The sequence below is a fragment of the Mesocricetus auratus genome, unplaced genomic scaffold, assembly GCF_017639785.1.
Source record: "Mesocricetus auratus isolate SY011 unplaced genomic scaffold, BCM_Maur_2.0 Super-Scaffold_100010, whole genome shotgun sequence".
Taxonomy (NCBI): Eukaryota; Metazoa; Chordata; class Mammalia; order Rodentia; family Cricetidae; genus Mesocricetus; species Mesocricetus auratus.
This window is the reverse complement of record NW_024429194.1, coordinates 80,864,488-81,005,655: the sequence shown is the minus strand read 5'-3', so window position 1 is coordinate 81,005,655 and position 141,168 is coordinate 80,864,488. Positions and strand designations below refer to the sequence as shown.

Sequence of the window (141,168 nt, the reverse complement as noted above, 5' to 3'; positions counted from 1 at the left end):
ACAGCTGTCTCTTCAGAATGCTTTCTTTCCTGCCAGAACCACAAGGTTTGTGCTCAGGCCCCCATGCAACACTCTAGGAACATCTAACTCAGTGTCAGGCCGGTGACAAGGAGTTTGCCCTTTTGTGCAGGGTGCATCCTGAGGAAGGCCCTGAGTCCACCAGATACCCCAGGACATCTGCTGGGCTGGGGACCCTTCACCTAGGCTGTGAAGGGAGGATGGAGATAAGGAGGAGGAGCTGTGGGCTGGGGGCAGAGGAGATCAGGGTGCTGAGCAGCATTGGTGTGCTGTGGGCAGGAACCCTGGGCAGCCTGGAATAAGGTGGGCAGTCCCAGTGACTTATGGGAAGTGGGTCCAAGAGGTCGTGGGGCACCTCCTGTGGAGGAAGCCCATGGTCCAGGGGAGGGCTTGTTGGTTGGTGGGGAAGCTATGGATATCCACCAGGGGTGTTCAGGCTTAGAGGATGGGGACGGTCACATCAGCACTGAAGGCAGGAGGAAGCTGTGGCCCTGGGCTGCACCCCTGCGGTAACCAAGTATGTGATGGTGGCTCAATGCCTGGCACCACCCTCCCTGTACCTGTTAGGTTTTGGGTGGGGTGGGGAGTTCAAAAGACGCCTGGGGAATAAGGAGTTTATTAGAAGTTATTAATGCTGTGGACGGACAGACGGATAGAGGGGCAACAGCATGGTGGGGGCTTCCAGGCAGTTCAGGCCCTAGCACCAGAGATAAACAGCATGGTGGTGTCTTTGAAGAGACTCTGAGCCCACTTGGCAGAGGGAACCACTTCTTAGGGGAGGCTCACAGCAAGAGTCTGCAGCCAGGCTCTTCGACTCCCAGGCAGGAGGCAGGGAAGGGGATGGGGGTGGGAAGTGACACCCCTTTGATGTTGTAGACTCACTTCTCAGGTGGAAGACTGTGCCCCAGCAAGCAAGGATTCAGTGTCCCAGGAGGTTCCTATGAGGATCTGTGAGGAGACCCAGCAAAGGCTGGGTTCTAACCACAGTCTTAGGGTACTGAGGACCCGGGAGCCTTGGGAAGGGCCTCCAACAGTGCTGCCTTCTTTCCATTCAGATTCCGAGCACCCGAGAGTGACGACCAAGCACCCAAGAATGGACATCACTCATCGCTACACAAACCCCAGTGTGGCTCTGCTGGCTTATAAATTGTTGGTCTCCCTGCTTCCTATGAATTTGGACATTCTCCATGTGAATGGTCCAGGAGGGACCAAAGCTGAGGCCACCCTGCCTTCCACCACAAGCCTGGCTTTACCTTCAGCTAAAGCAAGTGTCTGAATGGTGGGTGGGTGGGGTGCTATAGTCTGTTTTGCAGTGGGAAGGGCTCTGTTCCTTTTGGAGGCATCTAGGAAATTACTGTCCAGGAGCTGGGTCTCCTGTCTGTGCAGCTGCCCCTGGGTCCTGTGGGGACCTCATGCCTGTGGCCCCAGAATCACAGGATCTGGGCTAAATTGGTGGTTTATAGAAACCAAAGACAACTGTCTTTAGAAACTCTGTCTAGTCTGGGTGAAGTCTAGTGTTTGAGAGCTAACCCAGAGAGGAGGCTCCACTGTCTCTCAGACTGAATAGTTCCGGATGCCAAGGGCAACAGTATTTGGAAACAGGAATCTAAACTGGGTGATCTCATAAGGAAAAATGTTGGGGAAGTGTATGGAATGGCGTGTGGCTGTCCCTGAGAAGAGCCTGACAGTCGAGGAAGATAACTTACTACATTCAAGGACACCGTTGGTTCTTACTAAAATACTTTATAGTTTATAAAGAATTTTATATAAACAGACTAGGGAATGGGTAGTGAACTACATGTGTGATCAGTGAACTGTGGATAGAATTAACCTTACAATAAAATCTCTTGTATGTGGGGGCAAAACAACACAGGCAGAGAGCACAGTGGACCTCTGTGTCCTCACCCTCAGCTTGAACTTGGCTTGTTTTCTCCACTGTCTCCAAATCTTTGTATTGTCATGAGCCATCACTGCCTCTCTCCTTTCTGGTCTACTCCACCATCACCGCCTCTCTCTGTTCTCGGCTACTCCACTGGCCTTAATGGGGAGAAGCATCTACTTTTCTTAGGTGTATGTCTACAGCTGCGGGTGTGATGTGTGTTTCCCGAAATTCACATGTTAGATTAGAACACAAACAAAAAAAAAGCCCGAAACATGGACCTGCTCATACGTCTGGCGGTGAGGTCCATGTCTCCCGTGTCTGAGTCTCCTAGAGTCCTACTGAGTTCCAGGTTCACACGGCACTTCAGGAGGAATCATCACACCCTGGTGCACACAATCTCAGCGGGGTTGATTCTGATTGGATAGGAGCTCATTCTGGGGGAGAGAATATGGCTCCAGAGATAAAACTTCTAGGCTACACAGAAGAAAGACTGTCTCGTGAAAAGAAAACAAACCGGGAGGGAGGGTGGAATTCAATTGGTAGAGTACTTGTACAGCATGCATAGATCCTTGAGTTCAGTCTCAGCATCACGTAAACTGATGTGACTGGCAAACACAGTCCCAGCACTCAAGCTGTAGAGAAAGGGGATCAGAAGTTCAGGGTCATCCTTGGCTAAATGAGACCCTGCCTCAAAAAGACCAAAACAAACAAAAAAATGGTAGAAGCTGCTACTGCTGTTTCTTCTTCCTCCTCCTCCTCCTCCTCCTCCTCCTCCTCCTCCTCCTCCTCCTCCTCCTTCCTCTTCTCCTTTTTGTTTGTTTTGTGGTTTTTTTTTTTTTTCCTGTTTTTCAAGACAGGTTTCTCTATGTATCCCTGGCGTCCTGGAACTCACTCTGTAGACCAGACTGGCCTGAATTCACAGAGCTCCAGCTGCTTCTGCCTCCTGAGTGCTGGGATAAGGCGTGTGCCACCACTGCTGTCGGTAGAAGCTTCTTTTGCTCTGCTTTGAGCTTCCCTTTTCTGGAGATTTCTCATCAACAGAGAATATTCCTGCCACCCTATCAAATAAAATTCTTGCTGGTTTAGAGCCCTCCACTGTCAGGAATACCTGGAGTGGGAAAGTTGGCATCAGGGAGCAAGATCCTGACCTCCTAAGCAGGCAGCAAAGTTAGTTCACTTGTTTAAAAAAACAAGTGTGGGTGTATCTATACAAATGAGTATGTTCTCAGAAGGACTGAATGGATACACCAAAAATATCCACAACTGCTAAGGGAAAAGGGTGCATAATAAATGTGGAAAAATGAATAAATATGATTTTTAAAATGCACTTTCAGTCTCTTCGGCCTCTCTCCTCCTGCAGTCAAAGGGCCTGTGGGACAGCTTTCTCTATAGGTTTGTGTCCTCTCTAGGCCTGCATGCTAGATGTCCTCCACACTGCAGAATAAGTGACTGGGTTGTTGCTATATAGCCCAGGCTGGTCTGGAACTATGTAGCCCAGGCTCACCTGGAACCCTCCATTCTCCTACTGCAGCCTTCCCAGTGCCATCACAGTCCCACACCAGCCTAGAATGCGCATTTTTAGTGGCCACTGAAAGGAATACGGTGTGGTCTCCAGAACACACTGAGGGACATTGGGAAGCAAACAGTGGTGACACAGGGTTAGGTGGATTTGACTCTCTTAGGCCACAGGTAAAGCTAGTGTGGGCAGCCTTGAAAACTGTCTGAGCACTCCCAGGTGACACAGCCAGGGAGGGCATCCAACAGAGGGACAACCTGAACAAATCTCGGATCATGGGCAAAGTACTCAAGATTGAGTCACCTTCAATTTACCTCAATGTAATGATGATATCGCAGATTTATTCACCAGGGGAGACTGTCCTAAGCCCCAATAATAAGGGAGTAGGGGAGTGATAGTTTCCTGGTGAAGGACTACAGTTCCCAGCTTCCCTTGTGGACTAGGTAGTCATTTCCACTTCTACAAGGGCTGCATCCCATCTCCCCCTGTAGCCATTCTGGCCATCCAAAACATGGGGACAAAATACTCCCTCAGCCGGGCGTTGGTGGTGCACGCCTTTAATCCCAGCACTCGGGAGGCAGAGGCAGGTGGATCTCTGTGAGTTCGAGGCCAGCCTGGTCTACAGAGAGAATTCCAGGACAGCCTCCAAAATAATACAGAGAAACCCTGTCTGGAAAAACAAAACAAAACAAAACAAAAATATTCCCTCATCATGCATAAACATAGTCCCTCCTAAGTCCCTCTTTCTGCCTTCTATCTACAGCTGCTTTTTTGTTTTTGTATTTTTTGTTGTTTTGAGACAGGGTTTCTCTGTGCAGTCCTGGCTGTCCTGGAGCTCACTCTGTAGACCAGGCTGGTCTAGAACTCAGATTTACCTGCCTTTCCCTCCTGAGCACTGGGATTAAAAGATGTGTGCCATCACTGCCCAGTTTATAACTGTTTTTGTTGTTGTTTTGAGGCAGGGTTTCTCTGTGTAACAGTTCTGACTGTCCTAGAGCATGCTCTGTAGACCAGGTTGGCCTCAAACTCAGAGATCCACCTGCCTGCCTTATAGGGGCTTTTTAATAATATAACAGGGAGAGGACACATGAGGGTTAAAGTTATGTTTTAAGTTTAAATCACTGCGCTTATGAGATCTATGAAACAAAATTGCCTCTAACCTGTAAGCCCCATTTGCCAGAGGACAGATAACTTGCTGGAATTCTGTGGACTATTGTCCATATAAAATAACAAGCCACATGTTTTCACCTCTATACACAAGCTTAGCTGCTCCAACTGAACAGGACAGCTGTACGTAGGTGACAGCTATGTAGTCAAGATGTATGCTTCCCCCTTCCCCCACTGGACAAAGGCAGGAAGTACATACATAGTCTTGTGGGTTTTGTCTTTATAAGCCTCTGACTAATCCAACTGGTACCATAGTCTAGGAATACTGGGTATGGACCTGGCCAGTGTCTATAGTCCTGGCCAGTATTTAATTAAGCTTGCTTCAGATTTGGCTCAGAAGTTGTTGTAGCAGTCTTGTTCTCATGCAGTGGGGTTTACATACATTGTATATGAATGACAGGAGCAATGACCCTGCTAACGTATAATCTGGTTTGGGTTAGGACAGGAACTCAGCCAGTACTTGAGTTCCTGTGTGGTGCCTAGCTCAGGTTCACCAGGATCTGAGCACTGGGCTGACCCAGTACTTGGAAACCAGATGGATAGGTCAAGGTAGGCAGGGAATGGCAGGAACAGGGCTGCTGCTGGAAGTTTCTGCCTCTTTCCAGACAAGAAGGGTGTGGACTTTGGAGGCTTGGATGCCAGAGGAGTGCCACTTAAATGAAACAAGTACAAGAATCTCCTGAAGGGACAAGTCTGGAAAAGGAAGCTAGGTTTCCACAGTGAGGAGCAGTGGTGTTAGGCTGACTGCAGGTCAGGAGAGGAATTCCACCCTGCCTTCAGGGGACTGCAGCTCACAGCTATGGGTGGCTTCTATTACACTGCTCTTTTGAGGCAGAGTAGCTGTTTCTGTTACCAAAACACAAGCTCACAGCAGTCTGATGTGACTGCTCTCACCTAATGGGCTCCACTCATCTTTTTAAAAATATGAATCTGGGGGCTGGAGAGATGGCTCAGAGGTTAAGAGCACTGACTGTTCTTCCAGAGGTCCTGAGTTCAACTCCCAGCAACCACATAGAGGCTCACAACCAACTATAATGAGATTTGATCCCCTCTTCTGGTGTACAGGCAAGCATGCCAACAGAACATTGTATACAGAATAAGTAAATAGATTTAAGAAAAGAATTTGTTTTAAAAAGGATTGAATCTGGCCGGGAAGTGGGGGCACACGCCTTTAATCCCAGCACTCGGGAGGCAGGGGCAATCGGATCTCTGAGTTCAAGGCCAGCCTGGTCTACAGAGCAAGATCCAGGGCACAGGGCAGCCAGGGCTACACAGAGAAAACCTTTCTCAAAAGAAAAAAAAATCCTGGGAAGTGATGATGCAAATATATATTTAATTGAAAGATAAAATAAAAACAAACACGTTTCTGGGGAGTCTGCGAAGGTGATCCTTTATTGACTTTTTTTGTTTGTTTGTTTTTGTTTTTCGAGACAAGGTTTCTCTGTGGCTTTGGAGGCTGTCCTGTAACTCACTCTGTAGACCAGGCTGGTCTCGAACTCACAGATATCCTCCTGCCTCTGCTTCCCGAGTGCTGGGATTAAAGGCGCGTGCCACCACCACCCGGTTTATTGACTCTTAGTTTCATTTTATGTGTGGAGATCAGAGGACAACTTCCACCACGTGGCGTCTAAGGGACTGAGTTTAAGCTCTCAGGTTTGGCGGCAAGTGCCTTTACCGCTGGAGGGACGACCCCCAGCACCACACTCACCCTTTCTACTAGATCCGGGCGGACGTGTTAACGTTTTTGACCCAAGCTAGGTTCCACGTCCCGCTCCTGGAGCAGACAGTCGTCTCTAATCCCTGCGCCCTTCCGGTCACACCTTGGAAGTGACGATGGGGCTCCAAGACTACACCTACGCGAAACACCAGGGGCCGAGGGCCAGGCTTTGGTGCCCAGGAGGTGCTCAGTGCCACACGGCGCCCGTGGGTCAGCTCTGGCCAGGGAGGAGCGGCTATCCCGGCGTTACTGCAAGCGCTCAGAGGGCACTGGCCTTCCCGGCGTTCTTGGGAACAACATCCGGGTCACTGTCTCACACGGCCCAATGAGCGGAGGCCCTGGAGCCAGGGGGCGGGCCCTAGGCTCCGGACTTTGGCGAAGATCGGCGAGCTGCTTCCGTGACCTGTGGCCGCGCGTCTGCTCCCGTAGCTGAGCTGGGCTGGGCGCGGGCACCTCAGCGGGGGAGCGGCCGGAGAGGGAGCCATGGGGACAGTGCACGCCCGGGTGAGAGGCCCCGCGGCGGTCGGGGAGCGGGGTGGGGGGCACGCGCGCCTCCCGGGGCGAGGGCAGCGGGGGCAGAGTGCGGGGACCGCTTGGGCCTGCGACTGCGGCGGTCCTGAGGACGGTGGTGACTTAGCCAAGGTCACTCAGCGGAATTTTCCCGGGGGAACCTCACAGCCACCGGTCTCCATGGGACCGCGGCTGGGAAGAAGGGTTCGTCAGAAGCCAAGACATGAACAAGTTATTTAACAGACGTGTTTTAGGATTTCCAGTTATTTGTCTGCAAGAGCGTTCGCGTGCGTGCGTGCGTGTGTGTGTTTGTGTGTGTGTGTGTGCACTTTGTGTGTGCAGAGCCGGTGGAGACCAGAGGGGGGCGCGTTCGCTTGCGTGTGTGTGTGCACTTTGTGTGTGTGTGTGTGTGCATTTTGTGTGTGCAGAGCCGGTGGAGACCAGAGGGGGGCGCGTTCGCTTGCGTGTGTGTGCACTTTGTGTGCAGAACCGGTGGAGACCAGAGGGGGGCGATGGATCCCCTGAAGTTGTGGTTACATTACAGCGGGTTGTGAAACCCCATGCGGGTGCCAGGAACCCACTTTGGTTCTCTGCAAGACGCTGAGTCACCTCTCCAGCCCAATACTCTTGCTTTAGAAAACTTGCATTTACCTATTTGTTTGTTTTTTTTGTGTGTGCCCACGGGAAACTCCAAAGACAACTTGCCACAGTATTCTCCTCCCACCAAGTGGAGTCTGGGGAAACCCAACGCAGTCTTCAGGCCCCAGCGGCAAGCTCCTGTACCTGCTGAGCCCTCTTGAATTGGCTTTTATTTGCCGCCCGGAATTGGGCAGCATTTTCTTGTTCTATACAACAGAATGAGCTCTCCTTCCCCTGAGTGGGCAGAGCAAAGCGGAGAAGAGACAAGGTGGGAAGAGGCTTGTCCCGTCTCGTCATTTCTTCCTTCCCTGTCTGTTTCTGCCTTTGGCTTTGTAGCCCCAGGATGGCCGCACATTAGTGGTCCTGTCTCTCTCTGAGGACTGGGCATACAGACATGTGTTGGTATGCTTGGCTCAGCTGCTGTCTTTGAAGTGGCTTTTTTGAGTTTTTTTGCCTGTTCTCTTCCTCATGTCTCCTGAGGTCTGATGAACAAGTAAGTTTCTGCTTAGGGACATAGATCTCCTTCATGACCAGCTCAATTTATTTTTTTGTTGGTTTTGTGTGTGCGTGTGGTGTTCTTTTGGGCCCAGTGCAGTATCTTAAGTTCCAGCCTATGTTAGTGTTACTGAATAAGTAGTTGGCTGCTTACTGCCAGACTCCTTCATTTTGTAATTGTTCCCAAGGGTCAGAGAATGAGTCATCTGTCCAGAGTCACAGAGCCTCAAAATGTCCTAAAATGTCCTGGACCCCGCACCACACAGTGTCAACAGCATCGCTTGCCCTGTGACTCATTTTCTGGTAGTGTCCCTTTACTTCCAATAGCACTTAGCCTAAGGCCTCCAGACCTGGGCACACCACACGCACGCGGCTGTTTCAACCACCACTTGTGACGCACTTTGAACTGTGCCGCTGCCCTGGGCTCATTCCCTCTCCTGTGGGTCATGTCCACACCCTGCCTTACCTACCAAGATAGTCAGATGTTTTAGAACTTAGTTCATACTACTTTTCCAGTACTGTCTCGAATACTGCAGGAAGCTATTGGGCAAGACCCTCAGCACCGCAGGTCTCCTTCAGGCATCACTGAACTCTGTCTGTAGATCTCTTCAAATATTTTTTTAAATTCTGAGGCAGCCTTTCACTAGCTCAGGGCCTACCTTGAACTCACACTCTAGACCAGGCTGGCCTTGAACTTGGAATCCTTCACACTTTTGAGTATTACTGATCTGTTTCCCAGGCGTGGTGGTTCACACCCTTAACCTCCGCACTAAGGAAGCAGAGGCAGTTGGATCTGTTGGGAGTTCCAGCCCAGCCCTATCTTCTTAGTGAGTTTTTAGGACAGCCAGGGCTATAAAGTGAGACCCTGCCTAAAAACAAAACAAATAATACATAGTGAATAAGTCTCCATTAGAAAACAGGTCCTGAAGGACACTAAACTTTGGCAGAAGTGTGAATCACAGTGACACCCTGTTTTAGCATCTTCCCTCCAGATGATGAACTTTTCCCATGCTTTGACGTTTTAGGAACTATATTGGAGCTTTTTAGAATAATGGAATGCAAACTGCCCAAACAAGGCATATTTGCCAACTGTTGGATTAAGAATGGGTCCATGTGTACATTCCTGTTTTGCCTAATAGTGTTTCTATACTTATGAGGAGTTAATAGTGATTTAGTTTTAAAAACACTAACAACAAAAAGCCAGTGGATAACGACATGAAATGATGTATTCTTTGTCATCCTTGGTAAGTACCCCAGGCTGGCGTTGAACTTAGTCTTACATCTGCATGAGTGCTGGGGTTATAGGCACATACCTGCTTTTCCCTTTATCCCTTCACCATAGAGACTTACTGGTTTTGTTAAGTAAAATTACAAAAGAAAAATATATTTAATCAGGATCCTGTGGATAGGAATCGTACAAAAAAAAAAAAAAAGAAACCTGTCTGAAGTCACAATTTTTTATCATTTAAGCCAGCATGGTGGCTGTAATCCTAGGAACTTGGGAGTTAGAAGCAGGAGGATCAGGAGTTCAAGACTCTTCTTAACTGTGTAGTACATTTGAGGCCATCCCTGGGTATTCGAGACCTTGATCCTGACCCTGCACACAGGCCCACCACACATACACACACACACACACACACACACACACACACACACACACACACACTGGCTCAGAGGCAATATTTGGCCTGGCATGGTGGCTCAGCATTCAGGAGGCAGAGGCAGGAGAATTATAGTAAATTCAAGGCCTGAGTTCCTGTCTTGTACCATCCCCAAAGATAGAAGACATTTAGGTGGATCTGCAGATTATTCAGGGAGTCAACATGGCCTCACAATGAAGGTATTTATATTGGATGGGAGTCTGAAGACCAGTCTTTAGGGCAGGTATGGGAGGAGATGTGATTCTGGTGGGCTCCTTATCCTGATGCAGACTGTGAATAGGGTGCCTGTGGCAGAATCTGCAGAAGGGAATGGCAGGGTCTCGTGGCTTTTCATGCCAGCACTTGTGTGCGTTGTAGAGGGTCCTGACTGCAGACAAGCATAGAGTGAGGAAGCCTGCCTGTTCTTGACATCCCCTGAATTGCCACTCTGAGTTTATTTCAGGGGTACCTGGCTCTCTCTGCCATTAAGTGTCCCAGTGACTTAGGGTGTTCACCTACAGGAACAGATTGGTGACCAAAAAGCACCTGATTATATGTTCTATGCACACACAGATAAAATATTGTGTTATGTGTATGTTATGTATATGCAATTGTGTTTTCCAGTCTTCCCAGCCAGGCTCACCCAGCCCCTGTCCCCAAGAAAGCTTAAGAAGTTACTGTTGTGATTATTTGTTTAGTGATAGAATCCCTTCTGTCTTAGCCTGCTGGTGCTGGGATTATGAAGGTGAGGATGTAAAGATTTCACTAGACCCAAGATAAATGATAAATGGATGTTTTTTGGGGAACACTTACACAATTGATAATAATAAAGAACCGTGGGAGGGCTTCTCTACCCTTCCTATCCAATGGGCTGACCTAAGAGAAAGAGCCTGGGCAAGCTAGACCACACCTCACGCTTCCCTCTTTCTGCTTTCAGCTGCCTGAAGCCACACCCAAAAGGGGTGTGGCCAACCTTCCAGCCAGCAAGAGGCTACTACATGATTGATTATAGCCAAGGTGCCATCATGGCTTGCTTTGTGGTGTTTTGAGGTGGTGACAGTTCATATTGCCACTTGGAAGCAGGGACGGGTTCAGGAGGAATTTCAAGGGAAACCTTGGCTGCACAGTGTTTTGAGGAGAGACCCTGTCTCAGAAAGCTAAAGAAAAAAGCAAGTTTAGAAGGTTCAGGAATATAACTTGGTGGTGTAGAGCACTTGGACAGCATGTGCAAAGGTCTAGGTTCAGTCCCCAGTGCCACACAGCTCAGGTTGTGGAAAGTGCCTGCCTTCCTTCTGGCCCATTGATGAACAAGGTGTTTGTTTTTGTTTTTTGAAATCTTTGCTTTCCTTACTAGTAACCCAGTGAACATGGTTACTAAGCGCTGCCTGCCGCTGGGACCTGCACCTGCCCATCAGCTTACACTCCCTTTCCTTCTATTTCCTGTCCTGCCTTCTCTCTCCCACCCCCAGCCCCACTCCCAAGGGAGCAGCTGTGCTGGATTTTGTGGCACCATCTGATGGAAGCTTGGCTTGTTTTCATTTGTCAGTTCAATAGTCTTGGGTTTATCTGTCCTTTGCAGAGTCTGGAGCCTCTTCCGTCGAGTGGACCTGACTTTGGAGGTTTGGGAGAAGAAGCTGAGTTTGTTGAAGTTGAACCTGAGGCGAAACAGGAAATTCTGGAAAACAAAGATGCGAGTATTCTGTGGAACATTTTGATGTGGTTGTTTCTGGGATGTTCTTTCGGTAATCTCCTATGGAGAAGTAAAGGAACTCTCCTGTCACCCGTTGCAAGTAGAGAACCTTGTTTCTGAGGTTTTCATGGCATGACTGGTTTAGGCAAACACATTTATTTCTACTGAAAAAAAAAAAACAAAACTCATTTTTCATGGTTGGAAAGATGGCTTAGTGGGTAAGACCACTGGTTGCCCTTACAGATAGCCTGGGTTTGGTTCTCATTACCCATATGGTGACTCAAAACCATCTGTAACTCAGGCTCTAGATACTAGAGTCTAGAAGATCTGATGGTCTCTTCTGACCTTCACAGGCATTGAACACATGTAATACAAATACATGCATGAGGTAAACACTCAAACACAAAATAAAATAAATTTTTACGTTTTTCAAAGATAGACTCCAATTATGATTAAGTTTATATACATGCATATATTTTTGGTGGCACTGGGGATTGAATCCAGAACCTCTTGAACCTCTTGTATCCTTTTTAATTTGGGTTTTTTTGTTGTGTTTTATTTTTGTTGTTTGTTTTGGTTTTTGAGACAGGGTTTCTCTGTGTAGCCCTGGCTGTCCTGGAACTTGCTCTGTAGACCAGGCTGTCCTCTAACTCACAGAGATTTCCTGCCTCTGCCTCCTGAGTCCTGGGATTAAAGGCATGCGCCACCACACTGGCAACCTCTTGCATTCCAGACAGGTCCTCTACCACAGACAACCCCAGCCCTTGAGTTTATATTTCTGTTCCTTTATCCCAGGAGAGTCAATAATCTTCTTTTTTTTTTTTTTTCTTATTTATTTATTGGTTTTTCAAGATAGGGTTTCTCTGTGTAACATTGGAGCCTGCTCTGGAACTTGCTTTGTAGACAGGCTGGCCTCAAACTCTCATAGATCTGCCTGCCTCTGCCTCCCAAGTGTTGAAATTAAAGGGGTGCACTACCACCACCCAGCTCCAATTATTTACTTTTATTGTATGGGCACTGGCATTTTTCCTGCATGTATATTTGTGTGAAAATGTTAAGTCTTGTAGTTACAGGGAGTTGTGAGCTGCCAGGTGGGTCTTAGGAATTGAACCCAGGTCCTCTGAGAGAGTAGCCAATGCTCTTAACCGCTGAGCCAACTCTCCAGCCCTCGAGGATCATTCTTTACCTGCTTTGTGACATCACTGAAGGATCTCCATCCTAAAGCAGAGGCTGGGTGTGGCCATGTTAAGAGGGCTGGGCCTCTGCTTATAAGCCTGCATGACCCACATGATCTTGGGTTCTCTGGCTAGAGAGGCCAGAGCTCATTCATGAATGGTACAGACCTGGCAGAGACTAGATCTTAAATAAGAATACAGGGGCTCACAGCAAAATGAAACAAACAAACAAACAAAAAAAACCCCACAGGAACTAGAGAGATGACTTAGAGGTTAAGAGCATTGCTCTTCCAGAAGACTCGGGTTCAACTCCCAGCACCCACATGGCTGGTTATAACCGTCTGTAACTCCAGTTCCAGGCAATCTAATGTTGCCTTCTGTTCTCTGAGGGCACCAGGCACTCAGATGCTTCACGGACATACATGTAAGCAAACACCCATACACATAAAATCATAAAAAAGAGCTGGACGGTGGTGATGCATGCCTTTAATCCCAGCAGAAGCCGGTGGATCTCAGTGAGTTCGAGACCAACCTGGTCTACAGAGCGAGTTCTAGGACCCACTCCAAAGGTACACATAGAATCCCTGTCTCAAAAAAAAAAAAAAGATTAAGAAAAAAATGAAATCGGGAGTAAGAAATCCAGGTTATTACACTTGAAAAAACCTTGCCGTTTGTCTCAGACCCTACCTCTGGCTTCACTCCTGTGCTAGGGATGGTGACCTCTGTCCCCTTTTCACATTTAGGTAGTGGTTCAGCATGTTCATTTTGATGGACTTGGACGGACTAAAGATGACATCATCATTTGTGAAATTGGAGATGTTTTTAAGGCTAAAAACCTCATCGAGGTGAGTTTATTCTGTGTGGCACTCTGCATGAAACTTTTGAAGAGTCTGAGACTACCCCCAGCCTCTCACTGCAGAGGGACCCAAGCCTGCAGAGCACCTGTCACAGCTGTCACAAGTTTCCACTGTTGTGTGCATTGGCTACCCACTGCACTCCACCCAGGCCCTGGAGATCCTCCGGGGATACCCACTGCACTCCACCCAGGCCCTGGGGATCCTCCGGGGATACCGACTGCACACCACCCAGGCCCTGGGGATCCTCCGGGGATACCCACTGCACTCCACCCAGGCCCTGGGGATCCTCCGGGGATACCGACTGCACACCACCCAGGCCCTGGGGATCCTCCGGGGATACCGACTGCACACCACCCAGGCCCTGGGGATCTTCTGAGGATACCCACTGCACTCCACCCAGGCCCTTGCTCTGTTGCACAGACTCTTTCCAGTGCTGTAGTAGGAAGTTGCCTGTGGCTTCCTTCTGTCCTGCTCTCAGACAACACAGACTTGCCTAACAGAGGTCATCAGTGGTGTCCTTATGGCTAGGTTGACTGGCTCCTCTCTGCCTCTTGTTAACCGTGAACAGTGTTGGCAAAACAACAATCAAAAGTTGTGTTTTAAAAGCTTAAGGTGATGTTTCAAGACAGTTACTTAGCGAGTTGTAAACTGTCACAGGGGGAGAGCATGTTGGTGTGATTGTGCACACTACCTTGCCACTGCTTGACAACTCCCAGAGGCCAGCTCAGGTTCCACCATGTCCTGTGCCCTTCACTAGGATGAACCCAGGTGGCAGGAAGCACTAACATTCTTTGTTGTCATTGTGAGGGCGGTCCTTTCTATGTGTCTGGGAAACCTCACTGCAAACACTGTATCATTGTGTGCCTCTGTTAGTGGACATTATACTGAGTGCTTAGCTCTCACAGGGACTGTGTATTCAGCATCTTACTGTTGTATCATGGGGTGCACAGTACAAGTAGGGTTACTAGATCAAAGGGCACACGCTCTGTCACTTCAAAGGTCAGCATATTGGTCTTCAAGGAGAGTCACCACTCCATACCCCTGCAGGTTAGGGAAGGTTCACTCCCTAGACTCGGGGAGAGCCACACTCTAAGTCTTGCCATCCGGTAGACACAGTGCTGTTCATTATTTTGATTTGTATATATGTCCCTGGAATCAAGCTAGGGTTTTGTAGCAGATACTGTAACTCACTGAGCCATCACACCAGCCCTCAAATGCTTTTTTTTTTAATTGTTGCCATTCATATCTCTGTTTTGTTTTCCTTTTTTATTTGTTAGTTGACACAACATCTCACTATGTAACCTGAACTGGCCTCTATCTTTAGCTCTTAGCCTCTGAGTGCTGGGGTTACAGACACGTGCCTGGCTTCTCAGTGTGGAGCACCTGTTTTCCTATGGGTTCTCAGCCTTTGTTCATTCACAGGAGCTTTTGTGTCACTCTGTCACCAGTGTTGACTGTTTCTCCCTGTTATCCTTGGCCTTTTTTTGTGTTTGGTACTTGCTTTCCTGGCTACTTTCTGTGCCTGGTTACTCACTCTGATGCTGATTTCTGTCTGGTACTCACTCTGCTGGCTGATTTCTGTCTGGTTACTCACTCTGCTGACTGATTTCTGTCTGGTACTCGCTCTGATGCTGATTTCTGTCTGGTACTCACTCTGATGCTGATTTCTGTCTGGTTACTCACTCTGCTGACTGATTTCTGTCTGGTTACTCACTCTGCTGACTGATTTCTGTCTGGTACTCACTCTGCTGACTGATTTCTGTCTGGTACTCACTCTGATGCTGATTTCTGTCTGGTACTCACTCTGCTGGCTGATTTCTGTCTGGTTACTCACTCTGATGCTGATTTCTGTCTGGTACTCGCTCTGATGCTGATTTCTGTCTGGTACTCACTCTGATGCTGATTTCTGTCTGGTTACTCACTCTGCTGACTGATTTCTGTCTGGTACTCGCTCTGCTGACTGATTTCCATCTCAGTCATGTCCATCCTACGTGACTGAGTTGTCCGATTTTCACCATGCCCACCCCCAGGGTGTCGCTCTCTCTCACATGCTGTGGTTTCTGCTCAGTGCTCAGAGCACCCCAAGCGTGTTCCTCTCTGCTGAGCCCAGGTGTCCTCCTGCCACTGCACTGTTCCGCATGGGATTTCACAGACATTTCTTGCCACATGCACCTCTTAGTGCGTATGCTTACAGGTCACACGGCTCTCAATGCTCCTGTGTCTTTGGAGAGCTCATTCTCTGTTGTCTGTCTCCCAGGTAATGCGGAGATCACATGAAGCCCGTGAAAAACTGCTTCGCCTAGGAATTTTTAGGCAAGTGGATGTTTTGATCGACACATGTCATGGTAGGTACCATAGGAGAGTATCTTTCTGATGCCACCATGTAGCCTCCAGGGTCACAGAACAGCCAGAGGTTTCTCAGGCAGGTCCTGGAGTCAGTTAGACGCCTCTAAAAGTACACCTTTGGGTTTCGTCACAGCAGAGGAGTGGGTGGGACCCGTGATCTAATGTGTAGTAAAGCTCAGGACTCACTGATGAGTCAGATGGGAGATGGGAGCACCTGGGGACACTGGTGAGGGTCAGATACATTTCACTTATGAAATGGAGGTTTTGAGTCTTTTAGGTAACCTGTCTCTGGCCTAATAGTGAATGGTGGAGTTTGAGCATGAGGCCTCCCCCTCCTCCCCAGGGTCAGTTCAGTGCCCATTTGTTGGTGCGGGTCTTCAGCTCTCCCCAGTCCCTGTTGAACATGGCCTTGCACTGGTCAGCTCTCCTCTTGGCTGTGACTTCACCTCTTTACCCTGCTGCATGATAGAATTACCTGACAGCAAAGGCTGGCTTAGGGTGTTATAAACCTGTCATTATGTACATGGCACACTATATGTCACTGACCCTGCTGTGAATTGTGGGCTTGACAGTTGTGACAAGTGAACCTTACGAATGCAAGGTGTTAATAGTGGGGCATGCGTCAGCATGGCAAGGGTTGATGGGAAGGCTGCCTTTTGTTCTGTCTTACACCAAAACCCCTCTGAAAAGTGAAATCTTAGAGAGAGAGAGACAGAGAGAGACAGAGAGAGACAGAGAGAGACAGAGAGATTGAGGATGTGGTAGCATATACCTCAATCCCAGCACTCAGAAGGCAGAGACTGTTGGTTCTCTGTGAGTTTAAGACCAGGTTGGTCTACTTGGCAAGTGCTAGGACAGCTAGGACAGCATTGTAGACCCTGTTTCAAAGTAAATAAATAAATAAATATAAAAGCAAACCCAGAACAGTGCCAAAGCTCCACCCTGTCCCTCCTTCCCCAGCTGTGGAGACCTTGTGGACATCTCCATTCCTGATGGCTGTGCAGGTGTCTAGCAGAAACACCCAGCAGGTGCCCTGGGTGGAAAGCAAGAGCTGCCTCCTCCTCTGAGACCCCAGCCCTGCAGGGTTTGGCCTCACTCTGCAGTACTGCCCATGCCTTGTTGGGTTGTAAGGTGGAAACTTCCAGCCCAGACATTGCTCACACCCTGCTGGATGTACTACTATGTTGCTTGTTTCTCTTAGGTTACTAAAATCCTTACCATCATATGAATCCATGCTTTCTTGCTGGTTGGATGGGACTCAATTTTTTTTTTAATTTTTCCAAGACAGGGTTTCTCTGTGTAACTCTGATGGTCCTGGAATTCACTCTGTAGACCAGGCTGGCCTTGAACTCATGGAGCTCTACCTGCCTCTGCCTCCCAAATGCTGGGATTAAAGGTATGCGCCACCACAGCCAGGCTGGGACTCAGCACTTTCAAAGGCCTCCCTAGGGTGGGCACATTCCCAGCTGGGGCTGTATCTGAACAGAGAGCAGGGTCCAGTGTTAGGTATAGAGGTATGTTTTGGTTTGTATGTGTGTGTGTATGTGTGCACTTATGTGTATGTGTGTGAGTATATGTGGCAGTCAGAGGACAATTTGCAGGAATCTGTTCTTTTCCTTCATCATATGAGTCCTGGAATCAAACCCAGTTTGGCAGGGATGGTGGCAAGTGCCTTTACCCACCAAGCCATGCTGACCCTTTGAATATTTACTTCTTTAGGTGATGATGCACTGCCAAATGGATTAGATGTCACCTTTGAAGTGACAGAGCTAAGGAGGTTGACAGGCAGTTACAACACCATGGTTGGAAACAATGAAGGCAGTATGGTAGGACATGACTTCCATCGTTGTTTAGAGTTCTTTTATGTGTAAGCTTTTGAGATGTGCCTTTTGGGAAAAAAACAAACAAAACAGGGAGTTGCTGTGGAACCTGCTGGCTTATGAACTTAGGTGTTATCTACAATTTCCCTTTAACATTCCTAGAACCGATCAGCATGAAGTTGAGGTTGCTTGTAGCAATGCTAACCCTAGTACTAGGACAGATGAGCATAGTAATGTCTTGTTCCGATTCCTTTATGCTTTGGTGGAGAAGGTTTGGAGTTGAGGTAGGAGACTTCTGCCTTCCAGTTTCCCAGGCCGTCAGTGTGGTGGTCAGCCTGTGTGGGTTGCTAGCTATGTGCTTGGGAAGGGCCCTTTGTAAGAAACAAAGGTTGTGTTTACCAACCTTTGGGCCAGTTCGTTTACACTGGCCCATTGTCAACGTCATCATCTTCCCTCCCTTAGGTACTCGGCCTCAAACTTCCCAACCTCCTAGGACGTGCAGAAAAAGTGACTTTTCAGTTTTCTTATGGAACCAAAGAAACTTCCTACGGCCTGTCGTTCTTCAAACCACAGCCTGGAAACTTCGAGAGAAAGTAGGAAGCAAACAGGTCCTTGAGCTCAGTGACCTGCTTTAAAAGTTAAAGTAGATGGCTTGAGTGTCTTATGACTCCTGGCCACCAGCTGCCTCTGCTGCACTTGCTGCCCTGAGGATGAGCCCGATGGAGTCTAATTGGGCCTTTGTTATCTATGTGCAAGCCCTGTGCTCAGACCCACTGTTAAAGCTCTGTCCTATTGCCTTCTAGTTTCTCTGTAAACTTATATAAAGTTACTGGGCAGTTCCCGTGGAGCTCAGTCCGGGAGACCGACAGAGGAGTGTCTGCTGAGTATAGTGTGAGTATACCAGGCCCAGTGCCCAGGGTGGGGACAGTGAGTTCGCTGACTAGAGAGTGGGTGAGTGTGGACTTTTCACCCTTTGGTGGCCTTCTGGCTAGATGCCTCCCCCGTAACTAATACAGGGAACTGAGGGAAAGAGCAGGCTGGTGTCCACTCTGGTCACGTGGCATCTGTGCTCCTGACTGACTGTAGCACCCAGTGCTTTCTCCCGTCTTTCTCCTTGGTACCCCCTTTTGGTTTTTTCTCTAGCTTTTTAAAGAGCACACCCTGGAAGAGTCAGGGTTGCTTTTCACATGGAACAGTAGTTGCAGAGGGGGATGGAGTGTAGGCAGGGTCATGTAGGGTTGTCGGGGGTTGAAGGACAAGGCCGGCAGAGCTGTCTGTGTCTCAGACCACCCTAAGTGTAACTGGGTACTGTGGGTGTGCTGGTTACTGTGTATCTCCTCGAGTAAGTGGCTTGCTCGCTAAGACCAGTCCAGTGTTCTAGGACAGAAGAGTTGACTGGGGAGCTTCGTTGCTGGCAGGCATCTGGGGAAAAGAGAGTCTGAGACCCTCGTGTAGAGTGACCACTGAGCCTGGCTGCTACTACTCATGCTGCCAGGGTCTCAGTGGGCTCCTCAGGCCTGCACAATGCCCCGTGTGCTGAGGTGGGCAGTTTTGTCCATACTCTCACAAACCAAGTTTGTGTACTGGGCTTCAGTTGGTGCCTCCTTACCCTCAGTGGCCTTGTATTTTCCTCCAGGCCTGCAGGTACCTGGTGTCCTTGTGAGCGAACTCATGGCTACTTCCCAAGGCTCTCGACATCATGACATTTAGAGAGAATGGGGCTGTTCTGAGCTAGAGTCTGGGGCAGGATGTGGGGCAGACCTAATGAGAGGCAGGCTCCCTGGACCAGGCTTTGCTTGTTCCCTCTGGCTATGGGAAGAAAGCCCTTGGCCCCATGTGACTTAGTTTCCTTGTTCTTTTGGGACTGATGGCATCCTGGTGAGAGGTTACTGGGTCTGCCTTCAGCCAGTCAAGTGGGCTGAGTGGGTATGTCACATCATCTGTGTGTTTTACTGTGATGAGGCTGGCACCTGCTGTTGACAGCGTCACCCCTAGCTTTTGGGTGTGGCCCTGTTCCTTCACCTGCCCCTCAGAGTAGCTCTGCTCTGGTGCAGTTTACAGCCCTCCCCATCATCCTTGCTGTGTCCTCTTCTGTTCCTCCTCCTCCCTATTTCCTTTCATTTCTAACAGCTTATCTGGGGCTCAGGGAGGATCAAGTGCCAGCAAGGGGCTTATCCATCCCATCCCTGGTGCTGAGAAAAGAAATTGCCAAGTGTGCTAGTCAGTGATACCACATTTCAAAGGATGCTTCGCAGCAGCTTGGTCCAGTATGAACAGTGAGAACAAGGCTTCCTTCTGTGCCTTTACAGTTTCCCATATGGAAGACCAGTCACACCGTCAAGTGGGAGGGTGTGTGGCGGGAACTGGGCTGCCTCTCAAGGTCTGCATCGTTTGCTGTACGGAAGGAAAGTGGACACTCACTGAAGTCGTCTCTCTCGGTAGGACTTGTTCTTTGGGTGGAGAAATGTGTGACAGCGCTGTGGCCATTGGCTAGTCTCTGCTGATATGGGGCTGAGGTGTCACTGAGATTGGGTGGTTGGGACAGTGGCCTGCAGTTCCATTGCCTCTTATTATTTTTTGTAACATCAGTGGAAAAATAACGTGTTTAAGAGCTGGCTGTGGAATCTTACCTTCCAGAAACCAAAAAAAAATGCAGTGAGCTGACTTAGAGTGGGTGCTAGGCTCTCTGAGGGAACAAGACAGATAGGTGTCAGTGGAAAACTCTCTGGTGATTTTGGGTACGCCGTCTTAGAACTTCGTGCCATCCTGGGAAGGCAGGAACGGGAAGCTCTGTGAGCATGCTCAGCACAGCCCCAACCCTCAGTACACAGGAAGTTTTATTATCCTTGGAGCTGCTTGAAGTGAAAGTGGGCTCCATTCATTTCTTTCAGCATGCCATGGTCATCGACTCTCGGAATTCATCTATCTTGCCAAGAAGAGGGGCCTTGCTCAAAGTCAACCAGGTAGTGTTCCCACTTGGTTCTCCTCTGCTTGGGGAGCTACGGAAGGGTGCAAAGACTGTCATGCACAGTGCAAGGGCTGGTGCCCATGGGGATTAGTGGTGGGTGCTGTACAAGTAGTGTGGTTAGCTGCCCTAAGGTGCGGGGGGACTGGGTGACACACTGTGGGCTCCGGTGATCCAGCCCATCTCATCCTGCTGCTCATGGTGCAGGCAGGACCCTGGGGTGCCCACTCTTCATTTCCAGAGGAGCAATGAATGGTGAGGTTTGTATGTACAATGTCCCTGCCATAAAAGCGACTCACTCTTTCCAGGTGCTGAGTAAGCAGGACTTTCTGGGAGGCTCAAATGACAAAACTGTCAGTGCACAGGCGGTGAGGGCTTGGTAGCACCTGAGTCTCTGTGACGCATGGCTTCTTCCTCAGGAGCTGGCGGGCTACACTGGAGGGGATGTGAGTTTCATCAAGGAGGACTTTGAGCTTCAGCTGAATAAGCCACTCATGTTGGATTCGGTGAGTTTCCAGCCTGCGCCGTGTCTGTGGGGCCAACCTTCACCTTGGGGTCCTGAGTGCCCAGTGCTGTGATACTTTAACCCGCAGGACTTACAGTTATGTGTGTGACCTGCCAGGCTGCACTGGTCCTCACTCTCAGAGCCATCCCAGAACTCCATCATGCCTTTCCTCTCTGCCTGGCGCTCCACAGACTGCTGCCTGTGCCTGCGGTGTGGAGTGGGCTCTGAGTTCCCTGCACCCTTCCCCACCCATCCCCCAGCTGAGCTCCCCTAGCTGCACCCCTTGCCTCTGCTTTCTTGTGAGTTTATGCTCTAGAGTGGTGCCCGGAGCGCCTTGATTTCCATTGCTGCACTCCTGCCCATGCTGGCTTCACAGGACACTGTCTGAGGGATGAGGCTCTTCCGTCACAGGCACTTGTCCTTCGTCTGCCTTCTGTTGCTGTGACGTCCTTTTGTCACCTGTCCACATGGCCTCCTGCCGCAGGCTTTTAGGAGTGTGGCACAGTCACCTTCTCTTCGTTCCTGGGGTTGAGGCATGGAGGACTCCACTGTGCTTATTTTATAGAAGCACCCATCTGTTGATCCATTGCCCACCCATTGCCCACCTCCCCACTCATCTGTCCACACATCTGTCCACACATCTGTCCACTCATCTGTCCACTCATCTGTCCGCTCATCTGTCCGCTCATCTGTCCACTCATCTGTCCACACATCTGTCCACTCATCTGTCCGCTCATCTGTCCGCTCATCTGTCCACTCATCTGTCCACTCATCTGTCCACTCGTCTGTCCACTCGTCTGTCCACACATCTGTCCACTCATCTGTCCACACATCTGTCCACACGTCTGTCCACACGTCTGTCCACACGTCTGTCCACTCATCTGTCCACTCGTCTGTCCACTCGTCTGTCCACTCGTCTGTCCACTCGTGTGTCCACACGTCTGTCCACTCGTCTGTCCACTCGTCTGTCCACACGTCTGTCCACTCGTCTGTCCACTCGTCTGTCCACACGTCTGTCCCCCACCCCTCCACCTGCTGGTCCTTCCTGCACTCACCCATCTGTCTGTGTGTTCTCTTACCCGCCCATGTGTGTACCACCCACTGACCTGCCGTCCGTCAGTGCACACACCTTTCCTACCCGCCCGTCCACTCCCCCACCGCACTCCTGCATCCCGGCTGCCAGGCTCCTCAGGTGTGTGCATCAAGGGGAGGGAGCATGAGGGTGGAACCTAAAGAGAGCAGGAATTACTGGGGTTGAGATGGGCAGAATTGGGGGGGTAGAGGGCGGGATAGGACCAGTGGCTGCTAGTGAAAGGAATGGCTTAGCGCACTGACACCTGGAGTGGGGGGGCATCAGTGGAAGGCTAGTGTCTGTGAGGTCAGAGTTCAGCAGGCTGTGAGGAGCAGGGTAGAACCTCGGCTTTGTGGTGAGACTGGCTGAGGAGGAGCCCTGGGACCTGGGCTGTACCTCTAAACCTGAGGCCACCTCAAAATAAAATGCTCATTTTAGGAGACAGAGGAGAGAACAGGGACAGAAACAGCGCTCTTGTGAGGCGTCTACATGTGCAGTGTGGTGGGAGAGTGGACAGGGGGCTAGGATGAGTGGTGTGCAGGCGGGTGAGTGGGTGGATGGATAGGCGGGCACACAAATGGGTGGGAAGACAGTGTGTAGACGGGTAGGTGATGGTAGAAGGGAGAGTAGATGAACAGATGGGCTGACAGGAGGAGGGTACACAGCCCGGGATGCTGGGCTTTGGCAGGAAGGAGCTGGGACCTCGTCTGCTGGTGGGAATGTGAAGTGTGGGCATCTGAGTGGGAGCCGTGCAGGGCTAGCAAGGAGTAAAGAGGGCTCTGCTCTTCTCAGGAGCCCAGAGAGCTGCCTTCCAGGCCAGAGGTAGTGCTATGTTCATGTGGGCTGGGCGGGTCTGGGAGTCTGCTGAGGCCCTGGAGGTCTCCAGGCAGCAGAGGCAGGCCTCAGCCCAGAGAAGCACCCGGAATGGAGTATCTTCTCCATGAATAGGCCAGAGCCTGAGCTCCATGCAGCCAGCACTGTCATCACCGTGTGGCTCCCACTAGCTGGAATGTCAGAGTAGAGCATGGCTGCTTCTTGACTTGCTTCCTGATGGCCTCATTTCCCAGCAACCCTACTGTTACGTTCAAAATGTCTCCAGTGTGGTAACCTGCATAGCTAGCTCAGCTGGCCAGCCTTCATCAGACTAGAGCCCTTGCCTTCCAAAGTCTGCCACAAAGGTGATTTTAACCAGGTGTAGTGTAGCTTGTGGCTTCCAGAATGTCATATCAACAGAAGGACACGTGAGTGTGTCATCAGACAATGGTGAAGTTGGGAGATTTCCTCCTATCATGCCATGTGGGTCCTGTCCTGTGTGCTGTGTGGCTCTGCCCACCCGTCCACCCTATTTTCTAGTCCTTTCCCCTGAAGCATCTAGAAGAAGACCATCTGGGCAGTGTGGAGTTGGCAGGGACAGGCAAAGGACCCAAGATGAGCAGAGGCTCTGGGGCTGGGATGCCATGAGAGCCTGGGGCTGCTGAGTGAGAAGGCCTCCAGCTCAGCAGTGGTACTCAGTAGGCCTGGGATGACCTACGTGATTTAAAGAGTGTGTCACTGAGCCCCCTTACTGGATGGTGCTGCCCCTGAGGGAGAACTAGACACACGTCTTTACACTATGTGATTGCAGGAGCATCATAGCCTGTGTAGACCTTCAGCCTGAGGAGCTGCATGCCTCAGTCTCCTTACACTTTGGGGTCCGAACAGATGCAGGGTCTCATATCCAGGGTCCTGGCTACCTCCTCTATCATGTTGTTCCTGTGCAAGAGGATCCTATCCTGGCTGGATCACAAGCTAGGCCTGCTGCACTTCTGTGTGACTGTTGGAATTTAAATTTGCCTCTGACTGAGTTCTTCGACCTCACAGCCCCTGGTCCCCTGTGTCCCTCCTGTTGCTCTGCTCTGCTCTGCTCGCCAAGGGCATTCAGAGAAGAACCAGCTTCCTGCTAGTGCTCATGGGGACAGAAAGAAACTGTTTGCCTTCATACAGGTATTCTCCACGTCTCTCTGGGGTGGAATCATGGTGCCCATCGGTGACAAGCCATCCAGCATTGCTGACAGGTCAGTGCCAGCAGAGACTCCCCACCTTCCTCTGGACTTCGGATTGTCTTCTTTTACAGATGAGAGCAATATTCAAATTACTCTTGGTTTTCATGTGGGCACCGATTTTTTGAAGCACCCAGTGCTCACACTTAGTACCTGCTTGCTTTTTTGTTGAGATGCATTATTGCATTTAATTTTTTCTCAGCCAGGCGAGGTAGTGCCCTAACCCCAGCACTCAGGAAGCTGAGGCAGACAGATCTCTGTGAGTTTGAGGCTACCCTGGTCTACAGAGTGAGTACCAGGACAGCCAGGGCTACACAGAGAAACCCTGTCTCAAAAACCAAAAAAAAGAAAAGAAAAGAAAAAAGAAAGATAGCAGGGTGCACAGAGGAGAAACCAACCTAACCCTGGGCTCACTCCCTTTGGAGAGAGAGAGAGAGAGAGAGAGAGAGAGAGAGAGAGAGAGAGAGAGAGAGAGAGAGAGAGAGAGGAGAAACCAACCTAACCCTGGGCTCACTCCCTTTGGTCATTTAGAGAGAGAGAGAGAGAGAGAGAGAGAGAGAGAGAGAGAGAGAGAGAGAGAGAGAGAGAGAGAGAGAGAGAGAGAGGAGAAACCAACCTAACCCTGGGCTCACTCCCTTTGGTCATTTAGGAGAGAGAGAGAGAGAGAGAGAGAGAGAGAGAGAGAGAGAGAGAGAGAGAGAGAGAGAGGGAGGGAGGGAGGGAGGGAGGGAGGGAGGGAGGGAGGGAGGGAGAGAGGGAGGGAGAGAGGGAGGGAGAGAGAGAAAGAGAGAGGAGAAACCAACCTAACCCTGGGCTCACTCCCTTTGGTCATTTAGGAGAGAGAGAGAGAGAGGGAGGGAGGGAGGGAGAGAGAGAGACAGGGAGGGAGGGAGGGAGAGGGAGAGAGAGAGAGGGAGGGAGGGAGGGAGGGAGGGAGGGAGGGAGGGAGGGAGAGAGAGAGAGAGAGAGGAGAAACCAACCTAACCCTGGGCTCACTCCCTTTGGTCATTTAGGAGAGAGAGAGAGAGAGAGAGGGAGGGAGGGAGAGAGAGAGAGAGAGGGAGGGAGGGAGGGAGGGGAGGGAGGGAGGGAGGGAGGGAGGGAGAGAGAGAGAGAGAGAGAGAGAGAGAGAGAGAGAGAGAGAGAGAGAGAGAGAGAGAGAGAGAGAGAGTGTGTGTGTGTGTGCGCGCACGTGTTTTGTGTTGTGCGCTTTTCATCCCAGTACTTGGGAGAGCAGAAGCAAGTGCATCTCTTGAGTTTGAGGCCAGCCAGGGCTACATAGTGAGGCCTTCTCTAAAATATATCTATATGTGTATAGATAGATATAGGTGGATATGGATGGATCGATCGACAGAGATACAAATACTTTAGAAATTAGAACACCCTTCCCCAATTAAAAAGCATTGTAGGAACTCAAGGACATTGTGTTGATGAGGAACTTGACTAACCTTCGGGGAGGCCCTGGGTTCTATCCTTGGCGGTTAGAACATAGTACAATTCTTTGTAGAAAGCCAGAGTAATGCTCTATGTGGTATGTTTCCTTCTGGTGTCATCTGGCCCCTCTTGTGGTGTGCCACACTGTTGAGTGATGTGGACCCTGCCTTCTCAACCTATGTGGCTGTGGGTGTCTGCCACATAGGATGTCTGGTTGAGGAGGGAGTCTCCTGGTGGGTCTCTTAGACAGCTGCCCACCCTTTGTAAGGGATGGTCCTCCTCCTCCTCCTCCTCCTCGCTCACCTTCCCCATGTGTCTGTTGTGTCACATTGCTCATCTCTCCAGCATGAGCTGCTGTCAGGTGTCAGATAGATTCTGAGGTGTCACGTGCTCACATCTTTCCCACCCTTTCCTAATGTTCTGCTGTGTGGAGACAATGTCATTACTCAGAACCAACTGTGACCCTGATGCTGGCTCTCCTGCTGCGGGTCTTGTGGGTATTCACCTGATGAACTGACACCTGTCACTCTGCTGCAGGTTTTACCTGGGAGGTCCCACGAGTGTCCGAGGATTTAGCATGCACAGTATCGGACCCCAGAGTGAAGGTCAGTGAGATTAGACTTGGAGACATGCAGTTGTTTCCTTCTGTGTGCGCTGTCATTTGTGAGGGGACCCAGGCAATGGAAATCTCAGTTTGGAACAATGTGACTATCTAGACTTCCTGTGGCGAGGTGTTGGTGGCACACGCCTTTAATCCCAGCATTCAGGAGGCAGAGGCAGGTGGATCTCTGTGAGTTCGAGGCCAGCCTGGTCTACAGAGCGAGTTCCAAGACAGCCTCCAAAGCCACAGAGAAACCCTGTCTCAAAAAACAAAAACAAAAAAAGACTTCCTGTGGCTTCAGTGTGCGTTGGATGTAAGGATAAGAGCATTTCCAGCAGCCATGATAGTTCTGTTCTCTGGGGGCTGACCTTTGCTCAAAAACCAGCAATCCAAGTAGCCCTGTGTCCTAGGGCACAGCCCCTTTTCTGAAGACTTAGCAGGCATGTCTCCCATGCTTCTGCTCCCACGACTGCAGAGGCATGCGCTTTGCTGTCTCTTCTGGCTTTGAAGTTCGCCCAGGAGTTGTCTTACCAGGTAGAAGCAATGTAGACCTCTGAGTGTGAATAAGGTGATTTTCTTGAGACTTGTTTCTGTTTGTTTTAATCTGACCACAGCTCTATGCACTGATGCTGAAATTCCAAGTTCAGAAGCTATCCTGAAAACATTTGCTTTTACATGCATGTGCATTTGTTTCCAGCCAGTCCGTCAGTCAAACACACACACACAAATTACAAAGTGAAGGAGCCACAGATTTGGTACTCAGTTATTTCCGGGCATTGTAGAGAGGTAGGTTAAATTTGACCCTGTTTTAGATGTGAAATGACACACTAGGCTGGAGAGGCGGCTCAGCAGTTAAAGAGCACTGACTTCTCCCGAGCACCCGGGCTTCTAGTACGCACTGGTGGCTCACAGCCATCTGTAACTCCAGTTCTGAGGTCTGTTGCCCTCCTCTGGTGTCTGTTGTCACTGCACACCTGTGGTGCACAGGGACACGTGCTGACAAACATACCTTTTTTTTTTTTTTTTTTTTTTTTTTTGGTGTTTTGAAATAGGGTCTCACTGTGTAGCTCTAGCTGTTTTAGAACTCACTCTGTAGACGAGGCTGGCCTCAAACTCACAGAGTTTGCTTCCTGAGTACTGGGATTAAAGATGTGTACCACCACACCTGGCTCTCATACACATTTTTTTATTTTTGGTTGTGAGCCATCTCTCCAGCCCTCATACACATTTTCAAAAAGACGTATGACCACTACATGGATTTGGAATACACTGGAGGGCTGGCCGGCTGGCGTCCCCTGGGTTCTGCAAGGTCTCACAGACAGTGCTCCCCACAACTGAACATACTGCACTGGAGGTCGCCCAGACACCTGCTTCTCTGCTTTCATACATCCCCTCCCCGCTGGTCACCGGCATGGAGTTAAGAGAACTGAAGCTTTCCTGCCGCAGTAGTGAGAGCCCCAGAAGCAGGGGAACACAGGCGGCTCAAAAGTGGTGAGAGAAACGAGGGCAAGGGGAGAGCACGCGGATAGGGAGAACTTTCCAGGGCGCAGGCTGAGTACCCACAGGGTCCAAACTCTCCCCTGACTGATGGAAGCGGCTGGCGCAGGCTGAGGGAAGTCATCCCAGCACATTTCCTCCCCTGGTAACTTGAGTCAGTGACTGACTCCAGGCCTGGCCTTCCAACACTGAAACAGGGTATTGAGGGTAAAAGCCTGGGCTCTGGCATCCCCAACTGGCTGGGCTTGGACACTGTCCCAACATGGCAGATGAAGAGAATAGAGATGGTGAAGACAGGGAGGCTCAGTGTGGCTGCTCTAGGAGGAGGAACACTTAGGCACTGCAGACAGGGCCTATGGCAGCCTTGTCCTTCTGTATTTAGAACGCCGGCTCTTCAGCTGTGTGAGTGTGGAGGGCTGGCTACTGAGAAGGAGGGAGGCTGACTGACCTGGTTGCCCACAGCACCGAGTCAGCAGATCCTGTTCTCCCTCCTTAGGAGACTACCTGGGAGGGGAGGCATACTGGGCCGGGGGCCTGCACCTCTACACCCCACTGCCCTTCCGGCCAGGCCAGGGTGGCTTCGGAGAGCTTTTCAGAACCCACTTCTTCCTCAATGCGGGCAACTTGTGCAACCTCAACTACGGTGAGTCTACTCTGACTACAAGTCTGTCTGGTGTGGGGTGGTGCCTTCCCTGAGGGTGGCGTCGTGTAGGGGGAACCTGTTTCTTACTCTTCAAACAAGCTTCAAGTGCTCCAGGTACCATTAGGGCCCAGAGCCCAGCAGGGCTTTGTCAGAGGTGCTCACAGGGGACTGATCAGCTGAACAGTTTGGGAGCCCCAGGTCCTATCTGAGGTGTGGCATGGGGCCTCCCAGCTGCTCGCTGGGAGAGCTTTTGTAGGTAGAGGGGGCAGGATGGCCAGTCCTGGGGAGTTGAGACACTCAGCTGGCTCTGGGACAGAGGGAAGCAGATACCCAATCCTACACCTGTCTCCACTAGCCGGGCCCAGCGGTAAGGGGCCCTGCCAGGGAGGGAGCCACACATCTTCTAACACACCTTTGCTGTTTCAGGTGAGGGCCCCAAAGCCCACATCCGGAAGCTGGCTGAATGCATCCGCTGGTCCTATGGAGCAGGCGTGGTCCTCCGGCTTGGCAACATCGCTCGGTTGGAACTGAACTACTGCATTCCTATGGGTGTGCAGCAGGGTGACAGGTGTGTGGGGCCATTGCCAACTCTGTAGCTGTGGAGTTGCCATTTGCACTGGGCTGGTCCCTTCAGTGGCTTTAAGGTTCAGGACTTGGAGACTGGACTGTCAACTAAAGAATGAAAGTATGTGGGGCCTCTGCTGAGGTCTCCTTTAGTTGGAGGGGAAAGGGAGATGCCCACCCTTCCCTGAAACACTACTGCTACTGTCCCCAGGACAGTGCGAGCCCTCTGACTGAGGAGCTCACCAGGTGGGAAGTATTGACCCTGCTTGCTGGAAGTGTAGTGCAGCAGTGAGAGCTTCTGTGTGCCACACTGGCCGGGGCTGGCCGGCCACAGCCTATCGATGGGCTAGAGGACCCCACCCATGGATGGGGAGGGAGTAGTGGCTGTGTTACGCGGGTGAATTTGACCATGGGCTGTTCAGGGTTGTAGGAGTTACTCCATCTCTTATATTACCTTGTAGACATTGTGCAAGTGTCTGGAGACCCAGAGGGATTATTATATACAGGATGCTTAAATGACAAGGCTCTGGGAGTCGGAAGTCAAGATGGGTGCTGGCAGGAAGTTCCTGGCTAAGGCACTATGCCTGGCTGGCACACAGCTACCTTCTTGACAAACAGTCTCACAGGGAGACAATACAATCCAAGAGCTTGGGTGTTCTACATAGGCTCGACTCCCCTGACGGGCCTACCCACGTGACTATCCAAGCTAGATCACTTCCCCAGGGCCACATGCCAGGTGCCACCTTGACTTGTGACAGGCCTGGACTAGGTTACTTAGCTACTCTGAGTCTCGTTTCCTATCCAGAGAACGGAAGGCGACACTTCAAGGATAGGTGTTTGCTGCTCTGCTGTTGTGTGGTCTGGATGTGGTGTCTGTGACTGCTGAGACTGCTGGTGTTATAGTGGCCTGCTCTCCTCTGTCCCTGAGTGCTGTGCCCTGTCCGCACCATGCCTGCTGCCTGCAGTTGGACAGTGCAGTGTGGTGCATAGTAGGTGGCTTCTCAGCAGCTACCTCTTCAGCATGGGGATTCTCTCTGTGCAGCCTTCCATGCAGGTGCAGCTGGAGCTGTGGCCAGCTGGCTGCAAGGCCCATGCCCCCGGGAAGCCCTGCAGGAAGCATTGTGAGTGCAAGTTGGTGTCAAGTCAGGCTGTGCTCTGGGCCAGTTCACCCGCTTTGGGAGTGTGGTGCACTCCAGTGGGCACGGCTACTGCTTTTAGCACCTGGGCATTTGTGGCCCATGCTACTGTAATACTGACAGCAGCCACAGGGTGGCAGTGTGTGCCAAGCAGTTGCTTTGCTTTTGATGGTTTTGCTAATTGGTCATTTAGCATACGCTATTTACAGCTCAAGACCCCTCAGCTGTACCCTGTCTCTCAGTTAAACCCAAGAAGCATGTTTTTAAGATTGATCCAGAACATAACCTTCAGTCTGCTGCTGCTGCTGTTTGCCACTGTGACGTGGCAGCAGGTGTTTGCAGTGGGCAGTAAGTCCAGGGCCAGCCCGCAATGTGGAAATACCCTTCCCTGTGTGGCTTGGCTTGCAGCTTTATTAGCAAGAGTGGAATTTGATAACATTTGAGGGAAATGACCTCAATTTCATAGTATTTCTAAAATTAGGCAGTTGGCAGGTGGACAGTTGTCTGTAGTCCCACCCCCAGGGTTAAACCAGGTGCTCTGTAATTGGCAATTGAGGCCTTTAAAAAGGGAGGCAGTTTGAAGTGTTTTGACTTGCATCCTGAATGGTTTATGTCAGCGTCTTCTCTGGGACCTGAGTGTTCTGTCACAGCAGGGCTCCTCAGGCTAGGTCTCTGGAGACACAGATGAATCAACACTGCACCTGCTGCTCGTTGAGCTGTAGGAGGGGCACCGTCACTGCAGCTGGGGAGGGGTGTGGCATGGGTGGACAGAGTACGCAGGGTTACAGACTCCAGGGGAATGGCTGCTGACAAGTGAGCCTCTTTACTCTCCTTCCCCACCCCTCCCACCAGCTACATTGATATCTTCCTCTTGGTGTCTGTCAGGGCTGTTTGGGGCCTGTGACTGCTTTCCCACACGCTTAGCGCACTGCCCGGGAGGAAGAGCTCTGGGGGTTAAGAGTGGGCATCGATGGCCTTTCCTGATGACCGCTTCTGGGGCAGCTGTGAGGGGTGAGCATTGCTACCATGGGGCAGGAAGGCAGCCCGCACTTGGCCCAGAGGCAGAGGCTGAGAAGGGTATGCAGAGGACTGGTGGGCCCTGGTCTTGTGACTCTGGATGCCATCTTGAGTACCCATCACGGGCATTGCTCTGTGATGTGTGTCACAGCACAGACATCTTGGGTTTGTTTCCAGTTGTAGTAGCAGAGCGGTACAGAATGCCTTGTGCTCTCTAAAGAACCTGTATATTTGTCTCCTCTGGATGTTTCTCTAAAGCAGTGACGGCAGCCACGGTCCCTTTTATGGACCTCCGTCTGAAATGTGGAACTGGCAGCCTAGGCAGGAGAGGGGGGCAGGCACAGTGTGAAGCTCGGATCCAATCCGAGGGCTCCTCAGCAGTGGAGTGAGTGGCGACTGCACATTCCAGTGGGCAGCACTCAGGAACCTGCGTCTTGAGGACACGGAACTGGGTGCTGGGTACCTGCAGCCAGTCCTGGCCAGAATGAGAAGGGCCTCACAGGACCCCAGAGCTGAGCTCTCCGGAGAGCACTCCTGCCTTTTAGCTTCCTTCCTGGATCAGGGCTGGCTGGCTGGGTTTAGGGGTCATTGTGAGCCCCAGGACCCGCCTCCTGCTTCTGTGCCTTCCTGTCCTGACACTGGGTGGGCGGGCAGGGGAGAGGGGTGCTGCTGCTGCTTCAGTGGGATGGAGAAGCGGAGGGTCTTGGGCTCTAGCTCCCTCCTTTCTCCAAAGGCTGGTTCTTACTAGTCTAGGCAGAGCTGAGGAGGCTAGCGGAACCTCATGTTATTGTAAGGAGTGCTGTGTTTGACTTTTCCCTTTCTTTTTAGGATCTGTGATGGTGTCCAGTTTGGAGCTGGGATTCGGTTCCTGTAAGTTACAGCCCCAGGTCAGCTTGGATGAGCAGCAAGAATCTCCTAGGCCACAGGCCTGTTTGGAGGTGACACAGTTGAGTGCTTCTGGATCATAATCCTTATGGGAAATCAGGTCAATAAATTTGAAACACTCAGCTGTGTCCTGGATGTGGTCTGTGTTTCAGGCCATGTGTCTGTCTGGACACCTGCTTTTCCTGAGGACATGTGACAGTCCAACCTAGGCAGTCTTGGGCCTAAGGGCTTCCAGGTGACCTCCCCAAAGTGCCTTTTCCTCACAGACCCCTATAGTCTGCTGTTGGGCTCCAACCAACCGGGAGTAGGGCTGAACTCTGGGTGACATCAAAGGACACTGGCCCTGTCACCACAGGCCACTTCGTTGGCAATGTGGCCTTGCAGTGCCGGTGTGATGTTAGGATGCTGAGGTAGAGGGGAAGTGTGCTGTCTGCTAATAGCCATGGCTGCTCTGCATGTCACATGGTGACTCAAGCTGCACAGCCATCAGCAGCGGGGAGCTGGGGTGTCTGGAGGCCCAGATGCCACTGGGCAAGACTGGCTTCTAAAGAAGCCCACGCTTCCTCTTCTCAGAGCCGGCAGACCTGACTTCTGCCTCTGCTCTCTTTGAAGGACCCTTTTGACGGCATCAGGTCCCCAAACAAACCTGAGAACCTTATTTCAAGGCTAGCTGAGGAGCACACTCGTCTGTCTGCCACCTGCTCCTCTCTCTCTCTGGCTTCATATACTGGTATCTCCCAGTACCCGCCGATGCTCAGGGCTGTCATAAAATGTTACACGCATGCACCACCACTTTGGAGTCGTGTGGTCAAACCCAGAGTTTTGTGCTTGCTGGGCAAGCACTCTACCGACTGAGGCACATCCCCAGCTGCGCCGGAGTGTTGTTGCTCTGCCATTGGCTGGAAGCTGGCATAGGGTGTATGCTGGCCCGCTGTGTCCTGAGCCCCAGGGTTGGGACATGGGCGTCTGTCTACTCTGACTCAGGTCTCTGTTAGTGGTGTTTGGGGGGGGGTTCTGTTTACTTACAAGCTTTATTTTATGTGTATGGGCATTTTGCCTTCATGTATGTGTGTGCACCACACGATGCCTTGTGTCTATAGAGATTAGAAAGAGGGTGAGAATTACAGTTACAAATGGTTGTAGGTCTTCCTGTGAATGCTGAGAAGTGAACCCAGGACCTCTGCAAGAGCAGCCAGTGCTCTTAATCACTCCTGCTCCTGGAGGATATTCTTAGCTTTAAAAAGGTAATATAAACCAGGCGGTAGTGACACACACCTTTAATTCCAGTGCTCGAGGGGCAGAGGCAGGTGAGTCTCTGAGTTTAAGGCCTGCCTGGTCTACAGAGCTAGTTCCAGGATGGCCAGAGAGTTACACAGAGAAGCCCTGTCTACAAAAACAAAACAAACCGAAGAAAGAAAGCAAAAAAGATACATACATACATACATACATACATACATACATACATACATGGAGTTAACCCTCCTCTGACGTTTTTGAAAACACGGGATGTGTCTGGGATCTCAGCTTTGTGCTGTCACCCCCACCCGCCATGTTTTCATTCTCTATCAGGTCCTGTCCTCCCTGTGACCTTTTCTTTGTCTTTGCTAAATGACTTTGGGGCTTGGGAGTCTCCCTGCACCCAGATACCACTCCCACCCCCCCTCCCCAGGCTCCCAGGCCTCTGAACACTTCCCCCTCCTCCCACCTGCGGTGGGAGCTGGTGTTTGCTGAGAATAAACTTGTTCTTTCAATGGTTGGGAAAGTTGTCAGTTGTTCGCACTTTCTCACTGATGCTTTTAACGGAAGAAGGAACCCATTTAGGGCCCTGATGTTGGGAGCTGCGGAAACTGTGACACAGATTTGCAGACCCTGTGACCTCTGAGAACCCAGAGAAGGCACTTGTGAGAGTCTGGTTTTAATCAAGGCTCTGCTGCCCTAGGAGGTGCCTCTGGCTCCATAATGAAAGCAGCTTGGCTGTCTCCTGCTGGCCCGATATGTTTGATTTGCAGGCTGTCTGGCAGGCTGCTCTTGGGTGAGGGGAGGTAGGCCAAGATGGAAGCCAGAGGCCGAGGGGAGGAAGGTGAGTTCCTCCCTTCCTCAGAGGGCTGTGGTGGGCTGACCAGAGTCAGCAGCCAGTGTCTCAAAAGGGCTGGCTAGAAAGCTAAGGGTTGCGGCCGGCAGCTCCTTTGTCGCCTTGGCCCAGATTCTTTGCAGCTGATACTTCATTTCTCCTCAGCATGCGGAAGGATCTAGGTGGGGACAGAGTTTGAGATGTGTTTAATTAACCTTTGCTCCACTCTGTAAGGGACCAGGCTTGTAGCCAACTTGCCTGTTGTACAAGGACACCGGATTCCTTGCTTGGAGTGTGCTGGCTCAGTCATGTGTGCATTCTTAGGCTGATTGTCCTGAACCTTATCTTGATACTTCGGGAAGAGCCTGTGGTGATGGTGCCCATCCCCCAGTGCCTGGGCCACGGCTACTCCCGAGCTGCTGGGCCTTTCCTCTTGGCTTTCTGTCCTGAGCTTGCCTCATTTCTGATCTTCACCAGCAGCCCTTTCTTGAGGCCCTAGTCTCCCAAGCATGATTCTGTGCTGGGGGAACAGGGGTTCCTAAGTTCCCAATCTTTCTTACAATGCCCACATGTCACAATTGCCCAAAATAAAAAGGTGCCATTAGTACCATTGCTGATTGTGTCGTGAAGCTTTTTGGGGACTGGGAGACTGCCAATCTCTGTGTGGCAGATAAAAAACAAAACCAAACAAACAAAAAACCTTCCTTTTCTAGCTTGTAGGAGGCCCTGAGTTTGATTCCTAGCACTATAGCAAAGCAGAAACCCTTTATCAGGTATAAATTCTCTATCTCTTAGTCCTGTGAAATAGGGATGGGTGCCCAAGTTTATAACAAGAAACAGAGGTGAGGGGCATTGCACCCTGTGGGAGCCCAGAAGCCACAGCAGCCAGTTGGAGAGGTTCAGGACATTGGCAGGAGGCAGAACCAGGGGTCTGGGTGGGACCCTGGTGAGGGTAAAAGACAGAGGGAGGGATAAGCCTCTCCTGCTCTGATGGACCCAAAGACTGAAAATTGCTACTCAATTTTGAGTTAAACCCTGGCATGTTTTTACACTCCGGTGCAGTGAGAAGGAGCCGTGGGAGGCTGTCTCAACACCGCCTTCCCTGGGTGGAAGCAGTGGTCCAAGAAGCAATGCTCTGCCCTGAGGAGCGGGGCTAATGGTAATAATGGGCAACTTGTCTCAGAGCCAGAGTGTGGCTTCAAACGTGGCACTTCCCTGACAAGTAAATTGCAGGATTCCTCGCCAAATCATTAGATAACTTTTAAGAACAAAGAACGAGCGGGCAAAAGGAGATGCAGCGTGATCTTGCTGGAAAAATAAATAGCAATCATTTCTGAAAAGAAAGTACATTCGATGAATTTGACCCACTGAGAAAATTACAGCCTCTCTTCCCCGCCCTGCTTCGATCCGTCAGCCCCTAATGGAGGAAGCCTTCCTGTGTTTGTCACGGTGGAGATGGGCTGGTCAATTAAAGGAGTCTGCCTTGTCTAGTGGAGATAATAGCAGGCCTGGACCCATCCATCACCAGGGACTGGAAAGTGACCTCCCTATATTGAGTCAGAGCCCTGAAAGCAATCTCTCCTGCTCATTATCATACCCAGAAATTACTGCTCTGAACCTGATTTCCCTGAAATACCAAGCCAGCAGAGCGACTGCTGGACATATTAGAACACAGTGAAATGACACCGTGGCCTTAATATTGGACCTGGAAGTGGAAATAGATGTGTTGTCACCTAACAGGGAAGAAGTGGAGCTAGATGGGACAGGACTCCTGGCTGTCTGATTGCCACCTGATGGTAAAGCTGAGATATTAACCCACTGCTTTTAGCAACCGGTTTTTGCAGCCACATAAGAGCTGTGCCACCTTGAATTTGACCCTTCCTGCCCGTTTCCACAGTCCCAGCCAGGGTCCTTAGTGTTTCCTGTCTGTCTGCAAAAGATCCCTTACAGCTCTCCCAGGGCAGGAAATGGAAACCATGTGGAAGAGGACGGTCAGGTGCTTGGGCACTAGCACTGCTGAGTCTGGGCTTCCTTTGGTTGTTAGCAGGTCCTTCCATACAGGCCAGTCACGGGCCGCGTGGAGGATGTGCACGTGGCTTCCACCCTAATTCCAGAGCAGAGGGGCCTCCTGTGGCCCAAGGCCCTTGGGCACATCTTTGAATACCTCCTCTCTCTAGTCACCCTGAGTGAGGCAGTTGGGGTGCAGCCTAGGGACACACAGTATTTTCATGGCACAAACAAGCCCTGTATCCAAAGCCCAGCACTGAAAAAGATTAGTGTACATTTATAACTTGAAGACATTGGTTTTATCAGAAGATATGATTTATTCCAATTTCCTTAGTTTTTTTGGTTATTTTATGGGTTGTGTAGGTGTGTGTGTGTGTGTGTGTGTGTGTGTGTGTGTAAGCCAAGGTCTTATGTAACTCAGGCTGGTCTCCGACTTACTGAGGATGGCCTTGAAGTTCTAACCCTTAAGTCCTCACCTCCAGAGTGCGAGATTACAAGCATATGTAGTTCTGCGATCAAACCCAGGGCTTTATGCGTGGTAGACAAACACTATCACCTGAGCTACATATACCCCAGCCTTCCTTAATGAAGACACTGAACACTGCACTTGCAATTTCCCCATCAACCGGCCATCTCACCATCTGGTATGTGTTAAGGGACTGATAGGCAGAGAACTCCCAACTGTCTTAAGGACTGCAGTTAAGATCCGATACTATTAACTCCAGTTGCCATCCATCCATCCATCCTTCCATCAACCCATTCATCCATCCATTTACCCATCATCATTCATCATCCACCCATTTATCCATCCATCTATCCACCCATTTATCCATCCATCCATCCACCTATCCAACATTTGTCTGGACCCAGTCCTTCACCTCATCTCAATGATTCTTAAATTCTGCAGCCTAGCTTGACCCTGTGACCCCCACATCAACTCAGCACAGCCAGAAGTTCTCCATCTAGATTGTTGGTATCTTACCTGCCCACTTCAGAGGCTCTCTCCTCCAGTAGCAGCCCTTCCTCCAGGAGGGCCTCTTTAACCCTTGTCATTCTGTCACACACATTACTGTGGAATGCAGTAAGTGTGCTCCACCAGCATTGCTAGCTAAGAATCTGTTGCCCAATGGCCAGCTGTCGAGGGAAATTGGGACTAGTTGGAAAATTGCTACTGGTGTAGCTGTGGAATTCATTGTTATTGAATAAAATCTGAGGTGTAGAAAGATACTTAGCTATTTCTGACATGTAGAACTTATAAGTTGTACCACCAAGACTGGCTTAAAAAGATATATGTTTAGTCTTGAGGATGTGGACAGTGAATGATGGCTGTCCTTCCTTCCTCCCTCCCTCCGTCCCTCCCTCCCTTCCTAGCTCTCTTGACTGACTAGTGAGTACTTCTCAGAGTTCACTCAATAGCCTTCTATTTTGAGATCTTAAAAACTGGTCCGGTTTTTTTAACTAATTGTTTTTTCCTTTTTAGAATATTTTATTCTATTTTTTATGTGTCTGTATGTGTGTGCATGTGCCTTGAGGAGGCCAGAAATGAGAATTCTGTTCCCTGGAGCTGCATTTACAGGTAGTTCTGAACCCCCTGACAAGGGCTAGGTGCTGAGCTTGGGTCCTTCAGAAGAACAGCAAGTGCTATTAACCTGAGCCATCTGTCTCTCTCGCCCTCATCTCTAGAACATAGTCTACACTCACTGGACAACAGCCCCAGGCCACCCCCACTTCCTACTCTCTTTCTTGTCATGTTATAGTAGCAGTTTGTCCTTCTGTGACAAACTCTTTGTCCTTGGCTTTTTTTTTTTAAGTTATTTTCAGGTATATTGAACAGATTCAAACAGCTCCACGCGGTGTTTTGAAATTCATCCCAACTGTAGGCTCATGACCTGCAGGTTGGAGAGACTGCCAAAGTCCAGAAGCTTCAGCATTCCCTTGGTATCAGGATCTACCTCAGTGATCTCCTGGTCTAGGGCCTAGACCTCAGGAACATAATTATCTCTCCCCTCTCTCTCTTCCCCCTGCAACTTGATAGAGATGCCTCTCACAACCTCTCTAAATCCTCCTCGTCGGATGTGAGACACTGCCGGCTATCTTGTTGAGGATATTCTTGCTGGGGATGATGGTGATCTCCTGGCACACGTGCTTGTTGGTGTAGAAGTCATTACCCAGGTGTGTGCAGTACTCTTGATGATGACCCGGACCACCTTCTTCACAGTCTTGGTGCGGTAAAAGAGAGCTGTCCTTGTTTCTAAAAACTGAGCCCAGCTCACTGGTTAAGAGCACTGGCTAAACTGGGCAGTGGTGGTGCATTCCCTTAATCCCAGCACTCGGGAGGCAGAGGCAGGTGGATCTCTGAGTTTGAGGCCAGCCTGGTCTACAGAGCAAGTTCCAGGACAGCTAGAGCTACACAGAGAAACCCTGTCTTAAACCTGCCCCCCCAAAAAAAGAACACCAGAGGACCTCAGTTTGCTTACCAGCAACATGACAGTGTACAACTATCAGTCCCCAGGGATCTAATGACCTCTTCTGGCTTCAGTGGGAACTGCAGGCACATGGTAGACACATTTGTTTGTTTGTTTTTTTTTTGTTTGTTTGTTTGTTTTTCAAGACAGGGTTTCTCTGTATTGTTTTGGAGGCTGTCCTAGAACTCGATCTGTAGACCAGGCTGGCCTCGAACTCACAGAGATCCGCCTGGCTCTGCCTCCCAAGTGCTGGGATTAAAGGCGTGCGCCACCAATGCCTGGCCGGTAGACACATTTGGCTAACACTCATACACATACTTTTTTTTAACTCAAAAAAAAAAAAAAACCAATAAAACCTCCAAAACAAAAGCTTAGAGCCCAAGCCATACAGCATGGGTCAGAATCTCTTGTGTATAAGATGCGGGTGTCAGCCGGGTGGTGGTGGCACATACCTTTAGTCCCAGGACTTGGGAGGCAGAGAGGCAGGCAGATCTCTGTGAGTTCAGAGGCCAGCCTGGTCTACAATGTTACACAGAGAAATTCTGTCTTGAAAAAAAAAAAGATGCGGGTGTCACATCTGGTTTGTCTCTCCATGTGTCGGGATGTTTGGCTTGGCTGTACCTCAAAGACAGGCTTTTACGATCTGTCTCGTGGCCTGCATCCTTACAGCGACTGAGGCAGAAGACTCATGTGCATCCTTCCACACAGAACTAGAACCTTCTGTCACCAAGTGGTTTGGGTTGTGGCACAGTTTGGTCATCCTCAGCCACACAGTTGGGCACGATGCTGCTAGGTTTGCATGGTCTGTTTCCCTAAAGCCGCTCTGCCAGCATTCCTTGAAGAAAATACTGAACCCGTATGTTAACGTCTAGATAATAAATATTCAAGAATCACTCGTGTTTGAATAGTCTTTCCAAACCTTACATTTTACTGATTGCCTTGAGAATCTGAAATGCTAACAGTACTGGGAGAATTCCTGGCACCGAGTCTAGCTGTGTCACACACTTCTGATTCAAGAGTGTCACCCGCTCGCAGCTGCTTGGCACTCCGGTCCACTGCGGGGTGTGTGTGTGTGTGTGTGTGTGTGTGTGTGTGTGTGTGTGTGTGACTGTGGAAGAGAAGCTGACACCCAAGATGAAGTCTCATCGATTTGTGTTGGGCTGCCCTTTTAGCTATGGTCGTGTTGTGCTTGTCTGAGATTCATTTTTTCAATCAAGACAAATTCTAATTGGTTTTGAAATCAGGCCTGTTTACTCTTCATAAATGTGGGTTGGTATTTCTCCCCCCCCCTCCGCATCAGCAGATGAAAGGGGATCAAACCAGCTGTGTCACAGTGACAAACTGTTTCAAGGTTAATGGCAGAGCTTTCAGACCCAGGGGGAGCTCAGCATGCAGGCCCACTGAACTACACCCCTAGCAGCCCCTCCAGAAGATCCAGGCTTCCATCAAGATACACATACGTATTCTTAAAACTCATTGTTACAGGTTGGACACGTGGCACCATGGTTAAGAGCACTGGCTCTGTCACAGGACCTGGGTTTGATCTCCAGCACCTGTATGGTGGCTCACAATCTTCCAAGGACTGAACGTTGTCTCCCAGGCTCCGAGGACATCGGGCACACATGTGGTACACAGACATAGGTGCAGACAAGACACCCTTACACATATGTGTCTTTTTAAAAGTTGTTAATAGGTGTACACATGTGCCACAGCCAGCCTGCAGAGGTAATAGGTGAAAAGTTTCTACACCCCAATAAGCCTCTACACCGATGCAACAATCCAAATCAGACCAAATCAAATCAAATTAGAAAAAGCCTATGTATGCTCCTGGATGGCCTTCCAGTCCCCCATAGAGGAGATGGGAAAGGGAAGCCAGAAAAACTGTCCTCTGGGGGATAGTTTAAATACCCTGTGGGAGTGGTCTTAAGTATCTCTGGGGGAGGGGCCATCATTTGGCAGGCTTTCTGAGATGCAGCAGGGTTTGGAGGGAGATGAAGGATGGAGGCTTGGGTGGAAACTCCACCATAACACCCCAGACTCTTTGGATATATGGGTGCCAGGGGCTGGGGTGAAGCTTCCACCTTAACAATAGGGTAACTGGAGCACTAGGGGTCCAGCTTTACCTGCTGAGCCATCTATCTGTCTATCTATCTGTCTATCTATCTATCTATTATCTATCTATCTATCTATCTATCTATCTATCTATCTATCTATCTACACACACACACCAAATGTGTTTGGACACACACAGGTGTAAGGTTTATGCAGATGAACACATAGGTATATAGGTTCTTGAGTTGAAACTTACTTTCCTTGCTGTGCAGTGATCATCACAGCACTTGCCCTCCCTCCCTCCCTCCCTCCCTCCCTCCCTCCCTCCCTCCCTCCCTCCCTCCCTCCCTCCCTCCCCATTCTGTAGCCCTAGCTGGCTTGGAGTTTTCGGTGAGTCTCCTGCCCCTGAGTGCTGGTGCAGCTCCCTCACAGCAGGTCTTGTGGATTTAGTCACTGGTAGAATCACATCTACATCTTACCAGACATTCACTGAGCATGGGGGCTGGGTGAACCATCACAGTTTTAGCTCTGCCCTGCTGTCCCCTGCCCCCAAGCCTTTGGCAACAGACTGGGACAGCTGAGGCAACCAGCCTTGTGAACTGAGCAGCTCTGGGGTTCTCGGCCTGCCAGTGTGAGACAATCACCAGAGCTACCCAGCCTGACCCATGTAAGCCAATCTAGTGATTCCCATTCCGATGTTTACCTATGCTGTGGTTCAGGCTTTCCTAGAGAACCCCAGATAACACAGCAGGCAATGGCTTGGCCGTTGAGCAACACCACAGCCTCTGCACTGAGTTTTGAAGTCAGGAAATGAGACCCATTTGGGGTTGTCTTTCCTCAGATTAGCCCTGCTTGTGGTGTGTTCCTAGTTCTAACCTTTGGGACACAATCATGGAAAGCTTTTGTGACATGAGAAACTGGAATGAACCCTCTTTCTTTCTTCTTGAGTGGTTACTTTGTATACAGCCCCATGAGATGATCTGTTTCCAGGACCATGTTCAGGCTTCCGTAGTGAAGATGAATGTTGTACCAGGCTTGCCCTAGCAGGCTCTCTCTTCCGGTGGCCCTGCCCCCAATGATGGCCTCTCAGGGTGCTTTGGTTGATTGATCTCCAGCAACCCGGAGAAAGTTCACACCCCAAAATTCACTACTCCTCAATTCTCCCACAACCATTCATCATCCCCCCTTCCTCCCAAACCTGCTCTCAGGTTAGGCGGTAGCGGTGAGCAGAGCCTTTTATGTTCCTCTTATTTTGCAGACAGGTGATAGCATGTGTCAGGTGAAGGGCAAAACACACTCGGACCAAGGTGTGAATGTTTAACAGGCCTGGCATTTGTCTTTCTGCCCACCTGGGTGTCATTGGTCTTTTCCCTTCCTTCATTGGTGGAGAGGGTTCTGGGGATGAGAGGGGCATATTTAAAGGAGCTTGCTCATCTATGCTCTAGTAAAAGCCAGAAGTTCCTTTTCAGGGATTGCCATGGAAGACTAGGTGCCAAGATATTCACTTCTGTGCTCATCTATAAAATATTTGGGAACATGAAGTGCGTTCGTGGCTTCACTTGCCTGGTTTGCAAAAGGAAATTCAGGGGACTTGCTGCTAAATGCAAATGAATGTTGTCTCCGTGTGCCTATGCTTCCAGAGTCATTTGGATGAAAGGCTCTTGGTCTCCGCAGCTGGTGCGAACCCCCCCACCCCCACCCATGGCTCACGCATGGTGGGGGAGAGTGTTGAGGCTGTTTGAAGATTCCAGGCTGGCTTGGTTATCTTCTCATGCTCTTAGCCTTTACGGTGCAAATCACAGATGACTCTCCTGCCAAATCACTAAATTAGCAAACTGATTAAATAACACGGCTCGAAACGCTAGTTTACAGTGTCTGATTACAGAAGGCTCCAGAATGCCACCCCGAAGTGCAGTTAAGACTGCTTCCACAGTGTAACCTGGGGAATCAAGCATTTTCTCCATCAGCAAATCCATTAGCTCTGCCCGTCCCTTCTTGGCACACGTCTAGGGCTCCCAAAATTGCTTGGAGGTTTGGAGATGAACAATGCAAATATCTCAGGGTCTCGGGTTCCCCCACTCAAGACTCCCACCTTCCCCCCAGATCTTTAAAAACCCTTTGTATAAAATATTTTTTAAAAGATTCCAATGTTTTCAGTCATAGGAAAAGGAAACGAGATGAACTTTGCAGGTTTTAAAAACTCCTAAAGCACATGTAGTGTGATAGGGTGTGATGGTCTGAAGGTGAAATCCCTCCACAGGCTTCTACACGGGCACGCTTGGGCCCCAGCTGGTGGCCCTGTTTGGGGAGTTGTGGACCCTTTGAGAAGGAGGGTCTAGCTGGTGGAAATGGCTCACTGGGGTCAGGTTTGTACAAATCTCCAGCTCTGGTCTGGCTCCTTGTTTTCTAGCTGGCTGCCGTGATGTGATCCTGTGCTCTGTCCAATATGGACACAACACCCTGTCTGCCATTGTAGGCTGAAATCCCCTGGAATGGTGAGCCTTAAGAAGCCCCCCTGTAAGCTGTTTCTGTGGGGCATTTTGTTACAGCCATGAGAAAGGTGGGTGAACCAGACATGGAGTGAGAGAGAGAGAGAGAGACAGAGACAGAGACAGACAGACAAACAGAGAGAGAGAGAGAGAGAGAGAGAGAGAGAGAGAGAGAGAGAGAGAGAGAGAGCGCGAGAGCGTGTGTATGTGAAGCAGTTCACCCACAGGCTGCAGTTATCCTACACAGGGATGCCACTCACTGAGCTGCAAGGCATTATGGAGGTGATTTCTGTGTATGGGAACACTAATAGAGCGGGCACACACACCTGGGTGATTTTTCCCTTGATATACACTTGTGAGATTCTTTTTTTTTTTTTTTTTTTTTTTTTTTTGGTTTTTCAAGACAGGGTTTCTCTGTGGCTTTGGAGGCTGTCCTGGAACTAGCTCTTGTAGACCAGGCTGGCCTCGAACTCACAGAGATCCGCCTGCCTCTGCCTCCCAAGTGCTGGGATTAAAGGCATGCGCCACCAACGCCCGGCCACTTGTGAGATTCTTGACCACTCACTGGTGCCCACCTTAACCAAGAATGGAGACTGCCAGGTGTTAAGGGCCAGTGAGGGTGCTGGTGCAGGTGGCAGCACTCTTGTGTGCACACCTGGCTTCCTGTCATTATCACGATGGAGATGTGGCCTTGACAGAGGACTTACGGTACTGAGGATGGGCTCCACCACTGTGCAACTGTAAGCCCAAATAAGCTCTTTTATAAGTTGCCCTGGGTGTGGCGTTTTATCACAGCATTAAAAAAGAGTAACTAATACTCACTCTCCCTTAGCTCCACGCCCAGTCCTGACAAGGTGTATTCGGTCATTAGGATTGCATGATATGCAAACGCTGGCTGGCTGCTCATCCTTCCCCTGGCCTCTAATCACTGTTTTGCTTATGCTAAAGCTTGGGGCCGGGTGGTGAGAGGTGCTGCGGTTTGTAACATTGCCCTAGCTCTCTGGGCCACCTGTGTGCATTGCCCTGTGACTCTAGGTGTATAGGGAAGGTGACAGAAATGTAGGTAATAGAGGTTGGCAGAGACCACACAGTCCAGTGCAGAGAGCCTGAGGCCTGTGCTCTAAGAGCTCTTAAAGCATGCATTCCTGCCCTTCACTCAGCTTATAGGGACCTGGCATCTCTGGAAACCACGGATCAAAAGCCAGTCAAGTGGCTTCTATGACAGGAGCAGCTGTGCCTAACCGGATTTTCCTAATTATCCTCTAAATGGGATGCATCCTCCGAGTCACGGAGGCTGTGCGCACTGCATACTAAAAGGCAGAGAGGATCTTGTCTGCAGAGATGGGAGTGAGGTTTTTTTATTTCTGCATCCATTTAAGTGCTTTCTTTGGACTAGATTAGTGTTTATGTTTGCTGAAGTCTGGCATTTTGGAAAGTCTTACTTGGACCACATTAGATATCAAGGCAAGCCAGCCAGGAGGGAGAGTTTGACGGTTTGGGGGAGGGTTGGGGGCTAGGCCAACATTTTCCCTTTCTCTCTATAAGGAAAATGCAAATAAAACCATAGCCATCAAAGTGTGTGTGTGTGTGTGTGTGTGTGTGTTTCTGGGTTTACTCATGAGTGGGACACATGGACATGTGTGAATGTGCATGTGGAAACCAGAAGTCAGCCACCTTGGGTACCATTCCTCAGGACCTGCCCATCTTTAAGGCTGGGTGGTGGTGGTGCACACCTTTAATCCCAGCACACAGGAAGCAGAGGCAGGTGGATCTCTGTGAGATGGCGACCAGCCTGGTCTATAGAGCAAGTTTCAGGACAGGTTCCAAAGCTACCATGTCTTGAAAAACAAAACAAAAACATTTTTAAAGATTTTCTTCTTTATGTGTATGCATATGTGCACATGTAGGTGTGTCCCCTTGAAGGCCAGAGAGGTCTTCAGAAATCCTGGAGGTGGAGTCATGGGAGGTTGTGGGCTGCCATGTGGGCCCTAGGAACCAAACTTAGGTCCTCTGCAAGAGCAGCAAATGCTCTTAACTAAGGAGGTATCTCTGCAGCCCACCCATCCATCTTTTTGTTTGTTTGAAACACGGTCTCCCGCTGGGACCAGGACTTGCTGATTAATCTAGACAGTCTGGCCAATGAGCCCCAGGGATTGGAACATCTTTGCCTTCTAAGTGCTGGGATTTCAAACGTGTACCTCCACACACAGCTTTTGATCTGAATGCTGGGGGCTGAACTCAGGTCCTCATGCTTGTATAGCAATCCATCTCCTCCTCCTCAGCCTCCACTGATGTTTTCAGTTGCTGTCGGTGGCATTTATGGGATGAAAATCCATTTTTAACCATTTCAAGGGTCTCAAATCATCTTCCAAACTGCATTGACTAGGGAACCACCTAATCTTGTAGCAAGCGGGGCGTGAAAAATAGGGAGAGTGTGCAGTTCTCAGCCCAAGAGATTGCAAGAGGCATCCCTCACCGGGGAAGATGCTACAAACTTCACCATGAAGCAAGTGTCACAGACAGTGGGTTCTGGCTTATGCAACTCAAATGCCAGGACCCCTCTGTCCTGGATAACCCATGTCAGTTTCCCTGACAACAAACATCCCCTGTCTGTGACTTCTCTTGAAACATAGGAGCTCCTGCCAAGAGCTGGGAGTCGGCTCCTTCTTCATGATGTATGACATTTTAAAAAGCAAGACTAGGGCTGGAGAGAGGGCCCAGCAGTTAAGAGTATACACAACTTGAGTTTTCTATTGCTATGACAAAACACTATGACCAGCTGGGTGGTGGTGGCATATATGCCTTTAGTCCTAGCACTTGGGAGGCAGAGACAGACAGATCTCAGTGAGTTCAAGGCCAATCTGGTCTACAAAGTGAGTTCCAGGACAACCAGGACTATTTCACAGAGAAACTCTGCCTGGAAAAACAAACAAAAACAAAAGAAACAAAACAAAACACTATGACCAAGACAACTTATGAAGACAGCATAATTAGGGCTTACAGTTCAGAGGCTGAGCCCATGACCATTATGGTGTCGGGAAGGCAGGCATGGTGCTGGAGCAGAAGCTAAGAGCATAAGACACAGAGACAGCTAATTGGAAATGGTATGGGGTTTTAAAATCTCAAAGCCAGATCCTGATGACACGCCTCCTCCAACAAGGTCACACCTCCTCATCCTTCCCAAACAGTTCCACAAACTGGCTTCTAAACATTCAAACATATGAATGAGTCTATGGTGACCATTCTCATTTAAATCACCGCACTGCTGTTGCAGAGGACCTGAGTTTGGTTCCCAGTACTCAGGCTGCCTATAACTCCAGCTCCAGGGAATCCATACTTTCTTCTGGCTTCTGAGGCACCTGCACTCATGTGTACAAACCCACACAGACATTCACATTTATGAATAATTAAAAACAAAATAACTCCTTTTTAAAAGGCAGGATTCCACTAGTCTCTACAGTATTCAAATTAGAAACTACCAAAGGAATTTGAGGCTTCTCTGTGCTTGTTGGTCACTGATGCAATAGTCAGCATCGCTTTTCCAGTCAGTGTCCCCTCCCTGTGCCCAGGACAGCTGCTGATGCTTCAGTCTTCCACCTTGGCTGTCCCGTATCCTACCAGGACCAAGGCAGCTCTCCTCCATTTTCTTTCTGGTTCCCAGTTCCTTCTCTCTTGCTCCATCCTAGCCAGTGATCTTCTATCTGAGGTGCACCGAGGCCTCACAAAACAGCGTGGATGTCTTGTGTGTACTCCTCTAGCAGAATAGATTCTAAGAAGCCACAGAAGCCAGAGGTATGACAGTCTGTTTCCAGCTCTCGGGTCCCAAAGTATCTGTCTTGCTCAGATGTGTCCCCGTCTCAGTCGCTGCATTTATGATCTGCCAGTGTTCTTCCCAGCTTGTTAGTGACATCCAGTTCTCTCTTGAGATGGAGAGGCCTTCAAGACCCCTCTGGACCTTCCCATCCCTAATCCTGGCATGCAGTCTGCAAGGTTAGCCAATGTCCTTGGAAAGTTTTCTCCTGTCCCCCTTCCGTCTGTCATGCCCTTGTCACATATGTTTCCCTGTTGCAAATGCCACTTAAGGGCTTGCAGTTTGAAGGGCCAGTCCATCAAGGTGGGGCAGGAGTGTGACAGCAGTGTGGGGCAGCTGTTCACATGGCACCCACAGTCAGGAAGCAGAGTGATGCATACTGCTACCCAGTTCCCTTTCTCCTTTGTATGGGTCAGGGTTCCCTAGAGTAGTGCTTCTCAACCTTCCTAATGCTGCGACCCTTTAATACAGTCCCTCATGTTGTGGTGACCCCAACCATAAACTTACTTTCATTGCTACTCCATAATTTTTCTACTGTTACCAATCAAAATGTAAATATCCATGTTTTCTGATGGTCTTAGGTGACTCCTGCAAAAGGGTCATTTGCCCTAAAGGGGTCACGAGCCACTGTTGCTCTAGAGGAACAGAACTGATCGTGTGTGTGTGTGTGTGTGTGTGTGTGTGTGTGTGTGTGTGTGATTTATTAGAGTGAGTTATAGGCTGTGGTCCACCTAATCTAATAATGACTGTCTATCATTGGAAAGTACAAGAATCCAGTACTTGTTCAGTGCATGAGGCTCGATGTCTCATCTGGTTTTCAGTATATGCCAGAAGCCCGAAGAAGTGAGCTTCTGACGCCAGTGAAGGGATAGACTCGCCAGCAAGAGCAAAGGGAGGCAGAAAAAGAGAAAAAAAGCTTCCTTCTTTTATGTCCCTTACACAGGCTGTCAGCAGAAGAGTAACCCAGATTAAAGGCAGATCTCCCTCACCTCAAGAGATCTGGATTCAGGGTGCTTCTTCCTACCTCAAGTGATATAATTAAGGAAAATCCCTCCCAGGTGTGCCCAGTCAGGTAGGTTTTAGCTAATCTCAGATATCTCAGATGTGCTCAAGTTGCTAACCAAGAACAGCCAGCAAACCTTTTTTTGTGTGTTTGTTTTTTCAAGACAGGGTTTCTCTGTATTGTTTTGGAGGCTGTCCTGGAACTCACTTTGTAGACCAGGCTGGCCTCGAACTCACAGATATCCTCCTGCCTCTGCCTCGAGTGCTGGGATTAAAGGCGTGCGCCACCAACACCCTGCTCAGCAGACCTTTTTAATTCAGTTTTTAGTGTCCAGCTCCCGGAATGGTTCTGCCCAGAGTGCGCAATCACATTAACCATCACATGGGATGCAGGGAGTTTGCAGTCCTGAGATTTCCTTGATCCTGGGGTCTCAGAGCTCCCCCCCATGGTTAAGAGGGAAGTGGCCTCAGTACTGAGGAATAGGCTAGGGAAGCTGAATGGCCTGTGGTGCCAGGAGGGTGGCTCTGCAGAGATAGGTGCTGCCAGGCCGGAGACGTCTGTCCCTGCCTGAGTTTTCTTTATCTCCTAGTGAAAGGAGGCAATTCTTTTCCTTGTCTCTGGAAACCTTGCCTCCCTAACTATCTTGCTCCCTGTTTCTTCCTGGCCTTCTGTTCTTTTCCTCTCCCTGGAGTCAACCACTGTTCCACCCTTGGCTTGTAACACCATAGGTAGTGGGCACCCCATCCCCCGCGACAAACTCCAAGGGGAGGCCAGCGTGGACACCCCTTCTGCCAATGTGAATTGTAAATATTTCCGGCCCTGAACTGAAATGATTGCCGGAGGGAGTGAGGCTCTGAGCCTGCATAAAGGGAAAGGAACCATCCCCACCCCACCCTATCCCTATGATTAGGTGCAGCCTCATCCCAGGCCGGGTCCTGATAGTTCCTATCTCTGCTGAACGGTGCACCCACCCTCCTCCTACAGTCTCAGGACATTTGCCTCTCCCTCTGCCTATGTCTCTCATGCTGCTTCTACCCCCAACGCCTCTAGAAACCCTTTCATTTCCCTCCTAGTAAAGCTCCCTTCCTGGCCTCATTCCTGTTTATTATCTCCTATTCTCAGGTCAGCAACAGTCAATTTTGCACAACTCAAACCTGGCCATGTTAGCCTAGCGTCCATCCCTAGGCCTGCGTTCTTCCTCCAGGAGCCCTTCCTGATTCTTCCTGCTGGGAAGCTTTTGGCTGAGCTTGCCTTGAAGGAAGGGTCACTGTGTGTGAGTCTACTGTCCCACAAAGGCACCCACTACATCCCAAGCATCGACCTAATAAGGGATGTCCGGGATCCTGGCAGAGACTCAACAGCTGACTTTACATATTTATGGGACTAATTGATTCTGGGCTTCCAGCACGCTGAGGCCGCACAAAAGGGGGGCGGTGGTGCCTGGCACCACACGCAGGGTCCCACTGCGTAGCGCTTGGGGAGCTCAGCTGCAGCACCAGACCTTGAGGTCAGTAGGCAGGGGCGGGGAAGCCGCGGCCGCGCCCTCCTGGCCACTCCCCAGCCGGCGGTGGGTGGCGCGCACTCGCATATGTCCTCCGCGCCACCGCGATCGCCCACCCCGCGGGCCCCCAAGATGAAGAAGGATGAGTCTTTTCTGGGCAAGTTGGGTGGCACGCTGGCGAGGAAGAAGAAGACCAGGGAGGGTGAGTGCTCCCCCGTGTCCTTTTGGCGCCAGCCGGGTGCCAGCGAAGTCCCCTGGGTGTCTGCTCCCTGTCTGCTCTGGCGGCTCCAATGAGCCCTCCCTCGGCGCCCAGGCTGCACTGCCCGCGCGCGACCTTTGCGACAGGCCGGTCCCTGTCCCAGAGACCTTTACAGTGCTGGCCCAGTGCCCAGGACGTGCGTCCTGCTCTGGACACAGGCTGAGCAGGCTATGGTTCTCGTGCCTACCCTTGTCGTGTGACACTCTCGTCACAGTGATTGGACACATGCGTGGTGGGGAGGACGGGCTGCTGACTACTTGGTGTCTGCACGCGTGGCTTGGTCCCTAAGCTGGGAGCCTGTGAAAAGGCACAAGTGAAAGGGAAGCCTGGAGCCAGGGCCACGAGCCCCCCCATCCCCACCCCAGGCCCCCAGTCAGGCATGTTGTACAGGAAAGTAATTTTAAAACGACATCCTTCTACTTTTTAAACTTTAATAAAACAGAATTTCAAGGGACGTAACTTCTGCTCCAGGGCCTGGGCCTCAATCATACTGCAGTTCCTAGTCCTCCCCTTGCAGAGACATTCCTGACTTTTCTATTGTTTTGGCCTGGAGGCTCTTGCCCTTGGGCTGAGGTTCCTGGCGCTCACCGGGAATGGGAGGGGCTTGCTGAGAGAAAGAGCAGGTAGAAAGAAGCCCCAGAGCCCGACTTCCTGAGGATTAGTTGGCTAGGGATCATCTGTTAGGCTGCTCAGAGGGTCTCCTCCAGCCACTGGGGCCAAATTTACTCCTAGAAAGCCTTCCTGGACCTTAAGGGACAAGCTAGTCCCAGGACGTTGACTGATAATCACCCGGTGCGCCCGAAGGACAGTAGTGATATATTTAGTCTTAAAGGAACCTTCAGGCCCTAAATTATGGGCGGACTCACTCATCTTGAAAGGCAGGGCATGTAGGGAAATGCAGAGCTTGTCTGAAGTGTGGTACTACCTCTACTTTGATAGAACCCATGAAGAGCCTGTGGCCCCCCACACCCTGCCCAGACTTGCCTTCCCAGACCTTCAACTCCACAACGTTCTTTACCAAACTAGACTGCCCAGTTCCCTGAGGGCAGACACTGGTCTCCTCCCCCACCCCTCCCAAGTCTTCTGTTGCAGACCCTCGGGGTTGGCTTGCATCGCTTTCATCGCTTTCATCTCCGTGAGGTCTCCGGTTGTCCCGGTTGCCTGTCTGGCGGAGTGTAATCATTGTGACCCTGCCTACAAGCCAGTTCTCTTCCTCTTACATGCTACGACAGTGGTGTGCCTGCGTTCATTCCATCATCTGGTTTTGGTTTTGTTTTTGAGTTGGGGTTATGGTGTGTCAACCACATCTGGACTCAAAGTCCTGGGATTACTTAAGATCCTCCTGCCTCAGTCTCTCCTGTATTGGAAACTGTGGTGTGTTGCCACCCGTTTGTGGCTTATCATCTATGTGAATCTGATGAGCTTTGGTTACTGTCCAGACCTCTGAAGTAGAGGGAAAGCTCAATCCTTCAGGGTCCTGGGATCCTAAGCTGCAATTGTCAGAGAGCTGGGGAACAGGGGTGGTGATGTTGGGGATAAAACCTAAGAAAGAAAATTATTCATAGAAAAGCATGTGTAAGAATGTGAATAGTAGCCGGGCGTTGGTGGCGCACGCCTTTAATCCCAGCACTCGGGAGGCAGAGCCAGGCGGATCTCTTTGAGTTCGAGGCCAGCCTGGTCTACAGAGTGAGTTCCAGGACAGCCTCCAAAGCCACAGAGAAACCTTGTCTCGAAAAACCAAAAAAAAAAAAAAAAAAAAAAAAAAAAGAATGTGAATGGTTCCATGTGTATGCACATGCATGTACAGGTTGGAAGTCATGCTGGGTGTCTTCCTCAATGTTCCTCATTATCTATGTTATCTATCTACTTACCTATCTATCTGTCTCTCTATCCATCCATCCATCCATCCATCCTCCCACCCACCCTGGCTGGCCTGGAACTTAATAGCCAGACTGGCTTGGAACTTAAGAGACCAACCTGGTTTTGCCTTCTGTGTGCTGCTCCACTGGGTTCCATCTTGTTTTTTTGAGGCAAGGTCTCTTACTGAACCAGGGGCTCTTTGACTTGGACCAGCAAGTCCCAAGGTCCTCTGTCTTCACCTCGTCTGATTTGAGATTATAGGTAAGCAACACTTACCTGGCTTTTGACTTTTTAAAAATGATCGGTGCTGGGGAAGGAACTCTGGTCCTCATGCAAACACTTTACCAACAGAGCTGCCTTCCCTGCCTCTTACAGCTTTTCTAGGTTGTACTTAGACTTTTGGAACATGAGGGATGCCCAAGCCAAGTAATGAGCTGGCCTCGGTTTCCAATCCTAAGTCCTTCTCTGCTTTGCTTGTATGGGAGCATGTGTATCCAGAAGACGGGACCAGTCTGGCCCAGTTTAAATACACCCAGAACCTCAGCAGCACCTCCCTCTGTCTGCTGCTTCTGCTGGTGTTGCCAGCCTGGTGGGTTAGCTAGGCCCTCTGCCTCGGTTTCCAAGGTTAGAGTACCTCTCACCCTTGTAACCAGAAAGCCACAAACCCTAACTGGTCTCTGAGGCAGGAGTAGAGGGAAAGATCAGCCTTGGAAGGGCTGAGTGACTTCCATGTGGTCCTCTGGGAAGAGGAGAAGGAATGGAGGGGCAAATGTGAAGACTGTGTAATGAGCTCTTGAATAATTGAGCATCGAGAGCTGCCAGTATTTCTGCAGACCTGTTGCCTTGGCAACTGGCCCTCCTGACTGCTCTTAGCCTTGACTTTGGGCCGTGGGAGCTTATGCATGGATGCCTGCTAGGGAATGACCGGGGAGGGTTTGGGCCTCCCCAGCCTTCCAGCCAAACACTTAGCTGTTTTTCCTCCTTTGTCCAAAAGTCCAGGGTGGATTGTGAACATTTCCTGAACTGAGGACCTCGGAAGTGGGGAGGGAATGGTTGGTGAAGTTCAAGGTTCAGGGACATATGGGCATTTAGCCTCACCCTGCCTCGCCGAGTAGCAAAGAGGGGACAAATGTTCCGTCACATTCCAGGAGGTGGAGCATGCTAGGGTGCCCAGCACAGGAAGCGTCTAAGAATGAACAGGGCGTGATTCAGCCCAGTGAAGGCACTATGGTTTCACGGGGTGGCCTGGTCAGAAAAGGGAAGTGTGACTAACTGTGCTCTTTGGAAAACGGAAGGGAACGCCTACAGCACTCAGCTTCCCCATGGGGAGTATGAGTCTGTGCCCTGAGAGGTCAGCAGCAAGCTTAAAACCTTTGGAGGTCAGGATATGGGGGGGGGCGGTAGATACTGAGAAAAGATGCCCCACACAGGGTCTCCTCTTACTGCCAAGGAAAGGTCATGAGTCCAAGGAGGGGGTTGGGACTGTAACTATGGCTGTTTAAATCCCAGAGGCACAACTGTCCTCCAGTAAGGCTCTGGGTGGTAAGGGGACAGGTTCAACTCCCCAAAAGGCCCTTCTGCTTCTAGGACAGGCAGCTAATGGCAGACACCACTCCCCAGGGACCAGTGTTGGGCTTTCTCAGAGAGCCCAGGCCACCAGGCCACGAGTGGAGTAGACAAGAGGTTTCTAGTCCCCAGCTGCCTTAAGACACACACGTGTAGCCGGGCGTTGGTGGCGCACGCCTTTAATCCCAGCACTCGGGAGGCAGAGGCAGGCGGATCTCTGTGAGTTCGAGGCCAGCCTGGTCTACAAGAGCTAGTTCCAGGACAGCCTCCAAAGCCACAGAGAAACCCTGTCTCGAAAAACCAAAAAAAAAAAAAAAAAAAAAAAGACACACGTGTAATGTATGATACATTAATACTATATAGCTATACAATTTATCAATTATCTATTATTAATTGTCTATATCTATTATCTATCATCTGTCAATTATTTCTATCTATCTATCTATCTGTCTATATTCTGTCTATATCTATGCACTTTTGGTTTCTAACAAGATGGAGTGCCTCCCCCCCTTGCTCACCAATTCTTCTGGTAGCAACTTGAGTTTTTGTCTCAAGGCCCACAGTTGACAGTGGGGCTACTCTCACCCTGAATGTTGGGATCAATGTAGAATGAAGAACTCCTGCTGCCTGGTCACCAGGTAATGCTAATTGCACTGCTTGTCTGACCCTCCCTTCCCCAAGGTCCTAAACTCTTGGATTTGAAAAGAAAAAAACAATCTCATAGTTTTGTCTTTTCTAGAATCATGAGCAGAACCCAAGTGCATGAGGCTTTTCACACTGGCTGCCTTCACTCACTGTCCAGCCAAGTTTCCTGTGTGTGGCTGTGGGCCACCGTGCCTGCCTCAGATGGTGTTGAGAGTCCAGCCCTGGCCCTTGCACATTCTACACACAGAGCTGGAGCCCAGCCACAAGCTTCTGAAACTACTAAGTGCTACGAGAGAAGAAAGAAGCTGCCTCAAATTCTCCCACATCCCAGTGGGTCCTAGTAGGAGAAGGGGGAGGGGAAGCCACTGTCTCCAGGGCCCAGACCCTGGGGGAATGTCGCTCCTAGACCTGAATACATCAGGAAACAGGTGACAGACAGCTGGCCGTGTGTGTACTTGGGACCTCAGGAGCCAACCTGGCTCAGGTCCCTTATTTAGGACACGGAGGCCTGGTTGGGGGAGGGGTGAGTAGGTGTGGGGATCTTGGGGATACACCGCTAGATTTGAGGAACTGGGATTCCCGCTGGAGCTAGTAGCCTGTTCTAGCTTGCTTCTCTGTTGCTGTGTTAAAACACCGACCAAAAGCAGCTTGAGGGAGGAAAGAGTGTATTTGGCTTATACTTCCTGGTCACAGTTCGTCGTTGAGGGAAGCCGGGCCGGGACTAAAGCAGGAGCCACAGAGGAGCTCCCTTCTTGGCTTCCTTCTGGCTCTTGTTCAGCCCGCTCATACGGGGACCCGAGCTCGCCTGTGTCAATCATCAATCCAGATCTTTCTCAAATAGACAGGGCCATAGGTCAATCTGATTGAGGCATTTCTTCCCAGGTTGTGTCAACTTGACAAGGAACCTAACCAGGACGTGTCTTCCATCGAGAACAAAAGGTGACTGTAAATTAGCTAGAGGAAGGAGGAAGTCCCCCAGAGAAGACCCCCTCAACCAGGCCCTCCTGGGGAAATTGCAGGGGACCGCCTTGTGGCTGGGCTGTGGTATGGCATGTGAGGCCATGATCTGCTACCGAGGGCGGTCCTGGGGTTCAGCAAGAATGCGCTGTTTGGGTGACATTCATTAGAAGCCCTGCAGGCCACATTGTGTGGACCGGACAGTGAGGAAACCAGTGGGATGTGGATGTAGGTGGAATCAGCCAGCCTCAGCGTAACCAGCCTCAGTGGGGTGGGAGCAGGTGAGGAATGGGGGCGTGTGCACTGTGATTTCTAGAATGTTCTAGTGGAAAGAGAAACAAGGAGCTGTGAGGCTCTAGAGAACCTGCCAATGAAGAGAAACTGGTCCACAGAGCCCTTGTCTAAACCCAGACCTGGGCACTGGGCATGGAAGCCAAGGGTGAGGGTGCTAAGCCCTTGCGGTACCACGGAGCTGAGCCCTTCTCTTCCCTAGATGGTCATTAAGCAGGTCGTCTTAATTGCTGAGAAAGAGGCTGCTCCTGGTCCAGGTTCCCCTTTTCTGAGCTGAGGTCCCCAGTACGTAGCCAGCTGTCCATCACCTGCTTTCTTGATGCCACCAGGTCCAGGAGCAGCACCCGCCCTGGGGCTTGGGCATCTCTGAGAGGACATGAGGGGGCTTCCATGGGGGCTGCATGTGGCTTCATCAGGTTTCTTGTCATTATTTTTCTGATCGTAAAATTAAGTCCAGGCCTTCCTCCAAGGGTTCTCATGCATTCTGTGGTCCCCGGGAGTGCCTTGATCTGTAGTGAGTGCTTTTCTTGGCAGCTTCCTGAGATCTCTTGGAAACTGACTTCAGCAGAGCAAGAGGTGCCTCTTGGCCCTGAGAGCTGTACCTCCTTCAGTCTCTACCTGTCTGAGCTAGGCTCTCTCCTGTAGAGCCATGATTCTCCCACGCTGCGGTCCTGGTTTCCCCAGAAGGATCCCATCATCCTTCCATTTGACCCAATGATCCTTAGAGGCACTCTGTTTTGAATTCCCATCTCACCCCGATGCTGCTCACTCCATTGCTCCCATCCAGTCCTCAGGATAATTAAGGGGTGTTTAGACAGTGTAAGTGGGCCAACCCCGGCTCCACTGGCTCTAAAGTGCTCCTTTGATTGATTCCGCCCTGCTGGGGCTGCCCAAGGTCAGCTCCCTGTACCTAGCTATTTTCTTCTCGGCAAATATGTGATTCATGGCAAGAAAAAAAAAAAAACCCGCTCTCGAAGAAAACAGTTTCTTCTCTTTGCATTGGCTGTGTGCTTCACTTTTTAGGAAAGTAAACGCCTAATGAGTATGTTTGGGCTGGAAAACATCCCAGTCTTATGAAGTGGAATATAAACTCAACTTGGCTTAATGGTGTTAATCTTGTCTTTGCTAATGGCTGTTGGGGTAAGAGAGTGCAGACATGAGCGATTCATTGCAGGCTTCTGCATCATTAATTCTTAGTAACATATGTTCCAAAGAGGGACTCTGGTTAGGAGTAAATACAGATCGAGGAAGAGTTTGCGTCCAGAGCACGCAGTGTCAGTGTGCACCACCAGCCCTGGCCAAGTGTGCTTGTGCTGTGGGGACCCACACACCTGGCTGTGGGACCTCACCTCCATTCTTGTGTTGGGTTGGATGGAGGCAGACGAATGCCATTGTTGTTCAGCTGAGTTGGTTCTGGCTGGTTAGCAGGGGTGCAGCTTGTTGGATATCAAGGGCAGTATTGTGTGGGGGGGTACAGTACAGCCTGGCTGCAGGGATGGCTGACTTCATCTCTATCAGCCTCAGTGTCTGCCCTCCCGAAGACATAGCAGCATCTTCTATACAATTCGAGGAAGGAACCAATAGGTCTTGTTAATGTGGGGTGGCTGCTAAGTAGTATTACTTCATGGTGAATGCTGGCAAGTGACTTTTGGTCAAGTGGGTTTCTGCTTGGGAGCAAACTTAGCTCAATTGCAGACTTCTGAGGCTGTGTCAGAGCCTAAGAGAAAAGGTGCTGGGAACCAAGTGCCTCCCAGCCTGTGCGTGTGGCGTTGCTGGAACAGAAACCTCTTCCTGGGCTCCCATCTTTCCAGCAACTCTGGCTGCCTCGTCCTTCAGAGTTCCAAGCAGCAGGTGGTTGGATGCTGGTGACAGTTGTAGAAGTCTCTGCCTACTAGAGTGTTGGGGCCCTAACTCTGTTCTAGCTGCATTCCTGTTGCTCTGGTCAAAACTCTGACAAACATAATACAGGGATCTGGTTCCAGCTGCAGGCTACTTCCGGTCGTCATTGCCAGGAAGTCAAGGAAGGGACTTGACGCAGCTCTAGCCACGGCCAGATAAGAGCAGAGGGAGAATGCTAGTCCTTAGTCCTCAGCCATCAAGGGCTCTGAGCCAGGGAATGGTACTGTCCACTTTCAGGCTGGGACTTCACATATCAATTAAGGCAACTAAGATAATCCCCTACTGCAGTGGTCCTCAACGTTCCTAATTCTTCAACCCTTTAATACAGTTCCTCATGCTGTGGTAACCCCCAACCATAACATTATTCCATTGCTACTTTGTAACTGTGATTTTGTTACTGTTATGAATCGTAATGTAAATATCTGTGTTTTCTGATGGTCTTAGGTGACCCCCAAGGGTTGAGAAACACTGCCCTGCAGAGGTAGAGCGATGGCTCAGTGGTTAAGAGCATAGGCTGCTCTTGCAGAGGACTGGGTTTGGTTCTCCTCACTCTCATGGTAGCTCACAAACACCCGTAACGCCAGCTCCCGAGGACCTGACACTCTCTTCTGATATCCCTGGACACCAGACACGCTTACATGCATGCAGGCATTCCCTGCCCCCAAACACAGACCATCCTGCACAGACACACCCACAGGCCAACCTTATCTAGAGAAACCCTCACTGACAATCTAACCAGAAAGTGAAAACTAAGCACATTGCCCCCAGCTGCTGTGACCTGGAATCAAGCTCTTGGAAGCCTTTGTTCTGTTCTACAACCCCCACCCCTGCACACACACACACACACACACACACACACACACACGTGGTCTGTGCTGCAGGCAGCAGGCTTGCAGAGCTGCAGATGCCTCCGAACTCTTGTTGACCCTGTGCTGAGCCTTTTCCAATGACTGTCAGCCCAGCCAGAAGAGCCAGGGAGTCTTAGCTGGCCACACCCCACTTACATTCAAGAGCAGAGAGAGAATGAATGCCGGGCAGGGCTCTTTCTTAGGCTTGTGTGTGTTGGTTGTTGAACACAAGGTCTTCAAGCTTGCTTAGACCTTCTGAAATGCCAACCTTGACTTTGCTATTTGACCCTTCCTTGTTGGTCAACCTGCGCACATTCTTCACTCGGGCTTGCCCACACAGCGCCACCTTGGGGGTTTATTCTTTTTAACAAGTATTGCTCTTTAGAAAAGTTATGCATCTTTATGCTTCTCATTTAAAAATTTACGCATCTCAAGAACCTAGGCTTTAATATTAAGTGATTGCAAAGTTAAAGAGGTTATAAAGATGTTTATATCTCCTAGGGTTCGTGTGCACTGTTGCTTAAGTCTGGAGGCTTCTGGAAGCAGCTGCCTGGTTCAGTGACCCCAAGCTGCCTGCTCTGTGGCCAAGGCTCAGGTTACTGCAGGGAGCTGGAACCCCCAGGCTGAAGCTTTAAATATACAGATGGAGCGGTCCCTGGCTCATCCCATGTAGTGTGGGTGACTATTTTAGTATCAGTGGGATTTGAGGGACATCTGTCCAAAGCTTGGTTGTTTTTCTTCTCCCCTTCTTCTTCTTCTTTTTAATTAACATTATCTTTCAAAGTAAGGATTATAGGTATCCGTACTCGAAGTGTGTGCATGTGTGTGTTTCTAGTGTGTGTATTTATATATAGATGTATGTATGCATGTTTTAGTTTCATTTCTGTTACTGTGACAAAAATATTTTGACCAAAAGTAACTCAAGGGAGAAAGGCTTATTTGGCTTATCATTCTAGAAACTTCACAATTGTGTGGAAGCCAAGATAGCTAGCTGGCCACATCACACTCACAGTCAAGAGCAGAGAGAATGAACACATGTACACTAGAGCTCAGCTCACTTTCTCTACTCTCCTACAGTCCAGGGCCCAAGCCCAGGGAATGGTGCCACTCTCAGTGGACTGGATCTCCTTAACTCAAGATGATCAAGACAGTCTTCCCACAGACATGCCCAGAAGTCAACCTGGACTAGACAGTCCTCATTGGAACCTTCCAAGTGACAATTACAACCAACTGTCACAATGTGAATATATATAAATATATGTGTTTATAGCTGTGTTTGTGTGTGTGTGTGTATTCTTGAGAGAGGACTACCTAAGACTTGAGAGAAACAGCAAAGAAATTTAAAACGAGCCAGAACAGAAGCCAAGTGGTCACAGTCACAGTGCCACCGAGACTCTGGGTCCTCCGACTTTGCTCGCTCTCCTCATGCATTTGTGCCTGTGTTACTCCACGTGGGCTGGAGAGTGACTCCTATCTTGTGGAAGAGCAGAAAGGCTGGCTGAGGGGAGGGTCTCAGAGCTTGCAGGGCTCTCATTCCCCTCAGCTGGAGATGTGACCAGCTGGGGATGTATCCTCTTCCTTACAGCTCCAGCCCTGGCATTTTGGTGACACTTAGCCCCAGAGTCAGGAAGAAGCCATGGGGGAGACTAATTGCTTGCATTCTGTGCTGAGTGGTGTGGAGGGCTGGACCCTGGTCATTTCATTCTGCCACTGTCTAAGAGGGCCTGGCTCAATTCCGCAGGCCCCACAAATCATCCTCCTTGTCTCAGAGCCTTAGCCACCCTGCTCTCTCGCCTCTCTAGAGCTTTCTGCCTGTCATTTATATGCTGCACCTTCTGCAACATGGGACACTGGTAACATCCTGTCAGTGTATGCCTTCATGAGGGATTAGTTTGGGACCTGTCTTCCCACTGGCCCGAGGTTCTGAGTCAGCTGTGTCATAGGGAAGTCGTGATGGGAAATGCTTATCAGTCATTTATACTTATTAAGTCCAAGCCTGGGTGTCCCAGTGATTGGGGCACTGGTCTTAGGGGTTTGAACTGGCCCTGGTAGACTTTGATCTTGGGAAATGGCCACCTCTGTCCTATACCTCAGCCTCCTCTTCTGTAAAGTTAGAGTGGGCATTCTGAACCTACAAAGATGGCATCCAAATAAGAAAGAGGCACACATCCCAGGAGAGCAAGGGGGGTCATAACAGATGCTGCACTGAAGAGGGGAGGCCCATGGCTATCACTCCTCGCTCAGAGGACTGCACCCTGGGGCCTCCTGAGTGGCTCTGCATGCTGCTGAGATTGGTGGAGGTGTGGCTACTAAGAGACTTGTGAGCAGTTTTCTCACATCTGTCTGTCTGACCATCCATCCATCCATTATCTGTCTGTCTGTCTATATCTATCTATCTATCACCCATCATTCATTCATCATCTATTTTTCTACCATCATTCATCCATCCATCCATCTATCCATCTATCCATCATCTATCCATCCATCCACCCGTCCATTGTTTACCCATTTATCCATCTGTCATCTGTCCATTCACCTACCGTCTACCTATCATTCATCCATCCACCATCTGTCCATCCATCCATCATCCATCCATCTGTGTCTGTGTATGGATATCAGAGGAAAACTTTCAAGAATAATTACTCTCCTTCCTCCATATGGGTTCCACGGGTTGAACTCAGGTTGTCAGGCTTGGCAGCAACCACCTTTATTCTCCCGGCCTTCTTGCTAGCCCTTAATTTTCTTTAAAATGGAAGCTGCATCTTCCCTCTGCCCTGGCAATTTCACTCTCAAGATGTCCTACTCAAACCAAACAGACACCTGTGTTCCTAAAAAGACACAGAAACTCAGCAAAGCTCCTGAACTCAGCAGCAATGGAAGAAATAATGGATAGGATGGACACTCACAGGCAGGTCGTGACAAGGAACACACACACGGTGGTACAGATACTCAGCAATGCTCTCTACCCATCAGAAGCAGCCAGCACCACAGGAGCAGGTACTGTGACTCCAGAAAGTTCGGCAAAACAGGCCACTCTGGGAGTCACCTAGTGGATGTCTGTGGTGAGGCAGGGATCATGATGGAGGGGTGTGATCTAGGGAATCTGCTCTCCTTCACAGAGACTGGGAAGCAGAGGGGGAGGAATGGGTGGAGGCGGGCGTGTCTTTTCTATCATGAGAAGGGTTTAGGATGTGCAGGTGCTCTTCCCTGCTAACGCCCATGGAATATGCGCTTAATATCAACACATGTCATGGTGTGTGAATTTCAACTCAGAAAAAAAAAAAAGGGCTGTAAATACACACTGAAGGATGTGTGTGTCACCGCAATGCCGAACATTGCAGAAGGTATGGCATGTAAATGACAGGCAGAGAGCTCTGGAGAGAGGAGATGGGGCAGGCGCTCAGGGCTCTGAGCCAAGGAGGATTGTGGGGCCTGCAGGACTGACCAAGGAATGGCCAGGGAGAATCAGAATCTGCTCCGGTAGCAGAATGCAACTGCCTAGGTCCAGTCTTCCATTCCACTCTGTACAGGGTGCGTGTAAGAATGGTACTGATGCCAGAGAAGGTATTTTGAAATTAATAAAAATATCAGGTGTGATCAATCCCAAAGATGTCTGCACCTCAGTGCCCAAGCCTTTGGGGATGTGCTGTCTAACATGGTCGGAGCGGTCTGAGGGTCCCATTAAGGAGCAGTAGTGATGAACTTGGATTTTCAGTGTGCACAGTGTGGTCACTGGTGTTAGGCTGTTGCTGCTATGACAGAACAGCCTAGAGAAGCATCTGAGGTAAGGCTGCATTTATTCTGGAGGTGGGCTTCAGCCCATGGTCACGTGGCTCTGTTTTTTATGGGCCTGTGGTGATGCAATGCATCATGGGAAGGGCCTGGTGGAGCATGGATGCTTGCCTCACAGTGGCCAGAAAAGCAGAGAGATGTGCTGTGGCTAGGACAAGGTGTCTTCAGTAAGCCGGATCTTCCCTCAGGCGGGTCCCCACCCCCCATATGTGATCATTCCATCGAGGTGGTGACTGTTAATTAGGGCAGAGCCTCAGTGCCCAAAGACCATTAGCCTCTGATCCAGGAGGCATTTGGATTCAAACATGTAACACTTGGCTTGGTGGCCTTTCTCTTTCCCTTCTCTTTTTTAATCATGACTTTTGTACACGTATTTATTTATTTATTTATTTATTTGTGGATGTGGAGGTCAGAGGGCACCTCTTGGGAGTCTGTTCTCTCCTATCATGTGGGTCCCAGGGATTGAACTCAAGTTGTCAGGCTTGGCAGCAGTCCGGTTTGTCTGCTGAGCCCTCTTGTTGGCCCCTTTCTTCTTCCCCACCCTCTGCTTCTTTCTTTCTTTCTTTCTTTCTTTTTTTCCACCAGTGGGGATCGAACCCAGGGCCTCTCACATGCTAGGCAAGTGTCCTGCCACTGCGCTGTCTTGCTGGAGAAGAGTGAGCGGGCAGCCATCGGGGGAGCAGCGGAGGGAAGCAGAGCTGAGGAAATGCTGTGGGTGTGGGGCGGTGGGTGGGGATCTACGGAAGCTAGAACTCCTTGTGGTGCTTCTTCTGAGGGCTGCAGCCCTGAAGACAGCCTAGGTTTAGACACGATGTCCAGGACTACAGGGTTGAATGTCCGTGTGGTTTTAAGCCTTTATCTCTAATTTCTCAACACAGTCATTGGACACCAGTGACTGCTGACAGACTGCAGAGATGCGAGAGGGAGGAAAAATGTCAGCCTTGGTCTTCACATGTTTCCATAGCTTGTGGATTTTAAAATAAGGCCTGTGTGTGTGTGTGTGTGTGTGTGTGTGTGTGTGTGTGTGTGTGTGTGTGTGACATTAGCTACACAGGTGCCAACACCTTTCTGTTACCATGTCACCCTCAGTCAGCCCATTGCCACCCCTCCTGTCTTAGGGTTTCTATTGTTGTGAAGAGACACCATGACCACAGCAACTCTTATAAAGGAAAACGTTTAATTGGGGCTGGATTACAGTTCAGAGGTTTAGTCCATTATCGTCCTGGCAGGACACATGGCAGGCAGACACGGTGCTGGAGAAGGAGTTGAGAGTTCTACATCTGGGTCCACAGGCAGCAGGAAGAGACTGTCACGCTAGGCCTGGATTGAGCATCTAAGACCTCAAAGCGGGTGATCAGGAACACTTCTTCCAACAAGGTCACACTCCTAGTAGTGCCACTCCTAATGAGCCTGTGGGAGAGCATTTTCTTTGAAACCACCACGCCTCCCACTCTGCCCGTCGGATGGAGAAGAAATGCCAGAGGAGAGGAAAAGGCTGGTCATTGGAGGGGAGCGACGACACACAGCAGGACCACCCAGCATGGAGCATTTGGGTAGCCACTTTCCCATGGGACTCAGCAGGGGCTGGCGCTGGTTGCCCAGGGCTCATCTCTGTCATCTCTTTCCCAGGGTGACTTGGTCCAGGTGTGGGCTCCTACAGAGGCGAGCCGGGAAGATGTACCTCTCACGGGCACAGTGAGGACATTTCTAACTTCCTGTGTGCTGTTTAGAAGCCTTTTGCCAAGGGGAGAGAGTGTTGTCCTGAAATGTATGCAGGAGATGTGTTATTAGGATAATGAGATTTTAATGATTTGAGATTTTGTTGGAGCAGCATACACAGAATTTTAATGTTATTGTATGCAGCTGCTGGTGTTACTGTTTTATTTGTTTGCTCAGCCTCATTGCAAGGATGCATTTCTACAATTATTTAGTTTGCTCTCATGGAAATCTGCTTTTATGCCATTCTTAATGTTCTTGTTGAGCGAGTCTTTTGGGAGAAGAATATATACATATAGTCTTTAAAATTATATATATTAATATCATATGTAACATTATTATAATTACAATATAATTATATTATAAATACATATTAATATCCTATAGTCACATACTAATTTATAATATGTAATTATACATATTTGTATTATTTATTATATTATGTATATAAAATATATAATATGTGTTATATATGCGTATTTTATATATATACATACATACATACATATATATATATATATATATATATATATATATATATATATATATACTGGGAGCTGGCTTGATCAGAAAGGGAATGTTAGCATAGGGTTTCCATTTCTGTTCCTTATTCATAAAAACCAAAGTAGAAACAACCCCAGGGCCATTAACTGATAACGAGGGGGGACAATGTGGTATATCCACAAAGTGGAATAGTCTACAGCAGCAAAAAGGGAGGAAACATTGGCATATGCTGCAACATGAATGGATCTGGAATGTCCTGAGAATCCATTCACAAAAGGGCAAATGTTGTGGGATGAAAAATTCGGAGCAGGCAAGTCAACAGGGCCCAAAGGTAGACAGACAGGTGGTCGTTGGAGAGTGGGGGCTAGGGAATGAGTGTTAATGGGTGCTTCTTGGTGGGAGGGAGGGTAGAGAATGCTTTTAAGTTGATGGTCGTAATGGTTGCATCATCGCACACTGAATATTCTGAAAGTTGCTGACTCCTGTCCTTAAATAGGGTAGTTATACAGAGTGTGAATTCTGTCTCAGTTGAGCTTGTAAAATGCAGACTCTGCAGAGACATGGAGTTCTGGCTTGCTAGCATCTTCCTCCAGGTGTGTGAGCGTGCATACGTGTGTGTGTGTGTGTGTGTGTGTGTGTGTGTGTGTGTGTGTATGCCTGTGTGGGCACTTGTGCACAGAGGTCAACCTCAGGTTGTGCCCCTCAGGTGCTATGCACTACTTTTAGAGACAGGGTTCCCCTGGAACTCACTGATTGCCTGATTGCACTAGGCTGGGCAGCAAGCCCTGTGAACCCTCCTGCCTTCTTCCACCACTTCAGGATCCCCTGCTCACCCCCACCCCCCCACCCCCATGCTGGGACAGCAGACTTGCACTATTCTGCCCTGTGTTTCATGCTGGTTGGAGTCTGCGGCTGGTGTTGGTTGTCTAGATGGTTGCATTCATTCAATGAGGCTCTGAGCACATGTGTTCAGTCTACTCACCGGAATCTCAGGATAGGGAAGCCCCAGACATGATGTCCTCTTTCTTACCCTGTGTTAGTAGTCAGAACTGTAGGCTCGGCACACGGTCAAATAAAAGTAGACAGTGGCTGTTAGAATCTCCTGAAGGTGGGATTCACCACACCCAAGATAAACGATAAATAGGTGTCTATTAGGGAAGCACTTGTACAGATAAGAGTCAATAACTGCTGTCATGGCCTCCCTGCTCCAGAAGATGCAGTCTCTGCCCTTCCAGCGCTCTCTGCAACCCAAGGAGCTAACCCTGCCTCTATCTCAGAATGCACCTGAAACCACGCCCAAAGGGTGTGGCCACCACTACAAGTTTACTGGTAAGGCAAGATGCCTCTACAGTCTCACACTGCTGGCCTCTCTCTAGAGCTCATGATTGAGCCCAAGAGCCCAAGGCAGTTTACACACTAGGCCAGCACCAGACCCTGAGCTGCATCCCCAGTTCTCTTTCTCTCTCTCTCTCTCTCTGTCTTTTTTTTTCTTTGTTAGATAGGATATCCCTGTGTCAGCTTGGCTGGCCTGGAACTCATTAAGTAGACCAGCATCGGCTGCCTTACCTTTGAGGGCTGGGATTAAAGGCATTTACCACATCATGCCTGGTTGTCTTTGCTTTTAATTTATTGACAATATTTTTCACATTTTTATTAAAATTATAGTCCCAGGGGCTGGAGAGATGACCCAGCAGTTAAGAACATTTTCTGCTCTTTCAGAGGTCCAGGGTTCAGTTCCCAGAACACACATATATTAAACTATATTACATTCCAGTTCTAAGGGATCTGTCACCCTCTCCTGGTCTCCTTGGGCACTGCATGTATGGATATATATATATATATACATATATATATATATATACACATATACACACACACACACACATACATACACACACACACACAGGCAAACACTCTAATACTCAGTGTAAAAATAGTAAGCCTAAAAAGATAAAAATAAGCTGGGCAGTGGTGGCGCACTCCTTTAATCCCAGCACTCAGGAGGCAGAGGCAGGTGGATCTCTGTGAGTTTCAGACCAGCCTGGTCTACAGAGGGAGTTCCAGGACAGCCTCCAAAGCCACAGAGAAAATCCTGTTCCAGACTTATTTATCCGGGTCTGTCTGCCTGAGCGTGAACAGTCCAGTGAGGTGGCACACACCTTTAATCTAGTACTATAAAGTCAGCAAGCTGAACCTGGGAGCTTCCCTCTGGCCAGAGGAAGGTGGGGGCTGTCCCCAGCTGTGGTGGATACAGTTCTTGCCCATGAGACAGATAGGAGCCACAAAGAACATGGGATTAACCCGGAAAAGGCTGGTCAGAAGAGGAATGAGGCAGCATGGCCTGCCTGGATGGTTATTCCAGGTTTCTTGTTTGTGTGTGGTGCTTTGCCTGCATGTGTGTCTGTGCACTGTGTGTGTGCAGTGCCTGTGGAGGCCAGAAGAGGGCACCAGAGCCCCTGAGACTGGAGTCACAGACAGTTGTGAGCCACCCAGGTCCTATGGAAGAGCAGCCAGTGCTCTTAGCTGTGGAGCCATCTCATCTCTCTAGCCCCTGCTGTGGAGTTTTTTTGGGGGGGGGTGGGGAGGCATTACCAATGGAGCCTTTCTTGTTCTTGGTAACCTCAACCCAGGGAGCTAGGTGCTGGAGGATGATGGTCACCAACGCTGCCACAAGTCAGTGGTGTCCTGATTTGCTATTTGGTGCTTAGAGTAAAATAAACAGGGTCAAGCAGTGATCACAGTGAAAGAAGATTTTATTAAAGTGAAGAGAGCCCGAGTGGGAGGGGCTGTAGCCCATGGCTTTTAAGGGTTTGCTGCAGAAGTTGGATGAAGACTAAGGTCATCTTTATTGAGACTGGTCTTTTTTTTTTTTTTTTTTTTTTTTTTTTTGGTTTTTCGAGACAGGATTTCTCTGTGGCTTTGGAGGCTGTCCTGGAACTCTCTCTGTAGACCAGGCTGGCCTCGAACTCACAGAGATCTGCCTGCCTCTGCCTCCCGAGTGCTGGGATTAAAGGCGTGCGCCACCAACGCCTGGCCGAGACTGGTCATTTTGGGGCACGTCACAGGCAGAGTCAGTAAGGAGTCCACATGTCCTTTGCTTGCTCCCCGAGCCGATATGAGAGGCACCCATAGGGGATGGGGTCCTGTGCGCTGTGTGACTAAGTCACGATCTCCCACAGACCATTGCTTTTGCTTCCAGTGCAATGCTAACTCCTGTCTAAACATGAGTTCAGCCATTCGCTACTTGGAGAGAACCAATGATGTGTTTTTTGTTGGCGGGGGTCTCAGGAACCCTAAGCACTGGGCCCTGCACCCCTCTCACCACTTCCTGTCACGGGAGCCTCCAGGCCAGGCTTGTGCTCCGAGTACTGTGCTGCCTCCTTCAGCCTGAGACGAGTTTCGTTTTACAGATAGGGAAACTGAGGCCTTGAGAGAGGTGAGATGCCTGGTCTCTTGCTGAGTGGTCTTATCTCCATGGGTGACTTCTGTGGGTATCAGATGGTGTCTAAATGAAAAGGCCAGCAGCCATGGCTCTGGCTGGACACTCAGCCCCCTGAGGCCCTCCTCCATGGTAGGCACTAGGCAAAGATCAAAGCCCATCTCTCAAGTTTAGCTTCTGTCTGATTAAATGGGTAATTGCTCCACACTTCTGAGGGGGAGGCTGAGAATAGCCAAGCACTAAGACACTGACCCATGTCCACACCCACCCCACGGGCTACGCCTTTTAACAGGCATAAAAAAATCCACCAAGTGGCCATGGTGGAAGCCACATAGAGTGAGCGAGTGTTACGGCCGATGGGAGATACTGGACTCCTCCAGTTGTACAGAGCCCTCCGAGGCCACATCCCCGCACGGTAGCCCTGCTTCCTGGTTACTGTTTTCCTTGTGTTGGATTCATCTAATTTTAAACACCATTACAGAGCACATTGTAGAGAACCCTAGGGGCCCACAACAGCCCCAGAGAAGGAACTGGAAACCAAACTCAAAGTGGCATCTTGTTCCTGTGAGCGGAGGGAGGTAGCTGTCTAGGAGGGGCTGGCTCCTCACGGGCTTAACCATCCGAAGCCCAGAAGGATAGTTTTTTCTTTTTCTACACTAGAGACTGAACCCAGGTTCTAGGGCATTGTCAGGGGAGCACTGTGCCACTGAGATGGCTGCCTCCCACTCTTATATTGAGACAGGGTCTCACCATGTAGCCCAGGCTATCCTTGAATGTCCCTATCCTCCTGCCTCAGCCTTCTGCACGCTGAGTTTGCAGGCATGTGCCTCCACCTAGCTGAGGGTGTGGATAGAACAGTTAGGAATTTCACCTTTCCACTTAAGCCACCAAGAACCAGCTCCGTCCCTTGATGTCTGTAGTTATGCAATGTGGGGATGGTTGTCATCACTGGACTTGACTTTGGCCCTGGTAGGGTTAATTAAGAGGTGACCTCAAGGTTACCTTGTGTTGCACCTTCTTGAGTTTATACTATTGTAGGTACTGGCCTGTGTCTTTGAGCCCAGGTTCTTTTAATGTCTCAGTCTTTATCTACAACTGGGGTCTTCTGTAAAGGGTACAGTTAATCGATATTTCCTCTTCAGAAGGCAAGCTGGCTCTGTTGCACTGAACTGTGGTGTGGCAACCATAGATGGTATGGAAATAGATGAGTCTAACTCTGTTCCAATAAAGCTTTATTGACAAACACCAGCTGAGGGCCAGTTGTCCTGAACTGTCATCTGCTGAGTCTTGGTCTGTGCCATAGTTTGGATGCCATAGATCAGAGGCATGATTTAGTCCCCTCTCCCCTCTCTTTCTTCAGTGTGTGTGTGTGTGTGTGTGTGTGTGTGTGTGTGTGTGTGAACCCATGCATGTGTCCCTCCCTCTCTCCCTCTGGTCTCTCTGTCTCTATGAGTCTCTCTGTGTTTGATTTACCTGCCTGTGTGTGGCCAGAGATCAACTTCAGTTATCTTCCTTGACTGATTTCCACAGTGTTTATTTATTTACTGTTCTTTTTAAGTATATGAGTATATTGCACCGCATGGAGGTCAGAAAAAAGCATCAGATCCCCCGGGACTGAAGTTACAGGTGAATGTTAACAGCTATGTGGTTGTTGGGAGTCATACCTGGGTCATCTGGAAGAGCAGTCAGTGCTCTTAAACACTGGGCTATCTCTCCAGTCCCTCCACCTTATTTTTTTGAGACAGACTTTCACTGCATCTGGAGCTGGATATTTTTGTGAGGCTGGTTGACCAGTGAAACCCCAGGATCTACCCATCTCCTCCCCCAGCACTGAGATTGTGTGTGTGAGCCTCCACACCCAGCTGTTATGTGGGAACTGGATATCTGAACTCAGGTTTGCATGTGACAGCAAGCCTTTTATCAACTGAGCCTTCGCCCCAGCTTGGGTACTTTCTGTGGACTGTCTTCCGTAATTTCAGGGCCTCTGCATGAGCTGCCTGCCTGCTACAAGCATAGTAAGTATGATTTTGGGTTTTCGATGTTTGAAAATTGCGGTGCTTGGGGGACAGCTCAGTGGATAAGATGCTGCCATGCAAAGCAAGAGGATCTGAGTTTGCATCTCCAGCACCCATGTAAGAGTCCGTCACCACTGTGGTACTTAATCCTCTGATCACTTCCTAGCTTCATCTCTTCTTAATCTACTATTTAAAAAGGTGTTCGGGCTGGACCGACGGCAGTGGCACACTCCTTTAATCCCAGCACTCAGGGGGCAGAGGCAGGCCGATCTCTGTGAGTTTGAGGCCAGCCTGGTCTACAAAGTGAGTTTCAGGTCAGCTGGGACTGTTACACACAGAGAGAAACCCTGTCTTGAAAAACCAAAACAAGCAAACAAACAAATGAATAAATGTTCCAGCAGCCTCACCCACACTGTTCTGCGTTCTCCACGGTCTCATGTATTCTAGCCTGGTGGCTCAGTGACCCAGATGGGGCTCAGCCCCATCCACTTCCCGTTCTCACGTTTGCTTGTTTGTGGTGTGTTGAGACAGCCTCACCATGTAGCCCAGACTGGCCTTGAACTCACTCCCTCTGCTTTTGCCTCTGAGTGCTAGGGTCAGAGAGACGTTCCCCTATGCCGGCATGTCTTTGCACTTCTTTGCTTCCTGTTTTGACACAGCAGAAATGCCTGGTTTCGAAGTGTGCGATTCTATTATGGGAAAATTAAACACATTTAAGAGCAAATTAAATTAGAGGATTCGTGATCATTAGCTAAGTAAATTATTTATTTTTTAAAGTAATGAGCCAGGCAGGGTACAGCATGTGGTGGCGTGCTCAATAAGTATCTGTTAGTGGGAGCAATCCTTGTACGAGCCTATCAAGTTGCATGGAACGGAATTATTTGTCTCTGAAACTAATGGAATAGCTGAGGGGCAGTAACCGCTACTAAAAATAACCCCTTGCTTTTTTAAAACCTCCAAAGACAGAGGACTCCATGCTGAATCTTGGCCAAGGGCGAAGTCTGGGGACAGCTGGCACACTGAGCGCATGTGTCATTCAAGGAGCTTTGTGACCTTGGTAGGGGCTGTCCTTGCAGCTCTAGGCGTTTGCTAGCACTGTGAGCAGGCTGACCCTGCAGGGGGCCTCCGTTGGCCACTCGTGGAGGGAGCTGGTGGATAAAACGGGGTGCTCTACCAGGAGAGGGTAGATAAAACTTCCTGATAGTCCAAATGGGGGCAGGGCCATTCAGAACCAAGGCCTAGGTGGTGGAGGAGGGAGACCAGAGGCCAGAGAGCCTGGGGTTGGGACTTGAGCCCTGAGACCACAGTTTTAGGTTCTGGGAGGCTACAGTGGATTCATACATATGGTGTGAAGTAGGACCCAGAGTGGTGACCCGGAGCCCCCTCTACCCATCCATCCCCTCTGGGCAGGCACTTTGCTTGAAGCCAGGACAGGACCGCTCCCAATTTTAGTTGCCTCCTTGTCTAAGATGGGGATCAAAATTCCAGCTAACTGGGGCCTTGAAAATAATAAGTGCAGTCAATCCCAGGGCCGGAGTGTGGTCACAAGTCAACCTCAGCCTGTACTACACAGTGAGTTCCAAGCCAATCTGGTCTACGCAGTGAGACCCTGTCTCAGAAATCCAACAGCAACAACAAAACTGGCCTCGTGTGGTGCACGTACCCATAATTCCAGCAGACACTGGAGAATTGGGGAAAGTTCGAGGCCAGCCTGGTCTACAGAGTAAGTTCAAGCTAGTCTGTGCTATGTAGCAAGACCTTGTCTCAAAATCCACAGATGTGCAGGCTGCAGAGGTTAGGAGCGCATAGTGCCCTTGTAGAGGACCTGGGTTTGGTTCCCGACATCCTTGTAATTCCACAGCCTCCTGTAATTCCAGCTTCAGAGAGAGCAAGGCCTTTGGCCTCTGCAGGCACCGCCACTCATATGTATGTACCCCCCCATAATTATAAAATAAAATGATTCTTAAAAAATCCAAAAGGAAGTAACAAGACCATTAAAAAAAATAACTGAAAATATGAGCTCTGAGCTAGCACCCAGCACTGCCCGGTGGCTTGAAGAGCAAAGCTTTACTAACTGCCCCCCTGCAATGACCACAGCCCAGGGAGTAGCAGGACCCTGCCCCAGCCATCCCGGGAGGCTTCCTGTCTCCTCCAGCTGCAGCCTGAAGTCTGACCTCTGTGACACATCTTTCCCACGTCACGTGATGTCCTTCCTGGGCTCCCGTGTGCACCTCTGCCTCTGTCTTCCCATGATATTCCCTCTGTGTGTCTGTGGGCCCTCCCTTATCTGCTGTGATCTTGAACCTATCTCCACATAACCTTATTTTCAAATAAGTAGATTCTCAGGTCCCAGGGGGATGTGAGTTCCAAAGGACATTTACACAACCCACAGTGATCAGGACTCTCTATTAGTGACTAAAATCTCATTATCATTATCATCATTATTATTACTACTAGCACAGCCCCTCCCCCACTCCAACTCCACTGTAGCCAGGATGGCCTCAGACTCACTATAAAGCCAGGAATGACCTAGAACTCCTGCTCCTAGCTGCCACCTGCTGGGTTGACGTCAGGGCCTGTATTGTCTTGCCTCTGCATTATTATCGCTGTTCGTGCTCCTGTTTTTCAGAGGCAAGGAAATGGCGGGTGATAGTTAATCAAAACAGCTGCGTATAATTATCTGGGTCCTGCATCCAGTGGTTCATTTCAGACTCTCGGGTTCCGAGCGGAGGCAGAAGGGATTAGCCCTTGTCCAATGAGGAAGACCTAGAGGCCCTATTTGTGTCCACAGTGCCCAACCCCAGAAGCTAACTTCCCTCTGCTGTGTTGTTTTGTGTGATGTAATTTCAGCCGTGAGATAAATAATACTTTTTTTATATACGTGCTGTTAAAGGGTTTTCATTGCCAGCCTTGGAGATCTGGAGGAGTTGGCATGATACCCAGGCATGATCTTAGGGGTGCATGGATACTCCTGGCCCTGAAACTCAGGTGTTGCCTGTTGAGCGTGGAATACCACGCATTGTGCGTGGATGGCCTCGGTTTAAGTGCGGCCCTCTGCACAGCTTCCACTGAGAAGTCTTACTAAACTTGTTTGACAGGTGCAGGCTGTGTGTCATTAAACACAGGCGAGGCCTGCTGTCATGTGGCTTTAAATAGCGCTTGTCATTCTGCACGTGGCATGCTTGCTGAGCAGTGGAGGGGTGGATGCGACATCCCAGGACACATTTTCCTCCTTTGCAGGCCTCCTCTGCTCATCCTGTGGGAAACTCTGTTCTTCCCTGTGTCCTAGAGGTGGGAGGAGCGCTCAGAGATGCAGGGAGCCTCAGTGTTAGGACTCCGTGGCTGATTGTCACAGAAACCATTAACCTCAATATTGGTGCTGAGAAAAACTAATTTCTCCCTCCCTCCCTGCCTCCCTCCCTCCCTTTCTTCCTCCTTCCTTCCCTCCCTCCTTCCCTATTTCACTATGAAGTCCAGACTTGAGACCCTGCTGCCTCCTCTTCCAGAGTGCCAGGACCACAGGCATGTATCATGGTTCCCTGCACAACTTTAAGCATGTGACCCTTGAACAGCCAGGCAGGAGAAAGCTGGGCTGATCTGGAAGCAGCATGTGTGAGGAGGATCTGCTCTCAGGGTTGTTTGCTCAAGTTTCTATGAAGATTCTACAAGTGCAGCCATAGCCCTCTGTGAACCCGTTACTTCTGAGGCTCTAGGCTCACACTGGGCAGATCAACACAGGCTTCTCGTGTGCTGCTGTTCAAAGACATCATCCTTGGTGTGTTGAGTCTGCTGAGAGCTTGGAGTGGAGGTGCACACCTGTGATCACGTCACTTCGAGGTGGAGGTCTAAAGGATCGGGAGTTCAAGGTCATCCTGGGTTGTGGTGCAACTGTAGAGGCTCTGAGTCCTTCTGTCTGCTGTAGGCTGATAGGCCAGGGATCCTGCTGCTGTCACAGTGGTCATCATGACCTCAGAGTGCAGCTTATGCCTTCATGTCTGGGGAGATACTGTGTGAGCAACCTTTGCTCTACCTGGGGGACAAAGGTGCAGCATGTGTACCACACACAGGGCACATGCTCGGTGGGGTCACACATGAGGCCACTGAGGTTCTGTCTCAGGACACTTTTGTCATTAGTGCAGAGTGTGCCTGCCGATTAGAGACAACTGTCTGCGAACTTCTGGGTACACGGCAACCTTGCCCAGTTTGTGTTTCTAGCATCCTTTGGTGGCATTGGGAGATCACGTGGGGTAATGGATCTACAAGGTCTAGGTGTTTCTTAAGTGCGGTCCTCAATCTGAAGCTGCCCACTGGGGTAGGAAGGGACACACAGCTGCAGTTATAATTGCAACCAATAGCAACCTTCTGAGATGCCAGATAGTATATGAGTTCATTGATTACAGACGGCCTGAGAGGCCCATCGGGGTTCCCATCCCCACTCCGCAGATAGCTTCAGAGTATGCCTTCAGAGTATGCGGGCTCGGAGCCCAGGAAGAGTGTGGCTGTCGAAAAGGGGATATATTGGATATATTGCAGGCAAAGACTTTGACTTCCTCTTCTGCACTTGCAGAATCTTCTTTTGCAAAAAGCAAAAGCAGAACAAAAAAAGGACTGGTGGTGCACACTAGTAATCCCAGGGCTTTGCAGGCTGAGGCAGGAGGGATCAGGAGTTTTAGGCCATTTGGGGGTGTATATAGAGATCTGTCCCCACAAAACCGAAACACACACACACACACACACAGTTCTGCCTGGCTTAAGCTGCCATTGGAATTTAATTTCTGTTGTCTTGGTAACGAGTGACAGGCACTCAGCACCCTTGTTTTGTCTTCTGTGTACTTGACAACCAGGACATACTGCTGCCTGGCCACCCATGTCACCTTCCGCTGGGGCTCATAGAGCTGTCCCCGAGAGATGGCAGACCCCTGCCCTTCCCCAGCTTGCAGCCCAGACCCCAGTAGGTGGCTTAGAGTTGGGAATTTCCTGGTCACTTTCCTGCAGAGTTTGGTGGGACTCAAGTCAACCCACGGAGTGCCACTGCTATTCCTGGGGAGCGCTGGCAGGGGGATTGCACTGTGGTTCCTGAAGGTGCATATGATGTGGCCAGTGGCACTATCTTGTCAAGTCCTGACCTCTGTGGCTTCCTCAGGGGCTCCCTGTTTGCAAGTCATGGTGATGTCCCTGTGACCCTTCTATGACACACATGCACCCCTCCTGCCTGGACAGTGCCTGTGGCTGCTGGTCTGGAGAGCACCCCTGACACCCTCTTGGCTGTACATTCCTGACAGTGAGTTGTCCCTTTCTCTGCTCACCAGCCCCGCTGTGACCCTGCTCTGTGGGGTTTGTTTTGTCAGAATGGAGCCTGGGCTGGCCTTTTCCTGGGAAGGTGGTGGGACGCTGGCATCTATCCGTGATGGGGAAGGAGGACCCTTGGTCATCTTGTGGCAGTCACGGGAGATGAGGGCTTAACCCTGGTGAGCTATGTGGAGTTTTGGAGCCAGAAGAGTGGGACTTGGGACATTGTCGGTAACAAGTTGTGGTTAGGATTTGTGTGTGGTGTGTATGTGTGTGTGTGGTGTGTCTTTGTGGTGTGTGGTGTATGGGGGTGTGTGTGTGGTGTGTGTGTGTGGTGTGTCTTTGTGGTGTGTGGTGTGTGTGTCATGTGTGTGGTATGTGTGTGGTGTGTGCATCTGGTGTGTATGTGGTGTGTGTATGGTGTGTGGTGTGTGTATGTGGTGTGTGATATGTGTGGTGTGTGTGGTGTGTGTGTGTGTGGTGTATGGGTGTGTGTGTGGTATGTGTGTGGTGTGTTTTTGTGGTGTGTGGTGTGTGTGTGTGTGGTGTGTGCATGTGGTGTGTATGTGGTGTGTGGTGTGTGTGGTGTGTGTATATGGTGTGTGGTGTGTGTGTGTATGGTGTGTGGTGTGTGTGTGTGTGTAGTGTATAGTGCACATACCACAGAAAGTATGTGCAGTCAGAGGGGAGTCTGTTCTCTCTAACAGAAGGAACTCAGCGCATTCCCCTGCTTAAGTGTCTCTACAGCCCCATCCCTTCATTGGACAGGCCTGCGAAGGAGCCTGGCCTCCATTCTCACTGTGCATGGTTCAGCGTCTGTTTTTGGTGTGGGAGTATCGGCACAGTTGATGCTCTGTGTCCTTGTAAGAGTTTTTCTTTCACAGTAGAGTCAACTGGAGCCCAGAGAGGTTAAACCACTTGACTCAGGTCACACAGCAAGTGGGAATGGGGGGGGGTAGGTGCTGATCCAGTGACCTAGTTTCCAGTCAGGGCTCTTTAACCCCCTCTCCACTGCCAACCCCTCGACTGTTAACCTGTTGTGTGACTCTGACACCCTGCTCCTTTGGTGACATAAGGAATACTCAGTGTGCCATTGTTGCTACAGAATTCTTGGCAAAAACCACTGAAGGAAAGATTATTTCGAGGGTTTGGCCTAAATGGTAAGAAAGCACCCACAGTCAGGGAGCAGAGACACATAAATGCTGGTGCTCAGATCATGCACGCTTGCCTGTGCGTGCGTGCTTGCGTGCGTGCGTGCGTGTGTGTGTGTGTGTGTGTGTGTGTGTGTGTGTGTGTGTGTCACGGTCCACATGCAGAGGTCAGAGGGCAGCTTGCAAGAGTCGGTTCTCCCTTCCCACCCTGTGGGGTCTGAAGTTGGAACTTAGGTGTCAGAGATCTATCCCTCTGAGCCCTGTGGGGTTGCTGCAGTAGACCTAGGAAGTGGGCCCTGTTCAGCACCCACCTGGTCTATTGGCTTCGAGATACAGTCCCACCCGATCACCTGCTGGATGTTTTCCTGTGGGGGTAATGCTACTGAGACAGAGGAGATCTATGTGTCTGTTAGGAGAGGGGCCCAGGGCTCTAGCAGCGTGGAGACTGTGCCTGTTTTACGGTCCTGGGTGTGCAGAGGCCACCGCCTAGTTCCCACGGATGTGGGAGCCGTCTTGGCTCCCAGCATCTTCCCTGGGATGGGTCCCATCCTCGCCAGTGTGGTGTGCTTGTCGCAGTGCCCTGTGCTCAACTCCTGCTGGCCCAGGAGAGGTGCCAGCACAATGGGCCTCCCAGGAGGAGGCAACTTCGAACCGAGGCGTTTCTCCCCCAAGACGTAATTCTTTTTAGAAATGATTACGCTTTTATTTGTGTGCATCTGAGCATGCGTGTGCCACAGTGTGTGTGATAAGTCAGAGGACGAGCTGTGTAGAGGTCAGTTCTTGCCTTCTACTGTGCAGGTCCCCGGAATCGAACCCAGGTGGTCGGGTTTGGCAGCAAGCCCTTTTATTCACTGAGCCATCTCGTTGCCTTGTTTGGAGACAGGGTCTTATTCTGTAGCCTCTACCCCTGGGAAGTCCTCCTGTTTCAGCTTCCTGAGTGCCGGGATCACAGGCCTGTGCCGCCATGCCCGACTGGAGCGGAGTTTGGGAGGGGTGCCCTGCAGGAAGCAGCCAGAGCTGCTTGGTTCTGCCTCCTCTCCTCTGTTCTCCCCTCTTTTCCCCTCCTGGGCTCCAGGCTGAGAGAGCTTCCAGAGCATTCCTAGGTGTGTGTGACCTCTCTGGCTGCTGTGATGAGGAAACTGACTTGGCTGACACGAGAATGCTACCAGCACTTTGTTGTCTTCCTTGGGTGCAGGGATGCTCCCTCGTCAAGCGGCTACACCCTTCCAGCCTGCTGCAGTCGGACAACACGGCAGAGGAAGTGGGTGGCAGGCTCAGATAGCGGTCTGCTTCCTGCTGCACGGAGCTGGCCCTGAAGTCTCTGGTCCCTCCCCCAGCATCTCCCTTCCAGCTGGATGCCGAATGGGACAAGGGAAGGGAAGGGGAGAATGAGATCAGGCAGCTTTGGGGTAGCGACATCGGAGGAGCACTCTTTTTTTAAATTATTTTATTATTTATTGTGTATGCAGTCCTCTGCCTGCATGCATACCAGCAGAGAGCACCAGATCCCATTCAAGGTGGTCGTGAGTCACCATGTGGTTGCCGGGAATTGAACTCAGGACCTCTGGAAGAACAGTCAGTGTTCTTAACCGCTGAGCCTGTTTAACCCTGTTTAACAACACCCATGCTGGCTACAGGTCCTTACAGTGAAGGGCATGTTTCCATGGCTGTTCTTAAGTCCCCACCTGCCAGAAACGGGAAGATGGGAGACTGGTATCTTCTCATCTTTCTGACAGCACAGTCACCTTCAAAACACATCTCCAGGGGCTGGAGAGATGGCTCAGAGGTTAAGAGCACTGACTGTTCTTCCACGGGTCCTGAGTTCAATTCCCAGCAACCATATGGTGGCTCACAACCATCTACAATTCAATCTGGTGCCCTCTTCTGGCCTGTAGGCAGAACAGTGTATATGTAATAAATAAATCTTAAAAAAAAAAAGAGTTAAAAAAAAACCAAAACACATCTCTGAGACCACCTCCTCCAGGGCTCACGAGAGCTGGCAGCCTGTGTGTGGCTTTGAAAATGTCCACACAGCTCTCAAGGACTCAGTGCCTGGGGAATGACAGCAGGATAGAGGATACACTTGCCCTGTTGGTTAGGGTCCAGGGAGGTGGTCCTGGGGACAAAGAGGAAACACAAAGCTTCGGGAGGAGGGAGGCTTATGGGGCACAGCTGTGTCTGCAAAGGCCTAGCCATTAGTACATCTCCCACTGTTCGGTGCACTAGCAAATGGCCAGGCAGGCGGGAAACAGGAGGTAGCCTGGTCCTATCAGCCTTTTAGCCCGGGGCTGCCAGGCAAAGTCTTCTGAGAGACCAGCTCAGAGGAGGTGGCTACTGATCCATCCCGTGGCGTCTGGGAGAGCTGCTGTCTAGCGGTCAACCTCCCCTGGCCTCCGTGTCACGGAGTATGACCCATGGCTGTCTTGCTGCGTGGATCAGTGCTGTCAAACTGTTCATCCTTTCTGTTTAATGTCCTGCTGCCGCGTGGCCCAGGCCTGTCTGTTTCAAGAGCTCTGGAATGGCTAGTCAGAGAGTACACAGGGCTGTGCAAGCGTGTGCAAGCGTGCTGGTAGCCAGCCCTTCTTGCTTGTTGTTTTCTTCCTTTCTTTATTTTGACGTAGAGTCTCTCTACACAGCCCTGGCTGACTTGGAATTCACTGTGTAGTCCAGGCTGGCCTTGAACTCACAGAGATCCGCTCGCCTCCTGAGTGCTGGGATTAAAGCAGTGTACCTCCATGCCTGGTCTTTGTTGTTGCCCGGGCAACAAAGCACCAGAACCTGAGTGGTTAGAACAACACCCATCTGTCACCTTACAGCCCTGAGAGTCATCAGTCAAGGTTAGGGCGGGGCTTTCAGCCTTCTGGAAACTTCAGTGAGGATCCACCTTTGACCTCTTCTAGTTCAGAGAGGGACCTGGGTTGTCCTTCCGCCTCCCCAGCCACCAACACCATCTTCCTGGCTGTCTCTGCTCCAGGTTCACGACTTCTCCTTTTGCCTGGAAATCCCATGGGGTCACTCACATTGCCCATGCTAACCACAGTGTACATCCAAAGGCCTTTTGTTTGTTTGTTTGCCACAGATGGGGGAAGCACATGCATCCAGAAAAGACTCAGGAGCTTAATCCCAGCATTTGGGAGGCAGAGGCAGGGAGATCTCTATGAGTTTGAGGCCAACCTGGTCTACAGAGAGAGTTCTAGCCAAGGCTAAACAGGGAAACCTTGTCTCAAAAAAAGGAACTCGCCCCCAAAAGAGAACAACAACGATGACAAAAAGATGCAGGAGAAAAGGGGGCCAGTGAGTTACGGCAGGAGTTCCTAGGAAGGGATGCTAGTCAGATGTGGTGGCAAACACCTGTAATCCCAGCGTTTGGGCCGACGAGGCAGGAGGATCTTGAGTCTGAGGCTAGCCCGGACTGTGTGTCAAGATTCTTCTAAAACAGCAAACAGCAAACAAAACAGATCAGCACAAAGACTAATTAAAGCGTTGGGATGCCGGCCCATTTGCTCCTGAACTCACTGAAGATCAGCCAGATGTTCTCATCAGCCAGATGTCCTCTGAGCAGTTTGTCTGCTCTCAGCATGATGCTGTGAGCTGGGGGACAAGCAGGTGGCATCCTGCCCTTTACAGAAGTGACGGCCGCGAAGCCTTTGGCGCAGATGTGTCAGACAGTGACGGTGGCTGGCAAGGAAGGAGAGCTGGCGAAGGAGGACTGTGATGGGAAGGTGTGGAATGGGTTGGTCCCAACACTGCCGGGGCAGGGAGTGTGTCTACACGTGCTTTTAGCCTTGGTTCCTCCTCTGGGGCACTGCCCTCAGAGGCCTGACCTGAACTGAGGATTCAGTCCTTGTGTGTGTGGATCCACTGGGGATGGGTGGAGCGGGCTGTTTCTAGCTTGGGCTGGATGAAACACCACATAGGCACCCTGAGTGTTTGGTAGGCGTCAAGCTTGCAGAGTCTGGGACTAGTGTTCAGAGTGCCCCACTTGTCCAGGCTTTGTTTTTTTTCTCCTCAGCGAAAGAAAATGAACTGGGACTCCCCTGCATCTGGTCTGACAGCTGTAGTGCCGATGACCACTAGAGGGTGCTGTGCCCATAGTGTTTCTGCTCCCAGCCCAGTAGGGGGGGTTCCCATGGCAGGTGTATAGTAGAGCCCTTTTTTGTTGTTGTTGTTAATGGCTTAATGATTTAATCTTCTTATTTTCTCAGCAGAACCAATTTGGACTTCCCCGAGTATGTGGGGACATTACCGATCAGATTAATTAATGCTAGTTCCTCAGTTGGGAAGCCCAGGCTCTCCGGCTCTGCCGAGGAGTTAAACCTTCCCCGCTGCTGGTTCTCTTTTCTTGCTACACAGTGCATTTCTCTATCTGTGTTGAGCTTGACCGTACTTGCTCTGCCATTGTGGGTGACCGGCGGATTTCATTCCCAGCCTGCTTTCTCAGAAGGACGTGATTGTTAACCGCCACAGGCAGGGAGATTTGGGCCCTATTCTTTTGATGGTTTTGAGTTTCTTTTGGGTTTTGCACCTCCTTTCCTTCCTTCACTTCTTCTGGACTCTCTCTCTCTCTCTCTCTCTCTCTCTCTCTCTCTCTCTCTCTCTCTCTCTCTCTCTCTCTCTCTCTCTCTCTCTCTCTCTCTCTCTCCTCTCTCTCGAGACAGGTTTTCACACACACACACACACTCTCTCTCTCGTTCTCGTTCTCTCTCTCTCTCTCTCTGTCTCTCTCTCTTGCTAGAGACAGGGTTTCATGGCTAGTTATTAAAATCACTTTGAAGTGTTGTTGAAAAGGCAGTGTGATTGAATGGAGGAAATGTAACAAAAACATCCTTCATAAATCAGGGACTCCGAGGCTTGCAGCCTGCTGAGGCCTGTGGTTTGAATTCAGGGGTCGTTGGCACCTGAGGTAAGGGTCTGAGGCAAGAAAATGGATGTCCAGCAGGGACCCCTTCTGGGCAGCGGGAGGCCGACTTCAGTTGCTTGTCAGGGGTGGGGGAATAAAGGGAGGGGCTGAAGTCCTCTAGACTAGATGGATGAAATGGTGACCATGGCTGGAAATGGTGTCACATACTGTAATTCCAGGCCTTGGGAGGCTGAGGCAGCAGGACTGAGAGTTCCAGGATAGCCGGGGCCACTGTCCTGGCTATTTTATGGCAACTTGATACAGACTAGAGTCATCTCAGAGGTGGTAACCCCAATTGAGAAAATGTTTTCATAAAACTGGGCTGTAAGTATAGAAGACTGTAGGGCATTTTCTTAATCAGTGATTGAAAGGGGAGGGTCTGGCCCATTGTGGGTGGGGCTCCCCCTGTGCTGGTGGTCCTGAGTTCTATAAGAAAGCAGGCTGAGCATGCCACAAGAAGTAAGTCAATAAACAGCATTGTTCCATGGTCTCTGCATCAACTCCTGCCCTGCTTGAGTTCCTGTCTTGATGTCCTCCAGTGATGGACTATGATATGGGAGCATAAACCAAATAAACCCTTTCATCATAGCAATGGTGATCCTAACTGAGACCATCTCAAGATAGGGGTTGGGGACATAATTCAGTGGTAGAGCACTTCCTAGCATGTGTGAGGCCCTGGGCATTGACCCCAGTGGTGGCCTGGGCACCTGCAGCGGAGGTCCCGGAGGTCCCTGACCTTCTTCCGAGGCCTGTGCCTCTGGCTCACTCCCCCCACCTTGCAGCCGTGCCTCCGTACTTCCGTTCCTGCTGGACTCCGGCTGCATTTTAACTTTACTACAACCTTTTGAGCCTAGGTGGCCCTGAGCCTCCCAAAGGGGATGTGCTTGCTCACGTCGGATGCCTGCCCTGTGTGTGTGTGTGTGTGTGTGTGTGTGTGTGTGTGTGTGTGCCTTTGCAGAGCTGGCTACAGCCAGGATGGGCCGTACATCATCTTGCTTATTCCTGAGGCCTTGTGGGCACCTACTGGAGACCTCACTACCCACACCTCAGGTGCCTGGGCAGAGAATCCAGGGACTTCCCAATAGGTCCAGCCTGGTCTCTAGGGTGGGCATTTGCGGTCTGGGTCTTTTGAGGGTTGGTGACTTCGGCACTGCTCTCTGAGTTCCATGAGCATTGTTTGGTGAGGCCCTCTGCCCTTGGCACTATCAGAGAGCTGAGGCTTCCAGAATGGGTTCTGTTCCATTCTGTTCGGGTGAGCTCAGGTGGAGTGGGTGAGTCCAAGTCATGCCAAATATGGGCCAGCCTGGGTGCTGGTGATGGAGTGAGAAGGAGGTGGTGAGACCTCAGTCTCACCCTTAGATACTCTCTGACAGTTGTCATGACAGCTTGTGATTCTGCCCAGCCATTATCCCCTGTGGTGAAGGATGCCGGTCCATGGCTCTCCTCCCCATTTCTCTGTCTGGACTGTAGTGACTATAAGGTGGGGGCTCAGAACTGGGAGATGACCTCCGGGCAGGCACAGACGGATGGAAAATTCTGGATGCACTTCCAGTGGTAGCTGTGGAATGTGGCCCCAGGGAGAGTGCATCTGAGCTTTTCAGGAGATGCAGCTTCAGCCAGAGGGAGGGGAGAAGGTGCTGGAAAAGTCAGCTAGGCCAGGCGGCTGGCGACACTGCAGCAGGTGCAGACTGGGTTCTGGAGGCAGTAGAGGACTATGTTGGAGGAAGGACTGAATGGGTCAGTGTCTGGGTGGCACAGTGGGATAGGAGGGGTACTAGCCAAAACTCACACCTGGCTGACAACCAGCTAGCCTCCAGAATTCTCCCTTCTGTGTTTAAAAGGTGAGTTGGAGAAGCTGGCCCATGAGGCTTTGCATGTGGGGAGACAGCTGGGCTGCCTTTTATCCTTCGAGGACCATATTCTCTATGAGCTAGGTGGCCTTGGCCTTCCCGCTCCTGATTCAGCCTTCCCAGGGGTCCTATATGGTAAACTTGACATTTCACAGTGAACCCGGCAACCTTTCTTCCTATTCAAGTCATTTTTCTGTAGTTCTAACATTTTTCTGATCACCCTGGGGGACAGAAGGGAAGAAAAAGACTGTTTGCGGGCTGAGGGAATTGTCTGTTTAACCCTAGCTCTGAGCTTCAGCTACACACACACACACACACACACACACACACACACACACACACACACACACACACACACACACACACACACACACGCACGCATGCACGCACGCATGCACGCACGCATGCACATGCATTATACCAGGCATTGTGTAGTGATCAGACCTAATTCCTGAGACAGATTCATTCTGCCTGGCATGGGGGTCTCTATCTCCTGGAAACCTGCATGAATGGTGGTCTGCCCTCATCTAAAAGTAGAGGAGGCTGAGCACGGTCCAAGGCTGGTTGCTCCAATGCACCCCTAGTCTTAGGGCAACAGTCTTTCCCTTGCCCCGTTGAGGCTGCATGGCTGTAACTGTGTTCTTGGTGACCCACGACTGCTGGGCTAATGTGAGCCTTAATGGAAGGTCTCTTTTCCACCCAGTGAAGTGACCAGAGGTGAACTGTAGGTGACAGTCACTGTCTCTGTTCTGGGTAGCTTTCTCTGGATGAAATCCTTTGCTCTTTTCTTGTGTCTCTTTTATGCATGAATTTGGGGCCTGGTTCTGCACTGGATGCATTACCATGGTGATGATAGGAGACCTGGTTCTGGACACACAGAAGGGAGTATGTTCCAGGCTAAGAGTTTGCTGTTGCCATATGGACAGTGAACTGTGGGAACCCAAAGGGGTGACTTGAGCTCCATCTAGGGTGGGCGTGTACACGGAGAGTGTGTCCTAGGCATATCTGTGATAAGAGAAGGGCACCTCAAGTGTGGTCCTGGTGCCAATGGGCTTTGAGGAAGGTACAGGGGTGGTAAAGAAGAGGGCGGGTTTGTGAGAGGTCACTCCCTCATCAACAATTGTTGGGAACCACCATGAAGTGTAGGCCAATGACAGGGCTAGCTTGGGGTGCTGGGATGATGGCTGTGCCTGATGGGACCCTCTCTATCTAAAATGTTAGTAGACCAAAAGGCCCAGAGTGTCCCAGTGTCAGGGATGTCTTCAAAGACTCAGCATGGGTGTGACTGTGCCTCCTTCTTTCTTCACACTGGTTCCTTTGGTCTGAGCTGGTACAAGCTTGGCTGTTGGAGTGGGAGTATACAGCTGGCCATCAGCTGTGAGCTAGAGACAGGCCCCACCCTCCAACGGCCTTCCTGGGATCCCAGAGGTCCTAGGGCCCTTAGTACAGCCTCAATGGGATGCATCTCCCTGATGTGGGCCTATGGCCTCCTTTCCAATGTACCTTATTACAATTCACGCACTCTTTTTAGTGTCTTGAGAGGTCGAATGGAACCCTGTGCTCCAGCAGGACACATCCACAAATCAATGTTTCAAGTTCCAGTCACATCCTATCCCTAGGCCTTGCCAACACAGTGCAGAAGCTAACCGCTTTTAGAAATGACTGAGTTAGCACACTGGAACATCCCATGCTCCGCACCCTGGGCCATGGCCTGTGTGAGAAAACGAAACCTATCTCTCATGAACAGCGGTCCAGCTGGGCCTTGATGGTGAAGAGGCTATTTCTCTGATGTTTGAACATCATCCCCTCTTTCCTGCATCTGGGTCAGAGCTGTAGACTCCCTGGAGCCCTAGCCTCACCGCACTCCACTTGGGGTGTGGCCTCATCCATCCCGCATGTGGTCCTCGTGTTTGGTGCTGAGCTCTGCTGTCACGGACCAGCCATGCACATCAAGCTCTTCGTGTGTACAGCATCAGAAACAGTTCTCCAACTTGAAATCCATCCCTCACTCTTTGCACCTCTGTGGATGTCAGAAAGGTCGCTGGCAGCAGTCTGTCTCAGCTGCCCAGATAGATGACATTTTCACTCTTTCTTAGATCTTATTTGGGTCGGCTCTTGGCTTGTCTGAGCTGGGAGAGCCTCACCGGCAGCAGCCCAGGTTGGTATTTTTTTCAGCACCGCTCTCGCTGTGAAGAGCCCTTTTGTGGGCCGGTGAATTAGAACTTCTACAGAGTTAAGAGAATTCATGGAAAACTCAAGATGTTGCAGGGTCTCTGGTGCTGGCTCATGGGGTCTGCACCCCCTTGGCTGGGAGAAGACATGGGGGAAACAGACAATGGGCTCTTTGTCTCCTCCGTTCTTCTGAGGCTCCGTGGAGTGTTCTGTCTTTGAGCAGGTCTGTACAGGGCACCGCTGGGTGCCAGCCTGTGGAGGGCTGGTTAAGTGCCCCAAATTGAGGCAGTTTTGCTACCGGTTTCAGATTTTTCTTTTGATGTGCAGCAGGTGTGGCATGGCCCCTTTTGTGAGATTTTTGCTTTGATCCTGGTTCAGAGTGGGTTTGCTGAGATTTCCCTGCCATGATCCTTTGTTCTCTGTGAAAACCAGGAAGTGTGTATATGGTACAGAAAGTCCGTGCAGCTGCTATGTGGATGTCAGTAGATAGAGTCACCACTGCTCTGCCTGCAGCCTCCCCACCCCCAGCCTCTCCTCTAGGCCTCTGTGTCCCTGGCTCGGGGTGAGCAGCCGAGAGTGGCTGCACGTACCTGCATTTCTCCTCCGCCTTGACAGGCTGGTTCTTCAAGCAGCCCACTTTGAAAGCTGCGTTTTCCTAATAATGCCAAAAGGAAACAAATGGGCTGCAAAAAAATCTTTTTTTTTCTTAAGAGCCTGAGTGTAAATAAATAAATAAATGAATAAATGGAGCCATACAAAGAAAAGGATAAAAAATAAAATCTAAGCTGTGAGCCCGGCGCTTGGCCTGAGGTATAAATAGCTGGATCCTAGGAGGCGTCTGGTAATGGCTGGCGTGTGTGTGTGTGTGTGTGTGTGTGTGTGTGTGTGTGTGTGTGTGTGTGTGTGTGGTGATGTCCAGGAGAGCTTCTGAAGCCATCTCTTCCCTTGGAGAGTGTAAGTCAAGAGAGGTGCCCCTACCCCCAGATTGTTTTCTTTTAAGTTGTAATTAAGAAAAGTTGGAGACCGGGTCTTATGCAGCCCAGGCTGGCCTCCCGCTCTGTGGCAGAGAATGACCTTGAGCTGGTCCTTCTGCCTCCAGGTGCCCCATGTGCGGATTAAAGGTGTGCATTCATTCCCGATTCTGACTTTGTGCTTTTTTAGGCTTATGTAGTCTTTGGAGAAGGAGTGAGGAGACAAGAGGGTTGCCTCAGTCACTCCGTGCTCTCTTCTCCGTCTTCCCCTCCCCCTCCCCTTCCTTCCATCTCTCCTTCCCTGGCCTCCAACTCCACTCCTCTCTGGCCTCCATCTCCCTCCTTTCCTGGCTTCCTCTTCATGGTCCTCAGCTGGTATCTCTCTACAAGCAGCGAGAGGGCTCCTGGCCAGAAGGATTATGCTGATAGGCATTCTCCATGTCTGGCTGCTGGGTTGCGTGTGGACAGGGTGTTCAGCTCAGAACAATGAGGATGCTTGGAAGAGCCAGGCCAGCAGGCTCCTATGAGTCAGTGTCATCCCAAGCCTAGCCCAGGCCTGGAACTGAGCACAGCTCAGTCGGTGGCGTCTCACATCTTTGAAGTGCGCGTCCTCTTGGCATCTGGACCATAGCTTTAAAAAAATCTCAGCATTCCTGAGACTTACTGAAACCCAGTAACCTGTTGGGCTGCTTTCTGGTAGAGTGGAAGACACAGGCTCTCCAAAACCATCCTCTGAAGCCTGGTGGGTCCTCTGTAGCTGCCCATTGGGTTAACACTGGAAACAGTTCAGTGCAGTGGGATCTACTGGAAGATTCAAGCTGGGGCAATGGACTCCTCTGCCCTTGGTGTCTGTGGACTCCTGGGCTGGGCCCCACCCACCACCCACTGCTCTCTAGTCCCCAAAGCTGCTCCTGAGTCTGACCTTCTTTCAAGACTGGTTCATTGGATGACTCCTCCAAGGAGCGTCCCATGGTTCTCTGGGCATGAAGGATGACCTGTGCCTCCTTCTTGGTCTTCCATGACTGTGGCTGTCCTGAGCCATCACCAGTCACAGCTAACCCTCCGGCTTACGGCTATGTGTGCAACCTGAACCAGGTGTTGAGTGCCCCAGGCCCGTCCATTCCTCTGAACACCTGTGAGCAGGGACTCTTCCCAGCCTTGTGCTACAGAGGGGAAACTGAGACTTAGTGAGGAGCAGGGGGCTTGCCTGTCACCACAAGTGTGTGACAGACTGAGGTTTGAGCTGGGGCTTGGCAAGTTTGGCGGAGTTCACAGCGCTCTCCCTGGGCTCTGATTCTGTGTTTTGCCACGGCCTTGGACAGGAAGGACCACCTTGGGGAGAGCATGTCAATGGCAGCCTGGCAGACTCTGCGTGTGCGCTCCTTGTTTATGAAGGTCACAAAGTCCCTGGCCCTGTTTAAGGTTGTGTTTGATGTTCAAGGGCGGTGTGGAAATTTCTGTTTTATGTGACCTAGTTTCTATGCTTTGATAAAGGCATTCCCTTTGTGTCATCCCCCCAACACCCCAGCTCTAAGATTTTGGAATCAGGGTCACAGTCAGTCTCTCTTCTCCAGGCCTTGGGCTTCTAGGTAGGGGGCTGAGTGTGTAGTGGCTCTCAGGGATTTGTTATTATTGTTGTTCTAAATTTCATTGGTGTCTGTGTGTTCACGCATGCGCAGGTGCACAGTGGCCACCCTTTATGTGGCGCCTCAGGAGCCATCCATCTTCCCTTCTGAGACAGGGGCCTCTCACTGAGACTAGGGCTCATAGATGAGGCTAGCTGGCCAGCACGCTGGGAGCCACCTGTCTCTGCCTCCTCTGCTCTGGGACTACAGGGCCCCTGTCACTGGCTTTTGAATGTGGGCTTTAGAGCTTGGACTTGATCCTTCGTGATTTCTGGGTGCTTTATCCACCCAGGTATCCCTCCAGTCCCACGCCATGGGGTCTTTCTAATCTTCTGTGTGCTCGCTGGAGCCTCCCCGGACAGCCTCGTTCTCAACCCAAACTCTTTTATTCTTCTTTGACTGTCACACTAACCACCGCGCATGGCCTTGGCGTAGGGACCCCTGTGCTTTCCTCTGAAGTGTTAGCCGGATGGGGTTTGGGAAACCCTGCCCTGGGCTGCCGGGGGGTTGAATTTCCCTGGAGAGTTTCTTTTCTTCCTATTTCTGACTCCCTCCATTTCACTATGGAGTGCAAATATTTGCAGGAATTTTGGTCTGTTTTCTAAGCTAGCCTGGTGTCCCAGGATGAATCTTTGTGTGTTTTTGGGAGGTGGGGCAGAGGGAGTCCACCCCCCTTTGTGGTCACTGACTCATAAAAGTTTTTTTTATAGTTGCCCGCTTCCCTCACAGAGTCACGGTGAATTCTGGGGGATTAGGAAATGATTTGTGGGGCTGGAGGAATGGCACAGCGGTTAAGAGCCTTTCTGTGAATGACGTCATATTTGTGGATCCTCAATGGGTGTGACCATCAAATTCCCGCCCCCCCCCATCTATGAACATCTGTGCTGTTTTCACCTTTTGGCTGTTGTGAATAACATGGCCTTGAACATGGGTTTACAAGTTTACAAAAGGGTCTCCTTTTTCAAAAAGCCAATCATCAGCATCTTTGCCGATGTTAGAGTTAGTGTCTATCCTTGCTGGAGGTGGAGGGTGGCTTGTCCCCAGAGCTGGATCCACAGTCATGTCTCAAGAGCCCATTGTGTGTCCTGCTCTGAGCTGGGGATTTGTTATTCTTCAGTCTGCCTGGGGACCTAAGAGAACAAGCAGGGAATGCCACCTGAGTCGGGCAGCAGGATCGGAGGCGTTAACAAGACTGACTTGGGGGTCTCTCAGCCAGCAGGGTCGGGACCACACATGGTGTCACACATGGTGCTGCCCCCTTACCTGCTGCTGTGGGTGCCAGGTGACCAACAGGTAAAGTGTTAACACTTTGAGGTGACAATATTTCAGGTAGAGCTTAGAATCATATTACTGTGTAAGTTCTGAGGGGGAAGGGTAGAGCGGTGAGTGGGACACCTGACGCTGGAGATCTCCTCAGACAGAATGTGTGATTACTAAGTGGTCAGTGCTTCCCACTCAGGGCTGAAAGAAGCTGCTGGCCTGGACCTGGACCTGTCTGTCTCTGTCCCCTCTGGGTCTTGGGACTGAAGTCTGGACTCTGAGGTTCAGTGATTTGGAAGCCACCATTTCCGGTTCTAAGGCTCCAGATGTGGCAGAGCTTTCCACAGATGTGGCAGAGCTTCCAGGAAGAAGCCACGCCTTGCATCTGTGCAAGCTGTCCCTCTCTTCCCCACCCTGTGGCTGTGACCAAGGGCCATCAGGGGTCTCTGGGGAGATGAAAGGTCCTGTGTGGTGTCATAGGACTGGGGTACACATTGTCTGAGCCCTACAACTATCCCCTACTCCCAGCCTACATGCAAAGAAGCTTATGCACAGCTTGCAGTCTCTGAACCCACTCATTGCCAGCATGGAAGCTCTCTCACTTCCCCAGAGTCTGTTGTTTTTCTTCCTGGCCTTGATCCTGATCCTGTTACCTTCTATAGAGATTTAAGCTCTTCGGAGGAAGCATGTCCCTCCAGGGGCCAGGAGAGATGGAGATGGTAATAGAGATTTAGTGACTTACTACCCGGAGTACACGTGTACACCTACAGAATTAGTGGAGCATGAGGGCCATGGGCTATGCCTTTCTGGGTTCAGGACATAATCCAAGCAGATTTTCCTGCAGGCCCGAGTACCAGCAAGTGAGGGCTGGTTGTCATGACTCTCTGCAACTTAATCCACATAGGAAGTGAGGTGAGAGGGGACATCCAGGCTGGCTGCATGTGGATGCCCTCTTGGAGGTTAACTGTTCCCAAGGCAGAGATCTGGAAGGGTTATACCCAGCAGGAAGGAGGCATATGTCTAGACTAAGACAGCTTCTGGTCTGAGACTCTAACCTGTTTAAAAATAGATGCAAGGACAGCACAAAATGTAAGAGTTCACTCCACCTCCATCAGACTTCCATCCCTAAGGATGTGGCACACTTTAAATTCTGCTCACCCATGTGTGCAAGTAGGCCTGTTCACACCTCGAGTCTACAACCCCAGACACAGCTCTGCCCGAGACAGAAGGCAGCTCCACCTATGCTCTCTGCCCTTGTTGGGGGTCGAAGCCTTGTCTGCCACAGCAGCTTTGGGTAGGTCTGGAAGTCACTAGAAGCAGCCAGAAGCTTCCATGTCTCAGTCACATATTCCAAAGGGGCTTGGAAAGAATTAAGAACTGCTCGATGCAAAGCCCAACGGCAGGTGTTCTGGTCTGGGAGCACTTCCCTCCGCTTCTCTGGACCACCCACCATGAAGGGGTGTGTGCATGTAAGAGGCGTGTTGGAAGCACGGGACTTTCCTCTTGGCTGTCTGTATAATGACTGGGTCTCTCTTTTCAACAGTGACTGACTTGCAAGAAGAAGGCAAGAGCGCCATCAATGCCCCGATGGCCCCGGCTTTGGTGGACATCCACCCTGAAGACACCCAGCTAGGTACTGTTGTCCTCCCTGTGTTGTCCGTCCCTGCTGTAGGATCCCACATGGATGGTTGGTGTTAGAGAACCCACATCTTATCCAGAGATGTCTCTAGGGAGATGCAGGCTTCTGCTCCCATCTTCAAGAGCAGATTTCATTGGCTTCCAGGTGTAGATGCCTGGCATTGGGAACATGGCTTGTTATGGTCGTGGATCTATGGGGTGGGGTGGCCAAGCAGGGCCAAGCAGGGCTGGGCAAGCAGTGGAGGAGAGAGAGGAGGAGTTGGCTTGTTTTTTGAGCAGAAGACTGTATGGTGTAGCTCCAGGCACAAGTTACTGACTTGAGTTAACTGATAACTGGCCTAGGGGATGAGAGAAGATGAGGCAGAGAGTGTTGGCTCAGGGTGTGGAACCCTACGAGTCCCTAGAGGAGGAAGCTAGGGGACAACCATCCCTGGACGACCATCTCCCTGGGATGAGTGGGCTCCAAGGCCTCAAAGCATGAAGAAATTCAGAAACTAGGTACACATTCCAGCACCCCACATATCTCCATGGCTGCCCTGAAGAGCTGTGCTGGGCCTGCAGCTGGCTGTGTGGGAACTGTGGATGGGGAGGCCCCTGACTCCTTGCAGGTCGATGACAGAGTGCCAGTCAAAGTGCCCTTTCTTAGCCTCGTGTTTTGGCAGCAAGTCACTGTGGCAGACAGGTATGGGACACTGCTTATCTCCAAACCTTGGTTTAGAGGGAGATCCCTGTCTATCCAGATATTCCATGATGAGGCCATCAGGGTCTCAGGGAGGAAGCAGGCGAGGCCCAGCCTATGGCCCAGAGGTGGCCTGGTACCTGAGAGCACTGGTCTGTGATGGTCCCTCCCGGCCAGAAGGGCATGCCTGTTACCACTACGGCAGCTGACTGTTGTAGCAGGTGTAGCATCCCGGCTATTCTCTGCCTGGGAAGCTGGACGTCCCCTCAGCTCCCTGCTGTGGTCAGTGGACCCATGGCACCCTGGCATTTGTGGGACCTGGTCTTTTCTGTTCAGGCCCCGTGTCTTCCTTCATTCCTTTCCCAACTTCCTGTCCCACTCCCCCTATGGACTCCACTGGCCTCTTGCTGTCTGTTAGATCCAGGCTAGAACATGGAGGGAAAACCCACAGGGGAGATGCCTAAAGCACCATCCTTTTGTGTGTTTTTGCTATTTGTATTGCTTCCCCGTAGATGCCGTTTTGTGTATTTGGTGCCTGCTCATCTGTTCCCATACGTTTTCCATGGCTCTTGCCCCACACAGCCTCTGGTAGACTGGTGAACAGGGATCCAGGAACCACTGGTGCTCAAAACTCTCCTAGCCATCTAGTTCTGGCAGGGCACTTCCCAGGCAGGTGTCACACACCCCCCCCCCCGTCTTTTCCCTCCCCATGCCAGCATGGTTTGAACTTGCTGCTAGAGCTGTTGGAGTCCAAGGCTTGGGAGATGGAGTCTGGCCTCATCTCACCCTGCTGCCCTGCATCCTTTATTTCTGATATTGGTGTGTAGCCAACAAGGCTGGCGACCTGTTCTCATTGAGAACATGATGGCTCTCTGCTTTTCCACCAGCTTCCTGCCCTGTGTGAGTAAGCAGGGAGTCCTCCACCCCCTGAGCAGGGAGTCCTCCACGCCTGGCATCCCAGTCAACCCTCCACCTCCTACCTCCCCCACTCACTCTGGCCCTTTCTGTCTTTGGCAGAGGAGAATGAGGAGCGGACCATGATTGATCCCACCTCCAGAGAGGACCCCAAGTTCAAGGAGCTGATCAAGGTGAGGTATAGTGTGATGTGACTCGACCAACCCTGTTGGCTGCAGGCCTTCTTCTGGGGCCTCAGAGCTTCTGTAGACACAAGGCTCCTGAAAAGCCGTTGAGGCGACATTAGAGACGGGCACAGAGGAGTGGAGTGTGGGCTGAGGAATGAGACGGAACATGGGTCCTCCAGGTGCTCTAGCAACCCTGGGCCTTTGTGGGGCTGTCATATGGTGCTCACATGATGAGCTGTGCGGAGTCTGTCTTGAAGGTACACCCTGCATACAGGTCCAATTGTTATAGCTTCTTAGGGGTCTAGATTCAAGATGTTTCGGGGAACAGGTTATTGTCTTCCCTTATCATGGCTTCATCTGAAGACGGGCCTTGGTGTCCTAGTTAGTTCTAAATGTCAACTTGACACAGCCTGGAGTCACCTGAAAAGGGAGTCTCCATTGAGGCCTTTCCTGGATCAGACTTGGCCTGTGGCATGTCCGTGAGAGATCCTTTGGATTGTTAAATGACATAAGTGGGCACAGCCCACTGTGGGCACCACCATTCCCTTGGCAGGCATCCTAGGTTATATAAGAAAGCTAGCTAAGCACGAGCCTGTGAGTGATCCAGCAAATAGTGTTCCTCCATGGTTTCTGCTTCAAGCTCCTGCGTGAATGTCTGCCCTGACTTCCCTCAGTGGTGGACTGACCTGGGAGTGTAAGCCAATAAGCCCTTCCCTCCCCTCAGCTGCTCTGGTCAGAATGTTTTAACATGGTTAGAATGTAACCAGAACACTCATGGGGCATGTGTGGTAGCGTGAATACCAGCCAGGTGGGAAAGCAGAAGGCATTGTTCTCAAAGGTTGCAGTAGCAGGTGGGTAGGGTCGTGGCCCAGTGGCTTCCAGGGACAACTTCCTGCCCTTCTCAAGCACATGCCTGGTCCTGTCCAGGGGCAGTTTGAGACTTGGATTGCTTGTCCTGCCTCGGAGGCCCAGACCTGGTTTGTGTGACCTAGGCTCTTTGAATGCTGTATGCGACAGTGTCCTGAAATAGATGGCTCTCTATTGGCCTTCCCACCTTCGCCACAGCAGGGAACCCAGTGAGTTTTCATAAGGGCAGATTCAGGGGAATCAGGGCTGCTGCTCTCCAGCTGTGCCTTCTAGAAATATGAACTGGAAATGTCTGGTATGGCCACCTGAAGAGGGTGAGTCTTTGTGTGTGTGTGTGTGTGTGTGTGTGTGTGGTGGGGGGTTCTAGACAGGGTTTCTCTGTGCAGCCTTGGCTGTCCTGGAACTCACTCTGTAGACCAGGCTGGCCTGAGTGTTGGGATTAAAGGTGTGTGCCACCCCTGCCTGGCTGAGGGTGATTCTTTTTCCTTTTTTTTTTTTTCTGTAGGGGAGGGGTTTGTCTAGTTTGCAGTTCTGGCTCACAGTCTGTCACTGGGCATGTTAAGGTGGCAAGGACTTGAAGCAGCTAGTCACATCCACAGTAACAGCAGAGAGAGTAAGTGCATACATGCTTACTTGCCTGCCTGTTGTGCTCAGTGGCTTTCTCCACTCTTATCCTATTTGAGACCCTGTAGGTATAGGGATTGGTGCTGCCCGCAGTGGGCTTGGTCCTCCTACATCAATTAGCTTAATTAAGACAGTCCCCCACAGACATGCCCATAGGCCAACCCAATGTAGATAGCTCCACTCAGTTGAGTCTAGATTGTGTCAAATTGACAGTTAAGGTTAACCATCTTGTTGGGCAGTAGCAGTGCACACTTTTAATTCCAGCACTCGGGAGGCAGAGGTAGGTGGATCTGAGTTTGAAGCCAGTCTGGACTACATATCGAGTTCCAGGACAGCCAGGGCTACATGGAGAAACCCTGTCTGGAAAAACAAAACAAAACAAACCCTAACACAAACAAAAGATTGATGATCACTTCTGGGCTAAGTGGCTTAGGCTGCAGATGGAGGTGTCAAGGAAGGGGAAGCCAGGCTCCAGCTACTGGATTGGAGGAAGGACAAAAGTTGTGTGCCGAGGTCTGTGCGAGCCTCTAGAAGCTGGAGAAGCCAGGAAGCAGGGTCCTCAGAGCCTCCAGACCGGCCAGCTCTCCTCTCCTGACATTTGACCTCTGCTCAGTAATACCAGTTGTGGGTTTCTTGCCTCCAGCATGTGAGAGGATTCATGGAAAGCCACCGGAGTTGTGGAAATCCCTAGAGCAGCCACAGGAAGCAACTCTCCTCCACTGTAGCCAACCATCCATCGGGGCCAGGAGGGGTGGCTCTACACCTGCAGCAGTGGCTGTGTCCTTGAAATGCCCTGTTCCCACAACCATCTCATTGGCCTGCAGCTGTCCATACCGAGACTAGATTTGAGGCACCCCAGCCTGAGAGTATGTCTCACAGCAGGCTGGTCTTGAACTAGAACCTTCAAAAACTAGTGTAAGCGCCAGAGACTGGGGAGAAGCCCTGGGGCCTTAGGGGGCTCATCAGCTATTGTTTTGTACAAAGTGCCAGACTTGGCAAGGGATGGTTCTGAGACAGACAAGTATGGGAGGTCGGCACACTGGCTCCTGTGGACCAGCCCTGTCGGTCAGATGTAGGGGCTGTGAGGGAAGCCGTGGTTTGGTTGGAGGACTGTGGATGTTTCCTTTTCCTGTCCTGGGAGCTGGCCTGAATATCCTGCTTGTGTTATGAGTGTGGGATGACCAGCCTCCAAGCTGCTGCTAGGACTGGACTTAGTGCCTGGCTCGTCCCCAGAACACTGCAGAGCGAGGTACCTTGGGTCTGCTCTGTTAATTCTATGCCTCCTCCCTCCATCCTTCTGTTGCACATACTCTGTGGCTTTGTTGCTGCTATGCTGAGCAGGAACGATCCTCTGGGTGCATGTTTAGAGGAGACAGCTTCCTCCAGGACACGCTGGCAAGCTCAGGGGTCTCTGCATACCTTCGGCTTGATAATACATCAGAAGGACACCAGAACCCACTAGAACAGCAGCTAACAACCTGTGGGTCGTGACCCCTTTGGGGGTTGAACAACATTTTTACAGGGGGTGCATATCAGATATCATGTTTACATTATGATTTATAACAGTAGCAAAATTACAGTTATGAAGTAGCAACAAAATAATTTTATGGTGGAGGGTCACCAAACATGAAGAACTGTATTAAAGGATCACAGCATTGGGAAGGTTGAGAACCAGTACACTGGAAGCTGTTGTCCTCAAGGTCACAGTTGGTGACAGGCACACTTAGCTGGGGCACACACACTTGGGATCAGGATCAAGGGAATGGGCTGTGGGAGAAGGGGCAGGAGCTGGGAGCTTGTGATTGCACCTCTATGCAGATGGTTCTAGAACCTCAGTGCTCAAGGACACTGTGTGAGTCTCAGGGTTTCAGAATGCCGTTGGTGCTGCAGCCCAGTGACCCAGCCTCTAGTGGTCCCCTGTGGGGGTGCTGTCCAGAAACAGGCTTTGTGTATTTTTCGCCTAGAACTGGGGAGGGCACCCAGGACCTCACTCCACTGCTGGACCATACTCCTGCCTCCCTGGTGCAGCTTGGACTGGCTGACATCCTGTCCTGCTGGACATGGTCATCGTGGCCCTCTGTCCTTCACAGCCTCTCCCAGTCTTTGGGACCAGGGCCGAGTTCCTGAGGGTGCCTGGCTGACCTTGTTTCTTCTCTGCTCTCTGTCCTCTATGTTTTCCCTCTGTTGTCTTGATGGCCCTCTCTGTCCCCTACCACTCTGGGATTGTCATCTTTGCAATGTTGTGAGTTGCCCTTTGCCTTTAGTCTGAAGTCCCTGGCTCTGGTTGGGCAGACATTGGATGAGGTTGATCATTAAAAACTATTTTGAGCATCTGTCGTGCTTATTGGGCCATTTAGGGGTAAAGGTTCAATCCCAGCTCATGAAAGTGGAATGCCTCGACCCAGTGCCATTCATTATTTGATGATGGGCACAGAGAGGGACCAGGCCTGGTGCACTGACTGGCTGGGCATCACCTTAGAAATGGATGTGTATTTTGTGGGCCCAGGACCCTCAAAGACTCAGCCTGTCGTCCTCTACTGGCGTTTCTTCCTGTTGCCATTTCCTCTGGTGTCTGCTGGAATCAACTCCAATTCCCCGATTCCCTGTGGGTGGCCAGTGTGTTGAGATACTTTGTGTCATTAACCATCTGTTAGAAAGTGTCCTGTGCTTTTCTTATAGGGAGAGGCCTTGGTGCTCAGTGTCCCATTTGGTCCTTGTCCCCAGGGCCTGACACAGAGTTCTGAAACCCTCAGAGTTGCCTGAGTGTGAGATCTCCCTTGCAGCACACACTCTTGGTCACACGTGGGTCCTTGCTAATGAGGACATTTGATGGACCCCCCCCCAGTTTGTTTCCAATGAAGGATGATCCTAAGGGGACCCAAATGTGATATCTGGGAAGGAGGGGGCCTGGAGGGTGGTTCTTTTTACTGATGGCCAATGACTGAGCTCCTAACCTGGGGTGCCGACTCTGGGCTGTGAGAATCACAAGCACATTGACTGTAGAGACACCTGAAGTTAGAGAGTTGGTGTTAGAATGATGCATTTTGGAGATGGGAAGAAAAACCCAACAAACCCACACAGCCTTCCTAAGCATGCTGGCCAGAGCAGGTAGGCGCTTCATGCTGGGATGCATCTTCCTCCAGAACAGACTTCCCTTCTCATTGTTCAGTTGCTGCATAGGGATCACCCTGTTCTGAAGCTGGGTTTCTTCCTTTTGTGCCTGGGTTGTGTAGAGGTGCTCTGCCATGATCAGCCCCCACTGACTCCCGCCCAACTCAGTAAGGTGCGTCTCCATCCCCGGGGGACAACAGTCAGGACTCTGTTTGGAAATGATTAAAATGTAACTGTCATGACTCTGGGGGAGACAGACTGCAGACCTGATTATAATTCAGAAGGAACTAAGGGGAAAGTAATTTTTTATTCTGGTTAGAGCGAGCTCATAGAGCTAGCCGTGATCGAGTGCCGTGTAAGGATGTAATTAATATGTGTCCTCCTTATTCACCCGCAGGACTTGGGGCTCGCAGATGAGTCCCAAAAATAATGGCTGATGCTATCTTTAAAAGCTCTTTTGTAAAAGGGAAGATAAGAAGGATGACCGGGAGCAGAATGATGGGGTGATGGGTGATGTCCTCAAGTCAACTGCACCTCCTGGGGGGTGGCGGTGACTCTGGGGAGGATTTTTGCTTCCTGAACCCAAGAGCCTGGCCCATTTTTGAGATTCTGTCCTTTTGTTCCTGCCTTTGGGCTCTGAGTAGGCCGGAGATCTAAATGTGGGGTTTTGTTTGTTTTGTTTTTCTTCTTTAAGTTTTTGATTCTCACAGAAGAAGCATTCTCTCCGGACTTCCTAGCAGGATTGTGTTTGAGGAAGGAAGCCTCTAGAGGCAAAGGCTTTAGGGCCAAGAGTCCTTTCTAGATGTGAATTCCCCAAGGGCAGTACTCTGGTTTGTGTGAGACCTTGAATCTGCTCCTGTCTTAGCCACTGGGGATAAGTTCTGAGCAGAGCAGCTCACTCGCCAAGCTCACAGCATATCTGAGAAACCATGATGAGGGCCAAGCGAACATGCGATCAGGTGTGGGGATACCTGTAAGCCTCACCCCACTTCTGCTGCTTCCTGCAGGGCGGCCAGGGAGGTGGCATTTAAGCATGCCTCTGCATCAGTACCTAGAAGGTCATGACCAACTGCCCAACAGCACATGCAAAGACCCTGTGGTATGCAGGTGCTTGGCTTGTTCTAACAACCATTGAGACGAGCAGGGTGACAAGAGCCTAGTGAGCATGCAGGGGAGTGACCTGAGACACCGTGATAGAGGTGTGGGGATGGTGGCCGGTTATAGATGCACAGATTAGGATACACGGGACTTGGTTACATATAGGTTAATTTTATTTGGGGAGAAGTCACTTACGTAAGAGACTGATGACCCACACACGTTCCAACTCCAAGGATCCACACCCAGGCTGCTCTCCGTGACTGGAACCAAGAGAGCGAGCTGTGGTCTGGGACCCCAAATCTAGCCTCCCCCCTTCTCACATCCTCACCTGTGACCACACCTAAATGGGCGTGGGGTCAGCGCAACAGGTGTGGGCAGGGTGGCTATCTCACTACAGCCGATAGCTAACGTTCCTATGTTGGCTCTCAAGGTGGAGGGGCCAACTCTTCCTAAGAGCCCTGCAGGCCGGTGTGGGCTGGCACTGTGTCCACGCTGCGAAGTTTCCATGCCTGCACCATTCCCAGCATAACACCCGTGACAGGTAACTGCCCTTGTAAGCAGGGACCGCACTTCATCTGTCTTCATTGTCACAGCCCAGGGCGGCACCTGCTGTGGACACTCGCGCGTGTTCTTATCCTCAGGTGACACCCCATAAATGAAGGCTCAGCCCCCGTGGCTTTTGCAGCTGGAGGTGGGCCAGCAGGGCAAACACAAGCTTCTCTTCCCTTTTTGATGACGGGCAGAGAACTCTCACCCTCGCCGGTTGTCTTGGGGTTTCTGTTGCTATGATGAGTACTCTAACCTGGGAAGGAAAGACACTTAAAGCTTGTGGTCAGTGTCCAGGGGAGCCAGGGAAGGGGCTCACGGCGGGAACCTGGAGGCAGGAAGTGGCCATGGGAGGATGCTGCTCGGTGGCTTACTCAGCCTGCTTTCCTTTTACACCTGGGACCACCTGCCCTGGGGTAGCACAGTCCAAAATTGGTCCCTTCCACATCAATCACTAACCAAGAAAATGTGCCACAGGCTTGCCTACAGGCCAGTCTAGTGGAGGCATTTCCTCAGTCGAGATCCCTCTTCCCAGGGGACTCTGGCAGTGTCCAATTGACACAGGTCCAGCCAGTATAGCAGTTGAGGCGACCTCAGCACACTGTCATATTTTTATTCCTTATGAAGTTGAAATTGTGCTGTTGTTTTTACCCCTCAGAGGAAATACTTGCAGTAGTTTACAGCACCCAGTGTGAGAACAAACCTTAGACCCTCAGGCAGGGGACAAGTGGGCATCCAGGATATGCCCCTTGCAACCTGTTTCCTCCAGTCAGGACCAGCCTCATAGTTTTCTTTGCCCAGAGAGGACAGCCCAGTGGCCAGAGAACACAGGCCAGGCTGGGACCTGATCAACCAGAGAGCTGGAGAGGGCGCACATTATCCCTCCTGCCCCTGGGAAGGCGCTTTGACGTATCTGTAGAGCAGCAGAGCTGTGTGGTTCTTCACCCTAGTCGAGTGCGACTCAAAAGCTCTGAGATCCCTATGAATAGTAATCTGATTCAGTCTCCTGTGGCCACTTGGAAGCTGGTCAGGACTTGAGGGAACTTGGCTTTGTCACCAGTTTCTCAGCCTCTGCTTTTTCAGAGAGTGACAAGACATTGTGCATTTGGGTCTGTGCACTTTGATCTTCCTGAGAGTGGCCACAGACCTCTGCCTCCCAGGGGCTCTGGGGTCCAATTAGACAGCTTAATTCACTTTGCTGGCATGGGAAAGCCATAGTCTGAGTGCCATGGCTACAGCCTAGGTGGGTATCTACTTTATTCTGGGAAGCCCTCTGCCCCAGAGACAAGTATCAGTGCAGGTGGCTTGTTTCCACAGTGTGCTCTCCCAATGTGTTGAGTGGGAAAACCTGTTAGGAAGGTAGGTCTGGAAAAATAGGAAAGAAAAACTTAACCATGAGTGTTCCCAGCAGTGCGATGGGCAGGAAGTGACACTGCCCAATAAGATGTACATGCATTTGTGTCATGCGGTGGTACGGTGTTCGTTCAGCCGGAAGTGGGGGAGAGGTAGGAGCTATGATAGGGATGGGCTTCAAACACCATGCTAAGAGAGAAGCCAGGCGTGAGGGAGGAGTCTGCGTACTGTGGAATCCCATTGATGGGTCTCAGGAACCGGAGATGGAGAGGGACAGAGCTGCCGGAGAAGGCCTGGTTTCTGTTCAGGGACAGGGCAGCATTCTAAAGTGGATGGGGGTGACCACTACACAGCTTCGCGATCCCTGGGGGATGCACAGGTGGGTTCTCCGTTGGCTGAACAGTCCACGGAGTGCAGTGGTAGCGGGGCCAGGCTGGAACCTCTTGCATTAGCCCGGGGCTCTGGAGGCGAGGAGAGGGGTTGATGCTTCATGACCCCCTCTCTTCTCAGCATTTCCTCATTTGGCGCCAAGTGCCCTAGTGGAGCCATGAGCCCTTCTTCTGGAAGACACGTGTCACCCATGGTCCCTGCCGGGCTCTGTTGGGGACTGTTAGAAAGTCCCAGCTCCAGTCACAGGTCTGGTTCTCCACTCCTACTCTGGTCATGGACCGAGAGGCACCTGTTGTCCCCCACGGTCACCAGGCCGGTGTCTGGTAGCCCTTGTGTTTGCGCGGCTGTCCACGTGAGCCTGCTCTGACCCTGCTTTCTCTGGCAACTTTAAACTCGCCTCTCGCCTCCCCCAGGTCCTCCTGGACTGGATCAACGACGTGCTGGCGGAGGAGCGCATCATCGTTAAGCAGCTGGAAGGAGACCTCTACGATGGCCAGGTGCTTCAGAAGCTGCTGGGTGAGCGCCGGGACCCCACCCTGTGGCACATTCCTCCTTGCCCTGGGAGCAGACCCAGAGCTCGGTTTACACCTCCTGGTGGCGCTAACTATGGTTTCTTTGCTGTTTGTTTTCATGGTTTCTCCACTGGACAATGCGTGCCCAGCCATGGTTTTATTGGGTGCTCATGCCATGGACCAAGGAAACAGGGTTCAGAGAGCAGCCATGCCCCTCATCTCATATCTCTGGCTACCCTTGTTCCATCCAGCTATGAGAATTTTTAGGATGGGGCGAGACAGAGGGTGGGTCTCCAACAAACCCCATGTGAGGGAATGTGTCATTGTCCTGACCCACGCTTCCAGGCTTCACTGGCCCCAAGTTCTGGTTGAGGATGATTGAGTGTGTTCTCGAGATAGACTAACAGAAGGAAAGATGGACAGGTGGGCCGCCGCACCATCAAATGTTCCTGACCCTTGCTGAATGCTGGGCTCTAGGTCAGTGACTCCTGAGGCTGACATCTCTCTTCCCTGCTCTTCAGGAGCGTGGGGTCTGTCTGGATTCTCTGTTGGCTGAACAGTCCAACGGATGCTGTGGAGTCTAGAGGTCTAAGGGCCGTGCAGGTGTCACATCCTATGGCCAGAGCAGGTGGCCTTGCCAAGCACTGGGGTCTAAACTCCTGTGGGAAAATGAGGGAAGGTGGCCAGGAGACTAGAGAAGGGTGAAGTCAGGGGTGAGGATATAACACCCACCATGAGATTCACGATGCCTCAGCCTGGTGTGGGGATTCATGCCCTCATTCTAGCACTTGGGAGGCTGAGGCAGGAGGATTGCTAGTTTAAGGCTAGTCTGGCCTATATAACAAAAGCCTGTCTCAAAAAGAAAAAAAAATCATGAATGACACAGCCTTGGGACCAGCTCTGTGGCCGGGCAGAACCTCTTGTGGAGCAAGGAGGGAGGCAGGATCTGGGGCAAGGCTGGGAAGATAGACAGGACCAGCCCTGGTAGACAAAGGCTTTCCTCACACGCCGCAAGAGCCTCTGGGAGTTTTGAATGAGGCCATGCCATGTTCTGAGCTGGATTTTTGCAAAGGTTACTCAGGCTTCTAGGTGCAGAGCAGATGGGGAGGAGGGTCTGAAGTTGGAGCTGGGTGTGGCTCAGGGTGCTCTTTGTGGAGCCCCCGGGCTTCTGAAATGGCTCTGGCCAGGGTTTAGAAAGCAGATGTGGATGGATGTTTTGGAGTGTAAAGCTGTCACAGGAATGGAGGCTGGGGGCCAGAGGTATGGACTCAGCAGCTCACTGAAGAGCTGGGGGCCTCATGAGTGAGGATTTGGGGTGTCTACCTGTCTGGAGCCTCATGCTGGGGCCAGAATTAGGAGCTCCGGCTACATAGTTAGATGGACTGCAGCTGCTCAACCATTCCCTGGAGAGGGATTGCAAACTCCTCACTGGGCCAAATACCAAATGGAAATTTGGTTAAGAATACCTGTCTTAGAATGAAGTTCTGTGGAGAGTTGCTGAGATCCTTGGGTAAGGGTGTGTGTCATTAGGCTGATGGCCTTTGGAAGGAGAGAAGTGACTCCCAAAGCTGTCCTTTGACTTCCACACTCATGCTGTGGCCTGCATGCCTATAGATACAGACTCCCCGACAATTAATTAATTAATTAATTATTTTGTTTAGAGAATATGGCTGGATTGTGAGGATGACTTCATAAATGCCTGGGTTTAATGGTGAGAATGTCAGCACTCCAGCTGGGCTCTGCAGCGTCTTCCCTCAGGCACTTGTTTTCTGGAAAGAGTGGCACACTCATGTTCAGCTCTGTCCGATGCTAACTGCTTGCCGTGTCTTCATACTTGGCATCAAAGATGGCAGACAGTCAGCTGAGCCCAAGGGAGCATACTGAGCTTTGAATGACTTGTCACAATGTCTCAGTAGATGGGGAGGCTACCCTGGCTGGCCAGCCCCGCCTCCTCTCCAGGGGTTTGAGTGTGGTACCAACTCAGCTTCTTTCTGGTTCTTGATGATTGGGCTGGTAGGCGTAATGCCCTTCCTTCCTTTCTTCTTCTTTCTTGTTTGGTTTTTCAAGGCAGAGTTTCTCTGTGTAACAGCTCTGGCTGTCCTGGAACTCACTTTGTAGACCAGGCTGGCCTTGAACTCACAGGAATCCTCCTGCCTCTCTGCTTTCTGGGTGCTGGCATTACAGCCGTTTGCCACCGCTGCCCAGATTCCAGCCTTATTTCTTGAGATGTGGTCTCTCACTGATTTGGGAGTTCACCAATTTGGCAAGATTAACTGGCCAATGAACTCTAGGGATTCTCCTGACTCTGCCTCCCCACCCACCCCCATCTGTGCTGGGATTATAGGTGCGTACTGCCACCCAGATTTTTCTCTTGGAGTTGAGTTCAGATATTTATGAGCCAACTGACTTGGTTGCTGGAATCTGAACTTGGTCCTCATGACTGAACAGCAAGCACTACTCTTAACCTCTGACCCCCAACACTCACCTATGGCAATGCCTTTTCACGAAGCAACCAGCCCTTCAAGTTGGTACTGAATCTTGGTATCATGGGACAGACTCTGGCTTTGCATCTGTACTGGCCATGGTTGACCGTCAACAACACGGATGCCTGGCCTGGACCATCTTTGAGAGCGGGTGTTGTTGACCTCTTAGGCACATCTTTCTGTTCCCTCTTTAGTTTGCCTGGCAGATGCGGCAGTGACCTGGTGCCACGGTGGCTGTTAATCCCACCCTATTGCTTCTCCAGACTGTGAAATGTGAGGCTTGAGGCCAGCCCAAGCTCTGCTGTCTTTATATTGTGGAGTGGTTGTTATACCCTTTCATTTGAATATCTCCAGTCAGTACTCGAAAAAGCAGCTTGCAAGCCTCTTATGTCAAGTGGTTTGGACAGAGAAAAGGACAATGGGAAGAGTATTCAAGGCTGAAGAGGATGTCACTCAGCACATCTTTGCTGGTTATGTGGGCAGTGCTGTTTCTGATAAGATGCAATGATAACTCGCATGGCCCCTGAGACCAGGGATCCCAGGAGTGACCTTGATGTAGGTGCTGGGCTCCTGGGCTTTCCAAAGGCAGCACTAAGATCAAATAAGAGGTGCTGGCTGAACAATAAGATTTCAGCGGTGGAGCCAGGACTGGTCAAGAAGTGGGGGTGCATGCAAAGAAGTCTGGTGAGAGCAGCATGCGGGAAGGGACCCCAAGGTGTGTCACATGGGCGTAGGTCGTATTCTTTCAATTTCATTTGAATTATTTTTTGCATGGGTGTGTACCTGAGAAGGTGGACATGCGTGTGCCATGGTGCATGTGTGGAGGCCAGAGGACAATTTCAGGCGTCATTCCTCCTTTCTCCGTGTGTGAGACAGGGTCCCTTGCTTACCTCAGCTTGCTCCAGGCTGGGTGGCTCACAAGCTTCTGGGGCTTCTCTTGTCTGCACCTTCATTCTTGCTCCTAAAGGAATGCTGGGACACAGGCGAGCACATGAACACACCTTGCTTTTCGTGTTCCGGAGATGGAACTTAGGATCCTATGCTTCATGAAGCAAGTGTGCCACCAGCTGAGTCGCGTCCTCAGTCTGAGGAGGAGTTTTGAGTGGATGAAGAGTGTAAATGATGACAATGGCATGGGCCTTTGGGCTTGGCTGTGTGGCATTCATCAAGGGTGAGCCACCAGGACACCCAGGGGAGCCCCTCTTCTTGAGAGGGCATGCTGGAAATAACAGGGATTGCTGTGGCAGGCCAGGTTTCGTCTTGGCTGGGTTTGTCGTGCTCACCTCTAGTTGGTGGGCAGGTGGAATGCCCATGCAGGATGCTGAGGGTCTCCTGGGCCAGCTGGTACTCTCTGGGACATCTTTAGTTCTTCCTCATGTTGTTCAGCTGCGTGCTGCTCTCCAGGGTCATTCAGGCTTTCCCTGTCTCTTCCACGTTGGTAAAAGGAGGCCGTGGCACATCTGCCACCCGAGCAGTCGGCAGATCAGTCCCTGGTGGATGTACAGAGAAGTCTCCTTTCCGTGCTTAGTGGAGTCCCTGCATCATGGAGACCTAGGACAAGACGATGTGATGTGGGATCTGCCTCCTTGGGCTGAGTCATAGCCCCTAACCTCACATTCGCATAGTGACATCAGTGCTGGGTAGTTTTCGTGTCACCTTGACACTAGCTGGAATCATCTGAGAGGAGGGAACCTCAACTAAGAACACACCTGTGTGTGCCCATGCATCTCCAGCACCTGTGTCCAGTAGCAGTTTGCTAAATGAACGTGTGATTGAAGGGCTGTATCGTGTGGAGTGGATACGTGAGCCATCTCATCCCGCAGACTGCAGAAGAACTGACCATTTTAACGGCCCGAGCTGGAAGTCCGGGGCAAGAACACTGAAGTCCTGGGTCCAGCTAAAATGTGCGCAGCAGAACTTTGTGGGACCTTAGTGGGGTTCCTGATCTCAGTGACAATGTGGTTGATGGCAGCCCTGCATCCCGGGCTAAGGACATGGTAATCACATTCTAGGAAATTGCCTCCAGTCACCCTGGGTCTGGACCTTTGCTAGTTGGCAGAGGAGCCCTGTCAGGAAATATCACATCTTGGAATTAAAGACTGGGGGGGGGGCAGGGCTCCCTGCCTTCAGCTGGAGCCCCAGAGCGCTGGCTGCTGTATCTGTGGCTACCTGCTCTCACCTGCTGCCTCCCCCATCCCTAAAGGAAATTGAAGGCGGCTGGGTCTCCGTCTAGGTAATTGAATCCTGAGCAAATGTGACAGTTCTCGCCCAGACTCCTCCAGAGTGCTTCCTGCCTGCTCTTCGAAATGGCGGAGTCACAGACTTGGCAAATCTCCAGTCAAGGTCCTTGCGGTGTGAAAATGTGAGAGATGGGAGAAGGAGCCCAGGAATGCAGGGAAGCATTGTTAAAACTTTCTTCTTGTGTTTATCAAAATTCCCTACTGGGACACCTCCCCCTCCCACACTCTGCAGCCACCCCCTGTAGCTGACCCAGGGACTTCCTTCCTCACCCCCCTCCTGTACCTTTTGCTTCTATTTTTAAATTTTTATTATTACTATCATTCGTGTAGGATGTGTGTGTGGGGTAATGTGTGTGCACCTAAAGGTCAGATAAAAAGACAACTTTCTTCTTTTTTGAGACAAAGAGTTCACTGTGTAACCCTGACAGGCTTGGAGTTTGCCATGTTGTTCAGGCTGACCTTGAACTCACAGGAATCCACCTGCCTCCGCCTCCTGAGTGTTAGGGTTAAAGGCATAAGTCACCGTATCCAGCTAGCTTTTGCTTTTAATATAAGTGTTTAAGGCTTTTTCTTCAGGGTTTTATACATGAGTACTGTATCTGTATCATTGCCATCTTTCCAAGTCTCCCTCTCTAGTTCATGACCTCTTTTTTAATTATTAATTGTATGTGAGTGTGTATTTATAACTTAACGAGTGCATTCAGTGCTGTTCATATGTGTGTGCCTTTAGGGCTGACCGCTTGGTATTGAATAATCAATCAGGGACTCATTATCCCTGGAGAAGACAGGTTTTCCTCCTCTCAGCAGCCATCAATTGCCTGTGGTTCTTCATCTAGGGGTGCGGCTTTGTGGGATTTCTCCTATCCACATTGGCATGTCAACTGGTATTGTCATTGTCGGGCCATGTGGTCGAGGCTTCACGGGTGCAGCTTCCCAAGCACACTCAGAAGGTCCTAGCTGACAGCAGACCAGAGATCAGCTTCTGAGCAGCTCTGTCCTTCCCCTGTGGCTTCCGGTGCTTGACCGCCACCACAAGCACACCTGGCCCCCAGCTGCATCCATCATTCATCATGAAGGGGGCTCTTTCCCATTCCATGTAATAAGCTGCTCCCGGGTGCCTGATTCACCCTTAACTGCCCCTTCACTTACTGTAGTGCCGTCTCCTCGCAGTAGAAATGACTTCCCGAGCCCAGGGCTTCCTGACTCAGCACCGCACCACTGGCTAAGACGCCGGACCCCCTAGTGCCCCTGCTCCAGCCGGGATACAGATAGCTCCACCTCCTCCTGCTCAGACATTCTGCCTCGTGACCTTGTCCTTGTCTCTGCAGAAAAGCTGGGACACTGCAAACTGAATGTGGCTGAGGTGACACAGTCTGAGATTGGGCAAAAGCAGAAGTTGCAGACGGTCCTCGAAGCTGTGCAAGACCTGCTTCGGCCTCACGGCTGGCCACTGCGCTGGAATGTGGACTGTGAGTTGGAGAATTGGAAGGGAGTGTCCTTTTGTCTTTCCATGTTCTCATCCATCATCCCATTACGGCCTTGTGGTTAAAAAAACAGTGTACCCTCTTGACCTGTTCTGCCAGAGGCTGGGTGGCAGAGGTCTGGGGAAGCTAGGGTAGAGAGCACACAGCTAAGGGCACAATCAATCACACACCAGTGCTCTGCCTTCCCATCTCCTTACACCACACACACACACACACACACACACACACACACACACACACACAAACACACTCCCCTCTGAGCCTCAGCGCTAAGGTTCTTATCTGTTCGTTTATTTTGTGTGGGTCTGAGTGCACGTATATGGAGGCTGGAGGTCAGCCTCAGGCAGCATTCCCCCGGAAGGAACCACGCACCTTGTTTGTTTTGAGGTAGGGTCTCTCACTGAGACCTGCACCTCACCAGTGAGGCAGGGCTGGCTGCCCAGTGAGCTCAGGCTCACTCTGTCCTCAACCGCTCTGTGCTGGGATTACTAGCTACCACAGTTGGCTGTTTTTAAACTTCAATTCGAGTCTTCATGCTTGTGTGGCAAACATTTTATGGACTGAGATGTCTCCTCAGACCTTGTATTGTTTTTAAGAGTCTCATGTAGCCCAGGCTAGTCTTGGACTCAAGGCTGGCCTTTAATTCCCGATTCTCCTATCTCCACCTTCTGAATTCTGGGATTATATGCCTGGTCCAAGGAGTTTTTGTTGGGACTTGACATCAAGCACCCAGTGTAGGGGCCCAAAGTGAACCCGTATGGGGGCGGCCTGCTGAGGCCAGTGCCAAGGAGCCCATGCTAGCTCAGGAGTGTTACTTGTCAGCTGGCTTGAGGGGTTTGTGGCATCATAGTTCATAGCCCAGAGGGGGCAGAAGGGGATGAGCTGACTGAAAAAGCTGATGACTTCTGTTTATGTCCCCACCCCCTCTGGCTCCTTGCAAGGCAGGTGTGATGGGGTCTAGTGCCAGAGCTTACCCTTCACAGCCAGGGCTCTGTGACCTGCATAGAGAGCCTAGATCTTGACTGTGGAGATGGGGCTGGCTCTGCCCCTGGTTTCTTAGCATGACTTTGGGGAGGCCCACCCTTCTAACCCAGGCGCTGGGGCTTTGGGTAGGAGGTGCTTTACCAGCTGCAAATCCTGGCCTGAAACATTCTATTCAGTGAGAGTCAGGGCAGGCATCCAGGTCAGACTGGGACCTAGAGCAGCCCCTACTAACCTTGCCACTCACCTCCATAGGGACAGGTGATTGTATAGCAGCAGAAGTTTGCCCAATGCCAATGATAATGACATGCGTTATTGTGGTGGGCATGTGGCTATGATCTGTCCCTACCCTCCCCCCCCAGCAACCTGCAATTCTTTGTTTTAAAAAGCGAGATGCCTTTTAAAGTGGCTGTCAGGACAGTCACAGTGGCACACACCTTTAACCTTAGCATTCAGGAAGCTGTGGCAGGTGGACCGTTGTGTGTTTGAGGCCGGCTGTTCTAGGGCAGCCAGGATTATATAGTGAGACCCTGACCAGGGGGTTAAAAAAAAGGAACATGGCTGTCAAGTTGCCCCTGGCCAACAAGAAAGAATAGAGAGAAGCCAGGCATAAGCAGGCAGAAGTCCCTGGCGCCTTACCAGCCCTCTCTATCTGAGGTTCTTTTGTCCCCGGAGGTCTCCTTGAGGCATACCCTTGAGATGGTCCCCTGCTCTCTACCCATCTAACTTGAGGCCTCTCTTTCTTCCCTGTCTATCCAAAGCTATCCATGGGAAGAACCTGGTGGCCATTCTCCACCTCCTCGTCTCCCTGGCTATGCACTTCAGGGCCCCCATCCACCTTCCCGAGCATGTCACCGTGCAGGTGGTGGTTGTCCGGGTGAGTACACTGGGCTGCCTCTTTGCCTGACTCTCTGTTGGCGAGGCAAGCTGACTTTTTCTTCTTGTAGTTTTCCAGCCACCCCCCCCCACCATCCCAAGAGGCTACCTTGTATTTTTCCCTCTTGATAAAATGCATATCTCACCCTGGCTCTTTGAGAAATGATTGGAGCAGGAACAATGGCATTGATTTGAAGAGTGGCACACGGGTGTTGAGGTTTAATTTCCCAGATTTCTGAAAAGAAGGTTCATTTCTCTCCAAAGCCACCGAGTCGGAATTCAATCCCCTTGAATGTGCGTATTACTCACTGGGGGAGGCTGCGACCGGCAGAATGAAATAGACACCCAAATTAAAGGCTCTCCACATTTGCTCCATATTATAAGCCATCATTCCCCATTATGTCTTTTTTTAGGTTCATTTCTCTTGATTTACTCAGAGAACAGAGCCAGGGCCCAGGGCCCTGGTAATGGGGCCAGGCGTGGATTTGCTGTGTGTACTCTCCTGTGCCTTAGCATTCACGCATGCAGATGCTGGCCCGACTTGGTTCCTGTGCACGATTTCACCATGTATTACATTTAAACATGTATTAAGCGCATATCAGTGCTAGGCATTGACCTGAACTTGTGGGGACCCTGAGTGAGGAAAACCCATTTGGCCTGGGAAGCCATCATGTCTGCCAAAGGGCTGAGGTCACAGTTGGGACCTGTATGACACTGTTGTTTATGTTACTGGAGACACTCAGCTTCGCTCTGTTCTCTGAATTTTTAACTTATCTGTTCTGTGGTCTGTGGTCCATAATGGCCTGGCTGAGCCTGTGTTTCTGAAGCCATTCTGACCTCTCTTCTACCCTGGGAGCTTAGCTGTACCCTGCCGGGAAGGCCCTTTCTGACATTAAGTGAAGGTCACCTGCCATTTCTCCCTACTTCCTTCCCAATCAGGATATTTGTGGTCAGTGAGAGTGACACAGACCCAGGGGGACCATTCCTGTGGCCCTAGTCTTGGCTGCTGGCTCATAGGCAGCGGGCCGGGAAAGGCTTCCCAAGGACACATGGGAAAACAGTTCCTAGACCTACCTACGTCAGCCCCAGGCCCCAAGAGTGCTGAGCAGGCTCACCGTCAGGGTATTGCCTTTCAGTCTGACACATTGGTCCAAGACAAGCTTGGGTTTTTGGAAAGTCTGACTGCCCCCAGAAAGCCCTGTCCAGCATGCTGTGCCTTGACCAGGGTTCCTGGGTTGTCTGTGCAGAGCCCAAAGTAGAAGAGACCAGGTCAGGAGGTCCAACTGGGTGGCGGCTTCTCAGAAGTAGCCCCTCAGGCCCTGCTCAGAGTTCTTTCTGCCTCACCTGAGGTCCTATGGGCTGTCCATATGCTTGCTCAGGTGACCCATGATCTAAGCGAGGCATATGGCATTTCCTGTCTGGAAGGCACAAAGGCCAAGCCTTGCTTACCCCCAGCAGTGGAAGCTTGGGGCAGGCCTCTTGATTTCTCAGGGCTGCCGTGATTTCCCTACAAACTCGGGGTGATGTTGGTAACCATTCGAGTATCCAGCTCTGAGTCTACCAATGACTTCTCCAATCCCTAGCAACTAATAGGGACCCCATTCATGCTTAGCATACAAATAAGTGAACCAAATACCTAGGAGTCTTTTTTGGCGGGCTTTTGAGTGTCAGTTGACGTGAGGCTAGGGCTGAGCCAAGCTGAAGTCACCAGCTGCTGTTGCTTATTAATAAGAACAAGTCTACAAGATCCCTGGGGGCCAGTACAGGGAAGAGTGCAAGGAGCTCCTGGTTAGGACAGATTACTGCCCCTCAGGAGCTTCAAACAGGGACCTATGGTTCTGCTTACTTTGGCTGGCCCTTGAGAACTCCCAGTATATATGGGCTGCCATTTACCATCCTCTCTGTTCTCCTCCTGGCCCCTCCATGTGCCAGCTGGGGTGAAGCGCCACTAAGGGGGGCTTCAGGTGGCGGGTAGATCTCTTCTCCCAGGCCTGCTGGCTTCAGGGAAACAGTTGTCCTCTTTGCCCTGTTCTGCTCCTGCTGGCTGTCTTCAGTGTCCCAGGCTCATGGCCTCGGTCCTCTGTTTCTGCTCTTTCATTTTTCAAGAGTGCCACTCACTCCAGCTCCAGAGTACATCATTGTGTGATGACCTCTCTTCATTGTATTGGAAGCCACCAAGGAAAAGCAAGCTCCGAGGTCCTGGGTAGACGTGTTTGGGGCCTTTTGTATGGCCCATTGCCCACATGTCCTTTCTGTGGAGTCTCCCCAGCACGACTCGTGAACTTCCTAACTACCCATGTCCCCTGCCCCAGCTGCAGAATATGAGCCTTATTTGGTGTGTCTTGCCTGGGGTGTTTCTCTTGAATTTTGCTTAGTGACCATATCCCAGGGCACCATGGAGAACAATTTGGGGACAGTCACAGACACCGTAAGGGTCTCCCTTGTGGTCACCTAGAGTATAGCTGCTCAGGTATGAAGTGTGCACTGGGTGTGTGGCCCTTTCTAGGCTGGCATCCTGCCCAGGGTCACCATGAGCTCAGCACGTGTCCCATTCTTCACTCCTGCCCGATGGTCTGCGTACTGATTTGCTTGCTTTGGGGTTTTCAGAAGCGGGAAGGCCTGCTGCACTCCAGCCACATCTCAGAGGAACTGACCACGACCACAGAGTAAGTGATGGCGGTTGCCCCTTGGGGTTTTGTACCTCATGCCAGCTGGCCCCCAGGGACCTGTGCCTCATGTAAACCAGGCCCCAGACTCTGGCTTCAGCCAGGGACAGTGGCCTGGGTAAGCCTGTGTCTTCCATATTCTTTAGTCTTAGTGTGTGGGCACCTGCCTGCCTCCTTCCTCCATACACTTTCTTCCGGGATCTCCCTGCCAGCGTCTCTGCCCTCAGAGGCTTTCTAATTGCTGTGTTAGAAGGTGACCTGAAGGGGTGGTTCAGTCAGCAAAGTGCTTGCTGTATGAGTGTGAGGAACTGATCCTCAGCACCTACATAGAAAACATTCAGGTGTAGGGTGCACGTCTGTAACCCCATCACTGGGGGGGGCAGAGACAGGAGGATCTTTGGAGCCTGTTGGTCAGCCTGTCTAACCAAATCGGTGAGCTGCAGATTCAGTGAGAGACCCTGCTTCAAAAAACAAGATGGTGAGTCAGTCTCTGATCCCCCCCCACACACACAGACATACAATTTTAAAATTTTAAGCCAGGCAGTGGGGGCATACATTTTTAATCCCAGCACTCAGGAGGCAGAGATCAGTCTGCTCTACAGAGAGTTCCAGGACAGCCAAGGCTACAGATAGAAACCCTGTCTCGAAGACCCCCCCAAGAAAAAAATCATTTAGAAGAATGTCAGGGTACCAGATGTTTTAGCTCAGGATGGCCTTGGGACAGGTGTGTCCTTCCTTTTCACTTGTTAATCTCCGTTGCTCCCTTAGTGGGAGGAACCACATGACCTGCCAGAAACTGTTGAGTCCTCTGGTCTCTTTTCAAAAGCCTAGAGGAACTATACCCTAATAACAAACCTGATACTGTACCCTGTGTGTGGTCCCACAATGCCCCATGAACTCGGAACTCACCCCTTTTGCTTCTCCTGATAAACCTGTTTCGATGTTTAAAACATCGACGGTGTCAGCTAGCTCACCGGCTCCATTCACGGGATGCTAAGGCTGCATGTCTACAGCCTTTCAGAAGCTGACTGGCACAGAGTTCACTCAGGCATGGTGAGTGGGCTGCCAGAGAAGCTTAAGTTATGGCAGCGTGCCCTGTGGTGTGTGTGTGTGTTCCGTCCTGCTCTGTGTGGCCCTTGGGGAAGGACACAGAGCTGGGGATGGGGGTGTCAGGTGGGAGTGTGTTGTGCCAGCACCGTGGGTGTGTGACTGCAGAAGGGTGAGTTCAAGGAACGCACGGTGGGGTGGGGGCTTGGTAGCCTGACTCAAGACACCACCCCTCAGTCATTTCATTTTACTCACAGGCCTGCAGTCAGCCATGGGAGTGGGCTCAGCCAGGCAGTTCTGCTAATCTCTCTGCGACAGGTCCTGTGGTATCTGTATCTGAGGGCTTCCCAGGTCCTCTCATACTGCCTCTCCTCATGGACTGAGGTTCCTCTCCAGTTCCCTTCATGTTCTAAGAGGCTGAGTACCCTCATCCTGGCCCCATCATGGATTCCTGTACTGTGACTTTTTTTTTTTTTTCTGTGGGTCAGAGTAAGTCTGGGTCATCCTGAGCTAGGGATTTGGGAAAACAGACTCTGCCTAATGACCTTGAGTGGCCAGGGCCCTGTGGGGCTGTGGGAAGTAGCCGAAGCCGTCTATGCAGTCTGCTTATGGTGAGGGGGACCAGGGAAGGTAGCAAGAGGTGCTGGGGGCTCCACAGTCATGGGGCAAAACCTGAAAGCAGAGAGGTTTGGCCACGCCCTTCTGACAGCCTACCCACAGCTCTCTGGGAGCCTGCTGAGAGAGGTTTGGCCACGCCCTTCTGACAGCCTACCCACAGCTCTCTGGGAGCCTGCTGAGAGAGGTTTGGCCACGCCCTTCTGACAGCCTACCCACAGCTCTCTGGGAGCCTGCTGAGAGGTTTGGCCACGCCCTTCTGACCGCCTACCTGCGGCCCTCACCCCATGTCCAGCTCTCTGGGAGCCAGCTGTGTGGCTGCCAAAGCTGGTCCTGGGAGGAGCAGGGCGGGTGGTGGACCTGGTTCCTCTGTTCCAGGGCCGGGAAGGTAGTCAGGCTGACAAGCGTAGAATGTAACATCAGGCACAGGGTGGGGACTTGGAGAGATCTGTGGACACGGGGGCGTTTTCAGGGGTAGGAGCACCCTGGAGTCAGAGCGGGAACACTTCCGTCAAGCCATTTCTGTGGGATGTCAGACTATTCCACGTAGCCAAGGAAGCGCTGAGATTTTTCTAGTCACTTGTCTGCCCATCGACCTCCTGTCTGGCCTCCCAAGCTGGGGTTTGCTCTCTCCTGGGAGAGGCCTTCGGCCATCATGATCCCTGCTGTGCTCCTGTGGCTATACCCTGCCTTCTCTTTTCTGGTGAATGCACTTCTGGAGATGTACAGGCCCAAGGTTAGTTTTGTTTTGAGACAGAGTTTTACTATGTAGACCAGGCTGGCTTTGAACTCACAGAAATCTGCCTGCCTCTGTCTCTGGAGTCCTGGCATCACAGACGTGCACACTACACCAGGAAGTCCTTCCAGCTTGCCAGCCACATGGGAGTGAATGGCCTTGCTATTCCTGGAGCCTTTCGTAATCTTTCCTGATACCAGCTCTGATCTGTGGAGGAGAAACTCTGGCCAAGGCCAGGCTCAGGTGTTTGGTTCTGTGTCTCTATGTCCTGTACACAGTAGGCCTTTCCAGAAAGTACTTAATAGGATGGAGCCCAAGCACTTGCCCTAGAGGTTGGTGCTTAGGGACTGTCTCAATCCTCTTACCCTCAGGAAGGGAGCATGTGGGTGGCAGCCGAGCTTCACAGGAAATTCACCCTCATCCCCTGGAAGTTGGCTCAAGGACCATGACTCATGGGTCTTTGAGATGGCTGGGTTAGCTGCAGCCAAACTATCTTAGTTTACTTTCCACAGTCATGATAAACAGTATGACCAAAAGCAACTGAGGGGTAAATGGTTTGTTCCCGTCTACAGTTTATCACTGTGAGAAGTCAGGGCGGGAGCTCAAGGGGGGAATGTAGAGGTAGACCCTGGAGCTGAGGTCATGGAAAAGCACTGATCACTGACTTGCTCAACGTACAGTCCAGGCCACAGTCACAGCCAACTCAAAGCAGAGCCAAACTCGGCAGTCTAAGCATCTTAGTGTCTGACGCCTGGGACTCACTATCTTCTGGGCTCCAAGGAGCCTGAGCAGCTTTACCTTACTGGCTCTCCCCTCTGCAGGACACACCGTTTGTCCCTGGGCTCACCCTGGCCCCATGCCACACCTGCCCATGTCCCTAGTCATCCTGTGGTACTGGCATCTCCAAAATGCTGTGGTCTCCACCCGTGGCCTCACGACCTCTCTTTAGGGACTCACCCTATCACGTGCCACCAAGCCTCAGCCTTTTTCTCCACTACCCCTTCAATCCTGGGGCTACTAGTGCGGCGGAGGTTGCCCTGTCATCGAGGGCCCCTTCTGGTCTCTCTTAGTGCCAGCTTCAGCTTCTCTCCACGACCCTTTCATGCCTTCAAAACCAGCACCACCTTACCAGCCCCAGATGCAGCCTCGCTCCCCTCTGAAACACAGCTTCTGTGTACTGACTCTAAGGAAACATTTCCCAGATTTTAGCTCATTGATGCTGGTATCTTGTTTATCATGGCTGATTCTTCAGTCCCAGCTGACCAGAGCCATGGATTATTTCAAAATACCACATGAAAAACCCCATAGAGGGGGCAGGAGAGATGGCTCAGAAGTTAAGAGCACTGCCTGCTCTTCCAGAAGACCCGTGTTCAATTCCTAGCACCCACATGACAGCTCACAACTGTCTGTAACTCCAGGATCCAACACCTTCACACAGACATGCATACAGGTCAAACAGCAAAAAACAAATAGATAGATAGATAGATAGATAGATAGATAGATAAAATTAGAAGAGCTGTATAGAGTCTTTGAGGAACTTTCAAACTTCCCTCCAAACTTCACCAGTGAGGTTTCCCCCACATCATTTTCCAAGTTCTCACAACAGATCACTACTCTATAAGCATTCAGATGGCTTTTCTAGCCCAGGCTCCTTCCATACTCTCCCTGTATCTCCATGGTTCTCAGCCTTCCTAATGCTGCAACCCTTTAATCCAGTCCCTCATGTTGTGGGGACACCAAACATAAAATTATTTTCATTGCCACTTCATAAAAGTAGTTTTGCTACTGTTATGAATCATAACATAAATATTCGATAGGTAGAATGTCTGACATGTGACTCTATGAAAGGGTCTGTGGAACCCCCAAAGGGGATGCGATTCACAGGTTGAGAAACACTGCTCATTTGATGAGTATGGCTGTGAGACAATTTGACTAGAATCAATGTACTTCTATGTCCCTTGATCTGTTATTTCTGTCCCCTCCAGATGGCATACCAGGGTGGTCACCGTGTCAGGCAAGAGGGCAATTTGCTGTCACTGGTGTGCTGATGCCAGTCATCAGCACATGTCCCTCACTGGGTGCCCTGGGGCTGGGGGCTGGGGTCTGGTTGGCTCTACCTGTCCCCTTCTTAAGACTTGGTCCCAGTGACCATCTGACTCTTTGTTCTTGTTCACAGGATGATGATGGGCCGCTTTGGTAAGTACCTTGGTTTGGGGTGGGACACTCTGAGACCCGTGGGCACACAGTGGCCAACCCAGAAAGATCTAGCTTCTCAAGGGCATGCTTGTGAACTTGGGCAGGAGGGGTGAGGCTGGAGCGAGGGAGGAGTGCCAGCCTGGAGAATGTCTCTAGCTTACCCAGGAGGGAGGAAATTACCCACCCAGTCGACCCTGTCCCCATACAAGAGAGGACAGACAAAGGGACCAGAAACCTGTGTGCTTTTTAACTCTTGGAAGCCTGGCTCAGGGCCTAGGTAGGGACACCGATGTGGACAGTTCAAAACAGAAAGTCCTTGGCCACAATAGTGTTCTCCAGCCAGCAAGGAGGGAAGGAAGAAATGGAAGCCAGCTAGAAGCTCCCAGGTCATTGCCAGATATGTGCCAGACACTGGGGAATCCTTGGGGGTCAGGTGCCTCCTTCAAAACCCCACAGAGCACCCTTCTCTAACCTGGAGGTTGTAAAGAAGGGAGGAAGGGTGTGAATTGTCCCCCGTGGAGAGTCGACACAGCTCTGATGGCCTGGGAGGTCTTGAGCTGAGAGAAAGCCACAGCCATGTGGCCCCTCAGCCTTTTCCAGCGGACAGGTGCTATGGTTGCTGGGGAAATTCACAGGCTTTCAACATGTTGATAAAGCAACTCAGCTCTCCTGTTTCCTTCCTAGTCTTCAATGTCACTGTTACTAAATACAAATCAAGGAAGATGGAAGGGAGCCTCCATTCAGTCTGTGAAGGAGAGGCAGGGTGGAGGCAGACATGGGTCCATGTGGGACCGTATCTAGGTACAGGCTAGTTTAGAGCCGCGTCTTCCTGTCACACATCCTCTACGGAGGAGGCTCTGAATCCCTGGGGATTGCAGAGGCGGGAAGATGACAAACGGGGGAACCTGAGTGTGTCTGAGTGTGGAGTTGTCACTTGTGTGATTGAAAAGAGTTGGTTTGTTTGTGGGGAGGTGAGCCTGGCCCCGGTGTATCTTGGGAGCCCTGGCAGCTGGGAAGAACATCTGGTCAGGCACACAGGGTGTGGTTCCCAAAGGGGGAGCCAGCTGCACCCGGACTCATTGAGGTACTGGGGACATCCGAGGCCATAAGAGGCCTCGGAGGCTGTACTCACTTCCCTTCTCACATGTTCTGGCGTAAGATGAAACAGGCTATTAGCTAGTGACAGGCAATTAGTTTCGCCCCCGCCTTGTGCTTCTGCTGACGCAAAGAGGTCTCCTAGTTACGCCTGACAGCCTTAGTCTTAGCCTCGGTGAAGTGAGTCCCTGGGCTCCTAGGCGTCCTCTTGTGGAGAGTGGCAAGTGGCTGTCCCAGGATTTCTGGTCACCCGTTGTCGTATGTTTCCTGTCCCCAGTCCCTACAGTGGCCTCTAAGGACATCACGTGCCCTGTGGCCTCCTTGGTTTTTCACCTCCTGAGTGTCCAGGCCCAGCCCTGTGACCCCTCTCACTTTCATTGCTCTCCAGCTGAGATGCCCTCCTGCCAAATTACCCCAGGGTTCCCTCCTGCACAGCTGAACTATCATTCACTAGGGATCCCCTGCCACAAACCAGGGTACACTGGTCCTGCTATCCTCAAGTTGTCTGTGATCATCTGCCACACTTAGAGCCAGCCAGCCTTACTCCCAGGCTTTGCATGTGTGCTTCCCCGACCCAGGACAGTGGTGCAAATGCTATGTTTGCAGTCATATCCAATGCCTCTTCCTTTGCTCTGGGCTCTAGACATATCCTGTTGGCAGCCACTCACTCCCAGCCTGTATGATCTCAGCAGCCCTCCCTGAACCACTGTCTCTTAAGAGGAGGGTCCGAGATAGCATGCTGACCCCACCTAGGCTGAGCCTTGCAAGAACGAGATCCCTCAGCCTGCTTGGCCTTCAAGTGTTGTGTGCAGGGGGAGCAGCACCTCTCTGGTCACTCTTCGGTCATTCCAGCAGATAAAGGGGGGGCCCAGCTCCTTCCCATCAGCATCTTGTCCTGGCTGAGGTGGAAGCAGGTTTTTCTTCTCCCTGGAAACAAGTCTCCTGGGAGCTGGGAGGTTAGAGCCTGGTCTCCATAGCAACGGCTTTGCTAGTTGCCTTTTCTCTAGCTGGTGGCCCTTCCTCCCTGGCTCCCCCACTCAGGAGCCCTTTCTGATGCTGTCAGAACGGGACGGGCAAGAGCAGAAGCACCTTCTTCATCCCAGCTCAGTTTGCTGTGACTCAGTCTCCCCCTTCACCTCTTCGTCGGAACCTCTGCTAAAACTCTGACTTGGGGTTCATACCCCCGTTTACACCCCCTGGTCACCTTGCACCCATAATGCCAAGCAGAGCTCCTGTCAGCTTCCCTCCCGGAACACCCTGCTCTTAAATCAACTCTGGGATCTCTCACGTTTCCCTTTGCACATTCTGTTCCCTCTGCCTGGCATTGCCCTTCCCTTCAGGTCTCTCCAGCAAGCCTGGCTCAGACCTAAAAGCCCTTTCCCCCATCCCTCCGTTACTCTAATCTCTTGTCCATGGGTACACACTTGGGTGATGCCAGAGACCAGCCTGACAGTGGGCCACACCTCAGAAGCTGGGGGTTATGAGAAGAGGGCTGTGAAGGACGGGGAAATAGGAGCTTCCAGCCCTGTCCTGAGTACACCCCTGACGCCAGGTAGATGTGTGGCTCACTGTGGTCCCAGCCTCTGCTTTCTAGGGGAGCCAGAAATGCGGATTGGGGAGAACCTTTAGTATAAAGGAGACTGAGTGAGGCTCCAGGGTAGATCTGGGATCCTCCTGTCTGTGCCCTTCCCAACTAGTAACCTCCCTAGCACAGGAGACAAATTGTGGAGACCCAGACATGCCTGAGGGCGGAGCTTGTCCCTGTGGCCCCATCACAAGTCCTGATGCTCACAGGGGTGGTGGGAAGCACACAAGATTGTTCCTGCTTACAGAGTAAGAGACCCTTCGGTTAGGGAAGTGGCCTGAACTCTGTGGGCTTTCAAATCATTCGGTGAAGATATAAACCCAGCTCTGCCCTGACCCCCCAACACCTGTTTAGAGCCCCTGGGCCCTCCTGGCCACGGGGTCACATGATGTGTCCTCTAGGCCCAGGTGAGCAGCCAGCGTGGGAGGTGCCCAGCAGCCACCCCCACATAGCACTCTGCCAGCCCAGCAGTGGCCGGGCTAAATAAACCAGTGACGTCAAGTGTCTTGGCTCCTGGGGCTTTGCCTAAGCTGCTTTACAGGGCTGCACTGCTTCATGAGGACTAAGCTCCTTTTGCCCCTTTACAGATTGTTTTCAGGGGGATAATCTGACTTAGCTGATTATGGAAGTGAGTGACAGATGGTGCTAACTGAGAGTGGCTTTTTGTCCCCACCGACTCTTAGGGGAAGGAGCTGCCTCCCTTCCTGCAACAGACGTGCTCGAGCACGAGCACACACACACACACACACACACACACACACACACACGCACGCACGCACGCACGCACGCACGCACGCACACACGTGCAGATCCCTTCTCTCCATTTTGCCTTTTACCTTCCCCAAGACTGAGAAAGAGGCTCCAGGTTGGATAGAGATGTCTCCAGACCCTGGCCTGAGTCTCTGGCACCTTCCTCTTGGGGCTAGGTGGGTAGGAGGCTTCCTTTAGACCATTCTGGCTGGCTCTTCTCCTAGGAACCTTGACTTTCTCAGCTCTCCTTAGCCTTCTTAGTTCTCCTTCTTCCTCCTCCTCTGCGTGACCCCTCCCCCCCAGGTGGGAGAAGGCTCCCTGTGCACCCCCATCCCACCAGGACTCATGTTGGAACTGGGAGTAGACGGCCTCTCTGCTAGCTCTGTCCCAAGAGCACACAGTGCCCCAAGAGCCAAGACGACAGAGGCGGGGTCTGGGTCCCTGGCAGTGCCTCCCTCCCCCTGCAGTGCTGTTGGCCCTGGAGCCCCAGACCTCTGCCTTGACCTGGGCTGCAGCCATCTATCCCCAAGGCTTCTGTGTCCCTCACTTCTTTCAAACATTGGCAGATACTGGGGCTCACAGGGCGCCTCTGGAGGGGTCCCAGTTCTTGTGTCCCTGAACAAAGAACAAAGAACAGAGCAGAGAGACACACAGTTACAGCCACAACAGCCAGTTTCCTGAGGAAAGGATCCACTTCCAATGGAGGAAGTGAGGCCTCCAACGTGCAGAGCTGGGCTCCCCAGTTACCTTGGAACCGCTTTCCCCTCATTTGCATAGCAAGGGTATTTTGGTTCATTTGCATAGAGTAGGCTTTTCTGAGTGCTCTGTCACATGTAGTTCACTCAAACTCATGTGTCAGCATCTCTCACTAGCATCTTAAATCTGCCCCCAGGGGTGTGCCACGGTGTTACAATGAGCCCCAGGCCACCCTCAGACACTTTGGAGTGCTTGTGGCCTGAGCTAGAGACATGCAGATGTTCAGATTTTTTAAAAAAATTGTTTTCTTTGTCAGCCTTGGTGGACTGGAGGTGTCCTTTGTGGGAAGGGGGGGTGGTTTCAGGGTTCCAGTGTTCCCTCTTTGGCAGCTTGGTTTTTTCCTATCCCAATTTTGCAAGGCTTCTGTCCTCTGGTGGCCTCAATCAAGTAGGGAAGGATGGGGGCTTCTTGCTGATTGGGGAGGTAGCTTGCACACTTGTGACAGAACACATCAGGGAAGGGAGAGGTGACGGGGCACACCTCAGGGAGGAAAGGGCTGTCTGCAGGCATCCTGCAGGGGACAGCAAGGGCTCAGATGCCATCACAGTGAGCACCTCTGCTCTTGCCCTTCCCTGTTGCTGGGGTCAGAGACAGGGCCAGCAGTGGGAGAATCCTCTGTCTCTCCGGGAAAGTTAGGGCCTGAAGAGCCAGCAGACAGTACTGCAAGGAGAAACTGTCATTTCAAGTTGTGATAAGTACAAGTCTGAGCCCTCCAGAGGAGGTGACCTTGGAGAGCAACCTGGGGGCAGTGTGGCTGTGTCAAAGGCCCCCAAGGCATGTCTGCACCTCAGGGGTAGGGGGAGACCATTTTGTAAAGCCTGGGGGAAGTGTAGGAGGTGACCACCTTGTTATACCCAGGGGAGACAGCATGGACCACAGTCTAAGAGGGATGAGAGGTAGGTCAGTGATGAGAAGACATCTGGTTACACTTTTAAGTCTGGCTGCTGAGGGAGAAGAGGCCAGTTGCCCTGGAGGCTGTGACCAACCCCAACTAAGAGGAGGTGGACCAGGCATGGGGTCAGCAGGCCTGGCTAAGAGTAGAGGTGTGGGATTCCAGACAGTGATGGAGCATAGGAAAGTAGAGTCCAGGATGCTACAACTGCTCAGCGGGCTTGTGGAGGTGCCCATGTGTGACCAGGTAGGTACCCCATGCCCAAAGCATTACAGACAGTTAACAGAGTTGGAGAAAGCCCCACGCACCCCTGGTTCATAAGCCAGCTCACGATCTCGGCTTTACTCAAACTCAGGGACGGTGCCAATCCGCAGGCTCCTCTGCTCTGGCAGAAACTAGAGGGATCAAGCAGGCAGGAACCCCAAGGCTAAACATCCCAAGGGAGGGGTCAGGGTGGCTGTTTCCAGAACCGATGGCTGAAGGTTGGGAGCGAGGGCGGCAGAGTTCTCTCTCCATCTCCCCTCTGTGTTCTCTCTTGCATGTCATGGCAGAGCGGGATGCCTTCGACACGCTTTTCGACCATGCACCGGACAAGCTCAACCTTGTGAAGAAGGTAGATCTCCTCCCACCCCAGCCCCCACCAGCCCCACCCCTCATGGAACCTGTGCCTACGGAGGCTCTGTCTAGACTCTCTGCGGACCCCAGGCAGGCTGAGATGTTTGAGATTTCTAAGGTTGGCCCTGTGGTTTGAGAGCACACTCGGTAATGTGTGGCATGGCGGTGCTCCTTTACAATAGGGTCAAGTAGACCAGACCGAGGGTACAGCTCTATCCTGGAGGAGGATCTGGAGGGTCTCAGACCGCCATGTGGGGGGCTGTTGGGGGTGGGGAGGTCTGCAGAAGGTTGCCGATACCGCCTTTGCTTCTCTACCGTACCAGTCTCTCATCACATTTGTGAACAAACACCTGAACAAGCTGAACTTGGAGGTGACCGACCTGGAGACCCAGGTAGGCAGGGCTTTGGTGGAGGGCCCTTCTATCTGGCCTGTGCTTCTAGCAACTCTCAACTCAAGTCAGATGTGGGAACAAGTGGGGCCACCTTGTCTCTCTTAGGAGGACCTCCCAGTGTGTAGCGCTCAGTATCGCTGTAGCTCACAGTATTGCCCCAGCCTGACCACGCTGGCTGCTCAGACCCTCTGCTTCCTATAGCTGTGGCCGCCAGAGACTGAAGGCTGAAGCCATGGGCTCTGCAAGCTGGGAGTCCAGAGTCGCAGTGTGGGCAGGCTAGCTCCTTCCCAGTCCCTCTGTGGTTTCTGCTGTGTTTCTGCAGGCGGGCTCTGGTGTTCTTACATGTGGAGATGTATGACTTCCATCTTCTTTTACCTCCTCCTGTGTCTACGTCTTTGTGTCTGTGCATCTGCATTCTGCACACAGCTCTCTGCCCTCACCCGTCTCCTTCCCCAGAGTTAGTGTCTAGAAATGGATGCATGAGAGCAAAGAAGCATCGTGTTGGATTAGAGCCCACACTAATGACACAAGTGTAACAGAGACCCTGTTTCCAAATGGAATCACACACAGAGTCTAGGGATTAGGATTTTGGGAGAGACAGTTCAGCTTTTAGCATCCACCCCTAAGACTCCATCACACCCTGCCACAGAGTCCTTTGCTTCAAAGGTCTAAAGGTCTAGAACATTCTGTGTCCTCTGCTTCTATGGTAGAGACATTGCAACCTCACATTTGGTCCTGTGGCAGCATGGAGATGATGCCCCATCTAACCTGGGGCCAGAGAGATCGCTCGCTGGTAAAGGTGATTACCAAGCAAGCCTGAGGACCTGAGTTTGATCTCCAGGGATGCCCATAGTGGAAAGACAACTGACTCCTGCCAGTTGTCATGTGACTACATACGCACTGTGACATGAACCTGTTGCCCGCCCCATACATCACACAAATTACAAGAATAGAAATAAAATAAGCATCCATTTGGGGAATAGGGACAAAATACTTCTGCCATATGTATCTCACATGCTCTCTCCTCCAGCTAGAGCTCATTGTGATGACAGTCTCCAAGCATACAACAAACCCTGAGGGTCCAACAGAATTGTCCCCAGCTTAGTTGTGAGTTCTGAGTCTGAATCCTGGGCACAGACATCCCTAATGCACTGCTGATCCTTCCTAAACCCCTGGGCGTTTTCTTCTATTGCTTTCTCTTTCCTTAACTTCTCTCATTTGCTTTTCTAATTAAAAAAGTAATTCAGGTTCATCGCAGAAATGTCTGAAAATGAAGATAAGGAAAACAAACAAAAGTCACCATAATGTATCACCCCACTGCACTCCGGGGTTTGCTCCAGATACTTCTCCTGGGGATCCTGGGTGTATGCAGTGTGGTCTGCCTTAGGAAGCGGATTGTGTGTGCGTGTGCACACGCATGCCTGTGATTTGCAAGGGCAGCTCCTTCCCTTAGCTGTTAGCTCATGCAGCATGACACTTTCTATTTCCTGAAGCCCTGGAGGCTAAAGCGAAAGCTGCTTCTCTCCCTCCCCACTGCCCACCCTCCCCACCCCCACCATTCCGCCTGGGTCTCTTTCAAAGTGTTCATGCATAAAACAACACACTCTCTTTAATAACAGTGGATCACACTGGACAGCTGTTTTGTAATGTGCTGTGTGGTTTTTCCTCCCTAAATACATTTTGGCGTCTTCTTGCAAGAGATGGATGTCTCTGCCTGAAGCTATTCCTCTTTCAGTCTCTCTCTCTCTCTCTCTCTCTCTCTCTCTCTCTCTCTCTCTCTCTCTCTCTCTCTCTCTCTCTCTCTCTCTGTCCCTCCCTCTCCTCAAGACAGGGGCTTGAGGTTAGTCTTGGATTCATTTTGTAGCCCAGCCAGGCTGGCATTTGACTTTTGGTGATCTTCCCGTCTCAGCCTCCTGAGTGCCAGGGTCACAGGCACGCACCACCATACCTGGCACCTTTTAACCATAACCTCCTTGGGCTGGGAAGTGCAACTCAGTCACTCAGCATTTGCTCACACTCAAGGCCCTTGGTTCCCTCCCCAGCACTGTTAATAACCACCTTCCCTTCAGGTGTGAGGCTGCAACAGCGTAAAGTAAAGCAGCCTGAGACTGGACCCCTTCCCGCTCATGGGCATGCCGCGTGGCCGCTGTTGTGCAGGAAGTTATTTGTGCCCTGTCTGTCTCCTTGGGGCCAGCATCTAGAAACGGAGGCAGACATGGAGGTGTTTGAACAAAGCAGCATGCTCCATGAGGCCTAGGAAGGTGGGATCGTGGGAGTGGCTTCATCTGTGTGGGCAGTGACCCACATCCATGGCAGCCCACCCAGAATTTTCCTCTCTCTCTCTCTCTCTCTCTCTCTCTCTCTCTCTCTCTCTCTCTCTCTCTCTCTCTCTCTCTCTCTCTCTCTCTCTCCCTCTCCCTCCCTCCCTCCCTCCCTCCTTCCCTCCCTCCCTCCCTCCTTCCCTCCCCCCCTCTCTCTCTTTCTTCTTTTTTGAGACAGGGTTTTTCTGTGTAACAGCCCTGGCTGTCCTGGAACTCACTCTGTAGATCAGACTGGCCTTGAACTCACAGAGATCCACCTGCCTCTGCCTCCTGAGTGCTGTTTCTTATGTGGTTCCTCGGGACTCACAGCAGAGTTTCTCAGACCAGGGGGACATCTGCATTTTCTCATTGTCTTTTTCTTCCCTGTAATCAGAGTGTAAACCAGGTCAAGTCTGCTTTAACCATCTCTGGCATCCTGTTAAGTCTGTGCATAGCAGCTCACAACTGTGACTCTAGGGGATCCAACATCTTCTGGTCTCCATGGGCAACAGGCATATACATGGTGCACAGACACACATGCAGGCAAAACACTCATACATGTAAAATCTGAAAGTTAAAAAATTGTGTAAAGCTGGTTAAGGTGGAAACTTTTATGTTCTATGTCTCAGAGGCCCGTTGCTGCCACTGTAAAAAGCAGCCGTTGCCCTTTCCTGGCTTGCTGAGGGAGGGCCCTTTATTCTGGTCCCCTCCTGTGGGTGACTGGGGCATGGGCCTCTTCCCTTGAGCTCTGCTGAGAGTTGCCAGTGCAGGTTGGGAGTCGGAGGGGGATGGGGTCCTGGGGTGAGCGCTGCATCTTGTGAGCATTCCCACACCCTCCTACACACGTGCAGGGTGTCTGTCCACCCCACACATGCCCCAGAATTGCCACCAAGTTTTCTCTGTAGTTTGCAGATGGTGTGTACCTGGTTCTGCTTCTGGGCCTCCTTGAAGACTACTTCGTCCCCCTCCACAACTTCTACCTGACACCTGACAGCTTCGACCAGAAGGTAAGCGTCTCCTGAGAGTAGCCCCAGCCATGCTTACTGTGGTAGACAGAAGGAATGTCCCCTGATACCACTGGCCAGCTGCAGCCCCTCAGTATTCTTTAGGATGTGAAGCTACTCAACATGTGGGCTTCCATCTGATATAGCTCCCTGAAGACAGAATAGGAAACCCCTTTGTGGCATGCAGTACATCCAAGTTTGCTTGGTCATGTCTCCTCCAAGTCATTCCCATAGGCTCTGTTTTTGTTTTTGTTTTTGTATTTGTTTTTTTGACTCTGGTCAAGTGCCACACACAGCCCTTTGGGCTTCCTTTTTTTGGGAGCCTCCAAATGTTTTGTCCCAGGGTGATACATGTGGCTCTGTGGTATGTGCATGTATGTATCTCTTACTTTGAGCTTCTGGCTGCTGTGTCAATTTGCTTCTATTTTTCTCCTGCCACAATAGAGCTTTTTTTCAAATATTTACAGTTGTCTCTCTGAATCTTCTGGGGACAGGTTCCAGGGTCCCCTTGGGTACCAAAGCCTGCAGATGCTCAAGTCCCACATGTGAAATGTCATATAAAGCATAAAGCCTACGCACTTCCTCCTGTAGATGTTAAATCCTGTCTGGTGCCTTATAATACTTAATGCAATGCAAATGCTATGCAAAGTAGCTGCTTTCTGTATTGTTAGGGAGCAACAGTGGAGGGTGCTTGTTAAGTATCCTGCATTCTCCCAGACAGTGTTTGTGTGTGTGTGTGTGTGCCTGCATGTGCGTGTGTCTGTATGCATCTGTATGTCTATGTCTGTATATATGTACCTGTATGTCTCTTCATGTGTGTACACACAGGATTGTGTGTAGCCATGTATGTGTGTGTCTCTGTGTATGTGTATGTCAGTGAGTATGTACATGTCTGTGTGTATGTATATGCTTGTCTATCTCTGTTTATGAGTGCATATGCATGTATATGTATATGCAATCATTTATATAAATATACATGTTTGTATGTGTGTGTATTTATGTACACATGTATGTGTATGTATATCCTCATATATACCTTGTGGATTTATGTGTGTGTGTGTGTGTGTGTGTGTGTGTGTGTGTGTGTGTGTATGAGCATACATTGAGCATGTGAGCACATATATATGTGTATGTGGTGGGGCTGTGTGCATGTATGCATATTTTATTTCTGTGCTTCGTTCCCTAGAAAGTTCCTCCTGTAGGGCCCTCTGAATCAGCTCCACGCCACCTGTGTCCCTGTCTCTCTCCTCCTGTGCTGTCTGTCCCTCCTGGGTTTCCCGCAGTTAGGTCTGCAACTGAAGAGTTAGCACCTCACTTTTGGGGACTTGGCAGAGGCCAGGCTGGACTGCTTGGGACTTGTGGCACCTGCCACTTTATTTTTCCAAAGTGTGAGGCTCACGAGGCATGGAGGCAGACGGTGGCAACCGCAGTGGGAGCCAGGGTAACAGCAGAGGACAGGCCAGTGTTTATCAATCTGCCGACTCCTGGCACCAAACAGTCTGTCTGCTCCTGGCCAAATGCCGTTCCTGTCATGCCTGCAGAGATAGAATTGGGCGGATTAGAGAGATCTTGGCATCTGGGGGAGCACACTGGGTGGAGGGAGAGTGAGTGGTGCAGAGCTCACCAGGACCCTGGAGCCTGGTGCAGTTGTCGAAATCTGAGGGCAGAGTGTCTGGGGCTCAGGGTTGTGCATATGCAGGCCCTGTGTGACTCTTATCTCTGGGAAACCCTGTCTTTGTTTAAACCAATAAGGAGGCTGGTGAGAACCGTGACTCATCAGTAGAACTGGGTCTTTGTCCAAACAAGGCTTTGTACAGACCGAGGAAGCCACACTCCTCAGCCTGGCTTTCTCCCTTTGAAAGCAGGGTGAACATCTATGCTGGCACTGCCCTGGCCTAGGAGGCTTCAAGAATGCCTCTGGTGATGAGCACACATCCAGAGGGTCCACCCATTCTCCAGGGAGGCACGGGGTTTGGGTGTGTGACTCTGCAGGCATCTGGGGTCCTCTCCTTGGAGAGGTATGAGGATTGGAACCCTTTCTTTTTTGCACACACACACACACACACACACACACACACTCACAGACACACACACACACACTCTGACCTCTTCCTCCTGGGGGGGAGAGGTGGTGGTGAGGGTCATCACAAGTTATTGCCACACTTCTATGAGCCTTGACCTGTTTATTTGTCTCCTAGTCCTCATGGGAGGGCCATGTCCTGCTCTGGGGCTGGCAATGTCTTTGATGAGCTCTGTGGTCTGAAGCTGAGGGTCCTTTGCTCTGTCCCCGGGCATCTTGGTGACATCTCAGGAGTGCTGAAGGCAGCAGAGATTCAGCAAGCCCAGTAGGAGATGTACCAGGAGGTGTTCTCTCAAGCAAAGCAGCAGCCGACATTTTTAACCATTTAGTCTGGGGATGCTGCTTAGTTGGTAGAGTACTTGCCTATCGTACACAGGTCCTGGGTTCGATCCCTGGCATTGTGTGAACAGGCACGATGATGAACATCTATAATCCCAGCAGGTGGAGGCAGGAAGGTTAGAAGTTCAACGTTATCTTCCTATACTTAGTTTGAGGCCAGCCTGGGCTAAATGAGACTGTCTCAGAAGAGTCAAAGCAAACAGCTTTAGGCTGAGGAATAGCTCAGTGGCAGAGCGTGTACCTAGTGCACAGGAAACCCTGGGTTCTCTCTCCAGCACTGAGGTGGGGGAGGGGGGAGCCACAGGACCAGACAGCTCAGACCCTGTGGGTTCCAGCCTTCTGTTAATTCATGATTGACGTTGTAAAGGGAGAGTATTGCTGGCATTCCTGGCTCACCCACAATGGAGTGACAGACAGTGCTACTACTGGAGAGACAGTTGGTCACTGTGAGCCCTCAGGCCTGTCCAGCTGGTGTCTGTGGCCTTGCTGGTTTGGTGGTCTACCTTCCCATCCTCCTCTGCTCAGGGCAAGCAGAAGCTACAAATAGTTTGGTTGGTCTTGACTCCTGTAGACTTTAAACATGATGGAGCCTCAATGGAGTGTTCAGTTGGGTGAGTGGGGCAGGCAGGACGGGGTGGGCAGGGCAGGGCGGGGTAGGCAGGGCAGGGGGGGGTGGGCAGGTAGATGGTCAGGGCCGGGACCAGAGACCTCCATACAGGCCCTCGGGGTAACCTCAATTACAACTGGGTCAGCACAGACACAGTCCGGCCTCCACAGATGCCCAGGTCTTTAGTTACCTGACAGGTAGCCCGAAGCTGCAACATTTCTGTGCGCAGAGGAATGTCCAGAGCTGAGTGCCTTTGCAAGGGACTTGTCTTCCCCAAACCTCAGTTGCCCAATCTGTCATTTCTCATCATGTGGTAGATTCTGGCTCAGAGCTGGAAGCTGCTATCCTCCCGCTTTCAAACGCAGATCCTTGACGTGGGGAACAGGAACTGTTGAGTTACCCCCAGTGGATTTACTGTGTGTGCTCCGCCTGTGTCCAGTCCTCTGTCCTGCTGGGCTTTGTACGAAGGGAAGCTGTCAGTTCTTTCCACAAGGAAGGAATGTGGACATGGTCAGGTTGGGGGGGGGGGACATGGACCTCGCTGGCACTGACCGTGTTTCTGTCTTGTCTCTGGCAGGTGCACAATGTGGCCTTTGCCTTTGAGCTGATGCTCGATGGAGGACTCAAGAAGCCCAAGGCACGCCCTGAAGGTAACACCCCACCAAAGCAGCTCAGAGCACAAAGAGGGACAGCAGGGACTGGGGCCCCAGGCAGCCCGCATGTCCTATGGACAGGCGGCAGACATTTTTCTGCAGCACGTGGGGCAATGCAGCTCACAGCTCCTGGAATCTGTCCTCTTCAGCCAACTCTGTCTGTTTCCTTCTGCAGATGTGGTAAACTTGGACCTCAAATCTACTCTGCGTGTCCTTTACACTCTGTTCACCAAGTACAAGGACGTGGAGTGACACAGCAGCTGATCCTTCCGGGACAGTTTCTAGGCAAGAAAACTCGGTGTATCTGTCCACAATCCCTGCCTTCCCAGGAGATACTTCCTCCAGGGAGGCCTCAGGCTTCCCATCCCAGCTGGGCAATGCCCCTCCTCTCTGCTCCCTGCCTGGTTTGGTTGTTGTTTTAAACCCATTTCCTCTGTGGCTCCCTAGCCGACCAGTTAGGCCTTTGAGAACTTGGTGCTTAAAACGTCCTCTCAGGTTTGAGGCCTCACTTCCTCTTTTTCTTCAATGAAAAGGAACAAAGCCCTAGCCTAGCCCTCAACTGGAAAGGGCTGTCCACCTGTGCTCCAACCCACTGAGCAATTACTGACAGAGCCCAGCAGCCCCGGCTCCAGGGACTCCGCCCCACTTGTCCTCAGGAATCCCCTGGGCTGGGCTCTCCTTGGAAGCAGGGTCTTGTCTTAGTAAAAGGATCTCGCAGTTTTTCACTCCTGTCTCAGAAGCCTTAGACTTGTGACGTGTGTTCCTGCCCCACCCCTATCCATCTTGTGGTTTACTGGTCTTGACTGACCTTTCTCATAAACTCTCAGGACCCAGAATGCCTCGGGCCCCCAGAGAAGCTGCACAGGGCCTGTCTGGGTCTCTTGCTGGCTCTGAATGTGCCCGTTGAGCCGGCTTGGGGCCAGAACCTTGCGTCTCTGAGGCCTGTTAGGGAATGGACACATTTTTAGAGACTTTACGAGGGGGTGGGTATCCATTACTAGGGCTGCCTGAACACAGACTACAGGCAGCCAGAATAACAGAGGCGTGCATCTGTCGGCTCTGGAGGCTGGAAGGAGATGGAGGTGCTGGCAGGGCCTGGCTTCTGAGGTCTCTTTCTTACTGCTTCTTTCGCACCATCCCTTTTCCTGTATCAGTCTTTTCTTCCTTCTGATGTGGAACCCTTCCCCTGATGGCCTCACTGACCCCATGACAGCTGCAAGGTCTCCAAATGCAGTCTCCCTCGGACACGCTGGGAGTAGGTTTGTGAGGCGTGTCTCAGCTGCTTGTGGGGGGGGCATATGAAATGTCCACCTCCTTCCTAGAACTCTGCTGGCACCCCCTGCAGCATGTCCTATAAGAGAGAATGCTGCTGCTCACACAAGCCATTCACCACTCATTCTCCTGGACTCCAGAGAGGCATGGTGATGCCATGGCCGGCTGGCTTCTTGTCTGGGGAACCCTACTTCTGTGGCTCACCCCCAGTCCTCCTACCTCCAGCCTTCTATACGGTCACCCTCTTCCTTGAGCCTTCAGCGTCCACAGCAGCTACAGGGAACCCCTCTCTTCTGATTCCCACTTTGCTGTGAAGTTCCAGCAAGCGGTTTAATATCCTCCCTTGGTTCCGCTGTTGCTAAGCTGGGGATGGTCTTGGAATAGTTTGCTCCGGTGGAGGTGGCTTCCCAGCAGGGGAAAGAGATAATTAAAACGGCATTACCGTGTCTCCCCGTGGGATGCAGCGACATTAACGAGCCACACTGACAAAATAGCCAAGACTGGAACATTCTGTGCAGCCTCCCCTACATGCACACAACCACAGCAGCGTCTGGGAGCTGCTGGGTCCTCCTTGCTCTGCTCACAGGTGGTCTTGGCAAGGGTGTCTCGTATCCCTGGAGCAGGGAGCCTTGATGCAAAGGGTTTGCAGAGACCTGTGGTGCTGAGGGGGAAAAAGGGGTTGGTCTGGGAAAGGCAGTGGTTTCCTGCACATCTCTATCTGGAGGACGCAAGTCCCACTTGGAATCCAAGTGGACTCCTTGCCCTACAGCAGAACTGGTGAAGCCAGGGTTCCATGAAGATATGACCTTCCCTGTTGGCTGAGCGTAGAAGTGTGGTTTTGAAACGCCAGTGAAGGGCTGCCCAGTGGGGAGTTAGCACTCATACCACAGCCTGGACAGAGGCACCTGGAGACCAACTTCAGGGCCACCTGTGTGGCAAGGCTTTCTTCACAGATAGCCAGCTGGTGCCCGGTTAGCTTTGGGAGAGCTGTCTCCCTCCATGCCCTCGGGTAACCAGTGCCTCCTCTTCCAATTTTCCCAAGGCTCTCACTGGGGGCCCCCTGGAATGCAAATACTTCCCTTTGAGTTCCAGGAAGTTCTGGAACCTTCTACTGTTTGGATCTACATTCTCTCCTGATATTTATTTGAAGGGAAGTCTGGCCACCAAAACTGGTAGAAATGCCATCATCTGTCGCCCAACACACAGAGTCACAAGGAAAGGTCAGGCAGGTCTGAACCCCCCACCCCCAGGTCTGCAGGCCAGGTCTGGGGTTGCCCCCTTTGTCCTGTACCAATTGCACGTCTCCTCCAGCCCTGATGACCTGGGTGGACCAGCAGGCATGTCTTGTTCCTCTTTTGCGCCCAGTCGTGCAAGCCCTGAGCCCAGGGCCCCTGTATCCTCATGGACCTGACAAAACGGGATCTTATTTTCAAACAGCCAAATCCGCCCCCTCTATGCTGTAGCGCTTTATTGTCTTTTTAATTGTTCGAAGCAAAGTGTCCTTTGGATTTCTGGATATTAAATAAAAACCACTAAACCCCCGGCTGTGCTTTGATCAGACCCTCCTGGCAGACAGCAGGGACAGCGTGCTTGCGACAGCTCAAACTCATGGCTTCTTGTGCCAGACATTCAGGCTGGAGACGAAGCCCGGGTGTCACAGTGTGCTCTGACTTACTCTAGTAATGAGCTCAGATGCACCAGCTGGCCTCTGACTCTTTGGGGGCTGCTTCTCGCACATTCCATGTCCATTCTCCCTGCCCAGAGCTGGGGCTGCATCATTTCACATTTGCAGCCTGGCTTGAACTCTTCCTTCTGGCGCCACCAGGCACGGGCTGAAGGAAGACATGGTGGGGAGCAGAAGGACTGGGGGATGGGCTTCCCTGCTCTCTCTGTGGAAGGGGTAGGAAGTCAAAATCAGCCTGTGATGGCAACCTCAACTTGGCATTCTGTACCCCCTTCCCCGAAGAAGTCCCATGCCTTGGGTACATTTTCTCTACAGCGTGGTGCTTACTGGGAAGCCAAGAGTTCAAGGCCAGCCTGGGCTACATAGTTCCAGGGTAGCCTGAGCTATCAAGTGAGACCTTGTCTCAAAACAGTTTCTCCTACCCCCAGATGCCCAAATGGCCTAGACAGCAAGTCAGTGATACTGTTTAAACAGACTAGGAATGGGAGGTGCCTCAGTGGGTAAGGTGCTTACTATGTAATCAGAAAGACCTGAGTTTGGATCTCTAACTTTATGTGCTGGGTGTGGGCTTGGGAGTCCATAATCCCAGATCTCCTCTAAGACGGGAAGTGGAGACAGAATCCCTGCCTGCTAACCCAGCTACTCTGGGGAACACAGCAAGGAAAAGCAAAAGGACCCTGCTTCCAGGAGGTGGAAGGTGAGACCTGACACCCGAGGTTGTCCCCGGGCCACTACACACGCCATGTGTGCTCCCACTCACAACAAAACATATGTGTGCGCACAGATTTATTTTAAGCTAGCTGGAAATGACACTGGCTGGGAAAGATTTACGCTCTGGATGGACTCTTGGGCAGCTTTGTTTATTCAGTGACTGCTGGTGGCTTAATTTGCCTGAGCCACCCAGTTCTGGGGGACAGAAACCAGCCATCTTCAATGCCGTGTCCCTCGGCGATGTGTTGTAACGTCTGGAGGTGGGTAGGTTGTCACAGCTGGGGTGGATGAGTTACTGGCCTGTTACGGAGGCTTGACTTACCACTGACACCCTACAGCTCACAGGACAACAGAGAATTAGTGTCCCCAAATGTCACTATGCTCAATCTGGGACACCCTGAGGTAAATTGTCAGCTCCTGGGGTAGTCCATCTCAACTTTTTTTGTTGTTGTACATGATTTTTCTGTTACTATTAATAAAAAAAAATGAAAAAGAAAAAACTTTCCCCTTAGCAACTGGGACCACAGCTCATTTGGTAGAGTTCTCATACCTTGTTAGGAAGCTGAGGCAGGAGGAGCACCTTGAGTTCAAGAGCAGACCAGGCTACATAGGCTCAACCCCCAACATGTGTGGCATGTGTTTCAGCACCAGGGGGGATCAGGAATTCAAGGTCACCCTCCACTACACAATGAGTTCAAAGCTAGCCCAAGCTACATGAGAGACCCATGGGGGCACTTACACGTTCTATTTTGCTTGCTATTGTTGTGATGAATGCCACAACCAGAACCAATGTGGAGAAAAAAGGGTTAATTTCAGTTTACAGTTCCATCTGGTGGTCCTTCACCAAAGGAAGTCTGAGCCAGAACTCAAACCAGGCAGGAACCTGGAGGCTGGAACTGAAGCAGAGGCCATGGAGGGGAGCTCACTGACTTGTTCCTTATAGAAACCAGTACCACCTGGCCAGGGTTGATGACACCCACACTGGGCTGGGCTCTGCCGTATCAATTATTAATCAAGAAATGTCCCACAGACGTGCCTGTTGGACATGTTTTCTCAGTTGAGGTTCCCTCTTCCCAGGTAACTCTAGCTTGTGTCAAATTGAAAAAAAAAAAAAAAGCCTAACTAGCACATACTAGATACTAGTTTTTTGAGGCCAGCCATGACACATGACCTTCCGACTAGTTGATCGGAGCCTGTATAATGAATGCCAGAGACAGAGCTGAGTTCTGGTTCAGGAGACTTGAGTTCTGGTTCAGGAGACTGTATGGATGACTCCTGGTGAATTGGGGTGACAGGCTGGCAAGGCACAGCTTGGGGTAGTTAAACATGTCTAGGAGTTCAAAGTCAGCTCAAAGGAGGGACCAGAGCTGAGGGCTTCGTGGGCAGCTCAGGCCTTTGTGCCCCCATCTCTCACAAAAAGGTTTCGTTTCATTCTCCTGGGCTGACCGTCTGTTGTCAGGCCCCCAGGAAAGCCAACCCAGCTCAGGAGTTCCTCGCAAGTGTGGGGTCCCTCCTTCCTTTATAACCAGTCTGGAGAATGGGACCACAGGGGATTCAGTCAAGGAAGGGGTCACCTGCTGTGACCCAGGTCGGTGCTGCCCTGGGACAGTGTCTTCAAGGATGATCCTTGCCCCGGGCAAGGTGTGGGGAGCCCGTGTAGGTGCCACACCAAGGGACTGTTTACTGACCGCCTACTCCGTGTCTCACCTCATGCTACTGGGGAGCAGCAGGCAGTGAGGACGCAGAGCACGTGGAAGTCACATGGCCCCTGTGGGGAGGTCAGTTAGAGCGGTGTGGAGTGGGAGCGAGGGAGACCATGGATAAGATGGACACAGCCCCACCCCCCTTACATTTCAGTGGGCCACATGGCTCATCCCAGAAGCTGACACTTTAGGCAGAACGCTTGTCACGCCGCCACCACTGAGTCATGTCTTCACGGCTTAAGTACGCATCACTTTCACTTCTGTGTCCTCACTTCCTGCTGCACCCCAGTGCAAGTAGCATGAGGTGTGACATGGGGTAGACGTTCAGTAAACAGTTCCTCGGTGTGTGCGTGTGTGTGTGTGTGTGTGTGTGTGTGTGTGTGTGTGTGTGTGGTTCCCCACACCTTGCCCAGGGCAAAGAACACCCTTGTTAGCCCCGACAATGAAGGGCTACAGGGAATCTGATGTACTGGAGTCCTGCCCCCCCACCCCAAACCCACCAGGGCTTTACACTGTGTCAAGCAAGTTTGAAACAGGCAAGGGATGGTGGCGTGGGCCAGAGGGACCTGGGCTCAGGGGCTCCTGGGCTTCGGGTGATTTAAGCATCAGAAGGAGCATGGTGGTGAATGCCTATAATCTCGCCTCAACACTGGAGAGGCTGAAGCCAGGAGTGAGGGAAACCTTTGCTACATAGTGAATTCTAGGGCAACCTGGGCTACAGAGTGAGACCTTGCCTCAAAACAAACAGACAGACAGATATTAACTGCATGATTGATTGATAAATGATAGATAGACCATTGATAGATGATGAATAGATCTATGTGCATATATACTGAAAATAAGGATGGCATGAAGATCTTTTTTTCTCTCTTCTTATATCTTTACATAGTATCAAGCTTACAGAAAAGTCACAGGAATTGTACAAAGTCTCCATGTTTACCCAATGTCTGTAAATGTTGCTTTAACCTAGTCTGCTCCCTGTTTCTCCTTTCCTGTCTCCATTCCTTGGTATTTAAAAGTGAGTTCTGATCTATCCCTCTATCATGTACTAATCAATCCATGTAATGTACCATCTGTCTGTCTGTCTGCTGTCTATCTTATCCATCAATAATCTATCTTGTATATTAGTCTATTATCTATCTACCATCCATACCTGTCTATCTACCTGCCATCTGTTTAACATGACCACTCCATGGCATGGTTAAGGGGAAGGCTTTTACTGTAGAGAGAGAGAGAACAGCCAGAGGATCTGGAAGAGTCCAGGGCAGAGAGAGAAAGAAGTAGACTGGACATGGCCAGCAGACTGGACACGGCCAGGGCTGCCTGTGAAAGAGGGGAGGACAACAGCAGGGGATAGAGAATGAGAAAACACAGGGAGAAGAGCAGGAGCCGAGCAGGGAGAAAACAGTGAGAACAGCAGGGTTATAAGGAGAATGGGTGGGGGGGAGGGGAGGAGAAGGGAGCCTGCCAGCTGCAGGGAGTTTGGGGGAGGGGAGGAGGTGAGAAGGGCTAGGATGCTAGCCTGGACTTTGAATGTGTGACAGGTACTTGTGATAACCTGCATGAGCTTTGATATGCTGATAGGCGCCACATGTAGCCCTAGTCCCTTCTGCCAGAGGTAAGGAAATGACTCCTTCCTCACAAGTTCCTGAGGAATGCTGGCCTTTATATAACCTTCAGAAATCCTTCTATAGTCCGGGTTTAGCCCATTTTTTGGACATTTTGGCTCTCTTTTGGGTTTGGGGAATTGCAGTTTCTTCTGGACTTGACACCTTTCACTCATCTATCTGCCATCTCCCCCTCTGTCTATACCTTCCTGCTATCACCCAGCTTGTTTGCTACCCATGCATCCCGTCTGTCGACCCACTCCCCCCTAACATCTATCATACCTATGTATCTGTCAATTATCGCTCCCCATCTATCAACTACTCTTTTGTCTTTGGACACTTGTCACCCACTTACCGGTGCCTATGTCTTCCCCATGCTATTCTGTGACACGGACTTAGCGAAAGCGTCTTCCTCAGGAAGTAACTGGAGCAGCGTTATCGGCCCTGCAGATCTTATTACATTTGACCAGCCGTGTCACTGATGTTCGCTGTCTGGAGGAAAATGCAAGGCCAGCTTTGTGGTTCTTGGGTGCTAAGAGTTCTCAACTGGCAGAGCCTGGGTGCTTTCCACATCTCAGGCTGAACCAGAATGGAGCTGTCACTCTGCAGGCTCACCTGCTTCCTGCTGTCGCAGCAGACCACCTGCCTGTCAAGCTTCCTTATTCTTCCTCAGTAATCAGGTGCCAGAAGTTTCCCATGAGTCCTCCGAAGAGCTGAGGGAGGGGCTGCACCAGTCACCTGCTCATGACCTCCACATGTATGATTAGGGCCCACTGGAGCTGGCCCCATGTGTATGCTCCGTTGACCATGGAACATTTTGACTCACTGGCTTTGTAGACTGACAGATCAAATGACACCAGTGTCTGGGGGAACAATTTAGAGTCCATGGTTACTTGGGGGTACTGTCTTAGTTTTGTTTTCTGTTGCTATAACAAAACATCCAAGATGGTAATTTACAGAGCATGGAAGTGTGCTTGGCTCATGGTTCTAGAGGTTGGGGAGTGAGTTCTTCAGCAGTGTTGACATCTGTTATGGAACCTCCCAGAACAACAGGACAGAGTACATCTTATAGAGAGGCAGACAGAGTAAGCATGCCAGTTTAGGCAACCCTTTCTCTTACGGTGCCAAGCTTGGGAATCCCACCCTCAGAAACTCATCCAATCCTGGATCAGTCCCTTAAGCCCTGTCTCCAAACACCGTTAGCGTGTGACTAGGGATCAGGTCTCAACACATGAACTTACGCCCATACTAGGATTGGTGGCAATCTGGGGTGGGGGGAGCGGGGTGAGTTCTCAACAGGAAGGGTCATGATGCCATTGGGCGCCACTGCACCCCACCCCACTGCCACTGTCCACCCTGGTGCACCATGTACACATGCAACCTCCATGGCCCCGCTGTCTCAGAAGAGTCGGGTGCCTGAGCTGTGGGCACTGCTGCTGGGGCCAGGTGCAGATCTTCTGATTCTGACCCCAGTAGGCAGCCTTGTGAGTGCTGAGACTCAGGCATGGTATGCATGGCCCTGGTATCCAAAGAGCAGCCATCACTAAACCCAGGATCTCCCTCCCTAGCTGCAAGAGAAAAAAGTCAACCCTTGAAGTTCCATTTGGGAGGGGATTGTCCTTAGATTCCCAGACAAGTAGATCCCCAGAGGGCCATGGGGTAAGCAAGCCCCTACACTAGCATACAGGTGTCCCCGAAAGGCATCTAGAACAGGGCAGCTCACTGTTGCCATGCCACTGGATATATATATATAGAAATAGAATGTTCAGGGCACACTGGATAGAGAGATAAAGTCACTCATAGGTAGCAATGATGAGCCTGAATTCTGATTGCCCTGTAAGTAATGCATCAGTACATGACAACCCATGTGTGGGAAGCTTACTTGCTCTGACTTGCCCACTGGCTCCTGTTCACTTAATGGCAAACATAAAGAAGAAGACCTAGTTGTCCCTTGGATGAGGCCATCTCTGCTGCAGCCTCTGGGCATGAGACTGCACTGCTTGCTCAGCCCTGTGAGAGCTCCCATCTTCTAGGGTGATTTGGATGAGAGTCCCACTTGCTGGCTTAGAGCTGGAGATGAGGAGCTGTACTCTGGTAAGGAGAGCACATGGACGCAGTCACAGTCCTTGGGGTCCTCCTGGTGAGATTCCCTCTCCATGTGTCTCTGCAGAGGCATAAGAGGCACCCTTGGAGCTTTGGTCTTTTGCTTTTTCAATTTGGCAAAGATTGAGAGCTCAAGACGCTGGCTTGGCCTTTTAAACAAATGCTCTCTCTCTCTCTCTCTCTCTCTCTCTCTCTCTCTCTCACACACACACACACACACACACACACACACACACACACACACACACATACCAGGGGAGCAAGCCATTCTGTGATTCTGTGGAACCTGGTCTGGGATTGGGTTTGGCTGTGACCCTCAGTCAAAATAGCTGCACCAATGGCCGCTGAACTGGTTTGGATTTCTCTGCTGTTGATTAAACAGATCCTTAGTGTGTGGCCATCTATTTCAGGGTGGATCAATAGTCTGCAGCCTGATGGCCCTAGGCTAGACCCTGCTGGACATGGCCCTGACCATGAATCCTAGCAAAGCACCCAAACTCATTTTAGTGTTGGTTGGTGAAAAGACTGCCATAATCCCTCCCTCTCCTTTATCCACCCCCTCAGGTAACACCTTCCTGTGCTGACACTTGCACTGGTTGTGTAGCTTACTTTGGCCAAAGGGACAGTAAAAAATGTGATACTGAAGGAGATTTGACGAGTCTTTGGTCCCTGTCTCTCTTCCTGGCCATGAGAGTCGTACAGTCAACAGCAAGAAACACTACTTAACAGGAGCCTGGGAGTGAAGCTGCTATAGATAACCCTAACGCTAACTCTAACACTAACGATAACCCTACTCTAACCCTAACCTAACCCTAACCCTAACGCTAACTCTAACACTAACCCTAACCCTAACCCTACTCTAACCCTAAACCTAACCCTAACCCTATCCAGCCCAGACCTGCCCAACTGATTTAAAACCTGTAAAGAGGAGGCTGTTGGGTTGAGCCTCCATACAGCATCACCTCCCAAAACCAAATAGCTCCTATGGCGGATGTGTTCCTGGGAGTGGGAGATGATGGGGCCTAAGAGGGAGGAGAATGCCATTCCCGTAGGACAGACACTTCAGATGGCTCCTAGGACTTTCCAAGTGTGGTAGGATCTCTTTCTGCAGACTTAGGGTGGGGCTCATGGTCACAAGGCCCTTCCTGGGTTTTGGGATGTTCAGATCCTTTCCTTCTGTACATAATGCCTTGCTTTGGGGGGGGGGCTTCATGGGCTGTAAGTTTAGTCTGTATCACAATTCCATGTTTCACAGGTTGAGTTGCTGCAGTCCCGAGAGAACAGGGACTCCTTTAGCACAATCATAAGTCTCTTTAGTTTGCTAACCAGAGCTCAGCAGAGAGTACAAAACCCAGACTGGTTTTTTTTTCCATGTGTTACACTGCCCAGGGTCCACCAAGAGCAAGCTCACCACCATGTTGGAGCAGATCTTCTTCCAACATTTGTGCAGAAGCTCCCATTGAGTCAAGGCTGTGAACTTAACCACCCTTGGCTGCAAGTGATCACTGGGGATTATGTCATCACATCTGTGGGAATCTCCCCGGACTCCATTCTCTCGTGGTTACTGGGTCCTCATAGTTCTAAATCCACCAAAACAAGAAACCAACCCCACACTCCCATTCCTGAAGATACATAGCCTGTGAGTGTTCCACAAAGTCCAAGGTGACTGTGAAAGGTCCAAGGGGACAGGCTGCAGGTGGCTCCTGGCAGCATGTGGTATCCACCGCAGAGTTGGCTGTGACAGGAGCTGCCAGGGCCAGGGAGCCATGATGACCCCTGCTCCAGAGTGTCCTGTCAGCCCCCTCTTTGTACCTCTTCCTGTTTTGTGTCCTGACCTCTGTGGACCCCATCTCTGGGCTCTTCTTGACCCTCGCTCTCAGAAATATTTGTCTACTGGGGGAGGGGCCGTGGCCAGACAGGTGTATGTCATGGTGTTGGGAGTATATTCCTCTTGCTGTGCCCTCTGCCAGTCATCACAGGTGGCCATGACCCTCTCTCATTCTTTCTCTAGTGGCTGCCTCTTTCTGGACCCAGTATCCACGACAGCACGCCCACCACTACTGAACTGGGGTACAGAGGCATCTCTTCCAGCTGCCGCTCCCCTACCCCCCTGGATCTGGTTCAGTGTTTCCTTCATGGAGCCATGGAACACACTCTGGTTTCCACACTCGAATGTGCTAACTGCACTACACAACACTGACTGCTGGGCCAAGTCACCCAGAACAATGGACCTGAGTTTGGGCCCGAGCTACGGTGCTGCCCAGCAATACTAGTCCTGGCATGGCTGCTCTCCCGCTTCCTTAGGAACTCTCATCCTGCACTGGTGTGTTGGAAAGGCAGTGGGGAGCCAGGAGCCTCGGTTTCCCCTGCAGAGTGAAGGTGACAGTGGAATGACACTTACTTTGCGAGTAAGTCCTATGCAGGGACAGCCCCTTAGCATTTGCTTCCCTTTTAGTCATTAGATAAAAATGACCAGGAATGACAGTGTCCACGCTGTCACTTGACAATGTCCTAGGACTCCTTGTTAGCATCCTTGTGCACTTTGCCTCTGCCTCCCACCTGCTCTGACCACTTCTGAAGGGATGTATCCCGGAGCAAGGGTGGCAAGCTTCCTGCTCACCCAGCTTGTCACCTGGCATTGTGGAACTCTCCGTCTCAGGCTAGATCCGACTGAAGATTCTGAGACCAGCTGGGCTCAGGAGTGCTCCGACTGAGTCATTGTGCTGTGTGTCTCTGGTGTCCTCCTGGCCTTTACATGGTGGTTCCCCCACCTCCGGCATCATTTCCGCACCCATGAACTGGCTGGCAAATTCCTATTGAGCCACCAAGACGTTCTTCTCCAGAAAGCATGCTCGGTCCCTGTGACAACTCATTCTCACTGTCAGCTTGACTGGATTTGGAATCACCTGGGGGACACATCTCTGGGTGTGTCTGTGAGGCATTTGTAGAAAGGTTTAACTGGGGATGGAAGGCCCACAGTGAACGTGTGTGGTGCCAATGGCCCTAGACAAAGGAGAGTGTGAGCTGAGCACCAGCGGTCATGACTCTGCTTCCAGACTGAAGGTGTGATGTGACCAGCCACCTCATGCTCCTGCTGCCATGCAGTCCCTGCTTGACCACACCCTCAGTTGCGATCCCAAATAAACCCCTCTTTCCCTAATTGCTCTTTGCAGTTTTTCTTTCTTTTTTTTTAAGTCAGTGTCTCATGTACTCTTGAAGCCCGGGCTGGTCTTGAGCCCCCCATCCTCTGGCCTCCAACTCCTGAGAGTTGGATTACACATGTCAATTACCATGCCCACTTAAGAGGTGCTGGGGATTGAACCCAGGACTTCATGAATGCTAGCCAGGCTCATATCCAGCCTCTGCCACGTATGTTTGTCATTGCAATAAGAAAAGTGAGCAGCACAGTCCTTTAAGCAATAATAACCATCAATACATATTCGTTGAGCCCATTTTGTGCTGATTTCTATTGTAAGCACTGGCTTTTATTATTTATTTATTTATTTATTTATTTATTTATATTTTTACGAGACAGGGTTTCTCTGTATTGTTTTGGAG

General features: G+C 51.0%; 3 protein-coding genes and 1 pseudogene across 4 annotated transcripts in view; 3 read left to right on the top strand and 1 right to left on the bottom strand.

Moving 5' to 3' along the window:
* Window positions 1–2,180, top strand: part of Pnpla3 (patatin like phospholipase domain containing 3) — a 15,895-nt gene extending 13,715 nt beyond the window's left edge. The window contains exons 9-10 of one of the 2 annotated variants that reach the window (XR_001196281.3): window positions 1–45; window positions 1,074–2,180. The exon at window positions 1–45 is cut by the window's left edge and continues 72 nt beyond it. Coding sequence is in view for 1 of the 2 variants with exons in the window: in XM_005067049.4 (XP_005067106.2) it covers window positions 1,074–1,164 (91 nt within the window). In the remaining variant the exon portion in view is untranslated. The remainder of the gene's footprint in view (window positions 46–1,073) is intronic. The other variant, XM_005067049.4, reaches the window with a different exon arrangement.
* A 4,467-nt stretch (window positions 2,181–6,647) lies between these two features.
* Samm50 (SAMM50 sorting and assembly machinery component) lies at window positions 6,648–31,952 on the top strand. Its single transcript, XM_040754054.1, has 15 exons — window positions 6,648–6,804; window positions 11,164–11,274; window positions 13,193–13,294; window positions 15,564–15,651; window positions 17,372–17,478; window positions 17,935–18,065; window positions 18,276–18,363; window positions 19,782–19,910; window positions 20,364–20,435; window positions 20,857–20,943; window positions 23,998–24,068; window positions 26,025–26,092; window positions 28,082–28,228; window positions 28,655–28,796; window positions 31,774–31,952. The coding sequence occupies exons 1-15, from the start codon at window positions 6,784–6,786 to the stop codon at window positions 31,817–31,819; spliced, it is 1,410 nt and encodes a 469-aa protein (XP_040609988.1). The 5' UTR covers window positions 6,648–6,783; the 3' UTR covers window positions 31,820–31,952.
* A 5,792-nt stretch (window positions 31,953–37,744) lies between these two features.
* LOC121142975 lies at window positions 37,745–40,012 on the bottom strand (annotated as a pseudogene).
* A 9,264-nt stretch (window positions 40,013–49,276) lies between these two features.
* On the top strand, window positions 49,277–131,343 carry Parvb (parvin beta). Its single transcript, XM_040754053.1, has 13 exons — window positions 49,277–49,431; window positions 89,782–89,871; window positions 91,573–91,643; window positions 100,040–100,142; window positions 106,190–106,330; window positions 108,088–108,203; window positions 110,810–110,868; window positions 115,443–115,462; window positions 121,092–121,153; window positions 121,479–121,547; window positions 124,753–124,854; window positions 128,455–128,527; window positions 128,706–131,343. Exons 1-13 carry the CDS (start codon window positions 49,317–49,319, stop codon window positions 128,780–128,782), a joined length of 1,098 nt encoding a protein of 365 aa, XP_040609987.1. The 5' UTR covers window positions 49,277–49,316; the 3' UTR covers window positions 128,783–131,343.
* The last annotated feature ends 9,825 nt before the right edge of the window (window positions 131,344–141,168 follow it).

Bases quoted from the DNA above. Each gene is read 5' to 3' on its own strand.
- Samm50 (XM_040754054.1), top strand. From the start codon at position 6,784: ATGGGGACAGTGCACGCCCGG. The intron at 17,479-17,934 runs GTAGGACATGAC...TCCCTCCCTTAG, and splicing joins GAAACAATGAAGGCAGTATG to GTACTCGGCCTCAAACTTCC. The intron at 24,069-26,024 runs GTCAGTGCCAGC...ACTCTGCTGCAG, and splicing joins CCATCCAGCATTGCTGACAG to GTTTTACCTGGGAGGTCCCA.
- Parvb (XM_040754053.1), top strand. From the start codon at position 49,317: ATGTCCTCCGCGCCACCGCGATCGCCCACCCCGCGGGCCCCCAAGATG. The intron at 110,869-115,442 runs GTAAGTGATGGC...TCTTGTTCACAG, and splicing joins GAACTGACCACGACCACAGA to GATGATGATGGGCCGCTTTG. The intron at 124,855-128,454 runs GTAAGCGTCTCC...TGTCTCTGGCAG, and splicing joins CTGACAGCTTCGACCAGAAG to GTGCACAATGTGGCCTTTGC.